This window comes from Mobula hypostoma, chromosome 21 (assembly GCF_963921235.1).
Source record: "Mobula hypostoma chromosome 21, sMobHyp1.1, whole genome shotgun sequence".
Classification (NCBI taxonomy): Eukaryota; Metazoa; Chordata; class Chondrichthyes; order Myliobatiformes; family Myliobatidae; genus Mobula; species Mobula hypostoma.
This window is the reverse complement of record NC_086117.1, coordinates 53,523,288-53,653,212: the sequence shown is the minus strand read 5'-3', so window position 1 is coordinate 53,653,212 and position 129,925 is coordinate 53,523,288. Positions and strand designations below refer to the sequence as shown.

Genomic DNA, 129,925 nt, shown 5'->3' with positions numbered 1-129,925 from the left:
AATTGGCCTGTCTTGAAGGCCTCATACACAGAAAGATTCTTCTCTAGGAGGTTCATCATCTGAGCAAAGTAAGGGGACAGGTACCTGGCATAATTCATCTTATCATAGGCAAAGCACCATGGGATCACAGAAAGCTACCATCGCTGCAATGCTATCACATATTTTCTAGCACGAGGGGTGTATACCTTGCCAAAAATCACTATAAGAAATATTCCCCCCACATGGTACCGGTGGCCCAAATTTGGGGTCCTGGCTCACGGACTAATTGCAGCATCTGCAGTATTGTATGTCTCTTGTACATTTTTTTATAGGCATCCGTTACTCTCGTGAGACCATGGATTTGTGCCTTGGAAGGTTTCCAGGGTGCAGGCCTGGGCAAGGTTGTATGGAAGACCAGCAGTTGCCCATGCTGCAAGTCTCCCTTCTCCACGCCACCGATGTTGTCCAAGGGAAGGACACTAGGCCGATACAGCTTGGCACCGGTGTCATCGCAGAGCAATGGTTAAGTGCCTTGCTCAAGGACACAGCATGCTGCCTCAGCTGAGGCTCGAACTAGCGACCTTCAGATCACTAGACCGATGCCCTAACCACTTGGCCACACGTCAACATGTGTACATTATACCTCACAATTCGAACATCTGCACTGTTGTATTTCCATGTAATTTGCACCTCACCAGTCCATCATCTGCAGTATTGTAGTTCTGCTGTGCTTTGAAACTCACTATTCTTGTGTATGCGGTATTTTATTTCTCTTCTGCTTTGTACCTCACTGCTCCAGCATCAGTGGTATTGTATTCCCTGTGCTTCGTACCTCACCTTTCCAGACTCTGCAGTATTGTATTTCTCCTGTTCCCTGAGCCTCAACATTCCAGTAAATGTGGAATTGTGGTTCTCCTCATCCTTGTACTCACCATTCCTGTATCTATAGAATTATATTTCTTCTGTACTTTATACCTCATCATCCCTGTATCTGCAGAATTATATTTCTCCTGTGCTTTGTAACTCACAATTGTTTTATCTGCGGTATTGAGTTTCCTCACCGTTCCAGCATCTACAGTATTTTGCACCTTCTCTGCCTTGTACCTCACCATTGCTGTCTACGTATTGTGAATCTCCTCTCCCTCGTCCCTCACAGAATATTATTTATTTTCTTTTATTCAGAGATAGAGAGCAGAACAGGTCTGTCCGGCCCACCAGCTGTTCCACCCAGGAACTCTGATTTAACCCTAACCTAATGGTGGGATGGTTTAAAAAAAACAATGAACCTACTAACCAGTACGTCTTTGGACTGTGGGAGAAAACCGGACCGGTTGGAGGAAATGGAGATGGGAAGATGGGAAGGACTTACCAACTTACACAGAACATCAAAATTGAACTCCGAACTCTGACACCCCACGCTGTAATAGTGTCACACAGACCACTACGGTACCGTTGTGTCCAATAAATAAGTCCCACTGCCTGAAACCCGGGATTGAACCAGGGACCTTCAGATCATCAGTCTAACACTCAACCAACTGAACTATTTCAGCTGACATATCTGCAGTATTGTTATTCTCCATTGTTCTTTAACTCACCATTACAGCGTCTGCAGTATTGTATTCCCCTGTGCTTTGTACCTCACCGTTCCATCATCTGCAGTATTGTTTACTCACCTGCCTTGTACCTCACTGTGGAACTATCTGCAGTATTTTGCTCCTCCTCTGCCTTGTACCTCACCATTGCACTATCTGCGGTATTGTATACTCATCTGCCTGGTTCCTCACCGTCGCTGTATCTGCAGTATTTTGGTTCTGCTCTGTCTGGCAACTCATTGTTCCAGCATCTGCAGGGTTTTACTCCTCCTCTACCTTGTACCTCACCGTTGCAGTATCTGCAGCATTATATATTCCTCTGCCTTGTCCCTCACTATCCCTGTGTCTCCTCTACGTAAAACCTTATCCTTCCAGTATCTATGACATTGTACTTCCCTATGCTTTGTACCTCACCATTCCTGTATCTGCAGAACTGTGATTCTCCTCAGCCTTATACCTCATCGTTGCTGTATCTGCAGTATTGTACCTTTTCTGTGCCTTAGACCATAAGAGATGGGAGCAGAATTAGGCCATTCAGCCCATCGAGTCTGCTCTGTCATTTCCACCATGGCTGATCCTGGATCCCCCCAACTCCACACACCTGTCTCCTTCTCATATCCTTTGATACCCTGACCAATCAGGAATCTATCAATTTCTGCTTAAACATACCCACGAGCTTGTCCTCCACCTCAGTCTGTGGCAGAGCATTCCACAGATCCACTGCTCTTTGGCAACCTGTAAATTAATCTTCCAGGAATCTTGCATGAAAATTCCCAAGAACCTCTGTATCTCTGATGTTTGAACCTTCTCCCCATTCAGATAACGGTCTGCACTATTGTTCCTCTTTATATTATTGGCTAGTTTGCCCTCATTTACAATTATGGCATTACCCTTATTACATGCCTTTTTCAGCTCCCTGTCCAATCTCAACCCCACATCTTGGCTGTTTGGAGACCTGCCTTTGATTCCCATAATTTTTTTTTTACCCTTACGGTTTGTTAATCCCACACACAAAATTCAACATTTTCTTACCCTATGTCACCTCTTTCTAAAGATGTAGTTCCATCTCTTACCAACAGAGCTACACCACCGTCTGTGCCTTCCTGCCTGTCCTTTCAATACAAAGTTTACCTTTGATGTTCAGCTCCCAACAATAACCTTCTTTCAGCCACGACTCAGTGATGTCTACAATGTCATACTGACCAATCTGTAATTGCGCCACAAGTTTATCCAACTCATTCTGAATGCTGAGGACATTTAAATACAACACCTTCAGTCCTGTATTCTACACCCTTTTGAATTTTGCCTCTGTGGTACAATTTAACTCTTTGCTCTGTCTGCATCTGTACCCAATCATTGGCTTGTCCTTCCTTACATTCATGTTACACCCATCATCTACTTGTAAACCTGCTGGCTCATCCTCAGCTCTATCACACTGGTTCCCATTCCCCACCATATTAGTTTAAACCACTCCCAACAGCTCTAGTGAACCTGCCGACAAGAATATTGGTCTCCCTCGGATTCAAGTGCGACCCGTCCCTTTTGTACAGGTCACACCTGCCGCAGAAGAGATTAATTATCCAGAAATCTGAGTCCCTGCACTCTGCTCCAATTCTTCACCCACACATTTATCTGCCACCTCATTCTATTCCTGTCCTCACTATTGGGTGGCACAGGCAGCAATCCCAAGATTACTACCCTTGAGTTCCCGCTTCTCAGCTTCCTTCCTAACTCCCTGTATTCTGTTTTCAGGATCTCCTCCCTTTTTCTACCTATGTCATTGGTACCAATATGTACCACGACCTCTGGCTGCCCACCCTCTCATTTCAGGATATTGTGGGTTCATTCAGAAATATCACAAACCCTGGTACCTGGGAGGCGAAATACTATCTGTGTTTCTTTGTCACATCTGTCCCCCTAACTATAGAGTTCCCTGTTACTGCTGCCATCCTTGTCAGTTCCCTGCCCTCCTGAGCCACAGGGCCAGACTCAGTGCCAGAGACATGGCTGCTGTCACTTCCCCCATGTAGATACCCCACCCTCCAACATTATTCAGAAAGGACTATTAATTGTTGAAGGGGCCGGCCACAAGGGTGTTCTCCACTATCTGATGTTCTCCCTTCCTTCTCCTGACAGTTACCCATTTATCGGTCTCCTGGAGCCCTGAGGTGACTAACTCCCTGTAGCTCCTGTCTATCACCACCTCACTTTCCCTAACAAGCCAAAGGTCTCGAGCTGCAGCTCCATTTCCCTAACACAGTCTCTAAGGAGCTGCATCTCGATGCTCCTGGTGCAGATGTGGCTATTGGGGAGCCTGGGAGTCTCGCGGAAATCCCACATCTGACACCCAGAACAGAACATTTGCCCTGTAGACATGCCCCCATTTTGTCCAGATTTAAATAATAAATCAGGAGTGAGATTACCTACATACCTTGCTTCTGCCTGTTCTTGTTGAAGCCCTGTTGAGCCGAAGCCTTACCACTCTGATGATGACTGCTCCATTAGAGGGGACCCCTCTTTTTGCAGACTGGGTTTTTAAAGCTTTTTGCCTGACTTGAATGGGAACACTTCTGCTGCGTCTGCGCAGTACTCCAATCAATGGTTCGCGCTGAGAAAACCTCCTGATTATCGAAGCTCTTCGCCCCGTCCCTCACCATTACAGAATACTATTTGTTTTATTTTATTGAGAGATAGAACACAGAACAGGTTCGTCCGATCCACCCAGCTGTTCCACCCAGGAATCCACCGATTTAACCCTAACATAACTGTGGTACGGTTTAAAAAATACAATTAACCTACTAACCAGTCTGCCTTTGACAGAGGAACTGTGTACAAGGGAAGGATGTACAAACTTAGTTACAGAGGGTGCCACAATTGAACTCCAAACTCTGACTCTACGAGCTGTAATAGTGTCACACTAACTGCTATGCCATAGTGGTGACAATAAATAAGTCCCAGTGCCAAAACCCGGGATTGAACCAGGGACCTTTAGATCTTCAGTCTAACGCTCTCCCAACTGAGCTATTTCGGCTGATGTATCTGCATTTTTGTTGTTCACCTCTGTCTTGTACCTCACCATTCCTGTATCTGCAGTATTGTATTTCCTTAAACCTCACCCTTCCAGTATCTAAGAATCAGAATCTGGTTTGTTATCACCGGTATGCGTCCTGAAATTTGTTAACTTAGCAGCAGCAGTTCAATGCAATACATAATATAGAAGAAGAAGAAGGAAAAAGTAAATAAATAAATACGTCAATTTTGTCATACGGGAGGCGGTCGGAGCGGACCCAAATGCAAGACGCAGACACTGAAGTACTAGGAACAGGACAAGGTTTGTCAAGAAAGCAAGGGGATTCAGGAAGAAAGGATGCTGGACATTGACATAGGCCCTGGATGAGACAAGGATGCAGGGCCTGGGCTAGGACCTGGATAAGAAACGCAGAACCTGGACAAGGAACTGGGAACAAGGAGCCTGGGTTTGGGCTCCGAGCCAGAGACTAGACAAGGACCCAGAACCTAGGTCTTGTCTCGGCCTTGGACCCCAGAACCAGGCCAAGACATGACATGGCTACAGGACTAGACATGGCTTGGGTTCTTCGAGGCTTGGCTACAGGACTAGGCAAGGCTTGGGTATGGACTCCGAGCTAGAGACTGGGCAAGGGGTGTCTGACTCGGGCTCGGACCCCAGAATCAGGCTTGGACATGACGTGGCTACAGAACTGGTCATGACTACAGAACAGGATGAGGGAACTCCAGCACAGGGCTGGGCAAGGTACTCCTGGGCTGGGTGAGACACATGGACAGGATGAGAACACACTGCCTTGACTTGGTCTTGGGAGAGAGGAACCTCGGAGCCTTGGACTTGGAACTCAGGAACATAGAACACAGAGCCGAGACCCCTCCTTGGGAGCAGGATATAGGGCCGGAACTCGTACACAGCACACAGAGCCAGGACCCCCTTCTTGGAAATAGGACCAAGGGCCGGGGCTCTTTCTATATACAGTACGCTGAACACAAAGAGACAGTTCTCCACTCAGGGTAGCGACAAACGGCCACACCTACCTAGCGAAGGCGAAGAAACAGAGACAGTTCCCAACTCAACATAGCGGCAAATGGCCAGACCTACCTAGCGAAGGTGAGGACACAGAGACAGTTCCCAACTCAAGGTAGCAGCAAATGGCAGGACCTACCTAGCAAAGGGGAGGGCACAAAGAGACAATTCCAATCAACGACAGACTGTTCCTTATCTTGACACAGCAAGGCCCCAGTCTTGCTCCAGTAGTTGAACTTGACGGCGTTACAGGCGAGGACGCAGGCAAGGTTGCAGATGAGGGCTTCAGGCAAAGGTTTCAGGCAGGGCTTCAGAAGGAAGAGGAAGGGAAAGGGAACAGTCCAGCAAATGAAGCTGAACCCAGGAGCTATTTATGTAGCCAGCCCAAAATGAGAAACAGGTGCCTCAACTGAGGCACTCAACAGAACCAGGGAGAAAACAGGAAAACCCGGAACAAGGATCAACAGACCGGACCGTGAACTGGAATGCGGACTTCACAGACCAGACCATGACAAATTTACCATATTACACATATTAAATAGATTAAAATTGTGCAAAAACAGAAATAATGAAGAGGAAAAAAGTGAGGTAGTATTCGTGGGTTGAATGTCCATTTAGGAAACGAATGGCAGAGGGGAAGAAGCTGTTCCTGAATCGCTGAGTGTGTGCCTTCAGGTTTCTGTACTTCCTACCTGATGGTAACAGTGAGAAAAGGGCATGCTCTGAGTGCTGGAGGACTTTAATAACGGATGCTGCCTTTCTGAGACACCACTCCCTAAAGATGTCCTGGGTACTTTGGAGGCCAGTACGCAAGATGGAGCCAACTAAATTCACAACCCCATTTCAGTCCTGTGCAGTAGCCCCTCCATACCAGATAGGAACAAACCATATTCTGGAAGAATTAAAATTAGAACATTTATTTACAACAACAAACCATACAGTTTCTAGATCATTCTGTCATTTCTGCGCATGCTCCCAACTCTGTCCAATCACGTTCTTACACGTGATAAGTGATATCACCACAATTGGTACCAATATGTACCGAACTCTTGCTGCTCTCCCTCCCGTTTCAGGATATCATGGACACGCTCAGAAACATCACGAACCCTGGCACCTGGGAGGCAAACGACCATCCGTGTTTCTTTGTCGCGTCCACAGAATCACCTGTCTGTCCCCCTAACTATAGAGTCCCCTATTACTACTGCCATCCTTGTCAGTTCCCTACCCTCCTGAGCCACAGGGCCAGACTCAGTGCCAGAGATGTGGACGATGTTGCTTCCCCCAGGTATGTCGGCCCCAACACTACTCAAAAAGGTGTATTTATTATTGAAGGGGCCGGTCACAGGGGTGCTCTCAACTATCTGATGTTCTCCCTTCCCTCTCCTGACAATCATCCATTTATCTGTCTCCTGTAGCCTTGGGGTGCCTACCTCCCTGTAGCTCCTGTCTATCACTGCCTCACTTTCCCTAACAAGCTGAAGGTCATCGAGCTGCAGCTCCAGTTCCCTAACACAGTCTCTAAGGAACTGCATCTCGATGCACCTTGTGCAGATGTGGCCATTGGGGAGGCTGGGAGTCTCCCAGAAATCCCACATCTGACACCCCGAACAGAACACTGGCTTTGTAAACACACTCCCTATTCTCTCCAGATTTAAATAATAAATCAGCAGTGAGATTACCTACATACCTTGCTTCTGCCTGTTGTTGCTGAAGCCTTGTTGAGCCAAAGCCTTACCACTCTGACTCTGACCACTCTGATGATGACCGCTCCACTAGACGGGACCCCTCTTTTATGCAGACTGAGTTTTTAAAGCTTTTTGCCTGACTTGAACAGGAACGCTTCTACTGCATCTGCACAGTACTACAATCAACGACTCGCGCTGAAAAAACCTCCTGCTTATTGAAACTCTTCGCCCCGTCCCTCACCACTACAGAATATTATTTATTTTATTTTACTGAGAGATAGAGCACAGAACAGGCCTGTCTGGCCCACCCAGCTGTTCCACCCAGGAATCCACTGATTTAACCCTAACATAATTGTGGCACGGTTTAAAAAATACAATTAACCTACTAACCAGTCTGGCTTTGGACAGAGGGACTGTGTACAAGGGAAGGATGTACAAACTTACTTACAGCTGAATTCCAAACTCTGACACTACGAGCTGTAATAGTGTCACACTAACTGCTATGCTATCGTGGTGCCAATAAATAAATCCCAGTGCCGAAACCCGGGATTGAACCAGGGACCTTTAGATCTTCAGTCTAACGCTCTCCCAACTGAGCTATTTCGGCTGATATATCTGCATTTTTGTGGTTCACCTCTGTCTTGTACCTCACTATTCCTGTACCTGTGGTATTGTATTTCCCTCTGCATGGTATCTCACCATTCCAGCATCTGCAGTATTGTAGTTCCTTAAACCTCACCCTTCCAGTATCTGAGAATCAGAATTATTATCACTGGCACGTGTCTTGCAATTTGTTAACTTAGCAGCAGCTGTTCAATGCAATACATAATGTAGAAGAAGAAGAAGAAGAAGAAGAAGAAAAAAATAATAATAATTAAATAAGTCAATTTACCATATTACATACATTGAATAGATTTAAATCGTGCAAAATCAGAAATAATGTACAGGAAAAAAGTGAGGTCGTATTCATGGGTTAAATGGCCATCTAGGAAACAAATGGCAGAGAGGAAGAAACTCTTCCTGTATCACTGATTGTGTGCCTTCTGGTTTCTGTACCTCCTACTTGATGGTAACAGTGAGAAAAGAGCATGCCCTGGGTGCTGGAGGTCATGGCCCTGACCGTTAATTCCTCTTATTATCCTAATTCCCTTTTCCCCATGTTCTCCTGGGCTCCTTGATTACGGCACCTGATTCTCTTCTAAACCTGCTGCATAAAAACCCCGGCTTTGCACCCACTCGTGGCCAGACCGTTGCTTCAGCCAGTGGGGTATTTCATGTTCCCAGCCGCTTGGTATGGTGTTATACTTCAGTACCGAGGTTTACCTGTGAAGCTCTGTCTCTCCCCGCCAGTAACCAACGCGCACCCCCCCCATACCAGACAGTGATGCAGCCTGTCAGAATGCTCTCCATGGCACAGCTGTATTAGTTTTTGAGTGTATTTGTTGACATACCAATCTCTTCAAACTCCTAATGAAGTATGGTCGCTATCTTGCCTTCTTTATAACTGCATCGATACGTTGGGACCAGGTTAGGTGCTCAGAGGTCTTGACACCCAGGAATTTGAAACTGCTCACTCTCTCCACTTCTGCTCCCGCTATGAGGATTGGTATCTGTTCCTTCGTCTTACCCTTCCTGAAGTCCACAATCAGCTCTTTCGTCTTACTGATGTTGAGTGCCAGGTTGTTGCTGCGACACCACTCCACTAGTTGATATATCTCGCTCCTGTATGCCCTCTCATCTCCATCGGAGATTCTACCAACAATGGTTGTATCATCAGCAAATTTATAGATGGTATTTGAGCTATGCCTAGCCACACAGTTTTGGGTATAGAGAGAGTAGAGCAGTGGGTTAAGCACACACCCCTGAGGTGCGCCAGTGTTGATCTTCAGCGAGGAGGATATGTTATCACCAATCCATACATATTGTGGTCTACTGGTTTGGGAGGTGAGCATCCTATTACAAAGGGAGGTAAAGAGGCCCAGGTTCTGTAAGTTTTCAATCAGGATTGTGGGAATGATGCCACCCAAGAATCTACTGATTTAACTCTAACCCAATTCTGGGATGCTTTAAAGTAATTAGGTAAACTACTAACCAGTACGTCTTTGGACTGTGGGAGCAAACTGCAGCGCCCCAGAGAAAAAGCCATCTGCACACAGGAAGGAATTTCAAACCTACTTACAGAGGATGTCAGAATTGAACCACAAAATCAAATGAGCTGCAGTAGTGTTGCACTAACTGCGGTTACCATGGTGCCCAATAAACAAGCCCCAGTGCCGAAACCCGGGATTGAACCAGGGACCTTTAGATCTTCAGTCTAACGCTCTCCCAACTGAGCTATTTCGGCTGACACACTGCAGTATTGTTGTTCTCCACTCTCGTGTACCTCACCATTGCAGCATCTGCAGGATTGTATGTCTCTTTGTACATTGTACCTCACAATTCCAGCATCTGCACTGTTGTATTTCCATGAGCTTTGAACCTCACCGGTCCATCATCTGCAGTATTGTAGTTCTACAGTGATTTAAAACTCACTATTCTTGTGGATGTGGTATTTTATTTCTCCTCTGCCTTGTACCTCATGCTCCAGCATCAGTGGTATTGTATTCCCCATGCTTCGTACCTCACCTTTCCGGACTCTGCAGTATTGTACTTCTCCTGTGCTCTGAGCCTCAACATTCCAGTAAATGTGGAATTGTGATACTCCTCTGCATTAACCTCACCATTCCTGTATCTGCAGAATTGTATACTCCTCTGCCTTGTACCTCACCATTCCTGTATCTGCAGAATTGTATTACTTCTGTGCTTTGTAACTCACTGTTGCTGTATCTGCGGTATTGTAGCTCTCCTCTGATGGTTCCTCACTGTTCCAGCGTCTGTGGTATTGTTCCTTCTCCAGCTTGTACCTCACCGTTGCTGTGTCCACGTTATTGTGAATCACTGCTTCCTCGTCCCTCACCCTTACAGAATATTACTTACTTTATTTTATTGAGAGATACAGTCCACCAAGCTGTGACACCCAGGAACCCTCTGATTTAACTCTAACTTATTTGTGGTACAGTTTAAAATAACCAATTCACCTACTAACTAGTAGGCCTGTGGACTGTGGGAGGAAACAGGAGCACCCAGAGTAAACCCATGTGCATATGGGAAGTACTTACAAACCTATATGTAGCATGCCGGAATTGAACTCTTAACTCTAACACCCCAAGCTGTAATAGAGTGCACCAATATTTAAGTGCCAGTACCAGGGACCTTTAGATCTTCAGCCTAACACTCTCCCAACTGAGCTATTTCAGCTGACATATCTGCAGTATTGTTATTCTCCACTGTTCTTTATCTCATCGTTGCAGCATCTGCAGTATTGTACTTCCCTGTGCTTTGTATCTCACAGTTCCATCACCTGCAGTATTGTATTTCTGTTGAACCTTGTCCCTCCAACCTTCCTCTATCTACGGTATTGTATACTCACCTGCCTTGTACCTCACCATTCAACTATCTGCAGCATTTTACTCCTCCTCTGCCTGGGTCCTCACCGTTGCTGTATCTGCAGCTTTGTGGTTCTGCTCTGCCTTGTATCTCAGTATTCCAGCATATGTAGATCTTCTCTCCCTAAAACCTCATCCTTCCAGTATTTATGACATTGTACTTCCCTGTGCTTTGTACCTCACCATTCCTGTATCTGCAGAACTGTGGTTCTCCTCAGCCTTATACCTCATCATTGCTGCATCTGCAGTATTGTACCTTTTCTGTACCTTAGACCATAAGAGATGGGAGCAGAATTAGGCCATTCAGCCCATTAAGTCTGCTCTGTCATTCCACCATGGCTGATCCTAGATGGCCCACCAACTCCATACACCTGTCTCCTTGCCATATCCTTTGATGCCCTGACCGATCAGGAATCTGTCACCTTCTGGTTTAAACATACCCACAGGCTTGTCCTCCACCACAGTCTGTGGCAGAGCATTCCACAGATTCACTGCTGTGAGGCAACCTGTAAATTTATTCTCTGGGAGTCTTGCACGAGGACTCCTAAGTACCTCCGTACCTTGATGTTTGAACCTTCTCTCCATTCTCTCCATTCTCTCCATTTCTCTCCGGTCTGCACTATTGTTCCTGCTTTATATTATTGGCTAGTTTGCCCTCATTTACAATTGTGACATTACCCTTATTCCATTCCTTTTTCAGCTCCCTGTGCAATCTTAACCCACATCTTGGCTACTATTTGGAGGCCTATATATGATTCCCATTATAGTTTTTTTTTTGCCCTTACTGTTTGTTAACCCCACACACAAAGATTCAACATTCTCTGACCCTATGTCACCTCTTTCTAAAGATGTAATTCCATCTCTTACCAACAGAGCCACACCACTGCCTATGCCTTCCCGCCTGTCCTTTCAATACAAAGTTTATCCTTTGATGTTAAGCTCCGAAATTTGACCTTCTTTCAGCCACAACTCAGTGATGCCCACAACTTCATACCGATCAATTGTTCCACAAGTTCGTCCAGCCTATTCTGAATGTTAAGTGCATTTAAATACAGCACTTTCAGTCCTGTATTCTTCATCCTTTTGAATTTTGCCTCTGTGGTACAATTGAACTCTTTGCTCTGTCTGCATTTGTACCCAATCATTGGCTTGTCCTTCCTTACATTCATGTTACTTCCATCATCTACTTGTAAACCTGCTGGCTCATCCTCAGCTCTATCACACTGGTTCCCATTTTCACCATATTAGTTTAAACCACTCCCAATGCTCTAATAAACCTGCCGACAAGAATATTGGTCCCCCTCGGATTCAAGTGCAACCCGTCCCTTTTGTACAGGTCACACCTGCCCTAGAAGAGCTCCCAGTGATCCTGAAATCTGAATCCCTGCACTCTGCTCCAATTCTTCACCCACACATTTATCTGCCACCTCATTCTATTCCTGTCCTCACTGTCGCGTGGCACAGGCAGCAATCCGGAGATTACTACCCTTGAGGTCTTCCTTCTCAGCCTCCTTCCTAACTCCCTGTATTCTGTTTTCTGGACCTTCTCCCTTTTTCTACCTACGTTATTGGTACCAATTTGTACCACGACCTCTGGCTGCTCACCTTCCCAGTTTAGAAACATCGCAGACCCTGGCACCTGGGAGGCAAACTACCATCTGTGTTTCTTTGTTGCGTCCACAGAATCACCTGTCTGTCCCCCTAACTATAGAGTCCCCTATTACTGCTGCCATCCTTGTCAGTTCCCTGCCCTCCTGAGCCACAGGGCCAGACTCAGTGCCAGAGACAGAGGGGCTGTTGCTTCCCCCAGGGAGGTTTCCATCCTCCCCCCCAGCAGTGCTCAAAATAGAGTATGTATTGTTGAAGGGGCTGGTCACAGGAGTGCTCTCCACTATCTGATGTTCTCCCTTCCCTCTCCTGACAGTCACCCATTTATCTGCCTCCTGTAGCCTTGGGGTGACTACTTCCCTGTAGCTCCTGTCTGTCACTGCCTCACTTTCCCTTACAAGCCAAAGGTCATCGAGCTGCAGCTCCAGTTCCCTAACACAGTCTCAAGGAGCTGCATCTCGATGCACCTGGTGCAGGTGTGGCCACTAGGGAGACTAGTAGTCTCGCAGGAATCCCACATCTGACACCCAGAACAGAACACTGGCCCTGTAGACATGCCCTTGTTCTCTCAACAGTTAAAAAGGAAAAAAAGAAACAAGAAGTTCGGAGTGAACTTACTACTTACCTTGCTCCCACCTGTTCGTGCTGTAGCCCTGTTGAGCCAAAGCCTTACCACTCTGACTCAGACCACTCCGATGATGACCGCTCGATTAGACAGGACCCCTCTTTTATGGAGACTGGGTTTTTAAAGCTTTTTGCCACACTTGCACGGGAACGCTTGTTCTGTATGTGCACAGTGCTCCAATCAACAACTGCCACTAAGAAAACCTTCTGATTTTAATGCTCTTCGCCTCGTCCCTCACCATTACAGAATATTATTTATTTTATATTATTGAGAGATAGAGCACAGAACAGGTCTGTCCAGCCCACCCAGCTGTTCCACCCGGGAATCCACCAATTTAACCCGAACCTAATTGTGGGACGGTTTAAAAAATACAATTGAGAGCCCTGTTGGCTGCTGATAGAGTGGCATTATTTTTGATTGCTCCTACCCTGTTTACTTTATTGTCTCCTACCAGTTTTTTTTGAAACCTTATTATAATACTTTAACACTGCTCTACTATGGCTGGGAAAAAAAATAAAAGCTTCTGCAAAAGGAAGTGAAACAGAAAATGAATCCCCAGTCACTTGGGATTCAATCAGTGACTTCCTTAAACAGCAAAAATCGGAATTTTCTGAGGAGTTTCAATGACTTAATGGCAAATTGGATACAATCCAACAAACTTTAACTGAGCTTGAGAACCGAATTCAGGAAAATACTGCAGAGCTGTCGACACTTGAAGAGGATCTTGAAGGTACAATTAAACTCTGCAAAGAGTTCTCCTTATCCAATGAAAAAATGATGAAAAGGATTATCAGTCTAGAAAATAGAAACAGGAGAAATAATTTGCGAATTCTGGGTCTTGAAGAATCAACTGAAGGCACTGACCCTATGAAGATCTTTGCAAACTTTCTGAAGCAGCTATTCCCTGTTTTATTCACTTCTGAGCAAAAGCTTGATCGAGCATATCGCTCTCTAACTTAGAAGCCATTGTCGTCGGCAGCGAGACCCAGGTCAGTCATTCTAAGTTTTCATGAATTTCGTATTAAGGACCTTTAAATTCGCCATACCCGTCGACAAGGGATGATCGATTTCCATGGATATAAGGTCAGGTTTGTGGAGGACTATTCGCCTGAAGTTATGGCTGATCATATGAAATATAAAGAAGTTATGTCGGAACTCTACGATAAAGGATTTAAACCATCTCTTCGTTTTCCCGCCTGTCTGAGTATTGTTTTGAAGACAAATTGCAAAAAAGAATAAAGTCGGTTGAAGACGCAAAAGAGTTTCTGAAGGCTGAAGTCTAAAACTGTTATATTTCTTATTTGATCAATTTTTTCTTCTGTTAATATGAATTTGAAATAAGCTTTCAAAAAGCTTACATTTTGGCTGTTCATATATTGTCTTTTGTTATATTTTTTGATACTTTTTTATTATATCCCTTTTTGAGGCTTTATTTTAATATATCTTTCTTTGAATTTGTTTAAATTGATCCTTTTATATTTTCAAATATTGAGTTACTTTTCTTTTTATGTTGTGTCTTGGTAGGGACATATTTGACCTTGTAGGACCGGAGTTTCTGTCAGCAGGATTTTTTGGGGAGGAAACTTTTTAGTTGTTAGCTCGCTGACTGTCTATTGGTCAGCCTTCTGGCTTTGGGGGTGGGGTAGGAGGTAGGACCTATTTCTGTCTGGGAGCTGTGTGGGGTTGATTATATGATTGTCTGTTTGACTACCTTACCCTACGGTTTGCTTTCTAGTTTTAATAACTTATGGCCAGATCTTTTAATTACATGATGATTGGTATTTAAAATGGTTCGAAATATTAACCTATTTAGTTTGAATGTGAAAAGGCTGAATCACCCCATTAAATGGAACAAAGTGTTTGCTTTTATTAAAGAATGAAAAGCACCCATTATTTTCTTACAAGAAATGCACACACGCAGCTGTGATAGCTTATGTTTTTTAACTTGGTTTAAGGGTAAACAATTCCATTCTTCGTTTAATGCAAAATCACATGGAGTTTCGATTTTTGTAGATAATACAGTTTCCTTTGTTCAACATAAAGTTGTTTCAGATCCTAATGGTCAATTTGTTATTGTATCAGGGAGTTTAGACAGTAAATTGATTGTTTTTGCTATGCCCCCAACATAGACAATCCAGGATTTTTTGAACGTCTATTTTCGATTTTGCCAGATTTGTGTACTTACTCTCTTGTGATGGGAGGAGATTTTAACTGCTGGTTAGATCCAGTATTAGATCGCTTGTCTGTCAAACCAGCCACACTTAATAAATCAACTTTGTTTATCCAATCCTTTCTAACTAAATGCGGTATAGTTGATGCTTAGCATTTTCTTCATCCGACGGACAGGGAGTATTCTTTTTTCTCTCATGTCCATCATTCTTATACGAGGATTGATTTTTTTTTATTGACAGTCAAATGATTTCATTGGTTTGATCGATCGAATACAAAGAGATTGCTATTTCTGACCACTCTCCTGTACTTCTATCTTTAAATCTCCCTGGTCCTATCCCTATGAGTAGATTTTGGCGATTTAATTTAACTCTGTTATCTGAAGATTACTTTTTAAAATCTATGGAAAATCAAATTACTCTTTTTTTTGAAAAAAAATGCTTTGGAAGAGAGGTCTAGTCTTATTATATGGAATACTTTTAAAGCATATATCCGGGTCAAATTATTTCTTACACTGCAAACATCATTAAAAAAGTTAACAAAGACAGAAACGAACTAGCTAATCAGTTAAAACAACTGGACGATAAATATGCTTCGGTACTCGATCCTGAAACATGTATGAGATGTATTGAAACCAAAACTAAATATGATCTTCTTTGAACGTATCCAATTGAAAGCTAGCTTATAAAAGATAGAAGTCAACTTTATATTCATGGAGATATAACTGGTAAGCTACTGGCTAATCAATTGAAGCCATTTATAGCCAAACAGCAAATTAAAGAAATACGTAAAATTAATGGGGACATGACAACTGACCGCATTGAAATAATGACACTTTTAGGAATTTTATTCCAATTTGTATAGTTCTGACTCTGTTAATGATAATATTGCAATGAATAATTGTTTAGATCAATTAAATATTCCTAATCTTTCGATAGATGATCGTAGGCAACTAGATCAACCTATTTCCCAGGAGGAAATTGCTCAGGCTATGCGAGAATTGCATTCTGGGAAATCCCCAGGACCCGATGGATTCTCTGGAGAGTTTTGTAATGCTTTTTCCTCCTTGCTTATACCACACTTATGTTCTACCCTTACAGATTCCTTTAAGGTAGGAAGAATACAGCAGTCTTTTTATGAAGCTTCCACTTCTTATAGACCTATCTCTTTACTCAACTTTGATACCAAAATTTTATCTAAAGAGTTATCTCGCAGACTTGAAAATATTATATTTTCTATAGTTTTGGATGATCAAACAGGATTTATTAAAAATCTATATTCCCATTTTAATATACGGTGTTTGTTAAATGTTATGTATTCTCCATCTAGGGAAATATCGGAATGTGTGATATCTTTGGATGTGGAGAAGGGCTTGACAGAGTAGAATGGAACTATCTATTTACATCCTTAGAAAAATTTAATTTTGGACCTGATTTTATTCATTGGATTAAACTACTTCATTTATTTCCCTCCACTCGGGTTCTTACTAATCTTCAGAATTCTAATCCCTTTAAACTCCAACGTGGGATGAGACAAGGTTGTCCTTTGAGCCCTCTGCTTCTTGGTTTGGTATTAGAACCCTTAGCAATTGCTTTTCGAGAGTCTAAAGAGATCACTGGTATTTTAAGGAGAGGTACTAGTCATGAAGTGTCGCTCTACGCTGATGACTTATTGCTTTTTATATCTAATGTTACAACCTCTTTACCATCTGTGTTCTGTTTACTGACTAATTTTAGTCAGTTCTCAGGATATAAATTAAATTTACATAAGAGTGAACTGTTTCCTTTAAACAATTTAATACTAACTGATATTAACCTTCCTTTTTAAATTTTAAGAAAACAATTTACGTATTTAGGAGTAACAATTACTTAGAATTATAAAGATCTATTTAAGGAAAATCTTTTAGCTTCAATGAATTATGTTAAAAAACACTTTCTAATTGGTCACCTCTCTCTTTATCACTGATTAGCCAAATTAATTCTATTAAAATGAATATCTTACCTAAATTTATATTCCTTTTTCAAGCTGTGCCTGTTTTTATTCCTAAATCTTTTTTTGATTCTTTGGATTCAATTCTTTCTTCCTATATATGGAAGAATAAAAAACTCGAATAAGTAAAGCTCACCTTCAAAAAACCAAACAGAATGGAGGCTTTGCCTTACCCAATTTTAGGTTATATTATTGGGCAGTTAATATACGAAATATTACATTCTGGATATACTACATTAACCATGAGAATTGTCCTATATGGGCCTCTTTGGAAGTCAATTCTGTTATGAATTTTCCATGATTTCTTTACTTGGATCCTCGCTTCCTTTATCTTTAAATAAACTAACTGACAGTGTGGTGGTCAAACATACTTTGAGGATTTGGTTACAGTTTAGAAAACATTTCGGTTTATTGAGATTCTCCCTCTCGAGTCCCATCTTTTCTAATTGTTTTTTTAAACCATCTTTAATTGACTCATCTTTTAAAGAATGGGATAGAATGGGTATTAAACGATTTCAGGATTTGTTTGATGGAGGGAATCTCGCTTCTTTTGTGCAACTTTCAACGAAATTTAACTTTTCCGATACCCTCTTTTTTCATTACTTACAGATTAGAGATTTTTAAAGATCTCAGATACATACATTTCCTACAAGTCCAGATAAGAATATAATAAATACAATTTTTAATCTGAAACCCTTTGATAATGGTTCAATATCTTACATTTACGGTCTGCTGTTGGGACTGAAAAAGGCTTCTTTAGATAAAATTAAAGGAGACTGAGAAAAGGATTTACAGATTTTCATATCTGAAGAGAGTTGGAAGATTATTTTAAAATTGATTAATTCTTCGTCATTATGTGCTCGTCATTCTTTATTACAATTCAAAGTGGTACATGGAGTTCATATGTCTAAAGACAAGCTCTCTCGTTTCTACGCAGATATTTCACCTTACTGTGATAGATGTACTAATGGAGTGGCCACACTAATTCATATGTTTTGGACATGCCCAAGCCTTGAAAAATTTTGGAAAGATGTATTTCAAACTTTTTCTGTACTTTTCAATGTTATTTTTAAGCCTAATCCCTTGACTGCCTTGTGTGGTATTGTTGAGGATAGTGCTACAAAATTGAAGCCATCTAATTTGCGGGTATTGGCCTTTATGTCTCTTATGGCCAGGAGGGCGACCTTGCTCAAGTGGAAGGAGGCCGCCCCGCCCACTTATGTTCAATGGCTTTCTGATGTTATGTTGTGCCTTGATCTAGAGAAGATTCGTTGTTCGATTTTTGATTCTAAACATGATTTTCTAATGTTATGGGGACCCTTTCTGAGTTATTTTTATAATCTTGGAACTTTTATTGAAGTATGAATCTGAGCCATTATTATAATAATATGATATGGTAAGGTATTTTTTTCTTCATTTTTTACCAACCAGCTCATTTTGGTAGTGGGGGCATATTCTTTTTTAATAAAATAAAATTATATTATTTTATTTCATTTCATAATTCAATTTTTTTTCCTACATGATTGATTTGGAATATGGGATACTGTGATCATATTACTATGATATAAATGTAATGTAATTCGTATTACTTACTTGTATCCTTATGAATTTTGTATTTGTATTCATGCAATTTATATAATATTAATTAAAATATTGAAAAAGAAAAAATACAATTAACCTATTAACTAGTCATAGTCATACTTTATTGATCCTGGGGGAAATTGGTTTTCATTACAGTTGCATCATAAATAATTAAATAGTAATAGAACCATAAATAATTAAATAGTAATATGTAAATTATGCCAGGAAATAAGTCCGGGACCAGCCTATTGGCTCAGGGTGTCTGACCCTCCAAGGGAGGAGTTGTAAAGTTTGATGGCCACAGGCAGGAATGACTTCCTATGACGCTCTGTGCTGCATCTTGGAGGAATGAGTCTAGTAACATGAGCTATTACTAGTGTTCGTCTAGGGGAGGACAACTTCTGGCCCCGCCAAACTGGGAAATCTCGTTTATGTGGATGCTGTGTGATGTGTTTCCCGGTTACAAATCCACACCACATGCAATTAACTGATTGAATTTTATAAAGAATGCTCTCCACGGTACATCTAGGGAAGTTTTTGAGTGTACTTGTTGACGTACCAAGTCTTTGTATTTTCTTTACTAATCCTATATTCGGATTAAGATTTATAAAGTTCAATCAGTTAATTGCATGTGGTGTACTGTCTGATATTTTGTGGTGTGGATTTGTAACCGGGTAGCACATCACGCAGCATCCACACAAACGAGATTTCCCAGTTTGGCGGGGCCAGAAGTTGTCCTCCCCTAGACGAACACGTGCTGGCCGAGCCTGAGGGGTACATTGTGTATTGCATTCAACTGCTGCTGCTAAGTGAGCAAATGTCATGACACATGCCGGTGATAATAAATCTGATTCTGATTCTTAGATACTGGGAGGGTGAGGTTTAAGGAACTACAATACTGCAGAAGCTGGAATGGTGAGGTACAATACAGAGGGAAGTACAATACTGCAGATACTGGAATGGTGAGGTACAAGACAGAGGTGAACCACAAAAATGCAGATACATCAGCCGAAATAGCTCAGTTGGGAGAGCGTTAGACTGAAGATCTAAAGGTCCCTGGTTCAATCCCGGGTTTCGGCACTGGTATATATTTATTGTCACCGCGATAGCATAGCAGTTAGTGTGACACTATTACAGCTGGTAGTGTCAGAGTTTGGAATTCAGTTGTGAGTAAGTAACTCTGTAAGTAACTTTGTACATCCTTCCCATGTACACAGTCCCTCTGTCCAAAGCCAGACTGGTTAGTAGGTTAATTGTATTTTTTAAACCGTACCACAATTAGGTTAGGGTTAAATCGGTGGATTCCTGGGTGGAACAGCTGAGTGGGCCGGACAGACCTGTTCTGTGCTCTATCTTTCAATAAAATAAAATAAATAATATTCTGTAATGGTGAGGGACGGGGCAAAGAGCTTTAATAAGCAGGAGGTTTTTTTCAGCGAGAGTCATGATTGGAGTACTGCGCAGAGGCAGTAAAAGCATTCCTGTTCATGTCGGGCAAAAAACTTTAAAAACCCAGTCTGCATAAAAAAGGGGTACCGTCTAATGGAGCGGTCGTCATCGGAGTGGACTGAGTCAGAGAGGCAAGGCTTTGGCTCAACAGGGTTTTAGGAAGGACAGGCAGAAGCAATGTATGTAGGTATTCTCACTCCTTATTTATTATTTAAATCTGGAGAGAATAGTGGGTACGTCTACAGGGCCAGTGTTCTGTTCTGGGTGTCAGATGAGGGATTTCTCGCTGAAAAAAACCTCCTGCTTATTAAAGCTCTTTGCCCCGTCCCTCACCATTACAGAATATTATTTATTTTATTTTATTGAAAGATAGAGCACAGAACAGGCCTGTCCAGCCCACCCAGCTGTTCCACCCAGGAATCCACCGATTTAACCCTAACCTAATTGTGGTACGGTTTAAAAAATACAATTAACCTACTAACTAGTCTGGCTTTGGACAGAGGGACTGTGTGCATGGGAAGGATGTACAAAGTTACTTACAGAGGATGCCACAACTGAATTCCAAACTCTGACACTACCAGCTGTAATAGTGTCAGACTAACTGCTATGCTATCGCGGTGACAATAAATATATACCAGTGCCGAAACCCGGGATTGAACCAGGGTCCTTTAGATCTTCAGTCTAACGCTCTCCCAACTGAGCTATTTCGGCTGATGTATCTGCATTTTTGTGGTTCACCTCTGTCTTGTACCTCACCATTCCAGTATCTGCAGTATTGTACTTCCCTCTGTATTGTACCTCACCATTCCAGTATCTGCAGTATTGTACTTCCCTCTGTATTGTACCTCACCATTCCAGTATCTGCAGTATTGTACTTCCCTCTGTATTGTACCTCACCATTCCAGCTTCTGCAGTATCGTAGTTCCTTAAACCTCACCCTCCCAGTATCTAAGAATCAGAATCAGATTTATTATCACCGGCATGTGTCATGACATTTGCTAACTTAGCAGCAGCAGTTGAATGCAATACACAATGTACCCCTCAGGCTCGGCCAGCACGTGTTCGTCTAGGGGAGGACAACTTCTGGCCCCTCCAAACTGGGAAATCTCGTTTGTGTGGATGCTGCATGATGTGCTACCCGGTTACAAATCCACACCACAAAATATCAGACAGTACACCACATGCAATTAACTGATTGAACTTTATAAATCTTAATCCGAATATAGGATTAGTAAAGAAAATACAAAGAAAAAGAGTCCATTTTAAGAGAAAAGTCAAAAGTGCACGTAGGAGCTCACAAATACGGCCATTCATCAACTATTGACCTCCGAGCGTCACCGACCTTCGGACCCTCGCTCTCGGTCCCTTCCGTCCGGTCGTCTCCCAGCTCTCTCCATATGCGTCTTCCTTCTTCCTCTCTCGCCGACCCTAGACCGCGAAAATCTCTCTTCCAGACTCATAAGAAATAACAGCATTCCAAACCCCGTTATCTCCAGTCATAACCCAAACATTGCTGCTACAGAGAAACTATTACATTAGCAGTGAAACCTTACAGTGCGCTACAATAATATAGAAGCAGAAAAAATAATAATAAACACACAAATGAATTTACCATATTACATATAATGAATAGATTAAAATCATGCAAAAAACAGAAATAATGTATATTAAAAAGTGAGGTAGTGTTTACGGGTTTAATGGCCATTTAGGAAACAAATGGCAGAGGGGAAGAATTTGGTCCTGAATCGCTGAGTGAGTGCCTTCAGGATTCTGTACCTCCTCCCTGATGGTAACAGTGAGGAAAGGGCATGCCCTAGGTGCTGGAGGTCCTTAATAATAGACACTGTCTTTCTGAGACAATACTCCTTGAAGATGTCCTGGGTACTTTGTAGGGTAGTACCCAGGATGGAGACGAGTAAATTTACAACCCTCTGCAGCTTCTTTCAGTCCTGTGCAGTAGCCCCTCCATACTAGACATTGAAGCATCCTGTCAGAATGCTGTCCACGGTACATCTATGGAAGTTTTTGAGTGTACTTGTTGGCGTACCAAGTCACTTCAAACTCCTAATGAAGTGTAGTCACTATCTTGCCTTCTTTATAACTGCATTGATATGTTGGGACCAAGTTAGGTCCTCAGAGATCTTGACACCCAGGAACTTGAAACTGCTCACTCTCTCCACATCTGATCTCTCTATTAGGATTGGTGTGTTCCTTCATCTTACCCTTCCTGAAGTCCACAATCAGCTCTTTCGTCTTACCGACAATAGACAATAGGTGCAAGAGTAGGCCATTCAGCCCTTCAAGCCAGCACAGCCATTCATTATGATCATGGCTGATCATCCACAGTCAGTACCCCGTTCCTGCCTCCTCCCCATATCCCTTGACTCCACTATCTTTAAGAGCCCTATTTAACTCTTTTTTGAAAGCATCCAGAGAATTGGCCACCACTGCCTTCTGAGTCAGAGCATTCCACAGATCCACAACTCTCTGGGTGAAAAGACTCAGTTCCAAATGGCCCATCCCTTATTCTTAAACTGTGGCCTCTGGTTCTGGTCTCCCCCAACATCAGGAACATGTTTCCTGTCTCTAGCGTGTCCAATCCCTTAATAATCTTATGTTTCAATCAGGTCCCCTCTCATCCTTCTAATTTCCAGTGTATACAAGCCCAGTCGCTCCAATCTTTCAACATATGACAGTTCTGCCATCCCAGGAACACCTCGTGAACCTACGCTGCACTCTCTCAATAGCAAGAAAGTCCTTCCTCAAATCTGGAGACCAGAACTGCACACAATACTCCAGGTGTGGTCTCACCAGGGCCCTGTACAACTTCAGAAGGACCTCTTTGCTCCTATACTCAACTCCCCTTGTTATGAAGGCCAACATGCCATTAGCTTTCTTCACTGCCTGCTGTACCTGCATGCTTACTTTCAGTGACTGATGAACAAGGACACCTAGATCTCGTTGTACTTCCCCCTTTCCTAACTTGACACCATTCAGATAGTAATCTGCCTTCCTGTTCTTGCCGCCAAAGTGGATAACCTCACATTTATCCACATTAAACTGCATCTGCCATGCATCTGCCCACTCACCCAACCTGTCCAAGTATCCTGCATTATCTCAACATCCTCCTCACATTTCACACTGCCTCCCAGCTTTGTGCTATCTGCAAATTTGCTAATGTTACTTTTAATCCCTTCATCTAAATCATTAATGTATATTGTAAATAGCTGCGGGCCCAGCACCGAGCCTTGCGGTACCCCACTGGTCACTGCCTGCCATTCCGAAAGGGACCCGTTAATCCCTACTCTTTGTTTCCCGTCTGCCAACCAATTTTCTATCCATGTCAGTACCCTACCCCCAATACCATGTGCTCTAATTTTGCCCACAGATCTCCTATGTGGGACCTTATCAAAGGCTTTCTGAAAGTCCAGGTACACTACATCCACTGGCTTTCCCATGTCCATTTTCATAGTTACATCCTCAAAAAATTTCAGAAGATTAGTCAAGCATGATTTCCGCTTTGTAAATCCATGTTGACTTGGACCGATCCTGTTACCGCTATCCAAATGTGCCGCTATTTCATCTTTTATAATTGACTCCAGCATCTTCCCCACCACTGATATCAGGCTAACTGGTCTATAATTCCCTGTTTTCTCTCTCACTCCTTTCTTAAAAAGTGGGATAACATTAGCTACCCTCCAATCCACAGGAACTGATCCTGAATCTATAGAACATTGGAAGATGATTACCAATGCGTCCACAATTTCTAGAGCCACCTCCTTAAGTACCCTGGGATGCAGACCATCAGGCCCTGGAGATTTATCAGCCTGCAGTCCCAACAGTCTATCCAACACCATTTTCTGCCTAATGTGAATCTCCTTCAGTTCCTCCGTTACCCTAGGTCCTCTGGCCACTATTACATCTGGGAGATTGTTTGTGTCTTCCCCAGTGAAGACAGATCCAAAGTACCTGTTCAACTCGTCTGCCATTTCCTTGTTCCCCATGATAAATTCATCCGTTTCTGTCTTCAAGGGCCCAACTTTGATCTTAACTAATTTTTTCTTCTTCACATACCTAAAGAAGCTTTTACTATCCTCCTTTATATTCTTGGCCAGCTTACCTTTGTACCTCATCTTTTCTCCCCATATTGCCTTTTTAGTTACCTTCAGTTGCTCTTTAAAAGTCTCCCAATCCTCTGGCTTCCTGCTCATCCTTGCTATGTCATACTTCCTCGCTTTTATTTTTATACTGTCCTTGACTTCCTTTGTCAGCCACAGTCGCCCCTTACTCCCCTTAGAATCTTTCTTCCTCTTTGGAATGAACTGATCCTGCACCTTCTGTATTATTCCCAGAAATACCTGCCATTGTTGTTCCACTGTCATCCCTGCTAGGGTATGTTTGCAGTCAACTTTGGCCGCTCCTCCCTCATGGCTCCATAGTCCCCTTTGTTGAACTGTAATACTGACACTTCCGATTTTCCCTTCTCCCTCTCAAATTGTAGATTAAAACTTATCATATTATGGTCACTACCTCCTAATGGCTCCTTTACCTCGAGTTCCCTGAACAAATCTGGCTCATTACACAATACTAAATCTAGAATTGCCTTCTCTCTGGTAGGCTCCAGTACAAGCTGCTCTAAGAATCCATCTCGGAGGCACTCCACAAACTCCCTCTCTTGGGGTCCAGTACCAACTGATTTTCCCAGTCTACTCACATGTTGAAATCCCCCAAACAACCGTAGCATTACCTTTGCGACATGCCAATTTTAACTCTTGTTTCAACTTGCACACTATGTCCAGGCTACTGTTTGGGGGCCTGTAGATAACTCTCATTAGGGTTTTTTTGTCCTTACAATTTCTCAGTTCTATCCATACTGACTCTACATTTCCTGATTCTATGTCCCCCCCTCGCAACTGACTGAATATCATTCCTCACCAACAGAGCCACCCCACCCCCTCTGCCCACCTGTCTGTCCTTTTGATAGGGCATATATCCTTGAATATTCATTTCCCAGCCCTCGTCCTCTTGAAGCCATGTCTCTGTTATTCCCACAACATCATACTTGCCAATTTCCAACTGAGCCTCAAGCTCATCCACTTTATTTCTTATACTCTGTGCATTCATATATAATACTTTTAATCCATTACTCCCCTCACCTTTCACATTGATTCCTATTGCACTTAGCCATACTCTCTGATCCCTTCCCGATTTTTCTGCCCCGTTAATTCTGTTGTCTTTCCTAACTTTTCTTATTCTCTCTTTCCCTTTAACTCCATCCTGATGTTGAGTGCCAGGTTGTTGCTACCACACCACTCCACTAGTTGGCATACCTCGCTCCTGTACGCCCTCTCGTTTCAATCTGAGATTCTACCAACAATGGTTGTATCATCAGCAAATTTATAGATGGTATTTCAGCTATGCCTAGCCACACAGTCATGGGCGTAGAGAGAGTAGAGCAGTGGGCTAAGCACACACCCCTGAGGTGCACCAGTGTTGATCATCAGTGAGGAGGAAGTATTTTCACCAATCCATACATATTGTGGTCTACTGGTTTGAAAGCCAAGGATCCAATTGCAGAGGGAGGTACAGAGACCCAGGTTCTGTAACTTTTCAATCAGGATTGTGGGAATGATGGTATTAAATGCTGAGCTATAGTCGATGAACAGCATCCTGACATAGGTGTTTGTATTGTCCAGGTGGTCTAAGGCCGTGTGAAGAGTCATTGAGATTGCATCTTCATTAACCCATTGTGGCGACAGGCAAATTGCAATGGGTCCAGGTCCTTGCTGAGGCAGGAGTTCAGTCTAGTCATGACCAACCTCTCAAAGCATTTCATCACTGTAGATGTGAGTGCTACTGCGCGATAGTCATTAAGGCAGCTATGTATGGTCTCACCATTCCAGCATCTGCAGTATTGTAGTTCTTTAAACATCACCCTTCCAGTATCTCTGGCATTCTTTCCCTATGTTTTGTCCCTCACAGTTCCTGCATCTGCAGTATTGTATATCCTTGGCTTTGTAACTCACTGTTTATGTATCTGTGGAATTGTGGTTCTCCTCTGCCTTGTACCTCACCGTTGCTGTATCTGCAGTGTAGTATTATTCCTGTGCTTTGTAACTTACCATTGCTGTATCTGCAGTATTGTATAACTCCTGTGCTTTGACCTCAGCATCGCTGCATCAGCAGTATTTTGATTCTTCAGTCCCTCGTCCCTCACCATTACAGAATATTATTTATTTTATTTTATTGAAAGATACAGCCCACCAAGCTGTGACACCCAGGAACCCTCTGATTTAACCCTAACCTATTTGTGGTATGGTTTAAAATAACCAATTAACCTCCTATCCAGTACGCCTTTGGACTGTAGGAGTAAATAGGGGCACCCGGAGGAAACTCATGTGCACATGGGAAGTACTTACAAACCTACCTACAGAGGTTGCCAGAATTAAACTCTTAATTCCAACACACCAAGCTGTGCCAATAGATAAATCCCAGTGCCGAAACCCGGGATTGAACCAGGGACCTTTAGATCTTCAGTCTAACGCTCTCCCAACTGAGCTATTTCGGCTGACACACTGCAGTATTGTTGTTCTCCACCCTCGTGTATCTCACCATTGCAGCATCTGCAGTATTGTATGTCTCTTGTACATTGTACCTCACAATTCCAGCATCTGCACTGTTGTATTTCCATGTGCTTTGTAACTCACCGGTCCATCATCTGCAGTATTGTAGTTCGACTGTGCTTTAAAACTCTCTATTCTTGTGTATGCGGTATTTTATTTCTCCTCTGCCTTGTACCTCACTGCTCCAGCATCAGTGGTATTGTATTCCCTGTGCTTCGTACCTCACCTTTCCAGACTCTGCAGTATTGTATTTCTCCTGTGCTCTGAGCCTCAACATTCCAGTAAATGTGGAATTGTGGTTCTCCTCTGCATTAACCTCACCATTGCTGTATCTGTGAAATGTGTACTCCTCTGCCTTGTACCTAACCATTCCTGTATTTATAGAATTATATTTCTCCTGCTCCTTATACCTCACCATTCCTGATTCTGCAGAATTGTATTACTTCTGTGTTCTGTAACTCACCATTGCTTTATCTGTGGTATTGAGTTTCCTCACCGTTCCAGCATCTACAGTATTTTGTACCTCCTCTGCCTTGTACCTCACCATTGCTGTCTACGTATTGTGAATCTCCTCTCCCTCATCCCTCACCATCACAGAATCGTGGGAAGAAACCGGACCAGTTGGAGGACATGGAGATGGGAAGATGGGAAGGACTTACCAACTTGGACAGAACATCGAAAGTGAACTCTGAACTCTGACACCCCACGCTGTAATAGTGTCACGTAGACCACTACGGTACCGTTGTGTCCAATATAGAAGTCCCAGTGCCAAAACCCAGGATTGAACCAGGAAACTTTAGGTTTTCAGTCTAACACTCGTCCAACTGAGCTATTTCAGTTGACATATCTGCAGTATTGTTATTCTCCATTGTTCTTTATCTCACCGTTGCATCATCTGCGGTATTGTATTTTCCCCGTGCTTTGTCTCCAACATTCTAGTGTCTGCGGTATCATATACTTAACTGCCTTGTACCTCAACTTTGCTGGATCTGCAGTGTTTTTCTCCTCCTCTGCCTTGTACCTCACTATTGTTCCTGCTTTATATTATTGGCTAATTTGCCCTCATTTACAATTGTGACATTACCCTTATTAGCTCCCTGTGCAATCTCAGCCCCACATCTTGGCTACTATTTGGAGGCCTGCATACGATTCCCATAATGGTTTTTTTACCCTTACAGTTTGTTAACCCCACCCAGAAAGATTCAATATTCTCTGACCCTATGTCACTTCTTTCTAAAGATGTAATTCCATCTCTTACCAACAGAGCCACACCACCCCCTATGCCTTCCTGCCTGTCCTTTCGATATAAAGTTTATCCTTTGATATTAAGCTCCCAACGTTGGCCTTCTTTCAGCCACAACGCAGTGATGCCCACAACTTTATACCAACCAGTTGCACCACGAGTTCATCCAGCTTATTCTGAATGCTAAGTGTATTCAATACAACACCTTCAGTCCTGCAATCTTCACCCTTTTGAATTTTGCCTCTGTGGTACAATTGAACTCTTTGCTCTGTCTACATTTGTACTTGTCCTTCCTTAAATTCATGTTACTTCCATCATCTACTTGTAAACCTGCTGGCTCATCCTTAGCTCTATCACACTGGTTCCCATTCCCCACCATATTAGTTTAAACCTCTCCCAACAGCTCTAGTAAACCTGCCGACAAGAATATTCGTCCCCCTCATATTCAAGTGCAACCCATCCCTTTTGTACAGGTCACACCTGCCCCAGAAGAGCTCCCAATGATCCAGAAATCTGAATCCCTGCACTCTGCTCCAGTTCTTCACCCACATATTTATCTGCCACCTCATTCTATTCCCCTCCTCACTGTCGCATGGCACAGGCAACAATCTCAAGATTACTACCCTTGAGGTCCTGCTTCTCAGCTTCCTTCCTAACTCCCTGTATTTTGTTTTCAGGACCTCCTCCTTTTTTCTACCTATGTCATTGGTACCAATATGTACCACGACCCTCTGGCTGCTCACCCTCCCTTGTCGGATATTGTGGACATACTCAGAAACATCACGAACACTACCATCCGTGTTTCTTTGTCACGTTCACAGAATCACCTGTCTGTCCCCCTAATAGAGTCCCCTATTACTGCTGCCATCCTTGTCAGTTTCCTACCCTCCTGAGCCACAGGGCCAGACTTAGTGCCAGAGACACGGCCACTGTCACTTCCCCCATGTAAATCCCGCCCCCCCCCCAACAGTACTCAAATGGAATATTCAGATGGCCACAGGGGTGTTCTGCACTACCTGACATTCTCCCTTCCCTCTCCTGACAGTCACCCGTTTATCTGTCTCCTGTAGCCTTGGGGTGACTACCTCCCTGTAGCTCCTGTCTATCACTGCCTCACTTTCCCTAACAAGCCAAAGGTCATCGAGCTGCAGCTCCAGTTCCCAACACAGTCTCTAAGGAGCTGCATCTCGATGCTCCTGGTGCAGATGTGGCCATTGGGGAGGCTGATAGTCTCGCAGAAATCTGACACCCAGAACAGAATACGGATCCTGTAGACATGCCCTTTCTCTCAACAGCTATTGCCCTGAGCTGCAATAATGTCACAGCAACTGCTAAGTGATCATGGGGCCCAATAACCAAGTCCCAGTGCTGAAACCCGTGATTGAACCAGGGACCTTTAGATCTTCAGTCTAACGCTCTCCCAACTGAGCTATTTCAGCTGACATGTCTACGGTATTGTGGTTCTCTACTGTCATGAATCTCACCATTGCAGCCTCTGCAGTATTGTACTATCCCTGTGCTTTTAACCTGACCATTCCTCTATCTGTGGTATTGTACACTCCTCTGCCTTGTACCTCCCCATTGCTGTATCTGTGGTATTATAGTTCTCCTCTCCCTCGACCCTCACCATTACAGAATATTATTTACTTTGTTTTACTGAGAGTTACCGCGCAGAACAGGCCCATCTGGTCCACTATGTCATGCTGCCCAGGAATCCACTGATTAACTCTAACCTAATCGTGGGATGCTTTAAAATAAGTTACTAACCAGTATGTCTTTGGACTGTGGGAGCAAACCGCAGCACCCCGGAACAAAGCCCATGTGCACACGGGAAGGCCTTTCAAACCTACTTACAGAGAACGTCAGAACTGAACTCTGAAATCAAATGAGCTGCAACAGTGTTGCACTAACTGCTGTTACCATGGTGCCCAACAGATAAGCCCCAGTGCCGAAACCTGGGATTGAACCAGGGACCTTCAGATCTTCAGTCTAACGCTCTCCCAACTGAGCTTCTTCGGCTGATATATCTGCAGGATTGTTGTTCTCCACTATTCTTTATCTCACCATTGTAGCATCTGCAGTATTGTATTTTCTCTGTGCTTTGTACCTCCAACATTCCTCATCTGAATTGAACCTCACCATTCAACTATCTGCAGTATTTTGTTCCTCCTCTGCCTTGTTGCTTTATCTGCGGTATTGAAGTTCCTCACTGTTCCAGTATTTGCAGTGTTTTGCTCCTCCTCTGCCTTGTACCTCTGCATTGCGGTATCTGCAGCATTGTATGCTCCTCTGCCTTGTACCTCACTATTCCAGCATCTGGAGTATTTTAGTTCTCTCTCCCTAAAACCCTATCCTTCCAGTATCCACGACATTGTACTTCCCTGTGTTTTGTACCTCCCTGTTCCTGTATCTGCAGAACTGTGGTTCTCCTCAGCTCTGTACCTCACCGACGCTGTATCTGCAGTATTGTAACTTTTCTGTGCCTTGGACCATAAGAGAAAGGAGCAGAATTAGGCAATTCAGCCCTTCGAGTCTGCTCTGTCATTCCATGGCTGACCCTGGATGCCCCCATCAACTCTGTACACCTGCCTCCTTGCCATATCCTTTGATGCCCTGACCGATCAGGAATCTATCAACTTCTGCTTTAGATATTCCCATGGGCTTGTCCTCCACCACAGTCTGTGGCAGAGCATTCCACAGATTCACTGCTCTCTGGCAACCTGTAAATTTACCTTCTGAGAATCTTGCACGAGCACTCCCAAGTGTCTTCGACCCTCTGATGTTTGAACCTTCTCTCCATTCAGATAATTATCTGCAATATTGTTCTTACTTTATATTATTGGCTAGTTTGCCCTCATTTACAATTGTGACATTACTCTTATTCCATTTCTTTTTCAGCTCCCTGTGCAATCTCAACCCCACATCTTGACTACTATTTGGAGGTCTACATTTGATTCCCATAATAGTTTTTTTTTTACCCTTCAGTTTGTTAACCCCACAAACAAAGATTCAACATTCTCTGACCCTATGTCACTCCTTTCTAAAGATGTAATTCCATCTCTTACCAACAGAGCCCCGCCACCGTCTGTGCCTTCCTGCCTGTCCTTTCAGTACAAAGTTTATCCTTCGATATTAAGCTCCCAACAATAATCTTCTTTCAGCCACGACTCAATGATGCCCACAACTTCATACTGACCAGTCTCTAATTGCACCACGAGTTCATCCATCTCATTCTGAATGCTAAGCTCATTTAAATACAACACTTTCAGTCCTGCCTTTTGAATTTTGCCTCTGTGGTACAATTTAACTCATTGCTCTGTCTACATTTGTACCCAGTCACTGGCTTCCCTTTCCTTAAATTCATGGTACATCCATCATCTACTTGTAAACCTGCTGGCACATCCTCAGCTCTATCACACTGCTTCCCATTCCCCACCATATTAATTTACACCACTCCCAACAGCTCTAGTAAACCTGCCCGCAAGAATATTGGTCCCCCTAGGATTCACGTGCAACCCGTCCCTTTTTACAGGTCACACCTGCCGCAGATGAGCTCCCAATGATCCAGAAATCTGAATCCCTGCACTCTGCTCCAATTCTTCACCCACACATTTATCTGCCACCTCATTCTATTCCTGTCCTCACTGTCACTTGGCACAGGCAGCAATCCCGAGATTACTATCCTCAAATTCCTGCTTCTCAGCTTCCTTCCTAACTCCCCTCCCATTTCAGGACATTGTGGACGTGCTCAGAAACATCACAAACCCTGGCACCTGGGAGACAAACTACCATCCGTGTTTCTTTGTCGCGTCTACAAAGTCACCTGTCTGTCCCCCTGACTACAGAATCCCCTATTACTGCTGCTGTCTGTGTCAGTTCCCTACCCTCCTGAGCCACAGGGTCAGAGACACGGACGCTGTTGCTTCCCCCAGATATGTCCACACCCAACAGTGCTCAGAATGGGGTATTTATTGTTGAAGGGGCCGGTTACAGGGGTGCTCTCCACTATCCGATGTTCTCCCTTCCCTCTCCTGACAGTCACCCATTTATCAGTCTCCTGTAGCCTTGGGGTGCCTGCCTCCCTGTAGCTCCTGTCTATCTCTGCCTCACTTTCCCTAACTAGCTGAAGGTCATCGAGCTGCAGCTCCAGTTCCCTAACACAGTCTCTAAGGAGCTGCATCTCGATGCACCAGGTGCAGGTGTGGCCACTGGGGAGGCTGGCAGTCTTGCAGAAATCCCACATCTGACACCCAGAACAGGACACTGGCTCTGTAGACATGTCCCCTATTCTCTCAGAGTTAAATAATAAATAAGGAGTGAGATTACCGACTTTCCTTGCTTCCGTCTGCTCTTGCTGAGGCCTTGTTGAGCCAAAGCCTTACCACTCTGACTCAGACCACTCCGATGATGACCACTCCATTAGACGATAACCCTCTTTTATGCAGACAAGTTTTTAAAGTTTTTTGCCCGACTTGAACAGGAATGCTTCTTCTGTGTCTGCACAGTACTACAATCAATGACTCCCACTGGAAAAACCTCCTGCTTATTGAAGCTCTTCGCCTCAGCCCTCACCATTACAGAATATTATTTATTTTATTTTATTGAGAGATAGAACACAGAACAGGCCTGTCTGGCCCACACAGCTGTTCCACCCAGGAATCCACGGATTTAACCCTAACATAACTGTGGTACAGTTTAAAAAATACAATTAACCTACTAACCAGTCTGGCTTTGGACAGAGGGACTTTGGACATGGGAAGGACGTACAAACTTACTTACAGAGGATGCCACAATTGAACTCCAAACTCTGACTCTACGAGCTGTAATAGTGTCACACTAACTGCTATGCTATCACGGTGACAATAAATAAGTCCCAGTGCCGAAACCCGGGATTGAACCAGGGACCTTTAGATCTTCAGTCTAACGCTCTCCCAACTGAGCTATTTCGGCTGATATATCTCTACTTTTGTAGCTCCCCTCTGCCTTGTACCTCACTGTCCAGTATCTGCATGATTGTATTTCCCCTGTGCTTGAAACCTCACCATTGCTGTATCTGCGATATTGTCATCCTCCACTCCCTCATCCCTCACCATTACAGAATATTATTTATTTTATTTCATTCAGAGACACAGTGAAGAACAGGAACTTCTGGCCCACCAAACTGTGCCGACCTGGAACCTCTGATTTAACCACTCCCTAATCATGTGATGATTTAAAATACCAACTCACCTACTAATTGTACGTCTTTGGACCGTGGCAGGAAACCCATGAGCACAATGGAAGGAATTACAAACTCACTCACACAGGACGTTATAATTGAACTCCAAACTCTGAACTCTGGCAACACAAGCTATACTAGAGTCACACTAAAGTGCGGCCCAATAAATAAGTCCTAGTGCCGAAACCCAGGATTGAACCAGGGACCTTTAGATCTTCAATCTAACGCTCTCCCAACTGAGCTATTTTGGCTGACACACTGCAGTATTGTTGTTCTCCACTCTCGTGTACCTCACCATTGCAGCATCTGCAGTATTGTATGTCTCTTGTACACTGTACCTCAGAATTCCAGCATCTGCACTAATGTATTTCCATGTGCTTTGCACCTCACCAGTCCATCATCTGCAGTATTGTAGTTCTACTGTGATTTAAAATTCACTATTCTTGTGTATGCGGTATTTTATTTCTCCTCTGCCTTGTACCTCACTGCTCCAGCATCAGTGGTATTGTATTCCCCGTGCTTCGTACCTCACCTTTCCGGACTCTGCAGTATTGTATTTCTCCTGTGCTCTGAGCCTCAACATTCCAGTAAATGTGGAATTGTGTTTCTCCTCTGAATTAACCTCACCATTCCTGTATCTGCGGAATTGTATTACTTCTGTGCTTTGTAACTCACTGTTGCTGTATCTGCAGTATTGTAGTTCTCCTCTGCCTGGTTCCTCACTGTTCCAGCGTCTGTAGTATTGTTCCTCTCCGGCTTGTACCTCACTGTTACTGTACCTGCGTTATTGTATCTTTCCTGTGCCTTGTATCTCAACATCACTGTATCTGCAGAATTATATTTCTCCTGTGCTTTTTAATTCACCATTGTTTTATATGCACTATTGCAGTTCCTCATCATTCCAGCATCTACAGTGTTTTGCTGCTCCTCTGCCTTGTACCTCACCATTGCAGTATCTGCAGCATTGTATGCTCCTCTGCTGTACCTCACTATTCCAGCCTCTGCAGTATTGTCGTTCCCCTCTGTGTAAAACCTCGTCCTTCCAGTACTTATGACATTGTACTCCCTGAGCTTTGTACCTCACCATACCTTTATCTGCAGAACTGTGGTTCTCCTCAGCCTTGTACCTCATCGTTGCTGTATCTGCAGAACTGTGGTTCTCCTCAGCCTTGTACCTCATCGTTGCTGTATCTGCAGAACTGTGGTTCTCCTCAGCCTTGTACCTTATCGTTGCTGTATCTGCAGAACTGTGATTCTCCTCAGCCTTGTACCTCAGCGTTGCTGTATCTGCAGAACTGTGGTTCTCCTCAACCTTGCACCTCATTGTTGCTGTATCTGCAGTATTGTACCTTTTCTGTGCCTTAGACCGTAAGAGATGGGAGCAGAATTAGGCCATTCAGCCCATCAAGTCTGCTCTGTCATTTCCATCATGGCTGATTCTGGATCCATACACCTGCCTTCTTACCATATCCTTGAATGCCTGACCGATCAGGAATCTATCAATTTCTGCTTTAAACATACCCACGGGCTTGTCGTCCACCACAGTCTGTGGCAGAGCATTCCACAGATTCACTGCTCTCTGGGAACCTGTAAATTAATCTTCTGGGAATCTTGCACGAAGACTCCTAAGTACCTCTGTACCTCTGATGTTTGAACCTTCTCTCCATTTAAATAACGGTCTGCCCTATTGTTCCTGCTTTACATTATTGGCTAATTTGCCCTCATTTACAATTGTGACATTACCCTTATTACATGTCTTTTTCAGCTCCCTGTGCAATCTCAACCCCACATCTTAGCTACTATTTGGAAGTCTACATATGATTCCCATAATGTTTTTTTTCACCCTTACAATTTCTTAACTCCACCAACAAAGATTCAACATTCTCTGACCCTATGTCACCTCTTTCTAAAGACGTAATTCCATCTCTTACCAACAGAGCCACACCACCGTCTATGTCTTCCTGCCTGTCCTTTCAATACAAAGTTTATCTTTGATAATTAGATTATGAAGACTCGTAGTCCTCTTTTATTGTCACTTAGTAATGCATGCATTAAGAAATGATACATTATTTCCTCCGGTGTGATATCACAAAACACAGGACAGACCAAGACTGAAAAAACTGACAAAACCACATAATTATAACATATAGTTACAACAGTGCAACAATACCATAACTTGATGAAGAAGTCCATGAGCACAGTAAGTTTCAAAGTTTCTCAAATGTCCCACATCTCACGCAGACGGGAGAAGGAAGAAAAACCCTCCCTGCCATGCCGACTCTGAGTCATCCGAACACTTCGAGCTCTGATCAGCTCTCCGACACCAAGTACTGAGCGCCATCTCTGTCCGAACGATTCGACCTCCTTCTCGGTCGCCAAAAGCAGGCAAAGCCGGGGATTTTGAGGCCTACTCTTCGAAAGATTCCCAACCACACAGTAAAGACAGCAGTGAATGGGCGTTTCAGAAATTTCTCCAGATGTTCCTCTGTGCTTTCACGTCCATTCTCCATCAAATCAATTTTGTCCACAGCCCCTATTTAACAGATACGATATCATTTTTCACCGGAGGGCTGTGCACAAGCTCCCAACAATAACCTTCTTTCAGCCACAACTAGGTGATGCTCACAACTTACTGACCAGTCTCTAATTGCATCACGAGTTCATCCACCTTATTCCGAATGTTAAGTGTATTTCAATACACCTTCAGTCCTGAATTCTACACCCTTTTGAATTTTGTCTCTCTGTGGTAATATTGAACTCTTTGCTCTGTTTGCATCTGTACCCAATCATTGGCTTGTCCTTCCTTACATTCATGTTACATCCTTCATCTAATTGTAAACTTGCTGGCTCATCCTCAGCTCTATCACACTGGTTCCCATTCCCCACCATATTAGTTTAAACCACTCCCAACAGCTCTAGTAAACCTGCCCGCAAGAATATTGGTCCCCCTCAGATTCAAGTGGAACCCGTCCCTTTTGTACAGGTCATGCCTGCCGCAGAAGAGGTCCCAATTATCCAGAAATCATCTGAATCCCTGCACTCTGCTCCAATTCTTCACCCACACATTTATTTGCCATCTCATTCTATTCCCCTCCTCACTGTCGCGTGGCACAGACAGCAATCCCGAGATTACAACCCTTGAGGTCCTGCTTCTCAGCTGCCTTCCGAACTCCCTGTATTCTGTTTTCAGGATCTCCTCCCTTTTTCTACCCATGTCATTGGTACCAATATGTACCACGACCTCTGGCTGCTCACCCTCCCACTTCAGGACATTGTGGACGTGCTCAGAAACCTCATAAACCCTGGCACCTGGGAGGCGAACTGCTATCGTGTTTCTTTGTTGCGTCCACAGGATCACCTGTATGTTCACCTAACTATAGAGTCCCCTATTACTGCTGCCATCCTTGTCAGTTCCCTACCCTCCTGAGCCACAGGGCCAGACTCAATGCCAGAGACACGTCTGCTGTTGCTTCCCCCAGGTATGTCCGCCCACCCCCCCCCCCCAGCAGTACACAAAATGGAGTATTTATTGTTGAAGGGGCCGGCCACGGGAGTGCTCTCCACTATCTGATGTTCTCCCTTCCCTCTCCTGACAGTCATTCATTTATCTGCCTCCTGTAGCCTTGTGGTGACCACCTTCCTGTAGCTCCTGTCTGTCTCTGCCTCACTTTCCCTAACAAGCCAAAGGTCATCGAGCTGCAGCTCCAGTTCCCTAACAGAGTCTCTAAGGAGCTGCATCTCGATGCACCTGGTGCAGGTGTGGCCACTGGGGAAGCTGGTAGTCTCCCAGAAATCCCACATCTGACACCGAGAACAGAACACAGGCCCTATAGACATGCTCCCTATTCTCTCAAGAGTTAAATATTAAATAAGGAGTGAGATTACCATCTTTGCTTGCTACTGCCTGCTCTTTCTGAAGCCTTAATGAGCCAAAGCCTTACCACTCTGACTCAGACCACTCTGATGATGACCACTCCATTAGATGATACCCCTCTTTTATGCAGACTGGGTTTTTAAAGCTTTTTGCCTGACGTGAACGCGAACGCTTCTACTGTGTCTGCGTAGTACTCCAATCATGGGAGGGGAACGTCGACTCAGACCATGAGAAGCCTGCATCAGACATTTTCATGCCTTACATGCCAGGGCAGAACAGGCCTTCCAATCATGACTCGTGCAGAAAAAACCTTCTGCTTATTAAAGCTCTTCACCTGGTCCCTCACCACTACAGAATATTATTTATTTTATTTTATTGAGAGATAGAGCACAGAACAGGCCTGTCCAGCCCACCCAGCTGTTCCAAGCAGGAATCCACCGATTTAACCCTAACCTAATTGTGGTATGGTTTAAAAAATACAATTAACCTACTAACCAGTCTGCCTTTGGACAGAGGGACTGTAGGCATGGGAAAGACGTACAAACTTAGTTGTAGAGGGTGCCACAATTGAACTCCAAACTCTGGTGCCACAAACTGTAATAGTGTCACACTAACTGCTATGCTATCGCGGTGACAATAAATAAGTCCCAGTGCCGAGACCCAGGATTGAACGAGGGACCTTTAGATCTTCAGTCTAATGCTCTCCCAACTGAGCTATTTCGGCTGACACAGCTGCAGTATTGTAGTACTCCACTCTCGTGTACCTCACCATTCCTGTATCTACACCATTGTGTTTCCGTGTGCTTTAAACCTGACCTTTCCTCTATCTGCAGTGTAATGTTGCCTCTCCCTTGACCCTCACCAGTACAGAATATTATTTATTTTATTTTACTGAGAGCTACAGGGCAGAACAGGCCTCTCCGGCCCACCAACCTGTGCCACCCTGTAGCTCTCAGCTGTAATATTATTGTCTCAACAATCAGGTTAGGGTTAAATCGGTGGAATCATGCTGCCCAGGAATCCACTGATTTAACTCTAACCCAGTCGTGGGATGGTTTAAAATAATCAGTTAAACTACTAACCACCTGGACTGTGGGAGCAAACCCCAGCACCCCGGAACAAAACCCATGTGCACCCGGGAAGGACTTTCAAACCTACTTACAGAGGACGTCAGAATTGAACTCTGAAATCAAATGAGCTGCAACAGTGTTGCACTAACTGCTGTTACCATGGTGCCCAATAAATAAGTCCCAGTGCCGAAACCCGGGATTGAACCAGGGACCTTTAGATCTTCAGTCTAACGCTCTCCCAACTGAGCTATTTCGGCTGACATATCTGCCTTTTTGAGGTTCACCTCTGACTTGTACCTCACCGTTCCAGTATCCGCAGGATTGTATTTCCCCTGAGGTTTAAACCTCACTGTTGCTGAATCTGCGGTATTGTCGTCCTCCACTCCCTCATCCCTCACCATTACGGAATATTATTTATTTTATTTCACTCAGAGATACAGTGAAGAACAGGAACTTCTGGTCCACCAAGCTGTGCCGACCTGGAACCTCTGATTTAACCACACCCTAATCATGTGACGAATTAAAATACCAATTCACCCACTAATCAGTACATCTTTGGACCATGGCAGGAAACCCATCTGCACAGTGGAAGGAATTACAAACTCACTCACACAGGACGTTGCAATTGAACTCCAAACTCCGAACTCTGGCAACACAAGCTGTAATAGAGTCACACTAAAGTGGGGCCCAATAAATAAGTCCCAGTGCCGAAACCCGGGATTGAACCAGGGACCTTTAGATCTTCAGTCTAACGCTCTCCCAACTGAGCTATTTCGGCTGACACAGCTGCTGTATTGTTGTTCTCCACTCTCGTGTACCTCACCATTGCAGCATCTGCAGTATTGTATGTCTCTTGTACATTGTACCTCACAATTCCAGCATCTGCACTGTTGTACTTCCATGTGCTTTGTAACTCACCGGTCCATCATCTGCAGTATTGTAGTTCTACTGTGATTTAAAACTCACTATTCTTGTGTATGCGGTATTTCATTTCTCCTCTGCCTTGTATCTCACTGCTCCAGCATCAGTGGTATTGTATCCCCTGTGCTTCGTACCTCACCTTTCCGGACTCTGCAGTATTGTATTTCTCCTGTGCTCTGAGCTTCAACATTCCAGTAAATGTGGAATTGTGGTTCTCCTTTGCATTAACCTCACCATTCCTGTATCTGCAGAATTGAATACTCCTCTGCCTCGTACCTCACTATTCCTGTATCTGTGGAATTGTATTACTTCTGTACTTTGTAACTCACCATTGCGATATCTGTGGTATTGTGATTCTCTGCTCTCTCGTCCGTCACCATTACAGTATATTATTTATTGGATTTTATTAAGAGAGACCAAACTGTGCCACTCATGAACCCACTGAATTAACCCTAATTTTTAAATGCCCTTTTAAAATAACCAATTAAACTACTAACCAGTCTGTCTAAATCAGAGCACCACAGGAAGCCCATGTGCACAGGAGAAGGACATACAAACTCCTGTACTTTGAGCCTTAATATTCCAGTAAATGTGGAGTTGTGGTTCTCCTCTGCCTTGTACCTCACCATTCCTGTATCTACAGAATTGTATTATTTCTCTGCCTTGTAATTCACTGTTACTGTAACTGCAGTATTGTAGTTCTCCTCTGCCTGGTTCCTCACTGTTCCAGCATCTGTAGTATTGCTCCTCTCCAGCTTGTACCTCACTACTGCTGTATCCACGATATTGTACCTTTCCTGTGCCTTGTACCTCAACATCACTGTATCTGCAGAATTATATTTCTCCTGTGCTTTGCACCTCACCATTGTTTTATCTGCGGTATTGTAACTTTCTTGTGCTTTGTACCTCACCATTTCTTTATCTGCAGTATTGTATCTTTCTTTTGCTTTTTTTCCTCATCATTGCTTTATCTGCGGTATTGCAACTTTCTTGTGCTTTGTACCTCACCGTTGCTTTATCTGAGGTGTTGTAGCTCTCTTGTGCTTTGTAACTCGCAATTACTTCATCTGCGGTATTGAGGTTCCTCACCATTCCAGCATCTGCAGTATTGTATTTCCCTGTGCTTTGTGCCTCACTGTTCCATCATCTGCAGCATTGTATTTCCCTGTGCTTTGTACCTCACCGTTCCATCATCTGCAGCACTGTATTTCCCTGTGCTTTGTACCTCACCATTCCATCATCTGCAGTATTGTATTTCCCTGTGCTTTGTCCCTCCAACATTCCTCTATCTACGGTATTGTATACTCACCTGCCTTGTACCTCACCATTCAACTATCTGTAGTATTTTACTTCTCCTCTGCCTTGTACCTCACCGTTGCTGTATCTGCAGTATTGTGGTTCTGCTCTGCCTGGTTCCTCACCTTTCCAGCATCTGCAGTATTTTGCTCCTCCTCTGCCTTGTACCTCACGGTTGCAGTATTTGTAGCATTGTACACTACCCTGCCTTGTACCTCACTATTCCAACATCTGTAGTATTTTAGCTCTCCTCTGCATAAAACCTCATCCTTCTAGTATCTATGACATTGTACTTGCCAGTACTTTGTACCTCACCATTCCTGGATCTGCAGAACTGTGGTTCTCCTCAGCTTTATACCTCATCATTGCTGTATCTGCAGTATTGTACCTTTTCTGTACCTTAGACCGTAAGAGATGGGAGCAGAATTAGGCCATTCAGCCCCTTGAGTCTGTTCTGTCATTCCATCATGGCTGATCCTGGTTCCACCCCCAACTCTATACACCTGCCCTTCTTGCCATATCCTTTGATGCCCTGATGTATCAGGAATGTATCAACTTCTGCTTTAAACATACCCATGGGCTTGTCTCCACCACAGTCTGTGGCAGAGCATTCCACAGATTCACTGCTCTCTGGCAACCTGTAAATTAATCTTCTGGGAATGTTGCACGAGGCCTCCTAATTTTCTCTGCATCTCAGATGTTTGAACCTTCTCCCCTTTTAGATAATGGTCTGCACTATTGTTCCTGCTTTATATTATTGGCTAGTTTGCCCTCATTTACAATTGTGACATTACCCTTATTACCTGCCTTTTTCAGCTCCCTGTGCAATCTCAACCCCACATCTTGGCTACTATTTGGAGGCCTACATTTGATTCCCATAATGGTTTTTTTCACCCTTGCAGTCTGTTAACCCCACACACAAAGATTCAACATTCTCTGACCCTATGTCACCTCTTTCTAAAGATATAATTCCATCTCTTACCAGCAGAGCCACACCACTGCCTATGCCTTCCTGCCTGTCCTTTCAATACAAAGTATATTCTTTGATGTTAAGCTCCCAACTTTGACCTTCTTTCAGCCATAACGCAGTGATGCCCACAATTTCATACCGATCAATTGTGCCACAAGTTCATCCAGCTTATTTCGAATGCTAAACGCATTAAAGACAGCACCTAGTTATTGTTCAGCTCCCAACAATAACCTTCTTTCAGCCACGACTCAGTGATGTCTACAATGTCATACTGACCAATCTGTAATTGCGCCACAAGTTTATCCAACTCATTCTGAATGCTGAGGACATTTAAATACAACACCTTCAGTCCTGTATTCTACACCCTTTTGAATTTTGCCTCTGTGGTACAATTTAACTCTTTGCTCTGTCTGCATCTGTACCCAATTATCGGCTTGTCCTTCCTTAAATTCATATACATCCATCATCTACTTGTAAACCTGCTGGCTCATCCTCAGCTCTATCACACTGGTTCCCATTCCCCACCATATTAGTTTAAACCTCTCCCAACAGCTCTAGTAAACCTGCCCACAAGAATATTGGTCCCCCTTGGATTCAAGTGCAACCCGTACCTTTTGTACAGTCACACCTGCCGCAGAAGAGCTCTCAATTATCCAGAAATCTGAGTCCCTGCACTCTGCTCCAATTCTTCACCCACACATTTATCTGCCACCTCATTCTATTCCCCTCCTCACTGTCGCGTGGCACAGACAGCAATCCCGAGATTACGACCCTTGAGGTCCTGCTTCTCAGCTGCCTTCTGAACTCCCTGTATTCTGTTTTCAGGATCTCCTCCCTTTTTCTATCAATGTCATTGGTACCAATATGTACCACGACCTCTGGCTGCTCACCCTCCCACTTCAGGACATTGTGGACGTGCTCAGAAACCTCATGAACCCTGGCACCTGGGAGGCGAACTGCCATCCGTGTTTCTTTGTTTTGTCCACAGAATCACCTGTCCGTCCCTGTAACTCTAGAGTCCCCTATTACTGCTGCCATCCTTGTCATTTCCCTACCCTCCTGAGCCACAGGGCCAGATTCAGTGCCAGAGACACGGCCGCTGTCGCTTCCCCCATGTAGGTCCCACTCATCAATAGTACTCAAAATGGTGTATTTATTGTTGAGGGGGACAGCCATAGGATTGCTCTCCACTATCTGATGTTCTTCCTTCCCTCTCCTGACAGTCATTCATTTATCTGTCTCCTGTAGCCTTGGGATGACTACCTCCCTGTAGCTCCTGTCTGTCACTGCCTCACTTTCCCTAACAAGCCAAAGGTCATCGAGCTGCAGCTCCAGTTCCCTAACACAGTCTCTAAGGAGCTGCATCTCGATGCACCTGGTGCAGATGTGGCCATTGGGGAGGCTGGGAGTCTTGCGGAAATCCCCCATCTAACACCTGGAACAGAACACTGGCCCTGTAGACATGCTCCCTATTTTCTCAACAGTTAAATAAGAAAAAAAGGAAGTATTAAGCAGTGAACTTACCTACTTACCTTGCTCCCACCTGTTCTTGCCAAAACCCTGTTGAGCCAAAGCCTTACCACTCTGACTCAGACCACACCGAAGATGACCGTTTCATTAGACGGGACCCCTCTTTTATGCAGACTGGGTTTTCAAAGCTTTTTGATGGACTTGCATGGGAATGCTTCGACTACATCTGCGCAGTACTCCAATCAATAACTCCCACTAAGAAAACCTCCTGATTTTTAAAGCTCTTCGACTGATCCCTCACCATTACAGAATCTTATTTATTTTATTGAAAGATAGAACACAGAACAGGCCCGTCAGACCCACCCAGCTGTTCCACCCTGATTTAACCCTAACCTAATTGTGGTCTGGTTTAAAAAATACAACTAACCTACTTTAGAGTGGCTGTGTATAAGGGAAGGACAAACCTGCGTACAGAGTTCACAATTGAACTCTGAACTTTGATACCATGAGGTGCAATAGTGTCACACCAACTACTATGTGATCATGGGGCCCAATAACCAAGTCCCAGTGCCAAAACCTGGGACCTTTAGATCTTCAGTTTAATGATCTCCAAACTGAGCTATTTCAGCTGACGTATCTACAGTACTGTAGTTCTCTACTATGATGTATCTCACCATTGCAGCATCTGCATTATTGTAGTTTTCCTCTCCCTCGACCCTCACCATTACAGAATATTATTTATTTTATTTCACTGAGAGATCCAGTGAAGAACAGGAATTTCTGGCCCACCAAGCTGTGCCGACCAGGAGCCCTCTGATTTAACCATACCATAATCATGCTACAATTTAAAATACCAATTAACCTACTAACCAATACATCTTTGGACGGTGGCAGAAAATCCATGAGTACAATGAAATGAATTACAAACTCACTCATCAGGACGTTGCAATTGAACTCCAAACTCTGAACTCCGACAACACAAGCTGTAACAGAGTCACACTAAAGTGGGGCCCAATAAATAAGTCCCAGTGCCGAAACCCGGGATTGAACCAGGAACCTTTAGATCTTCAGTCTAACGCTCTCCCAACTGAGCTATTTCGGCTGACACAGCTGCAGTATTGTTCTCCACTCTCGTGTACCTCACCATTGCAGCATCTGCAGGATTGTATGTCTCTTGTACATTGTACCTCACAATTCCAGCATCTGCACTGTTGTATTTCCATGTGCTTTTACCTCACCGGTCCATCATCTGCAGTATTGTAGTTCGACTGTGCTTTAAAACTCACTATTCTTGTGTATGCGGTATTTTATTTCTCCTCTGCCTTGTACCTCACTGATCCAGCATCAGTGGTATTGTATTCCCCGTGCTTCATACCTCACCTTTCCGGACTCTGCAGTATTGTATTTCTCCTGTGCTCTGAGCCTCAACATTCCAGTAAATGTGGAATTGCGGTTCTCCTCTGCATTAACCTCACCATTCCTGTATCTGCAGAATTGAATACTCTTCTGCCTTGTACCTCACCATTCCTGTATCTGCAGAATTGTATGCTCCTCTGCCTTGTACCTCACTATTCCAACATCTGCAATATTGTCATTACCCTCTGCGTAAAACCTCATCCTTCCAGTATCAATGATATTGTACTTCCCTGAGCTTTGTACCTCACAATTCCTGTATCTGTGGTTCTCCTCAGCGTTAAACCTTACTGTTGCTGTACCTGCAGTATTGTTACTGTGCCTTAGACCATAAGAGATGGGAGCAGAATTAGGCCATTCAGCCCATTGAGTCTGCTCTGCCATTCCATCATGGCTGATCCTGGATGCGCCACCAACTGCAAACACCTGTCTTCTTGCCAACAATTGTTCATCCCAGTTTGGCAAAAGAATAAATCAGGGAAGGTAGTGCACCCGTGGCTGACAAGGGAAATTAAGGATAATATCAATTCCAAAGAAGAAGCATACAAATTAGCCAGAAAGAGTGGCTCACCTGAGGACTGGGAGAAATTCAGAATTCAGCAGAGGAGGACAAAGGGCTTAATTAGGAAGGGGAAAAAAGATTATGAGAGAAAACTGGCAGGGAACATAAAAACGGACTGTAAAAGCTTTTATAGATATGTGAAAAGAAAAATGTTGGTTAAGACAAATGTAGGTCCCCTATAGACAGAAACAGGTGAATTGATTATGGGGAGCAAGGACATGGCAGACCAATTGAATAATTACTTTGGTTCTGTCTTCACTAAGGAGGACATAAATAATCTTCCAGAAATAGTAGGGGACAGAGGGTCCAGTGAGATGGAGGAACTGAGCGAAATACATGTTAGTAGGGAAGTGGTGTTAGGTAAATTGAAGGGATTAAAGGCAGATAAATCCCCAGGGCCAGATGGTCTGCATCCCAGAGTGCTTAAGGAAGTAGCCCAAGAAATAGTGGATGATTTTTCAAAACACTTTAGATTCTGCACTAGTTCCTGAGGATTAGAGGGTGGCTAATGTAACCCCACTTTTTAAAAAAGGAGGGAGAGAGAAACCAGGGAATTATAGACCGATTAGCCTAACATCGGTGGTGGGGAAACTGCTAGAGTCAGTTATCAAAGATGTGATAACAGCACATTTGGAAAGCGGTGAAATCATCAGACAAAGTCAGCATGGATTTGTGAAAGGAAAATCATGTCTGACGAATCTCATAGAATTTTTTGAGGATGTAACTAGTAGAGTGGATAGGGGAGAACCAGTGGATGTGGTATATTTGGAATTTCAAAAGGCTTTTGACAAGGTCCCACACAGGACATTAGCGTGCAATCTTAAAGCACACGGTATTGGGGGGGTAAGGTATTGATGTGGATAGAGAATTGGTTGGCAGACAGGAAGCAAAGAATGGGAATAAACGGGACCTTTTCAGAATGGCAGGCAGTGACTAGTGGGGTACCGCAAGGCTCAGTGCTAGGACCCCAGTTGTTTACAATATATATTAATGACTTAGATGAGGGAATTAAATGCAGCATCTCCAAGTTTGCGGATGACACGAAGCTGGGCGGCAGTGTTAGCTGTGAGGAGGATGCTAAGAGGATGCAGGGTGACTTGGATAGGTTAGGTGAGTGGGCAAATTCATGGCAGATGAAATTTAATGTGGATAAATGTGAAGTTATTCACTTTGGTGGCCAAAACAGGAAAACAGATTATTATCTGAATGGTGGCCGATTAGGAAAAGGGGAGGTGCAACGAGACCTGGGTGTCATTATACACCAGTCATTGAAAGTGGGCATGCAGGTACAGCAGGCGGTGAAAAAGGCGAATGGTATGCTGGCATTCATAGCAAGAGGATTCGAGTACAGGAGCAGGAAGGTACTACTGCAGTTGTACAAGGCCTTGGTGAGACCACACCTGGAGTATTGTGTGCAATTTTGGTCCCCTAATCTGAGGAAAGACATCCTTGCCATAGAGGGAGTACAAAGAAGGTTCACCAGATTGGTTCCTGGGATGGCAGGACTTTCATATGATGAAAGACTGGATGAACTAGGCTTATACTTGTTGGAATTTAGAAGATTGAGGGGGGATCTGATTGAAACATATAAAATCATAAAGGGATTGGACAGGCTAGATGCAGGAAGATTGTTCCCGATGTTGGGGAAGTTCAGAACGAGGGGTCACAGTTTGAGGATAAAGGGGAAGCCTTTTAGGACCGAGATTAGGAAAAACTTCTTCACACAGAGAGTGGTGAATCTGTGGAATTCTCTGCCACAGCAAACAGTTGAGCCCAGTTCATTGGCTATATTTAAGAGGGAGTTAGATTTGGCCCTTGTGGCTAAAGGGATCGGGGGTATGGAGGGAAGGCTGGTGCAGGGTTCTGAGTTGGATGATCAGCCATAATCATACTGAATGGCGGTGCAGGCTCGAAGGGCCGAATGGCCTACTCCTGCACCTATTTTCTATGTTTCTATGTTTCTATATCCTTTGATGCCCTGACCGATCAGGAATTTATCAACTTCTGCTTTAAACATACCCACGGGCTTATCCTCCACCACAGTCCGTGGCAGAGCATTCCACAGATTCACTGCTGTGTGGCAACCTGTAAATTGATCTTCTGGGAATCTTGCACTGTTGTTCCTGCTTTATATTATTGGCTAGTTCGCCCTCATTTGTAATTGTGACATTACCCTTATTCCAAGCCTTTTTCAGCTCCCTGTGCAATCTCAACCCACATCTTGGCTACTATTTGGAAGTCTACATAAGATTCCCATAACGGTTTTTTTCACCCTTGCTGCTTGTTAACCCCACACACAAAGATTCAACATTCTCTGACTCTATGTCACCTCGTCCTAAAGGTGGAATTCCACCTCTTACCAACAGAGCCACACCACTGCCTATGCCTTCCTGCCTGTCCTTTTGATACAAAGTTTATCCTTTGATGATAAGCTCCCAACAATGACCTTCTTTCAGCCACAACTAGGTGATGCTCACAACTTACTGACCAGTCTCCAATTGCACCACGAGTTCATCACCTTATTTCGAATGTTAAGCATTTTTAAATACTGCAGCTTAAGTCCTGCATTCTACACCCTTTTGAATTTTGCCTCTGTAGTACTCATGGACTCTTGTCCTTCCTTACATTCATGTTACACCCATCATCTACTTGTAAACCTGCTGGCTCATTCTCAGCTCTATCACACTGGTTCCCATTCCCCACCATATTAGTTTAAACCACTCCCAACAGCTCTAGTAAACCTGCCCACAAGAATATTGGTCCCCCGCAGATTCAAGTGTAACCCGTCCCTTTTGTACAGGTCACACCTGCCGCAGAAGAGCTCCCAATGATCCAGAAATCTGAATCCCTGCCTCCTCTAATTCTTCAAACACTTATTTATCTGCCACCTCATTCTATTCCTGTCCTGAATGTTGTGTGCCACAGGCAGCAATCCCAAGATTTTTACTCTTGAAGTCTTGCTTCTCAGCTTCCTTCCTAGCTCCCTGTATTTTGTTTTCAGGACCTACTCCCTTCTTCTACCGATGTTGTTGACACCAATATGTACCAGGACCTCTGGCTGCTCACCCTCCCTTTTCAGGACATTGTGGACGTACTCAGAAACCTCTTGAACCCATCCGTGTTTCTTTGTCGCGTCCACAGAATCACCTATCTGCACCTATCTTTCCCCCTGACTAGGTCTCATAGAGTCCCCTACTCTACTGAGCCACAGGCCCAGACTCAGTGCCAGAGTCACTTCCCCCAATGTAGATCCCGCTCCCCCAATATTATTCAAAATGGAGTATTTATTGTTGAAGGGGCCGGTCACAGGGGTGCTCTCCACTATCTGATGTTCTCCCTTCCCTCTCCTGACAGTCACCCATTTATCTGTCTCCCTTAGCCTTGGGGTGACTACCTCCCTGTAGCTCCTGTCTATCTCTGCCTCACTTTCCCTAACAAGGTGAAGGTCATCGAGCTGCAGCTCCAGTTCCCAACACAGTCTCTAAGGAGCCGCATCTCGATGCTCCTGGTGCAGATGTGGCCATTTGTGAAGCTGGTAGACTCCTGGAAATCCCACATCTGACACCTAGAACAGAACACTAGCCCTCTAGAAATATCCCCTATTCTCTCAAGAATTAAATAGGCATAAGAAGTGAACTTGCCTACATACCTTGCTTCTGCCTGTCCCTGCCGAAGCCTTAATGAGCCAAAGCCTTACCACTCTGACTCAGACCACTCTGACGATGACCGCTCCATTAGACGGGACCCCTGTCTTATGCAGACTGAGTTTTTAAAACTTTTTACCCAACTTGAACGGGAACGCTTCTACTGCGTCTGCGCAGTACTCCAATGATGACTGGCGCTGAAAAAACCTCCTGCTTATTGAAGCTCTTCGCCTCGGCCCTCACCACTACAGAATATTATTTATTTTTATTTTATTGAGAGATAGAGCACAGAACAGGCCTGTCCGGCCCACCCAGCTGTTCCACCCAGGAATCTACCGATTTAACCCGAACCTAATTGTGTTACGGTTTAAAAAATACAATTAACCTACTAACAAGTCTGCCTTTGCACAGAGGGACTGTGTACGTGGGAAGGACATACAGGCTTAGTTATAGGGGGTGTCACAATTGAACTGCAATCTCTGACTCTACGAGCTGTAATACTGTCACACTAACTGCTAGCTATCGCGGTGACAATAAATGTTTTCCAGTGCCGAAACCCGGGATTGAACCAGGGACCTTTAGATCTTCAATCTAACGCTCTCCCAACTGAGCTATTTCGGCTGACATATCTGCCTTTTTGAGGTTCACCTCTGACTTGTACCTCACCGTTCCAGTATCTGCAGGATTGTATTTCCCCTGAAGTTTAACGGAGATTAACAGAGCGGGCGACGGAGTAGTGGGAGACAGAGTAGGAAGGCTTTGGCGAGCAGACGCTGAGGACGAGCTTGCTCCCAGTGAGGTAAGGCCAGGTAAGCTCCTTTAATTAATCTAATAACTTAGAAGAAGGTAATGGAGGCAGCAGTTAGGGCAGTTGAGTGCTCCGTTTGCAGAATGTGGGAAGTCAGGGCAAGCACAATCGTCCCTGATGACTACACCTGTAAAAGGTGCATCCGGCTGCAGCTCCTGACAAACCCAGTTAGGGAACTGGAACTGGAGCTGGATGAACTTCGGATCATTCGTGAGGCAGAGGCATAAGTAGACAGGAGTTTCAGGAGACAGCCACCCCTAAAAGTTAGGAGGCAGGTAGCTGGGTGACTATCAGGAGAGGGAAGGGGAATAGACAGAATGAGCAGAGCACCCCTGTGGCCGTTCCCATCAACAATAAGTATACCGTTTTGGATACTGTTGGTGGGGACGACCTACCGGGGACAAGTTGCAGTGGTCACATCTCTGGCACTGAGACTGGACCCTCAGCTCAGAAAGGAAGAAGGGAAAAGAGGAGAGCAGTAGTGACAGGGGATTCTATAGTTAGGGGGACAGATAAGAGGTTCTGTGGAAGAGATCGAAAATCCCGGATGGTCTGTTGCCTCCCTGGTGCCAGGGTCCGCAATATCTCAGATCGAGTTCTCAGTATTCTCAAGAGGGAGGGTGAGCAGCCAGATGTTGTGGTCCATGTAGGGACCAATGACACGTATAGGAAGGAGGAGGAGGTCCTGCAAAGAGAGTTTAGGGAGTTAGGGGCAAAGTTGAAGGACAGGACCTCCAGGGTTGCAATCTCAGGATTGCTACCTGTGCCACGTGCTAGTGAGGCTAGAAATAGGAAGATAATGCAGCTAAATACGTGGCTAAGGAGTTGGTGCAGGGGGGAGGGCTTCATGTTTCTGGATAATTGGGCCTTGTTCCAGGGACGGTGGGACCTGTTCCGACAGGACGGGTTGCACCTGAACTGGAGTGGGACTAACATCCTTGCGGGAAGGTTTGCTAGTGCTGCTCCGAGGGGTTTAAACTAGATTTGCAGTGGGAGAGGAACCAGAGTGTTACAACAGATAGTGAGGTGGAGGAGGATAAAGGTTATGCGAGAACTGCTAGTATAGTGCATGGAGTAAAGCCAGATCTCACATTTAAAGAGGCTTTGAGGAAAGAGAAGCAGAATAGAGGGTGTAAAGGTAGTAAGGTAGAAGGGCTAAAGTGCGTGTACTTCAATGCAAGAAGCATCAGGAACAAAGGTGATGAACTGAGAGCTTGGATACATACATGGAATTATGATGTCGTGGCCATTACAGAGACTTGGCTGGCACCAGGGCAGGAATGGATTCTCAATATTCCTGGATTTCAGTGCTTTAAAAGGGATAGAGAGTGGGGGAAAGGGGAGGAGGGGTGGCATTACTGGTCAGGGATACTATTACAGCTACAGAAAGGGTGGGTAATGTAGCAGGATCCTCCTTTGAGTCAGTATGGGTGGAAGTCAGGAACAGGAAGGGAGCAGTTACTCTATTGGGAGTGTTCTATAGGCCCCTTGGTAGCAGCAGAGATACCGAGGAGCAGATTGGGAGGCAGATTTTGGAAAGGTGCAAAAATAACAGGGTTGTTATCATGGGTGACTTTAACTTCCCTAATATTGATTGGTACCTGATTAGTTCCAATAGTTTAGATGGGGCAGAGTTTGTTAAGTGTGTCCAGGATGGATTCCTGTCAGGCCGACTAGGGGGAATGCCATACTAGATCTAGTATTACGTAACGAACCAGGTCAGGTCACAGATCTCTCAGTGGGTGAGCATCTGGGGGACAGTGATCACTGCTCCCTGGCCTTTAGCATTATCATGGAAAAGAATAGAATCAGAGAGGACAGGAAAATTTTTAATTGGGGAAGGGCAAATTATGAGGCTATAAGGCTAGAACTTGCGGGTGTGAATTGGGATGATGTTTTTGCAGGGAACTGTACTATGGACATGTGGTCGATGTTTAGGGATCTCTTGCAGGATGTTAGGGATAAATTTGACCCGGTGAGGAAGATAAAGGATGGTAGGGTGAAGGAACCATGGGTGACAAGTAAGGTGGAAAATCTAATCAGGTGGAAGAAGGCATCATACATGAGGTTTAGGAAGCAAGGATCAGATGGGCCTATTGAGGAAGAGAGGGTAGCAAGAAAGGAGCTTAAGAAGGGGCTGAGAAGAGCAAGAAGGGGGCATGAGAAGGCCATGGCGAATAGGGTAAAGGAAAACCCCAAGGCATTCTTCAATTATGTGAAGACCAAAAGGATGACAGGAGTGAAGGTAGGACCGATAACAGATAAAGGTGGGAAGATGTGCCTGGAGGCTGTGAAAGTGAGCGAGGTCCTCAATGAATACTTCTCTTCAGTATTCACCAATGAGAGGGAACTTGATGACGGTGAGGACAATATGAGTGAGGTTGATGTTCTGGAGCAGGTTGATATTAAGGGAGAGGAGGTGTTGGAGTTGTTAAAATACATTAGGACAGATAAGTCCCCAGGGCCTGACGGAATATTCCCCAAGCTGCTCCATGAGGCGAGGGAAGAGATTGCTGAGCCTCTGGCTAGGGTCTTTATGTCCTCGTTGTCCATGGGGATGGTACCGGAGGATTGGAGGGAGGTGAATGTTGTCCCCTTGTTCAAAAAAGGTAGTAAGGATAGTCCGGGTTATTATAGCCTTATGTCTGTGGTGGGAAAGCTGTTGCAAAAGATTTTTAGAGACAGGATCTATGGGCATTTAGAGAATCATGGTCTGATCAGGGACAGTCAGCATGGCTTTGTGAAGGGCAATTGTGTCTAACAAGCCTGATAGAGTTCTTTGAGGAGGTGACCAGGCATATAGATGAGGGTAGTGCAGTGGATGTGATCTACATGGATTTTAGAAAGGCATTTGACAAGGTTCCACACGGTAAGCTTATTCAAAAAGTTAGAAGGCATGGGATCCAGGGAAGTTTGGCCAAGTGGATTCAGAATTGGCTTGCCTGCAGAAAGCAGAGGGTCGTGGTGGAGGGAGTACATTCGTATTGGAGGGTTGTGACTAGAGGTGTCCCACAAGGACCGATTCTTGGACTTCTACTTTTCGTGATTTTTATTAACAACCTGGATGTGGGGGTAGAAGTGTGGGTTGGCAAGTTTGAAGACGACACAAAGGTTGGTGGTGTTGTGCATAGTGTAGAGGATTGTCGAAGATTGCAGAGAGACATTGATAGGATGCAGAAGTGGTCTGAGAAGTGGCAGATGGAGTTCAGCCCGGAGAAGCGTGAGGTGGTACACTTTGGAAGGACAAACTCCAAAGCAGAGTACAAAGTAAATGGCAGGATACTTGGTAGTGTGGAGGAGCAGAGGGATCTGGGGGTACATGTCCACAGATCCCTGAAAGTTGCCTCACAGGTAGATAGGGTAGTTAAGAAAGCTTATGGGGTGTTAGCTTTCATAAGTCGAGGGATAGAATTTAAGAGTCGCGATGTAATGATGCAGCTCTATAAAACTCTGGTTAGGCCAAACTTGGAGAACTGTGTCCAGTTCTGGTCATCTCACTATAGGAAGGATGTGGAAGCACTGGAAAGGGTACAGAGGAGATCTACCAGAATGCTGCCTGGTTTAGAGAGTATGGATTATGATCAGAAATTAAGGGAGCTAGGGCTTTACTCTTTGGAGAGAAGGAGGATGAGAGGAGACATGATAGAGGTATACAAGATATTAAGAGGAATAGATAGAGTGGACAGGCAGCACCTCATCCCCGGGGCACCACTGCTCAATACAAGAGGACATGGCTTTAAGGTAAGGGGTGGGAAGTTCACGGGGATATTAGAGGAAGGTTTTTTACTGAGATAGTGGTTCGTGCGTGGAATGCACTGCCTGAGTTAGTGGTGGAGGCAGATACACTAGTGAAATTTAAGAGACTACTAGACAGGTATATGGAGGAATTTAAGGTGGGGGGGTTATATGGGAGGCAGGGTTTAAGGGTCGGCACAACATTGTGGGCCGAAGGGCCTGTACTGTGCTGTACTATTCTATGTTCTATGTTTAAACCTCACTGTTGCTGTATCTACAGTATTGTCGTCCTCCACTCCCTCATCCCTCACCATTACAGAATATTATTTATTTTATTTCATTCAGAGATACAGTGAAGAACAGGAACTTCTGGCTCTCCAAGCTGTGCCGACCTGGAATCTCTGATTTCACCACACCCTAATCGTGTGACGATTTAAAATACCAATTCATCTACTAATCAGTACGTCTTTGGACAGTGGCAGGAAACCCATCTGCACAGTGGAAGGAATTACAAACTCACTCACACAGGACGTTGCAATTGAACTCCAAACTCCAAACTCTGACAACAACTGTAATAGAATCACACTAAAGTGGGGCCCAAAAAATAAGTCCCAGTGCCGAAACCCAGGATTGAACCAGGGACCTTTAGATCTTCAATCTAACGCTCTCCCAACTGAGCTATTTCCGCTGACACAGCTGCAGTATTGTTGTTCTCCACTCTGGTGTACCTCACCATTGCAGCATCTGCAAGATTGTATGTCTCTTGTACATTATACCTCACAATTCCAGCATCTGCACTGTTGTATTTCCATGTTCTTTGTACCTCACCGATCCATCATCTGCAGTATTGTACTTTGACTGTGCATTAGAACTCACTATTCTTGTGTATGCGGTATCTTATTTCTCCTCTGCCTTGTACCTCACTGCTCCAGCATCAGTGGTATTGTATTCCCTGTGCTTCGTACCTCACCTTTCCAGACTCTGCAGTATTGTATTTCTCCTGTGCTTTGAGCCTCAGCATTCCAGTAAATGTGGAATTGTGGTTCTCCTCTGCATTAACCTCACCATTCATGTATCTGCAGAATTGTATTCCTTCTGAGCTTTGTAACTCACTGTTGCTGTATCCGCGTTATTGTATCTTTCCTGTGCCTTGTACCTCAACATCACTGTATCTGCAGAATTATATTTCTCCTGTGCTTTGTAACTCACCATTGTTTTATCTGCGGTATTGAGGTTCCTCAGCATTCCAACATCTGCAGTGTTTTGCCCCTGCTCAGCCTTATACCTCACCATTGCAGTATCTGCAGTATTGTACCTTTCCTGTGCCTTCAACCATAGAGATGGGAGCAGAAGTAGGCCATTCAGCCCATCTAGTCTGCTCTGTCGTTCCATCATGTCTGATCCTAGATGGGCCACCAACTCCATACACCTGTCTCCTTACCATATCCTTTGATGCCCTGACCGATCAGGAATCTGTCACCTTCTGGTTTAAACATACCCACAGGCTTGTCCTCCACCACAGTATGTGGCAGAGCATTCCACAGATTCACTGCTCTCTGGCAACCTGTAAATTAATCTTCTGGGAAATTTGCACGAGGACCCCTAAGCACCTCTGTACCTCTGATGTTTGAACCTTCTCCCCATTTAGATAATGGTCTACACTATTGTTCCTCTTTATATTATTGGCTAGTTTGCCCTCATTTACAATTGTGACATTACCCTTATTAGCTCCCTGTCCAATCTCAACCCCACATCTTGGCTACTATTTGGAAGTCTACATAAGATTCCCATAATGGTTTTTTTCACCCTTGCAGTTTGTTAACCTCACCCGCAAAGATTCAACATTCTCTGACCCTATGTCACCTCTTCCTAAAGATGGAATTACTTCTTTACCAACAGAGCCACACCACCGCCTATACCTTCCTGCCTGTCTTTTCAATACAAAGTTTATCCTTTGATGTTAAGCTCCCAACAATAACCTTCTTTTGGCCACAACTAGGTAATGTTCACAACTTCATACCGACCAATCTCTAATTGCACCACAAGTTCATCCATCTTTTTCCGAATGCTGCGCCATTTAAATACAACACCCTCAGTCCTGCATTCTACATCCTTTTGAATTTTGTCTCTGTGGTACAATTTAACTCTTTGCTCTGTCTGCATTTGTACTCAGTCACTGGCTTGTCCTTCCTCACATTCATGTTACACCCATCATCTACTTGTAAACCTGCTGGCTCATCCTCAGCTCTATCACACTGGTTCCCATTCCCCACCATATTAGTTTAAACCACTCCCAACAGCTCTAGTAAACCTGACCGCTATTGCTCCCCTTCGGATTCAAGTGCAACCTGTCCCTTTTGTGCAGGTCAAATCTGCCGCAGAAGTCCCAATTATCCAGAAATCAGAATCTCTGCACTCGGCTCCAATTCTTCACCCACGCATTTATCTGCCACCTCATTCTATTCCTGTCCTCACTGTCACGTGGCACAGGCAGCAATCCCGAGATTACTATCCTCGAATTCCTGCTTCTCAGCTTCCTTCCTAGCTCCCTGTATTTTGTTTTCAGGACCTACTCCCTTTTTCTACTGATGTTGTTGACACCAATATGTACCAGGACCTCTGGCTGCTCACCCTCCCTTTTCAGGACATTGTGGACATGCTCAGAAACCTCTTGAACCCATCCGTGTTTCTTTGTCGCATCCACACAATCACCTATCTGCACCTATCTTTCCCCCTGACTAGGGCTCATAGAGTCCCCTACTCTACTGAGCCACAGGCCCAGACTCAGTGCCAGAGTCACTTCCCCCAATGTAGATCCCGCTCCCCCAATATTATTCAAAATGGGGTATTTATTGTTGAAGGGGCCGGTCACAGGGGTGCTCGCCACCATCTGATGTTCTCCCTTCCCTCTCCTGACAGTCACCCGTTTATCTGTCTCCTGTAGCCTTGGGGTGACTACCTCCCTGTAGCTCCTGTCTGTCACTGCCTCACTTTCCCTAACAAGCCGAAGGTCATCGAGCTGCAGCTCCAGTTCCCTAACAGAGTCTCTAAGGAGCTGCATCTCGATGCACCTGGTGCAGATGTGGCCACTGGGGAAACTGGGAGTCTCCCAGGAATCCCACATCTGACACCCAGAACAGGACCCTGGCTCTGTAGACATGTCCCCTATTCTCTCAGAGTTAAATAATAAATAAGGAGTGAGATTACCGACTTTCCTTGCTTCCGTTTGCTCTTGCTGAAGCCTTAATGAACCAAAGCCTTACCACTCTGACTCAGACCACTCCGACAATGACCGCTCCATTAGATGATAACCCTCTTTTATGCAGACTGGGTTTTTAAAGTTTTTTGCCCGACTGGAACAGGAATGCTTCAACTGTGTCGGTGCAATACTCCAATCACGACACGTGCTGAAAAAACCTCCTGCTTATTAAAGCTGTTTGCCTCATCCCTCACCATTACAGAATATTATTTATTTTACTTTATTGAGAGATAGAGCACAGAACAGGCCTGTCCAGCCCACCCAGCTGTTCCACCCAGGAATCCATCGATTTAACCCTAACCTAATTGTGGTACGGTTTAAAAAATACAATTAACCTACTAACCAGTCTGGCTTAGGACAGAGGGACTGTGTGCATGGGATGGACGTACAATAGTGTCACACTAACTGCTATGCTATCGCGGTGACAATAAATAAGTCCCAGTGCCGAAACCCGGAATTGAACCAGGGACCTTTAGATCTTCAGTCTAACGCTCTCCCAACTGAGCTATTTCGGCTGACACAGCTGCAGTGTTGTAGTTCTCCACTCTCGTGTACCTCACCATTGCAGCATCTGCAGTATTGTATGTCTCTTGTACATTGTACCTCACAATTCCAGCATCTGCATAGTTGTATTTCCATGAGCTTTGTAACTCACCGGTCCATCATCTGCAGTATTGTAGTTCGACTGTGCTTTAAAACTCTCTATTCTTGTGTATGCGGTATTTTATTTCTCCTCTGCCTTGTATCTCACTGCTCCAGCATCAGTGGTATTGTATTCCCCGTGCTTCGTACCTCACCTTTCCGGACTCTGCAGTATTGTATTTCTCCTATGCTTTGAACCTCAACATTCCAGTAAATGTGGAATTGTGCTTCTCCTCTGCATTAACCTCACCATTCCTGTATCTGCAGAATTGTATTAATTCTGTGCTTTTTAACTCACCGTTGCTGTATCTGTGGTATTGTGAATCTCCTCTCCCTCATCCCTCACCATTACAGAATATTATTTATCTTATTTTATTCAGAGATAGAGCGCAGAACAGGCCCGTCTGACCCACTCACCTGTGCCACTCAGGAACTCTGATTTAACCCTAACCTAATGGTGGGATGGTTTAAAAAAAAACAATGAACCTACTAACCAGTACGTCTTTGGGCTGTGGGAGGAAACCGCAGCAGTTGAAGGACATGGAGATGGGAAGATGGGAAGGACTTACCAACTTACGCAGCACATCGAAATTGAACTCTCAACTCTAACACCTCACACTCTAATAGTGTCACACAGACCACTACGGTACCATTGTGTCCAATAAATAAACTCAGTGCCAAAACCCAACATTGAACCAGGGACCTTCAGATCTTCAGTCTAACACACTGCCAACTGAGCTATTTCAGCTGATATATCTGCAGTATTGTTATTCTCCACTGTTCTTTATCTCAGCATTACAGCATCCGCAGTATTGAATTTCCCTGTCTTTTGTACCTCACCGTTCCATCATCTGCAGTACTTTTTGTGCTTTTTACCTCCAACGTTCCTCTATCTGCAGTATTGTATGTGCATCTGCCTTGTACATCACCATTGAACTATCTGCAGTGTTTTGCTCCTCCTCTGCCTTGTGCCTCACCATTGCTGTATCTGCAGCATTGTATGCTCCTCTGCCTTGTGCCTCACTATTCCAGCATCTGTAGTATTTTAGTTCTCTTCTGCGTAAAACCTTATCCTTCCAGTATCTAGGACATTGTAGTCCCTGTGCTTTGTGCCTCACCATCCCTGTATCTGCAGAACTGTAGTTCTCCTCAGTGTTATACCTCATTGTTGCTGTATCTGCATTCCACAGATTCACTGCTCTGTGGCAATGTGACGATATCCTGAGTTATTCATTATGGACTATGCCTTTAAAAAGAGAGAGAGTGTGTGCAGCTGTACAACACAAACAGCCTGCTACAGAGAGAGAGAGAGAGAGAGGGGTGAAGACTGCTTGCAGGTTGTTTGGCATTTCTGCAAGGACACTGCCAGCTTCAGAGTTCCTACAGGGAGAGAGAGGAGGAGCTACATGATGGACACCTGCTGTTCAGCACAACAGTATTTAAACCAGCATAGTTGCTTATTTCACAGGACGCACTGAAGAAAGGGACACGCAGGTGCACTAAGGTGTGGTGAAGTTACCACTACACTTTCAGGTGCACACGAGTGTGGCACTGAGGATCGACTAAGCGGAACCGATCCGTGATTATTAGTGCATGAAAAAGTGACCCTGTGGAGTCTACCAGTGTGTCTAACCCTTGCCTGGGTCGGTAGATTATCACTTGAAGACGGTGCTCTTAAGTTGGTCAAGTTTAGCTAACTTGGAAGTTTCGGAGGACAAAAGGGAGAATTGACAGCATCGCCTTATGGGGACAACAAACCTCTCTCTCTCCTCTATTCTACTCAACTCAATATCATGAACTGAACTGACTTCGCTTACATACCATCGTAAGACTGTATCTATTACCACCTAAGCTTGAAGAAGTTTGGGTTTTATATTTCCACACCTATTTTAGAATGAGGTGGCAGATAAATGCCCTCTTTTATTGTCATTTAGAAATGCATACATGCATTAAGAAATGATACAATGTTTCTCCGGAGTGATATCACAGAAAACAAGACAAACCAAAGACTAACACTGACAGAACCACATAATTATAACATATAGTTACAGCAATGCAAAGCAATACCATAATTTGATGAAGAACAAACCATGGGCACGATAAATAAAGTCTCAAAAGTCCCCGAGTCGATCGACTCCTGAGTCCCTGATAGCAGGCGGCAAAAGGGAGAAACTCCCTGCCATAAACCTCCAGGCACCGTCAACTTGCCGATGCCCTGGAAGCAGCCGACCACAGCCGACACTGAGTCCGTCCGTCCGAAAACTTCGAGCCTCCGACCAGCCCCTCGGATACAGCCTCCCGAGCGCCATCCTCTGCCGAGCGTCTTCAACCTCCCCCCGGCCGCTGAAACAAGCAAAGCCAAGGATTTCGGGGCCTTCTGCTCCAGAGATTCCGGTTACCACACAGTAGCAGAGGCAGCGAAGTGGGCATTTCAAAAGTTTCTCCAGATGTTCCTTCGTACTCTCACGTCTGTCTCCATCAAATCAGAATTGTGCACAGTCCCCTACTTGACAGATAACAGATATTCATCACTGGAGGGGCCGCGCGCTGCCGTCGCACCGCCATCTTCTCCTATACATGCATAAACTCTGCTAACCTGTTTGATTTATCTGGTTTTATGTTACTTTATTACATAGTTATTAATAAAATAGAATTACTTGACAGCAAAACCAGACTCCAAGTGTGTTCCATTCCTGCTGGTTCTTTAACCCGTTACAGGGTACGTAACAGCAACCTGTAAGTTTACGTTCTGGGAATTTTCCACAAGGACTCCTAAGTCCCTCCGCATTATTAGATAATGGTCTGTACTATTGTTTCTGCTTTATATTATTGGCTAGTTTGCCCTCATTTACAATTGTGATATTACCCTTATTTCAGGCCTTTTTCAGCTCCCTGTGCAATCTCAACCCCACATCTTTGCTATTTGGGGGCCTATATATGACTCCCATAATGGTTTTTTTTAACCCTTGCGGTTTGTTATCCACACCCCCAAAGATTCAACATTCTCTGACCCCATGTCACCTCTTTTTAAAGACGTAATTCCATCTCTTACCAGCAGAGCCGCACCACCGTCTATGTCTTCCTTCCTGCCTTTGGTGTTAAGCTCCTAACAAAAACCTTCTTTCAGTCACAACTCAATGATGCCCACAACATTGTACTGACCAATCTCTAACTGCACCATGAGATCATTCACCTTATTCCGAGTGCTAAGTGCGTTCAAATACAACACCTTCAGTCCTGCATCCTACACCCTTTTGAATTTTGTCTCTGTGGTACAATTGAACTCTTTGCTCTGTCTGCATCTGTACCCAATCATTGGCTTGTCCTTCCTTACATTCATGTTACACCCATCATCTACTTGTAAACCTGCTGGCTCATCCTCAGCTCTATCACATTGGTTCCCATTCCCCACCATGTTACTTTAAATCACTCCCAACAGCTCTAGTAAACCTACCCACAAGAATATTGGTCCCCCTCAGATTCAAGTGCAACCTGTCCCTTTTGTATAGGTCACACCTGCCGCAGAAGAGATTAACTATCCAGAAATCTGAATCCCTGCACTCTGCTCCAATTCTTCACCAACACATTTATCTGCCACCTCATTCTATTCCCCTCCTCACTGCCACGTGGCACAGGCAGCAATCCCAAGATTACCCTTGAGTTCCTCACAATGTGCTGGAGGAACTCAGCAGGTCAGTCAGCATCAGTTGAAAAGATTAGTCGACGTTTACTATGGAGTCCAATCCTTATACACCTCCATTCCCCATCAAGAAGGACTCAAAGCCCTCCACTACTTCCTGGATAATAGACCTCACCAGTTCCCCACCACCACTACCCTCCTCTGGTTGGCGGAACTGGTTCTCACACCTAATAACTTCTCTTTTGGCTCTTCCCACTTTCTTCAGACCAAGGGTGTAGCTATAGGAACTCGCATGGGACCCAGCCACGCCTGCCTCTTCGTTGGTTATGTGGAACAGTCTGTGTTCCAAACCTACTCTGGTACTGCTCCCCAACTTTTCCTTTGATACATTGATGACTACATTGGTGCTGCTTCCTGCACCCATGCTGAGCTCGTCAATTTCATTGACTTTACTTCAAACTTCCACCCAGCCCTCAAATTCACTTGGTCTATCTCTGACACTTCTCTCCCCTTTCTCGATGTCTCGGTCTCCATCTCTGGAGACAGACTGTCCACTGACATCTTCTACAAGCCCACTGACTCTCATAACTACCTCGACTATACCTCTTCCCAACCTGCCACATGCAAAAATGCCATTCCCTATTCCCAGTTCCTTCGTCTCCACCGCATCTGCTCCCAGGATGAGACTTTCTGTTCCAGGACATCTCAAATGTCCTCTTTCTTTAAGGATCATGATTTCCCTTCAACGGTGATCAATGATGCCCTCACCCGCATCTCCTCCATTTCCCGCACTTCGGCCCTCATCCCATCTTCCCACCACCACAACAGGGACAGAGTTCCCCTTGTCCTCACCTACCACCCTACCAGCCTCAGGATCCAGCACATTATCCTCCGCAACTTCCGCCACCTTCAACAGGACCCACCACTAAGCACATCTTTTCGTCTCCACTGCTCTCCGCTTTCCAAAGGGATCGGTCCCTCCGCGACTCCCTTGTCCACACGTCCCTTCCCACGGATCTCCCACCCGGCACTTATCCCTGTAAGCGTAAGTGCTATACCTGTCCCTACACCTCCTCTCTTGCCACCATTCAGGGCCCCAAACAGTCCTACCAGGTGAGGCAACACTTCACTTGCAAATCTGTTGGGGTCATCTATTGCATCTGGTGCTCCCAGTGCGGCCTCCTCTACATCGGTGAAACCCGACGCAGATTGGGGGACCGCTTCATTGAGCACCTCCACTCCGTCCGCCACAACAGACAGGATCTCCCGGTAGCCACCCACTTCAACTCTGCTTCCCACTCCCATTCAGATATGTCCATACATGGCCTCCTCTACCGCCATGATGAGGCTAAACTCATGTTGGAGGAGCAACACCTCATATACCGTCTAGGTAGTCTCCAGCCCCTTGGTATGAACATAGAATTCTCCAACTTCCGGTAATTCCCTCCCCCTCCCTTCCTCTAAGCCTATTTCACATCATCTCCCTCATAGTTCTGCCTCCTTCTACTACTTCGCATTGTTCTCCTGCCAATCACCTCCCTGCTTCCCCTCCCCCACCCCTTTGTCTTTCAAATTACTGTTTTTTTCAACTACCAGCATTTTTCAAACCCTCCCCAAAGTTCTTCCTTCAGTCCTGACGAAGGGTTTTGGCCCGAAACGTCGACTATTCTTTTCAACTGATGCTGACTGACCTGCTGAGTTCTTCCAGCACACTGTGAGTGTTCCTTTGACAACAACATCTGCAGATTATTTTGTGTTTACCCTTGAGTTTCTGCTTCTCAGCTTCCTTCCTAACTCCCTCTATTCTGTTTTCAGGACCTCCTCCCTTTTTCTACCTATGTCATTGATACCAATATGTACCACGACCTCTGGCTGCCCACCCTCCCTTGTAGGATATTGTGGAAGTGCTTAGGAACATCACAAACCCTGGCACCTGGGAGGCAAACTGCTATCCGTGTTTCTTTATCAAGGCAACAGAATCGCCTGTCTGTCCCCTGACTATAGAGTCCCCTATTGCTGCTGCCATTCTCTTCAGTTCCCTTTCCTTCTGAGCCACAGGCCCAGGCTCAGTGCCAGAGGCATGGCCACTGTTGCTTCCCCCAGGTAGGTCCCCAACCTTCAGCAGTACTCAAAATGGTGTATTTATTGTTGAAGGGGCCGGCCACAGGGGTGCTCTCCACTATCTGATGTTCTCCCTTCCCTCTCCTGACAGTCACCTGTTTATCTGTCTCCTGTAGCCTTGGGGTGACCACCTCCCTGTAGCTCCTGTCTATCACCACCTCACTTTCCCTAACAAGCCGAAGGTCATCGAGCTGCAGCTCCAGTTCCCAACACAGTCTCTAAGGAGCCGCATCTCGATGCACCTGGTGCAGGTGTGGCCACTGGGGAGGCTGGTAGTCTCACAGAAATCTGACACCCAGAACAGAATACTGGCTCTGTAGACACACCCGCTATTCTCTCCAGATTTAAGTAATAAATAAGAAGTGAACTTGCCTACATACCTTGCTTCTGCCTGTCCCTACCGAAGCCTTAATGAGCCAAAGCCTTACCACTCTGACTCAGACCACTCTGACAATGACCGCTCCACGAGACGGGACCCCTCTTTTATGCAGATTGGATTTTTAAAGCTTTTTGCCCAACTTGAACGGGAACGCTTCTACTGCGTCTGCGCAGTACTCCAGTGACGACTTGCACTGAAAAATCCTTCTGCTTATTGAAACTCTTCGCCTCGTCCCTCACCACTACAGAATATTATTTATTTTATTTTATTGAGAGATAGAGCACAGAACAGGCCTGTCCAGCCCACCCAGCTGTTCCACCCAGAAATCCACCAATTTAACCCGAACCTAATTGTGGTACGGTTTAAAAAATACAATCAACCTACTAACCAGTCTGGCTTAGGACAGAGGGACTGTGTACGTGGGATGGACGTACAAAGTTACTTACGGAGGATGCCACAATTGAACTCCAAACTCTGGTGCCACAAACTGTAATATTGTCACACTAACTGCTATGCTATCGCGGTGACAATAAATAAGTCCCAGTGCCGAAACCCGGGATTGAACCAGGGACCTTTAGATCTTCAGTCTAACGCTCTCCCAACTGAGCTATTTCGGCTGACACAGCTGCAGTATTGTTGTTCTCCACTCTCCTGTACCTCACCATTGCAGCATCTGCAGTACTGTACAGTATTTCCACATGCTTTAAACCTGACCTTTCCTCTATCTGTGGCATTGTACACTCCTCTGTTTTGTACTGTGTTCCACTGCTGTATCTGCGGTATTGTAGTTCTCCTCTCCCTCGACCCTCACCAGTACAGAATATTATTTATTTTATTTTACTGAGAGCTACAGGGCAGAACAGGCCCCTCCAACCCACCAACCTGTGCCGCCCTGTAGCTCTCAGCTGTAATATTATTGTCTCAACAATCAGGTTAGGGTTAAATCGGTGGATTCATGCCACCCAGGAATCCACTGATTTAACTCTAACCCAATCGTGGGATGGTTTAAAATAATCAGTTGAACTACTAACCAGTACATCTTTGGACTGTGGGAGCAAACCACAGCATCCTGGAGAAAAACCCATGTGCACACGGGAAGGACTTTCAAACCTACTTACAGAGGACGTCAGAATTGAACTCTTAAATCAAGTGACCTGCAGTAGTGTTGCACTAACTGCTGTTACCGTGGTGCACAAGAAATATGTCCCAGTGCCGAAACCCGGGATTGAACCAGGGACCTTTAGATCTTCAGTCTAACGCTCTCCCAGCTGAGCTACTTCGGCTGACACACTGCAGTATTGTTCTCCACTCTCGTGTACCTCACCATTGCAGCATCTGCAGTATTGTATGTCTCTTGTACATTGTATCTCACAATTCCAGCATCTGCACTGTTGTATTTCCATGAGCTTTGTAACTCACTGGTCCATCATCTGCAGCATTGTAGCTCTACTGTGATTTAAAAGTCACTATTCTTGTGTATGCAGTATTTTATTTCCTCTCTGCCTTGTACCTCACTGCTCCAGCATCAGTGGTATTGTATTCCCCGTGCTTCGTACCTCATCTTTCCGGACTCTTGCAGTATTGTATTTCTCCTGTGCTCTGAGCCTCAACATTCCAGTAAATGTGGAATTGTTATTTTCCTCTGCACTAACCTCACCATTCCTGTATCTGCAGAATTGCATTCCTTCTGAGCTTTGTAACTCACTGTTGCTGTATCCGCATTATTGGACCTTTCCTGTGCCTTGTACCTCAACATCACTGTATCCGCAGAATTATATTTCTCCTGTGCTTTGTAACTCACCATTGTTTTATCTGCGGTATTGAGGATCCTCAGCATTCCAGCATCTGCAGTGTTTTGCCCCTGCTCAGCTTTATACCTCACCATTGCAGTATCTGCAGTATTGTACCTTTCCTGTGTCTTCGACCATAGAGACGGGAGCAGACGTAGGCCATTCAGCCCATGAAATCTGCTCTGTCATTCCATCATGTCTGATCCTAGATGGCCCACCAACTCCATACACCTGTCTCCTTGCCATATCCTTTGATGCCCTGACCGATCAGGAATCTGTCACCTTCTGGTTTAAACATACCCACAGGCTTGTCCTCCACCACAGTCTGTGGCAGAGCATTCCACAGATTCACTGCTGTGAGGGAACCTGTAAATTTATTCTCTGGGAGTCTTGCACGAGGACTCCTAAGTACCTCCGTACCTTGATGTTTGAACCTTCTCTCCATTTCTCTCCGGTCTGCACTATTGTTCCTCTTTATATTATTGGCTAGTTTGCCCTCATTTATAATTGTGACATTACCCTTATTCCATTCCTTTTTCAGCTCCCTGTGCAATCTTAACCCACATCTTGCCTACTATTTTGGAAGTCTAGATAAGATTCCCATAATGGTTTTTTTCACCCTTGCAGCTTGTTAACCTCACCCGCAAAGATTCAACATTCTCTGACCCTATGTCACCTCTTCCTAAAGATGGAATTCCATCTCTAACCAACAGAGCCACACCACTGCCTATGTCTTCCTGCCTGTCTTTTCAATACAAAGTTTATCCTTTGATGTTAAGCTCCCAACAATAACCTTCTTTCGGCCACAACTAGGTGATGCTCACAACTTCATACTGACCAATCACTAATTGCACCACAAGTTCATCTACCTTTTTCTGAATGCTAAGCCATTGAAATACAACACCCTCAGTCCTGCAATCTTCGCCCTTTTGAATTTTGCCTCTGTGGTACAATTGAACTCTTTGCTCTGTCTGCATTTGTACTCAGTCACTGACTTGTCCTTCCTTACATTCATGTTACACCCATCATCTACTTGTAAACCTGCTGGCTCATCCTCAGCTCTATCGTACTGGTTCCCATTCCCCACCATATTAGTTTAAACCACTCCCAACAGCTCTAGTGAAACTGACCACAAGAATACTGGTCCCCCTCGGTCCACCTTTTGTGCTGGTCACACCTGCCGCAGAAGAGGTCCCAATGATCCAGAAATCTGACTGCTATGCTATCACGGTGCCAATAAATAAGTCCCAGTGCCGAAACCCGGGATTGAACCAGGGACCTTTAGATCTTCAGTCTAACGCTCTCCCAACTGAGCTATTTTGGCTGATATATCTGCATATTTTTGGTTCACCTCTGTCTTGTACCTCACCATTCCTGTACCTGCGGTATTGTATTTCCCTCTGCATGGTATCTCACCATTCCAGCATCTGCAGTATTGTAGTTCCTTAAACCTCATCCTTCCAGTATCTCAGAATCAGAATTATTATCACCGGCACCTGTCCTGAAATTTGTTAACTTAGCAGCAGCATTTCAATGCAATACATAATATAGAAGAAAGAAAATAAAATAATAATAACAAATAAGTAAATCAATTTACAGTATTACATATATTGCATAGATTAAAATCATGCAAAAAACAGAAATAATGCACATTAAAAAAAGTGAGTTAGTGTTCACGGGTTCAGTGTCCATTTAGGAAACGAATGGCAGAGGGGAAGAAGCTGTTCCTGAATCACTGAGTGTGTGCCTTCAGGCTTCTGTACCTCCTACCTGATGGTAACAGTAAGAAAAGGGCCTGCCCTGGGTGCTGGAGGGCCTTAATAATGGACGCTGCCTTTCTGAGACACCACTCCCTAAAGATGCCCTTGGTACTTTGTAGGTTTGTATCCAAGATGGAGATGACTAGATTTACAACCCTCTGCAGCTTCTTTCGGTCCTGTGCAGTAGCCCCTCCATACCAGACAGTGATGCAGCCTGTCAGAATGCTCTCCACGCTACATCTATAGAAGTTTTTGAGTATATTTGTTGACATACCAAATCTCTTCAAATTCCTAATGAAGTATAGTCACTGTCTTGCCTTCTTTATAACTGCATTGATAATGTTGGGACCAGGTTAGGTCCTCAGATATCTTGACACCCAGGAACTTGAAACTGCTCACTCTCTCCACTTCTGATCCCTCTGAGGACTGGTATGTGTTCCTTCATCTTACTTTTCCTGAAGTCCACTGTTACGTATCCCGTAAATAGGTTGCCAAACCACCAGAAATGGACCACTTAGTTGGAGTCTGGTTTAACAGAAGCTAATAAAGTTTTATTAAAGAAATAAGTAACACAGTACTCTAATCGTAAGGATACAAATGCAACAGGTTAGCAATGATAAAACACACGTACACAGAACTAGGGTAATAGGAATAAACCAAGCTCTATCGCAGTCTAGGGGTAAAATGACCAGTCTCAAGTGACGCAGAGTTCAGTTCAGCTTAGTACAGTTCGCAGTTATCGCTGTTGTGCCGTTGGAGAGAGAGAGAGAATGCAAATTTTGATTCAAACAGACCTTTGATGTTCTTCGCAGTTAGCTTTCAGGCGAACTCTTTTATGTCTTCTGTGGTCACCGACTGTGACCCCCTCCGTTCTGGATACGACCGTTCTTCCGCGGTGAACCCGGCACCCAGGCAAGGGCGGACACACACAGCAGGTTTCCGCTGATCATACCTTTTCACCCTGTGCGTCTATGGTCGGTTCCCGCAACCAGACCTCCAAACTCCCAACAACTTGTGGGGGCACACCGCTCTTCCAGGGTCTCATTATCTCGTGATCTCGTGGTGTGTGTCATGCCTTGGCAAACCTGTTCTTTTTATCCCCCTGCTGGGGTATCGCCTGTCCATCAAACTTCAAACAGTTCAGGTTCAAAGCAACCGGTCTGTCAATATTCTGAAGTTTGTTTCTTTCTCGTTAATCTCTCTCTTCTCTCTTGTTAGCATTTTGAATGTTTCTCCATTGTCTCTCTTATCTCTCTCATCAGCATCAATCTTCTGATAACTTGGTTTGTCGTCACACTACAATCAGCTCTTTTGTCTTACTGACATTGAGTGCAAGGTTGTTACTATGACACCACTCCACTAGTTGGCATATCTCGCTCCTGTACACCCTCTCGTCTCCATCTGAGATTCTACCAACAATGGTTATATCGTCGGCAAATTTATAGATGGCATTTCAGCTATGCCTAGCCACACAGTCATGGGTGTAGAGAGAGTAGAGCAGTGGGCTAAGCACACACCCCTGAGGTGCACCAGTGTTGATCGTCAGTGAGGAGGAAATATTATCACCAATCTGCACAGATTGTGGTCTTCTGGTTTGGAAGTCGAAGATCCAATTGCAGAGCGAGGTACAGAGGTCCATGTCCTGTAACTTCTCAATCAGGATTGTGGGAATGATGGTATTAATTGCTGAGCATTGTCACATGTACATCAAAATAGCGAAACATACAGTGAAATGCATCGTTTGCATCCAGTCTAATCAGCGAGGATTGTGCTGGATAGCCCACAAGTGTTGCTACATTAAATGCTGAGCTATAGTCAATAAACAGCATCCTGACATCAGTGTTTGTATTGTCCAGGTGGTCTGAGGTCGTGTGAAGAGCCATTGAGATTGCATCTGCATTAACCCATTGTGGCGATAGGCAAATTGCAGTGGGTCCAGGTCCTTGCTGAGGCAGGAGTTCAGTCTAGTCATGACCAACCTCTCAAAGCATTTCATAACTCTGGATGTGAGTGCTACTGGGCGAAAGTCATTAAGGCAGCTCACATTCTGCAGTATTGTATTTCCCTCTGCATGGTCTCACCATTCCAGCATCTGCAGTATTGTAGTTCTTTAAACATCACTCTTCCAGTATCTCTGGCATTCTTTCCCTATGTTTTGTCCCTCACAGTTCCTGCATCTGCAGTATTGTATATCCTTGGCTTTGTAACTCACCGTTCCTGTATCTGTGCAATTGCGTTTCTCCTTTACCTCACTGTTCCTGTATCTGCAATATTGTATTACTCCTGTGCTTTATGATTCACCGTTGCTGCATGTGCAGTATTGTATTATTCCTGTTCTTTGTAACTCACCGTTGTATTACTCCTGGGCCTTGTACCTCACCATTGCTGTATCTGCAGTATTTTGATTTTCTCTCACTTATCCCTCACCATTACAGAATATTATTTATTTTATTGTATTGAGAGATAGAGCCCACCCAAGAACCCTCTGATTTAACCCTAAGTTATTTGTGGTACAGTTTAAAATAACCAAATAACCTCTTATCATTTGGACTGTGGGAGTAAACTGGGGCACCCGGAGGAAACTCATGTGCACATGGGAAGTACTAACAAACCTGCCTACAGAGGATGCTGGAATTGAACTCTTTAGTTCCAACACACCGAGCTGTAATAGAGATGAACCAACCACTACGCTACCGCGGTGACAATAAAGGAGATCTTCAGTCTAACGCTCTCCCAACTGAGCTATTTCGGCTGACACAGCTGCAGTATTGTTGTTCTCCACTCTCGTGTACCTCACCATTGCAGCATCTGCAGTATTGTATTTCCGCGTGCTTTAAACCTGACCTTTCCTCTATCTGTGGTATTGTACACTCCTCTGTTTTGTACTGTGTTCCATTGCTGTATCTGCGGTATTATAGTTCTCCTCTCCCTCGACCCTCACCAGTACAGAATATTATTTATTTTATTTTACTGAGAGCTACAGGGCAGAACAGGCCCCTCCGACCCACCAACCTGTGCCACCCTGTAGCTCTCAGCTGTAATATTATTGTCTCAACAATCAGGTTAGGGTTAAATCGGTGGATTCATGCTGCCCAGGAATCCACTGATTTAACTCTAACCCAGTCGTGGGATGGTTTAAAATAATCAGTTAAACTACTAACCACCTGGACTGTGGGAGCAAACTGCAGCACCCCGGAAGAAACCCATGTGCACCCGGGAAGGACTTTCAAACCTACTTACAGAGGACATCAGAATTGAACTCCAAAATCAAATGAGCTGCAACAGTGTTGCACTAACTGCTGTTACCATGGTGCCCATTAAATGCTGTATTGTTGTTCTCCGCTGTTCTTTATCTCACTGTTCCATCATCTGCAGTATTGTATTTCCCTGTGCTTTCTACCTCCAACATTCCGCTATCTGCGGTATTGTATACTCATCTGTCTTGTACCTCACCATTGAACTTTCTGCAGTGTTTTGCTCCCTCTCTGCCTTGTACCTCACCGTTGCGGCATCTGCAGCATTGTATGCCGCTCTGCCTTGTACCTCACTATTCCAGCATCTGCAGAACTGTAGTTCTTTGTACCTCACCGTTCTGGTACCTGCAGAACTGTGATTTTCCTCAGCCTTATACCTCATGGTTGCTGTATCTGCAGTATTGTACCTTTTCTGTGCCTTAGAGATGGGAGCAGAATGAGGCCATTCATCCCTTCGTGTCTGCTCTGTCATAGCATGGCTGATCCTGGATCACCTTCAACTCCATACACCTGCCATATCCTTTGATGATCTGAAAGATCAGGAATCTATCAACTTCTGCTTAAACATACCCACAGACTTGTCCTCCGCCACAGTCTGTGGCAGAGCATTCCACAGATTCACTGCTGTGTGGCAACCTGTAAATTTACTTTCTGGGAATCTTGCACAGGGACTCCTATGTACCTCTGATGTTTGAACCTTCTCTCCATTTAGATAATAGTCTGCAATGTTGTTCCTGCTTTATATTATTGGCTAATTTTCCCTCATTTCATAGTCATAGTCATACTTTATTGATCCCGGGGGAAATTGGTTTTCATTACAGTTGCACCATAAATAATAAATAGTAATAGAACCATAAATAGTTAAATAGTCATATCTAAATTACTATGCCAGTAAATTATGAAATAAGTCCAGGACCAGCCTATCGGCTCAGGGTGTCTGACCCTCCAAGGGAGGAGTCGTAAAGTTTGATGGCCACAGGCAGGAATGACTTCCTATGATGCTCTGTGCTGCATCTCGGTGGAATGAGTCTCTGGCTGAATGTACTCCTGTGCCCACCCAGTACAATGTATAGTGAATGGGAGACATTGTCCAAGATGGCATGCAACTTGGACAGCATCCTCTTTTCAGACACCACCGTCAGAGAGTCCAGTTCCATCCCTACAACATCACTGGCCTTACGAATGAGTTTGTTGATTCTGTTGGTGTCTGCTACCCTCAGCCTGCTGCCCCAGCACACAACAGCAAACATGATCACACTGGCCACCACAGACTCGTAGAACATCTTCAGCATCGTCCGGCAGATGTTAAAGGACCTCAGTCTCCTCAGGAAATAGAGATGGCTCTGACCCTTCTTGTAGAAAGCCTCAGTGTTCTTTGACCAGTCCAGTTTATTGTCAATTCGTATCCCCAGGTATTTGTAATCCTCCACCATGTCCACACTGACCCCCTGGCCGGAAACAGGGGTCACCGGTACCTTAGCTCTCCTCAGGTCTACCACTAGCTCCCTAGTCTTTTTCACATTAAGCTGCAGATAATTCTGCTCACACCATGTGACAAAGTTTCCTACCGTAGCCCTGTACTCAACCTCATCTCCCTTGCTGATGCATCCAACTATGGCAGAGTCATCCGAAAACTTCTGAAGATGAAAAGACTCTGTGCAGTAGTTGAAGTCCAAGGTGTAAATGGTGAAGAGAAAGGGAGACAAGACAGTCCCCTGTGGAGCCCCAGTGCTGCTGATCACTCTGTCGGACACACAGTGTTGCAAGCACATGTACTGTGGTCTATTTACAATTGAGACATTACACTTATTACATGCCTTTTTCAGCTCCCTGTGCAATCTCAACCCCACACCTTGGCTACTACTTGGAGGCCTACATACGATTCCCATAATGTTTTTTCACCCTTGCAGTTTGTTAACCCCACGCACGAAGATTCAACATTCTCTGACCCTATGTCATCTCTTTCTAAAGATGTAATTCCATCTCCTACCAACAGAGCCACACCACTGCCTATGCCTTCCTGCCTGTCCTTTCGATACAAAGTTTATCCTTTGATGTTAAGTTCCCAACAATAACTTTCTTTCAGCCACAACATCATACCGACCAATCTCTAATTGCACCACGAGGTCATCCACCTTATTCCGAATGTTAAGTGCATTTAAATACAACACTTTCAGTCCTGCATTCTACACCCTTTTGAATTTTGTCTCTGTGGTACAATTGAACTCTTTGCATGGTCTGCATTTGTACCCAATCATTGGCTTGTCCTTCCTTACATTCATGTTACACCCATCATCTACCTGTAAACCTGCTGTCTCATCCTCAGGTCTATCATACCAGTTCCCATTCCCCACCATATTAGTTTAAACCACTCCCAACAGCTCTAGTAAACCTGCCCGCAAGAATATTGGACCCCTCGGATTCAAGTGCGACCCATCCCTTCTGTGCAGGTCACACCTGCCGCAGAAGAGGTCCCAATTATCCAGAAATCTGAATCCCTGCCTCCTATTCCAATTCTTCAAACACTCATTTCTCTGCCACCTCATTCTATTCCTGTCCTCACTGTCGGGTGGCACAGGCAGCAATCCCGAGATTACTATCCTTAAGGTTCTGCTTCTCAGCTTCCTTCCTAACTCCCTGTATTCTGTTTTCAGGACCTCCTCCCTTTTTCTACCCATGTCATTGGTATCAATATGTACCACGACCTCTGGCTGCTCACCTTCCCACTTCAGGATATTGTGGACTTGCTCAGAAACATCTCAAACCCTGGCACCTGGGAGGCAAACTACCATTCGTATTTCTTTGTTGCATCCACAAAGTCAACTATAGAGTCCCCTATCACTGCTGCCATCCTTGTCAGTTTCCTACTCTCCTGAGCCACAGGGCCAGACTCAGTGCCAGAGGCATGGATGCTGTTGCTTCCCCCAGGTAGGTTCCCCCCCCACAACAGTGCTCAGAATGGGGTATTTATTGTTGAAGGGGCCGGTCACAGGGGTGCTCTCCACTATATTATGTTCTCCCTTCCCTCTCATGACAGTCATCCATTTATCGGTCTTCTGTAGCCTTGGGGTGACTACCTCCCTGTAGCTCCTGTCTGTCACTGCCTCACTTTCCCTAACAAGCTGAAGGTCATCGAGCTGCAGCTCCAGTTCCCTAACACAGTCTCTAAGGAGCTGCATCTCGATTCACCAGGTGCAGATGTGGCCACTGGGGAGGCTGGTAGTCTCCTGGAAATCCCACATCTGACACCCAGAACAGAACACTGGCCCTGTAGACACACCCGCTATTCTCTCCAGATTTAAGTAATAAATCAGGAGTGAGATTACCTACATACCTTGCTTCTGCCTGTTCTTGTTGAAGCCCTGTTGAGCCAAAGCCTTACCACTCTGATGATGACCGCTCCATTAGAGGGGACCCCTCTTTTACGCAGACTGAGTTTTTAAAGTTTTTTGCCTGACTTGAATGGGAACGCTTCTACTGTGTCTGCGCAGTACTCCAATCAACGACTCGCGCTGAGAAAGCCTCCTGCTGATTAAAGCTCTTTGCTCCGTCCCTCACCATTACAGAATATTATTTATTTTATTTTATTGAGAGATAGAGCACAGAACAGGTCTGTCCGGCCCACCCAGCTGTTCCACCCAGGAATCCACTGATTTAACCCTAACCTAATTGTGGTATGGTTTAAAAAGTACAATTAACCTACTAACCAGTCTGGCTTTGGACAGAGGGACTGTGTACAAGGGAAGGACATTACTTACAGAGGATGCCACAACTGAATTCCAAACTCTGACTCTACAAGCTGTAACAGTGTCACACTAACTGCTATGCCATCGCGGTGACAATAAATAAGTCCCAGTGTCGAAACCCGGGATTGAACCAGGGACCTTTAGATCTTCAGTCTAACACTCTCCCAACTGAGCTATTCCAGCTGACATATCTACAGTATCATTATTCTCCATTGTTCTTTATCTCACTGTTGCAGCATCTGCAGTATTGTATTTCCCTGTGCTTTGTATCTCACCGTTCCATCATCTGCAGTATTGTATTTCCCCTGTGCTTTGTACCTCACCGTTCCATCATCTACAGTATTGTTTACTCACCTGTCTTGTACCTTACCATTGAACTAACTGCAATACTTTGCTCCTCCTCTGCTTAGTACCTCACCGTTGCGGTATCTGCAGCATTGTATGCTCCTTTGCCTTGTACCTCACTATTCCAGCATCTGTAGTATTTTAGTTCTCCCCTGCGTAAAACCTCATCCTTCCATTATCTAGGACATTGTACTTCCCTGTGCTTTGTGCCTCACCGTTCCTGTATCTGCAGAACTGTGGTTCTCCTCAGCCTTATACGTCATCGTTGCTGTATCTGCAGTATTGTACCTTTCCTATACCTGATACCATAAGAGATGGGAGCAGAATTAGGCCATTCAGCCCCTCAAGTCTGTTCTGTGATTCTATGTCTGATCTTGGATCCCCCACAACTCCATGCACCTGCCTTCTTGCCATATCTTTTGATGCCCTGACCGATCAGGGACCTATCAACTTCTGGTTTAAACATACCCACGGGCTTATCCTCAACCACAGTCTGTGGCAGAGCATTCCACACATTCACTGCTCTCTGGCAACCTGTAAATTTACCTTCTGGGAATCTTGCACGAAGAATCCCAAGTACCTCTGTACCTCTGATGTTAGAACCTCCTTTCCATTTAGATAATAGTCCACACTTTTGCTCCTTTTACCAAAATACATTTTCGTACATTTTCTAACGTTATATTCCATCTGTCATGTTTTTGCTCGTTCTTCCAATTTGTCTAAGTCCTGCTGCAGTCGCCTTGATTCCTCAGCTCTACCTACCCTTCCACCTAACTTTGTATCATAGAAACACAGAAAATGTACAGCACAATACAGGCCCTTCAGCCCACAAAGCTGTGCCGGACATGTTCCTACTTTAGAACTACCTAGGCTTTACCCATAGCCCTCTATTTTTGTAAGCTCCATGTAGCCATCCAGGAGTCTCTTAAAAGACCCTATTGTTTCCGCCTCCACTACCACCGCCGGCAGCCCATTCCACACACTCACCACTCTCTGCGTAAAAAACTTACCCCTGACATCTCCCCTGTATCTACTTCCAAGCACCTTAAGACTATGCCCTCTTGTGCTAGCCATTTCAGCCCTGGGGAAAAGCCTCTGACTATCCACATGATCAATGCCTCTCATTATCTTATACACCTCTATCAGGTCACCTCTCATCCTCCGTCGTTCCAAGGAGAAAAGGCCAAGTTCATTCACGAAGGGTCTCGGCCTGAAACGTCGACTGTACCTCTTCCTAGAGATGCTGCCTGGCCTGCTGCGTTCACCAGCAACTTTGATGTGTGTTGCTTGAATTTCCAGCATCTGCAGTATTCCTGTTGTTTGCCAAGTTCATTCAACCTATTCTCATAAGGCATGCTCCCCAATCCAAGCAACATCCTTGTAAATTTCCTCTGCACCCTTTCTATGGTTTCCACATCCTTCACATAGTGAGGCGACCAGAACTGAGCACAGTACTCCAAGTGGGGTCTGACCAGGTCCTATATAGCTGTAACATTACCTCTTGACTCTTAAACTCAACTCCACGGTTGATGAAGGCCAATACATCGTATGCCTTCTTAACCACAGAGTCAACCTGTGCAGCAGCTTTGAATGTCCTATGGACTCGGACCCCAAGATCCCTCTGATCCTCCACACTACCGAGAGACTTACCATTAATACTATATTCTGCCATCATATTTGACCTATCAAAATGAACCACCTCACACTTATCCGGGTTGAACTCCATCTGCCACTTCTCAGACCAGTTTTGCATCTTATCAATGTCCCATTGTAACCTCTGACAGCTCTCCACACTATCCACAACACCCCGAACCTTTGTGTCATCAGCAAATTTACTAACCCATCCCTCCACTTCCTCATCCAGGTCATTTATAAAAATCACAAAGAGCAGGGGGTCCCAGAACAGATCCCTGAGGCACACCACTGGTCACCGACCTCCGTGCAGAATATGACCTGTCTATTCTTTGCCATTCTTTGCCTTCTGTGCCTTCTGTACCTTCTGTGGGCAAGCCAGTTCTCGATCCTCAAAGCAATGTCCCCTTGGATCCCATGCCTCCTTACTTTCTCAATAAGCCTTGCAAGGAGTACCTTATCAAATGCCTTGCTGAAATCCATATACACTACATCTATGGCTGTACTTTCATTAATGTGCTTAGTCACATCCTCAAAAAATTCAATCAGGCTCATAAGGCACGACCTGCTTTTGACAAAGCCATGCTGACTATTCCTAATCATATTATGCCTCTCCAAATGTTCATAAATCCTGCCTTTCAGGATCTTCTCCATCAACTTACCAACCCCTGAAGTAAGACTCACTGGCCTATAATTTCCTGGGCTGTCTCTACTCCCTTTCTTGAATAATGGAACAACATCTGCAACCCTCCAGTCCTCCAGAACCTCTCCAGTCCTCATTGATGATGCAAAAATCATTACTAGAGGCTCAGCAATCTTCTCCCTCGCTTCGCACAGTAGCCTGGGGTACATCCCGTCCGGTCCCAGTGACTTATCCAACTTGATGCTTTCCAAAAGCTCCAGCACATCTTCTTTCTTAACATCTATATGCTCAAGCTTTTCAGTCCGCTGTAAGTCATCCCTACAATCGCCAAGTTCCTTTTCCGTAGTGAAACCTGAAGCAAATTATTCATTTAGTACTCCACTATTTCCTCCAGTTCCATACACACTTTTCCATTGTCACACTTGATTGGTCCTATTCTTTCACGTCTTATCCTCTTGCTCTTCACATACTTGTAGAATGGCTTGGGGTTTTCCTTAATCCTGTCCGCCAAGGCCTTCTCATGGCCCCTTCTGGCTCTCCTAATTTCATTCTTAAACTCCTTCTTGCTAGTCTTATAATCTTCTAGATTCCTCTCATTACCTAGTTTTTTGAACCTTTCGTAAGCTCTTTTTTTCTTCTAGACTAGATTTACAACAGCCTTTGTACACCACGGTTCCTGTACCCTACGATCCTTTCCCTGTCTCATTGGAACATACCTATGCAGAACTCCACACAAATATCCTCTGAACATTTGCCACATTTCTTCCATACATTTCCCTGAGAACATCTGTTTCCAGTTTATGCTTCCACATTCCTGCCTGATAGCCTCATATTACCCCTTACTCCAATTAAATGTTTCCCTAACTTGTCTGTTCCTATCCCTCTCCAATGCTATGGTAAAGGAGATAGAATTGTGATCACTATCTCCAAAATGCTCTCCCACTGAGAGACCTGATACCTGACCAGGTTCATTTCCCAATACCAGATCAAGTACAGCCTCTCCTCTTGTAGGCTTATCTACATATTGTGTCAAGAAACCTTCCTGAACGCACCTAACAAACTTTACCCCATCTAAACCCCTCACTCTAGGGAGATCCCAATCAATATTTGGGAAATTAAATTCTCCCACCACAACAACCCTGTTATTATTACTCTTTTCCAGAATCTGTCTCCCTATCTGCTCCTCGATGCCCCTGTTACTATTGGGTGGTTTATAAAAAGCACCCAGTAGAGTTATTGACCCCTTCTTATTCCTAACTTCCACCCACAGAGACCCCGTAGACAACCCCTCCATGACTTCCTCCTTTTCTGCACCTGTGACACTATCTCTGATCAACAGTGCCACGTCCCCACCTCTTTTGCCTCCCTTCCTGTCCTTTCTGAAACATCTAAAGCCTGGCACTTGAAGTAGCCATTCCTGTGTCTGAGCTATCCAAGCCTCTGTAATGGACACCACATCATAGCTCCAAGTGCTGATCCACACTCTAATCTCATCCTCTTTATTCATGATACTCCTCGCATTAAACTAGACACATCTCAAACCATCGGACTGAGCGCGTCCCTTCTCTATCACCTGCCTATCCTCCCTCTCGCACAATCATACACAAACTTGGCCATAAAGTCATTGATTCGCTTATCTAAATCATTGACAAACAATGTGAAAAGGAGCACTCCCAGTACTGACCTCTGAGGGACACCACTAGTCACTGGCAGCCTACCAGAAAAGGCCCCCTTTATTCCCACTCACTGCCTCCTACCTGTCAGCCATTCCTTTATCCATGCCAGTATCTTTCCTGTAACACCATAAGACTTTATCTTGTTAAGCAGCCTCATGTGTGGCACCTTATCAAATGCCTTCCGAAAATCCAGTTAAATGACATCCACTGTCTCTCCTTTGTCCTCCCTGCTTGTTACTTCCTCCAAGAACTCTAACAGATTTGTCAGGCAAGATTTCCCTTTACAGAAACCATTCTAACTTTGACTTATTTTATCATTAGTCTCCAAGTTCCCTGAAACTTCATCCTTAATAATGGACTCCAACACTTTCGAGATTAGACTACTCACCGATAGTTTTCTTTTTTTTTTGCCTTCCTCTCTTCTTAAAGAGTGTAGTGTCTTTTGTGATCTTCTAATCCTCTGGGACCATTGCAGAATCAAGTGATTCTTGAAAGATCATGACCAATGCAACCGTCATCTCTGCAGTAACCTCTCTCAGGACTCTGAGAAATAGTCCATCTGGTTCAGGTGACTTATCCACCCTAAGACCTTGGAGTCTGCCTTGCACGTTTTCCTTTGTAATAGCAATTGCACTCACTCCTGCTCCCTGACACTCACGGATCTCTGGCACACTGCTAATGTCTTCCACAGAGAAGACTGATGCAAAGTACCCATTGTTCATTTGCTATTTCTTTGTCCCCCATTACTACCTCACTAGCATCACTTTCCAGTTGTCCAATATCAACTCTCACCTCCTCTTTACTCTTTATATAACTGTAAATATTTTAGTATCCTGCTTTAAATTATTGGCTAGTTTTCCCTCATATTTACAATCGTGACATTACCCTTATTATATGCCTTATTCAGCTCCCTGTGCAATCTCAACCCCACATCTTGCCTACTATTTGGAGACCAATACATGATTCCCAAAATGCTTCCTTTACCCTTGCAGTTTCTTAACTCCACCCACAAAGATTCAACATTCTCTGACCCCATGTCACATGGTTCTAAAGATGTAATTCCACCTCTTACCAACACAGCCACACCACCGTCTATGTCTCCCTGCCTGTTGTTTCAATACGAAGTATATCCTTTGATGTTCAGCTCCCAACAATGACCTTTTTTCAGTCACGACTCAGTGACGCCCACAGCTTCATACTGACCAATCTCTAATTGTGCCACAAGTTTGTCCACCTTATTCTGAATGCCACACACATTTAAATACAGCACCTTTAATCCTATATTCTTCAGCCTTTTGAACTTCGTCTCTGTGGTACAATTGAACTCTTTGCTCTGTCTGCATTTGTACTCAGTCACTGGCTTGTCCTTCCTTACATTCATGTTACATCCATCATCTACTTGTAAACCTGCTGGCTCATCCTCAGCTCTATCACACTGGTTCCCATTCCCCACCATATTAGTTTAAACCTCTCCCAACAGCTCTAGTAAACCTGCCGACAAGAATATTGGTCCCCCTCGGATTCAAGTGTGACCCGTTCCTTTTGTACAGGTCACACCTGCCCCAGAAGAGATTAATTATCCAGAAATCTGAATCCCTGCACTCTGCTCCAATTCTTCACCCACACATTTATCTGCCACCTCATTCTATTCCTGTCCTCACTGTCGCGTGGCACAGACAGCAATCCCAAGATTACTACCCTTGATGTCCTGCTTCTCAGCTTCCTTCCTAACTCCCTGTATTCTGTTTTCAGGACCTCCTCCCTTTTTCTACCCATGTCATTGGTATCAACACGTACCACGACCTCTGGCTGCTCACCCTCCCATTTCAGGATATTGTGGGATCGTTTAGAAACATCGCGGACCCTGGCACCTGGGAGGCAAACTGACATTCATGTTTCTTTTTTACATCCACGGACTCACCTGTCTGTCCCCCTAACTATAGAGTCCCCTATTACTGCTGCCATCCTTGTCAGTTCCCTGCCCTCCTGAGCCACAGGGCCAGACTCAGTGCCAGGGGCACGGCAGCTGTTGCTTCGCCCAAGAAGGTCATCCCTCCCCAACAGTACTTATTGTTGAAGGGGCCGGCCACAGGGGTGCTCTCTACAATCTGATGTTCTCCCTTCCCTCTCCTGACAGTTACACATTTATCTGTCTCCTGTAGCCTTGGGCTGACTACCTCCCTGTAGCTCCTGTCTATCACTGCCTCACTTTCCCTTACAAGGTGAAGGTCATCGAGCTGCAGCTCCAGTTCCCTAACACAGTCTCTAAGGAGCCGCATCTCGATGCTCCTGGTGCAGATGTGACTATTGGGGAGGCTGGGAGTCTCGTGGAAATCCCACATCTGACACCCAGAACAGAACATTTGCCCTGTAGACATGCCACCATTTTGTCCCGTTTTAAATAATAGATCAGGAGTGAGATTACCTACATACCTTGCTTCTGCCTGTTCTTGCTGAAGCCCTGTTGAGCCAAAGCCTTACCACTCTGACTCAGACCACTCTGATGATGACCGCTCCACTAGACGGGACCCCTCTTTTATGCAGACTGGGTTTTTAAAGCTTTTTGCCGGATCTGAACAGGAGTGCTTTTACTGCCTCTGCGCAGTACTACAATCAATGACTCCCAGTGGAAAAATCTCCTGCTTATTAAAGCTCTTCGCCTCGTCCCTCACCATTACAGAATATTATTTATTTTATTTTATTGAAAGATAGAGCACAGAACAGGCCTGTCCAGCCCACCCAGCTGTTCCAACCAGGAATCCACCAATTTAACCCGAACCTAATTGTGGTACAGTTTAAAAAGTACAATTAACCTACTAACCAGTCTGGCTTTGGACAGAGGGACTGTGTACATGGGAAGGACGTGCAAACTTAGTTACAGAGGGTGCCACAGTTGAACTCCAAACTCTGGTGCCACAAGCTGTGATAGTGTCAGACTAACTGCTATGCTATCACGGTGACAATAAATAAGTCCCAGTGCCGAAACCCGGGATTGAACCAGGGACCTTTAGATCTTCAGTCTAACGCTCTCCCAACTGAGCTATTTCGGCTGACATATCTGCATTTTGTGGTTCACCTCTGCCTTGTACCTTACTATTCCTGTATCTGCGGTATTTTATTTCCCTCTGCATGGAATCACCATTCCAGCATCTGCAGTATTGTAGTTCTTTAAACATCACCCTCCCAGTATCTCTGGCATTCTTTCCCTATGTTTCGTCCCTCACCGTTCCTGCATCTACAGTATTGTATATCCTTGGCTTTGTAACTCACCATTCCCGCATCTGTGGAATTGTGGTTCTCCTCTGCCTTGTACCTCACCGTTGCTGTATCTGCAGTATTTTGATTCTTCTCTCCCTCGTCCCTTGCCATTACAGAATACTACTTGTTTTATTTTATTGAAAGATACAGCCCACCAAGCTGTGACACCCAGGAACCCTCTGATTTAACCCCAACCTATTTGTGGTATGGTTTAAAATAACCAATTGACTTACTAACCAGTATGCCTTTGGACTGTGGGAAGAAACTGGGGCACCCGTAGGAAACCCATGTGCACATGGGAAGCACGAGATCAGCAAACTGTCCTCCAGCAGTGGTGAATCTCTGGTCTCCACGTGACCAGAGTCTGAATCTGGTCAGGATGCTGCATCTCATTGTGATGTGTCCCACTGGTGTCAAGGTGACCTTGTGATGTCAGGGTTTGACCTCTCCCTGAGGGTCACCTATCCATACTTAGCAAAAGCCTTGCTCATTGGCTGGGTTATAATGATGTGCTGAAGGTGATAGGAGTAACTGGTTTCCATGGTGACCCTGGGTCTTTGACCTTGGGAATGGTAGAGGTGGGATTGTTCATTCTCCCTGAACCCTTGTTCAGGTTAAGGGATATTTGTTGCCAAAATGGTGCTTGGGAACAAGGAATGTCTGAGACATTGCACAAAATATTCTAAATTATTCCCAGATTAAATTAACCTCAAAGAATTGAGAAATAAAGTTGAATATTGTATTGAAAGTATAAATTATTAATGAAAATGACGTTTTTGGGAGCTTCTTGTGAACACTGTCCCACTTGTCAGTAGCCCCCAGGAAAACACAGTGAAGTTACTGATGAACTCCTGTGAACACGGACCCTCTCCCTGCTGACACCCTGAATACATTCTTACACTTGGGACCCCTTGTGAGCACAGTCACACTTCCGTGAGCTTCCTGTGACCTCCATCCCACTCCTGGGATCCTGCCCTGAACACTCCGACTGTCCCACGAGGTGAACACGTCTGTCTTTAGTAAACGTTTACAGTGAAGGTCCAGTCAGCTGGTTTCCATGATTCCCCTGTTGATCTCTTGTATCTTGCTTCCTAAAGGACTCCATCTATTCTCCCAAAACATCCCTGACTAAAGGTCACCTTTGACCTTCTGCCTTCAGCATGGATACCTCCTCCCTTGGTGACAGGGATCAGGCTGTTCCATTTTCCACAGGGATGGGAGAAGAGCAGCAGAACAAACTGATGGACTGACGGTGAATCCATCAGCAATCAAAGAGTTACTGTATACAGTGCAGAAACAGGCCATTCGGCCCCTCAGCTATGTGGAGTATTTTGCCTGAGGCTCCGGAGGGTTCCTGTACTGTGGAAAACGTCCTGCCTCGTCCCTGTGCCGAAGACGCCACTCCCCAGCGGCCTCAATGACTACAGACCAGTGGCATTGACCTCCCACATCATGAAGACCCTGGAGAGACTTGTTCTGGAGCTGCTCTGGCCAATGGTCAGGCCACACTTAGATCCCCTCCAGTTCGCCTACCAGCCCCGACTAAGAGTTGAGGATGCCATCATCTGCCTGCTGAACCGTGTCTACACCCACCTGGACAAGCCAGCGAGCACTGTGAGGGTCATGTTTTTTGACTTCTCCAGTGCGTTTAACACCATCTGCCCTGCTCTGCTGGGGGAGAAGCTAACAGCGATGCAGGTGGATGCTTTCCTGGTGTCATGGATTCTTGATTACCTGACTGGCAGACCACAGTACGTGTGCTTGCAACACTGTGTGTCCGACAGAGTGATCAGCAGCACTGGGGCTCCACAGGGGACTGTCTTGTCTCCCTTTCTCTTCACCATTTACACCTCGGACTTCAACTACTGCACAGAGTCTTGTTATCTTCAGAAGTTTTCTGATGATTCTGCCATAGTTGGATGCATCAGCAAGGGAGATGAGGCTGAGTACAGGGCTACGGTAGGAAACTTTGTCATATGGTGTGAGCAGAATTATCTGCAGCTTCATGTGAAAAAGACTAAGGAGCTGGTGGTAGACCTGAGGAGAGCTAAGGTACCGGTGACCCCTGTTTCCAACCAGGGGGTCTGTGTGGACATGGTGGAGGATTACAAATACCTGGGGATACGAATTGACAATAAACTGGACTGGTCAAAGAACAGTGAGACTGTCTACAAGAAGGGTCAGAGCCGTCTCTATTTCCTGAGGAGACTGAGGTCCTTTAACATCTGCCGGATGATGCTGAGGATGTTCTACGAGTCTGTGGTGGCCAGTGCGATCATGTTTGCTGTTGTGTGCTGGGGCAGCAGGCTGAGGGTAGCAGACACCAACAGAATCAACAAACTCATTTGTAAGGTCAGTGATGTTGTGGGGATGGAACTGGACTCTCTCACGGTGGTGTCTGAAAAGCGGATGCTGTCTAAGTTGCATGCCATCTTGGACAATGTCTCCTATCCACTACATAATGTACTGGGTGGACTCAGGAGTACATTCAGCCAGAGACTCATTCCACCGAGATGCAGCACAGAGCGTCATAGGAAGTCATTCCTGCCTGTGGCCATCAAACTTTACAACTCCTCCCTTGGAGGGTCAGACACCCTGAGCCAATAGGCTGGTCCTGGACTTATTTCCTGGCATAATTTACATATTACTATTTAACTATTTATGGTTTTATTACTATTTAATTATTTATGGTGCAACTGTAACGAAAAGCAATTTCTCCTGGGATCAATAAAGTATGACTATGACTATGGTCTATGCTACCCAAGATGCCCCTCCTACAGTGTCCCCTTCACCAACATTTGGCCCATAACCTTGTAAATCTTTCCAATCCATGTACCGGTCCGACTGTCTTTTAAAAGTTGATATTGTACCTGCCTCAACCATTTCCTCTGGCAGCTCATTCCATGTACGTACCACCCTGTATAAAATATTGACCCTCCAGTTTATATTAAATCATTCCCCTCACCTTAAGCTTATGCCCTCCAGTTCTTTATCCCCCTCAGCCCTGGGGTAAATACCATGTCTATGCCCTGTATGATTTTATGTATTTCTCTAGGACCACATCTCATTCTGGAATCAAGCCCCAGTCTGGCCCACCTTTCCCAGTAACTCGATCCATTGTGTCCGAGGAACATTCTGGAAGAGCTGGAACTCTGACTTTGCAAAGCTGTCGCCTGACACACTGACTATATCCAGCATGTTGTGCCACAGCGATCGGTGCCAGTTATCATCGATATCATCTCACCCAGGAAATTTGCAGATGTCACCAAGATTGGGGGTGTAGTGGACAGTGAGGGGATCTATCAAAGCTTGCAGTGGGATCTGGAACAGCAAGAAGAATTGACTGAAGAATGGCAGATGGGATATAATGCAGATAGGTGTGAGGTGTTGCACTTTGACCAAGAGACATAGTAACAGAGTGAGGCCATTTGGCCCATCGTGTCTGCTCTGCCATTCCATCAAGGCTGATTTATTATCCCTCTCAACCCTGTTCTCCTGCCTTCTCCCCTTAACCTTTGACACCATGACTAATCTAGAACCTTTCAACCTCCGCTTTAAATATACCCAATGTCTTGGCCTCCACAGCCAAGATTTACCACTCTCTAGCTAAAGAAATTCCTCCTTAACTCTGTTTTAAAGTAACATCCTTCTTTTCTGAGGCTGTGCCCTCTGGTCCTAGTCTCCCCCATTATCTGCTCACTTCTCACTGCTGCCATCAGGAAGGAGGTACAGGAGCCTCGAGACCCACACCACCAGGTTCAGAAACAGTTATTACCCTCAGCCATCAGGTAGAAGGTACAGGAGCCTCAGGACTCACACCACCAGGTTCAGAAACAGTTATTACCCCTCAACCATCAGGTAGGAGGTACAGGAGCCTCAGGATTCACACCACCAGGTTCAGGAACAGATCTTGAACCAAAGGTGATAACTTCACTCAACTTCATTTGCTCCATCACTGAAATGTTTCCATGACCTATGGACTCACTTTCAAGGACTTGCAATCTTCTGTTCTTGATATTTATTGCTTATTTAGTGACCATTATTATTTCATTTTTCTTTCTTTTTGTATTTGCAGTTTGTTGTCTTTTGCACACTGGTTGTCCATCCTGCTGGTGTGGTCTTTCAATTGATTCTGTTATGGTTTTTGGATTTATTGACAAAATGAATCTTAGGGTTGTATATGGAGACATTGATAATAAATTTACTTTGAGCTTTGAGTGTCTGTACATTGACAGGAAATGATAAAGTAGTGGTGGTTGGGTTTGTGATGGAGTGGGTGATTGGGTGGAGGTGATGATCAGCCTTACTGCCTGGGGAGGTGTAGAGTATCACCTGGATGGGTGTTTACAGGATTTCCCAGCGGATACGGTGTGATGGGGGTAGGGGAAGAGGAGAATTGTTGATCTGGGATGGAAGCAGATTGAACAGAGAAATATCTGCAGGGGCCTGGGGAGAGCACAAGGACTGGGTCTGATTAAACAGCTCTTTCAGAGGTTTGTTGGGCATAACAATCTCTTGGGCTGGGAAATTCTATGAACTTCAGCCAGAAACGGAGTTTAATTTTACCAAGCAGAAGGAATCAGGAACGATGGAAGTCTGTTCTCCAGGTGGTGTACGACGAGTGAGTTTGGGGACTGGTCTCTGTGAAGAGGTTTGGACGGAGCTGCACCCACAGCAGTACCTGTCCTGTACCAAAACCCACACCTTACTGCACAGAGGGGTGGCATGCTAGTGTTGTGGTTAGTAAATGCTTTACAGTACCAGCGACCCAGGTTCAATTCCTGCCACTGTCTGCAAGGTATTTGTATGTTCTCCCTGTGACCGCGTGGGTTTCTTCCGGGTGCTCTGGTTTCCTCCCACAGTCAAAGGTGTACGAGTTAGTAGATTAATTGGTCACATGGGTGCAATTGGCCCTCAGGGGCTCATTGGCCTGCTACCATACTGCATCTCTAACAATAAAAAAAACAACGGTGAGGGGGAAGATGAGAGGTGAGGGTGAGGAAGCCTCAGGTAGGAGAGTCTCAGTCACCCTGTGGTCTGTGCTGCCCCCTGCTGACCACCTGCCGCCACTGCAGCTGGAGGGGTTTCTCTGCCTCACGCCTGCCTTTCTGTAGCGCCCGTTATCGTCTCAGGGTTTGCTCACGTCCAGTGCGGTCACAATTGAGGGAAACACGACAGTGAATCCACGGACACCTCTGTGAGCTCGGGGTGGCGTCTGATTGAAGGAAAAGGCTCAAAACCTTTGACTGAAGGAACCCACCCACCCTGCTCATGGACTGTTTGTCCCACTCCCATCAGGGAGGAGGCTACGTTCCATCCACACCAGGACCACCAGACTCAGAAACAGTGACTTTCCCCAAGCAGTAAGGCTGATCAACACCTCCACCCACTAACCCACCCCTCCACACCCCCAATCACCACTACTTTATCATTTCCTGTAGAGTCACCTTATGTACGGACACTCCTGTGCCCAGTGTCACTTTATGGACATGCAATCAGTCTGTGTATAAACTATCTTTTGTATTTATAGTTAGTGTGTTTTTTATTATTATTGTGTTTTTTATCTTATTGTGTTTTTTATGCTGCATCGGATTTGGAGTAACAATTATTCTCATTTACACTTGTGTACTGGAAATGACATTAAACAATCTTGAATCGGGACAACACACAAAATAAATAATCGCCAATTCAGGCTGAGACCCTTTATCAGTACTCATGAAGGGTCTCGGGCTGAAATGTTGACTGTTTATTCATTTCCATAAATGCTGCCTGACCTGTTGAGTTCTTCCAGTATTTTGTGTTGGTCAAATCAAGTTTAATTATTTTTTAACCATACGTAGACACAACTGAATGAAACTGTGTTCCGCTGGGACCAATATGCAAAACATTCAAAATAGTGGGTAGCATTCAAAATAGCGAGCAAAGAAGCATATTCACTCAGAAAAAATATATATTTAGTCCAAATCCCTGGGCAACATTGTCTGCCAGTTGATGGTACAGTCTCCCGGCAGTGCGATCCAGCCTGTCATTTCACTGCTTGAACACAGGAGGGCAGCACTGATAGGAGAGGCCAGGTCCCAGCCGAGCGCGGCCACCATGCTGAAACGCTTCTGCATCTCTGACCTGGTCTGCAGTAGCAGGCAAGCCTGCCGCTTGAGGCCCAGTCCTTGCTACAACGAGGCTACACAGCTCCCATGTCACCTATCCCATCACTGGATAAGGGTAGCAGGCCTGGGCACCTTATGTTATCAATGTCCAAGAGTCCTGCGATCACAGGTGAAATGTCCGAGACTATTTCCCACCCCTATACTGCACCAACTTCGATGCTTCCGAGTAGCAGACAGCAACATGGTTGGCAGCCAGGTGAGTTCTCCAATATCCCGACCGCCTCCTCTGATATCCCAAACGTCTCCCTCTCCAACATTCCGGCCAACACCAGTCTAGCCACTTTGATCAACGAGCAGCTCACTGATGGGGTAGCTCTGCAGTACCCAATGTTCTTGGAGTTGAATTGACTTTGGATCATAAAAAACAAATTTTACAAAGAGTAAAGCCCCTTTGCCTTTGGTTGGCCCCCGAGAGGGTGCTGTGCTTGCACACACCGCCATCTTACCAGAAGATGTTACGGGAAATACTTTGGATGGGTCTGGATTTCCAGTATCTGCTGAATCTCTGGAGTTTATTCTTCCTCCTGTACCTTTTGCTCTCTCGCTATCTCTCTCTTTCTCTGTCTTTCGCCATCACTCTCTCTCCCCTTTGTTTCTTTCTCCCTTTCTCTTTCACTTACTCTAACTCTCACTCTATCCCTCTCTGCCTCTCCACTGTGATCTTCCCATTCATATTATCTTAGTAAATCTTTTATTTTCTGCAGTTCTTCCTGCAATGTCCCACAGGCATTGACTACAATCACTAACTAAAGGTTTAATACACGTTTCACAAAACATCTTGACATTTAATTTTTGTCCTGTGGCATGAGATCACGTGCTTGACTTGCTGCTGTTGTGCTTGAACTCGTTTAACTTTGTGTGAGTTTACAATCTAAAGGTGAGAGGTTAGCAGAAGCTCGTGGGGTAGAGAAATGTAAATGTCAGGAGACCAGGAAGTGGTTCTGTTGCCAGCGTGGGCAGCAGTTTGATGGGAGATATGGACAGAGCAGTGATAGGAGAGTGTTCTAAACACTGGACACAGACTTCAAATGCTGATCATCTGAGTATGAACTTCAAATGGAGTAAACTGTGAACCTGCAGAGAACTTCCTACCATTGCCCAGCAGATAAAGGAACCTTAGGTCCCGCACCACCAGGTTCAGGACCAGTTATTACCCTACAACCATCGGGTTCCTGAATCAGCGTGAACAATTTCACTCTGAACTGAATTCACAACCTACAGACACACTTTCAAGGACTTTTTACAACTCGTTCTCTGTATTATATTTTATTTGTCTTCTTTTGCACATTGGTTGTTTGTAAGTCTTTACTTATGTATAGTTTTTCATAAATTCTATTGTATTTCTTTATTTTCCTGTAAATGCCTGCAGGAAAATGAATCTCAGGGTGCAATATGATGACAGATGCGTACTTTGTCTGACTTTGAAGTTGCCCCAGTGCCAATAGCCAGTAAGGTGCCTTCTTTGAGTTTGTCCCCAGTGCCTGTTAGGTGCCCTTGCTGTATTTACATATTAAAATTATTTACATATAGAGAACAAAAAGGAAAAAAATAGGGAGGTAGTGTTCATGGGTTCAATGTCTATTCAGAAATCTGGTGGTGGTGGGGAAGAAGCTGTTCCTGAATCGTTGAGTGTGTGTCTTCAGGCTCCTGTACCTCCTCCCTGATGGTAGCAATGAGAAGAGGGCATCTTCTGGATGATGGGGGGCCTTAATGATGGATGCCACCTTCAATAAATAGCAACTACACTCACATCTGCCCCTGATATTCTCAAACTTATTGCATACTGCTAGATTCTACCACAATAAAGACTGATACAAAATACTTATTTAGTTCATCTGCCATTTCCTTGTTCCCCCATTACAACCTCTCCTGTATCATTTTACTTTTGGTCCAATATCCACTCTCGCCTCTCTACATATCTGAAAAATCTTTTGGTATCCTCTTTGATATTATTGGCCAGCTTACCTTCATATTTCATCTTTTCTTTTTATGACTTTTTCAGTTGCCTTCTGTTGGTTTTTAAAAGCTTCTCAATCTCTAACTTACCACTATTTTTTTGCTCTATTTAATGCCGTCTCTTTTGCTTTTATGTTGGCTTTGACTCCCCGTCAGCCACAGTTGCATCATCCCGGCTTTAGAATACTTCTTTGGGACATACTGTATCTATCCTGCATTTTCCAAATTTCTCCCAGAAACCACCACTGTTGCTGCTCTGCCGTCATGCCTGCAAGCGTTTTCTTCCAATCAACATTGGCCAGTTCCTCTCTCATACTTTTGTAATTCTCTTTACTCCACTGTAATACCGCTATTCCTGACTTTAGATTCTCCTCAAATTACAGGGTGAATTCTATCATATGATCACTGGCTCCTAAGGGTTCCTTTACCTTAAGCTCCCTAATCAAATCTGATTGTTCACACAATATCCAATTCAGACTAGCTCACTCCCACTGGGCTCAGCCACAAGCAGTTCTAAAAAGCCATCCTGTAGGCATTCTACAAATTCTCTCTTTTGGGATCCAGTACGAACCTGATTTTCCTATCTATCTGCATATTGAAATCCCCCATGATTATTGTAACATTGCCCTTATGACATGCCTTTGCTAACTCCCATTGTAATTAGTACCCCACTTCCTGGCTACCATTCAGTGGTCTGTATATAACTCCCATCAGGGTCTTTTTAACCCTTGCAATTTCTTAATTCTAGCCACAAGGGTTCTACATCTTTCTAAGGACTTTATTTCATTTTTTAATCAGCAGAGGCACCCCACCCCCTCTGCCTAACTGCCTGTCCTTATGATACAATGTGTATCCTTAGATGTTAAGCTCCCAACTATGATCATCTTTCAGCCTCGACACAGTGATGCCCATATCATTACTGCCCGTCTCTAACTGCGCGACAAGATCATCCTTATTCCATATACTGCGTGCAGTCAAATGAAACTCCTTCAGTCCTGTATTCATCACCTTTTTTGATTTTGCCCTCCTGTAACACTGCAACTCATCCCACTGACTGCAATTTTGCCCTATCATCTGCCTGTCCTTCCTGACAATTTCACTCCACACTGCCTCTGTTCATAAACCAATTGCCACATCCTCAGCACTATCACTCTGGTTCCCTTCCCCCTGCCAAATTATTTAAACCCTCCCGAACAACACTAGAAAACCTGCGCGCAAGGATATTGGTCACCTCGGGTTTGGTTGTAACTCACCCCTTGTTGTAGAGGTTGTACTTTTCCCAGAAGAGACCCAAATGATCCAGAAATCTGAAACCATGCCCCCTGCCCCCGTTCATCAGCCAGGCATTCATCTGTCCAACCATCCTATCCTTGCCTTCACCAGTGCGTGGCACAGGCAGCAATCCAGAGATTACTACCCTGGCGGTCCCTGTTTTTCAACTCTCCACCTAACTCCCTAAATCCTCTCTTCAGGACCTCTGATTTAAGATGGCGCTACCAAAGATGTGCGACAGCTTACTAGTAAATCATAAGGCAAGAGATTCGACTAATAACATTACTTATAACATCTTTTCTGAAGCAAATTGTGATGAAGTGAGGAGGCAGGTAGAGGCAAGGCTGGTTCAGGGGATAAGCGTGCTGAGACGTTGCCAGACACGTGTTCAAGCCAAGGAATCATACAGAACTTGTATCGCTGCCAGAGATGGAGTGAGTGATTTGGAGAGGAGTCGATGAGGAAGAGTTTTGATGCCCGCCCACTTAACTTGGATGCATAGTTGGATCACTCCAAGTGCTGAGCCGATTTGGTGAGATCAAGAACAGCTTCAGGCTGGGCGGCCCAAGCTTGGCGGGGCATCTGGATCCAGGTCTGGAACATGGTACTACACGGTGTTTGGACAATTTAAACGCCAGCTCAGATAGACTGCAAGCCTGAGTGTTGGGTATGGAGGTAAGGGCCGGGCTGATTTCACTCGCTCTCCCGCGAATGTTCACTTCTTTCTTCCTGGCTCCAAGGCTGTGAATTGATTCAGATGCTGTGCGTTTTGCCCTGCTGGTGAAAGGAACCGGGACCGAGGCTTGGGCCTACTCCAGATGATCTGGGAGCAGATGTGGGACTCAGTCCGGGTTAGGATGCTGCTGGTTCGCACGATATGTGTGTGTGCTTCTCTCTCTCTCTCTATGCAGTGATTTTTTAGACTTTTTTTAAATTGGCTGATTCACGTTTCTTGCTTTGTGGCGGCCTGTAGGCAGGCAAATTCCAAAGGGTATAATTTATACATTCTTTGATAATAAATGTGCTTTGACTCTTTTTGAATCCTTTTTGTGTACGTTTCAGAAGAAAATCCGAATCTCTTTTTCTGGCCCCTCTACCCCATGTCCTCTGGTCACCAACTTGGACAAAAAGTTCTGAATTCTCTGTAAAAGCAAAGCATCTGATGATAGTGAACACATCTGCTCCATCTTCACTTTCAGTTCTCCCCCACTCCAGAAACCTCTCCGGTTGCAGACACATTCAACACAGCCCACAGCAAGTTTCTCAGCCATAACTTTGATATTCATTTATTCTGAAATTTAAACATAATTTACATTCGCAAATCGTAACGCAACGCAATGCCTTAACATCGACAAAGTCGCTCTCAATTCTCAGATTTGATCTTTTCTTCCTTCAGAAAAGTCCGCACTTGCGAATTTTTTTTGGAAAGTTACAACTTGAAAACGGGCGTGAAGTGGTGAATGTGTAATGTGACTCAGTACCTGTCTCCAAGTTTCTATATTCTTACAATAATTTAATTGGATTTGCATAGTGAGTTTATATTAATGCTCACACTTAGTGATTAGCAAAGCAATAAATGTTATATTTTCAAGAGAGTTAAAAAGTCGCGAGTTTCTTTTGGAATCTTTTAAAACAATTGTGCAAAGTCTTTAAAACTTAACGTATGTACACATTTAAACATTTAATCTGACTACAACAGGTATTGCAAGATGAGTGATATTTTCTCCTAATCTAAAGCTGAGGGTCTAACAAGCTGTTAATGCACAAGGAATCTATCATAATGGCTTTTCCTTCAATCTGTGTCATCACGAACTGAGCAGAATTTATGAAATACAATTATTCCTGACACTTGTTCGAGTTTTCCACATACAAAGTGCAACGATGCCTTGCTGCCACAGGAGGGGATGCCCATTCAAATCAAAAGACTCAACAATCAGTAACAGTCTCAGCTCCCACCGTCAACTCTTCCTGCAGAATCCATTTGGCACATCACCGAGAGTCCCCGGGCAAAAAGATATTTCAGTTCAGCACGTTGTGTTGTGAGCCCAGGTTACAGGTGAGGCTGCCGCTGTTGTCTTCAGCATGGGCTCTGTTGTTTCAGGATACTGGCAAGGTACTCTCTCTGTTATGTATGGGTTTTCAACTGGCGAGTGTGTGTGTGTGTGTGTGTGTGTGTGTGTGTGTGTGTGTGTGTGTGTGTGTGTGTGTGTGTGTGTGTGTGTGTGTGAGTATCTCCGTGGGGGAGGAAGGAATGACAAGCAGGGAAGGGAGGGAGGGAGAAAGGGGAGGGTAAGGGAGGGAGGGGAGAGAGGGGAGGGTAAGGGAGGGAGGGGAGAAGGGGAGGGAGGGAGAGAGGGGAGGGTAAGGGAGGGAGGGGAGAAGGGGAGGGAGGGAGAGAGGGGAGGGGGAGGAGGGAGAGAGGGGAGGGGGAGGAGGGAGAGAGGGGAGGGGAGGAGGGAGAGAGGGGAGGGGAGGAGGGAGAGAGGGGAGGGGAGGAGGGAGAGAGGGGAGGGGGAGGAGGGAGAGAGGGGAGGGTAAGGGAGGGAGAGAGGGGAGGGTAAGGGAGGGAGAGAGGGGAAGGTAAGGGAGGGAGGGGAGAAGGGGAGGGAGAGAGGGAGAACACAGCCCTGGTTACTGGAGTGTGGGAGTGTTTTTCACATGCATATGTGCACTTGGAGTGTTTTCTCTTGCTCTCCCCATGGGGTGGGGAAGGGAACTGACGTGCCACTGTGTGTGTGTGTGGGTGGAGTGCCAACTAACTCAACGTTGTTCAGGCTTTCCTCAAGTGGCAACTGCAAGCTGAGCACCGCAAAATCAACAGAACATTTATCTTGTAAACAGTCTCCAAATTGTTAACTTAAAAAAATATTTAAACGATATATATAAAAAATGCTCGAGTATTGTACAGACTAGTCAATTAATGGCAGTAACGGCTTTGGTTTTAACCACCTCACAAGCAACTCTCCATGCGTTTAGTTGTGTCATCAGTTCAGCAGGACCGCAGCAGCATGAGGAGGCTGGGCCAGCGTGGCACGGGCAGAACGGGGCTGGAGCCGGCCCCAGGGCAGGGTCGCTATGTGCCCACCGTCACTCCGACGATAAGTGCAATAACTGCCAGCAGGACGACGACACAAATTATGATGAGGAACATTTTCTGCAAGAGAAAAGAGGCACAGAATTATTACTGGCACCTCACAAGACTGACAACTCTTCAGTGGCACATCATATGTTTAGAAAAGAGAAAGCCAGTTTTGAAACAGAACTGATCGCATGAAGTTCAAAGATTCAAGCCCCCTTTATTTCCAGTCCTGAAGAAGAGTCTTATCCTGAAACATCGACTATTTATTCATTTCCATAGCTAGTGAGTTCCTCCAACATTTTGAGCATGTTCCAGCATCTGCAGAATCTTTTGTGTTTTGAAGATTCAAGATTATTTAATGTCATTCCCAGTACACGAGTATAAATGAGAACGAAATAATTGTTACTCCGGATCCGATGCAGGACAAAAAAACAGTGAGATAAAAACACAATAATAATAAAACCACAATAAATATAAATACATAAGATAGCTTATACAGTTCTGTGCAAAAGGCTTAGGCACATATATATAGCTAGGGTGCCTAAGACTTTTGGATCATACTGTATTTGTCCAGGACATCTTCAAGGGGTGATCCCTTTAAAGGGCAGCATCATTAAGGACCCCCATCACCCAGGACATGCCCTCTCCTCATTGCTACCATCAGGGAGGAGGTACAGGAGCCTGAAGACACACACTCAACGATTCAGGAACAGCTTCTTCCCCTCTGACATCAGATTTCTGAATGAATATTGAACCCACGAACACCACCTCACTACTTATTTCTCCCACTCTCGCACACACACACACACACACACACAGATACAAATATGTTTTTTTGATATTATGTATTGTAATATACTGTTGCCATAAAGACAGCAAATTCCATGACATACTCTATTAATATTAAACCTGATTCTGTTTATCAATATGGAGAGGAGAGTGGGTTTGTAAATCTGGTGGGACCAAAGGATACTGGGAATGGTGAGGGTGGAATGCCGCGGGAGGGGTGAGGGCAGGTGGCAGAGAAGGAGTGTCGGGGCAAGGAGTGCAGTGGTCCTGGTACAGCCATACCCAGCCCTGAGACACCAGGCAAGGTCACTTGATTCCAAACAATTGGTTTATTGATCATTACGGAATGTCTCTCTGGTGCTTCCTGCTCCCTCCCCTCTCCCTTCCCCTTTTCCCAACCATGATTCCCCTCTCCCTACCCCCTTCCCACTTTCAGACCACAATAGAGACCCAGATCAGAACCAGGTTTATCATCACTCATGTATGTCATGAAATGTGCTTTTTTATGCAGAAGCTGTACAGTGTAATACATAAAATTACTACAGTACTGTGCAAAGCTCCTGCTATACATATAGCTTTTGTACAGTACTGTATGCATGGAATAATTTTATGTCCATAATGTGACACCAGGCAGGAAATGATATTGGGGGTGTCGAGGAGCTGGGTTAGTGGGTGGAGCTCTTTACTGTTTAGATTAGATTAGATTCAACTTTATTGTCATTGTGCCGAGTACAGATACAAAGCCAATGAAATGCAGTTAGCATCTGACCAGAAATGCAAAGAATAGTGTTATTTACAAAATAACTGTGAATAAAAAGTAAGTGCTACAGCACACAAATATAAAAGTACTGAGACAGTCCAATATGGGTGCAATACTGCTTAGCGCTGTGATGTGAGGTTCAGCAGCGTCACAGCCTCAGGGAAGAAGCTCTTCCTGTGCCTGCTGGTGTGGGAGCGGAGGCTCCTGTAGCACCTACCGGATGGGAGGAGAGTAAGAAGTCCATGGTTAGGGTGAGATGCATCCCTGATAATGCTTTTCGCCCTGCCCAGGCAGCATTTATGGTAGATGTTCTCAATGGAGGGCAATTGGGTGCCGATAATCCGCTGGGCAGTTTTCACCACACGCTGGAGTGTTTTGCGGTCCGATACGGACAATTGCCATACCACACTGAGATGCTCTCAATGATACAGCAGTAAAAGTCTGTCAGTATCCTGGGACAGAGGTGAGCTTTCTTGATGCTCATAAAGGCGCTGTTGTGCCTTTTTGCTCAGGATGGAGGAGTTTTACCTGCGCTATGCATTTTGAATTATATTTAATATTTTGGTCTATGTGTTATACGTGTTATACATGTTGTGCGGGTGTACCATGGTCCAGAGGGCCATTGTTTCATTTGATTGTATATATGTATAGGCAGATGACAATAAATTTGAACTTGGGATCGTTGATGCTCGCAAGGACAGTAGACAGAGCTTGTTTGAGTGCCTTACCTACAGGAGAGCAGTACTGACAGAGCTCTACACTGTCAACCTGTCAACTAAGATTAGATCTCAAGCTACACGCTAACTTTAACCCTAATTTGGCAAATTGGGAGGTCTTCTTTCAGTTAGGACGGTTAACCAAGCACCTCAAGTGAGGACAGGAGGTCCTATGGCTCCATTTCAAAGACTGGGAGAGGAAGAGTTGCAGTGACCTGGTCAACACTATCCCCTCACACTGCCGCTTGTGGTTTCACACTGACACACAGATCTGCAAGCACCACATCAGGCCTCAACGTTACATCATCGACAAGTCTCTCTCAATTCTCAGCTTTCATCTTTTCTTTACAGGAGGATATTATCTTTAAGAAAAGTTTGCAAAACTTGTGAAAACGCATTTTTTTGATAAGTTATGACTTGAAAAACAGGCTCAAAATGCTGAACATGTACTATGAACCAGTGACCCAAAATCCTAAAAATGTCTGAGTTGTAACAGTACTAGCCAAGGGCTGCTTTTGATACAGTTCACTTTAATTTATATACATTTATATAAAGTTTAAGATCAGCTTTATTTGTCGCATGTACATCGAAACATACAGTGAAATGTGTCGCTCGCATCACCAACCAAAACAGTCTGAGGATGTACTGGGGGGGACAGCCCACTAGTGTTGCCATGTTCTAACGCCAAAATAGCACATCCACAACTTACCAATCCCAACCCATGTCTTTAGAATGTGGGAGGAAACCGGAGAACCCAGAGGAAAGCACACAGTCACAGGGAGAATGTTCAGACTCAGTGGGAACTGAATCCGATCTTCCAATTTCTGGCACTGTAAAGCATCTCTATTAGACCCAGGAGCAGAATTAGCCCATTTAGTCCTTTGTGTCTGCTCAACTATTCCACTATGGCTGATTTACTATCCCACTCAACCCCATTCTGTCTTCTTCCCATAACCTTTGCTGCCCTGACTAATCAAGAACCTATCAACCTCTGCTTTAAATATTCTCAATGACTTAGCCTCCACAGACATCCATGGCAATGAATTCCATCAGATTTACACTACCATACTGTTCCGGTTGGCACAGGACACAAGAATTGACAAACATAAAGACAAGTCTTAAGGATAACAGACCGGTGCTGAGCTGGGTTGGGCTAGAGTGTGGCAGAGATAGTTTGGAAGCTACAGCAGAACTAGTAGCGAGAGAGCTGACTGAGGCAAAGGCCAGGGGATGAACACGTGTATAGCGACACTCTACACAACCCAATGAATACCCTGCCCTCCGAGGTCTTGTCACCAGGAGAGCAATCTGCTTACTGTTTACCTGTGCTGCATTTTTAATTATATTTTATTAACTTGTTTACAGTAATATTTTTGGTTTATGTGCTGTGTGTGATATATGTTTTATGGCTACACCGTGGTCTGGAGGAACATTGTTTCGTTTGGGTGTATACATGTACAGTCAGACAACAATAAATTTGGAACCTGAGAAAATCTGCAGATGCGGGAAATCCAAGTAACACACACACACAAAATGCTGGAGGAACTCTGCAGACCAGGCAGCATCTATGGAAAAGAGTAAACAGTCAACGTTTCGGGCCGGGACCCTTCATCAGGACTGGAGAAAAAAAGATGAGGAGTCAAAAGAGAGGGTGGAGGAGGGGAGGAAGGAGCACAAGGTACTTGAACCTGAACCCTTCAAACTGATTCAGGAGTCCCACCACTTTGCAAAGTGTAAGGCTTGAGGAAGATGGAATAAGCAGAGATCGGGAGAGAATTCTATAAACCAGTTAGCTAGACACTGGCTGGAGTTCTGGGGACCTTTCAGGGCACCAACATTTCAGGGGTGAGAAAGCTTAAGGCATGGTCCAGGAAACTCCGAAGAAGAGCGGCTCCCAGAAAAGTCCCAAGTGCATCTTCTGTTAGCACACTCAACAGGGATGTTTGGTTGACTAACGAGTCGGTGATGAGGAAAGCAAATCCAGTGTTAGCATTCATTTCAAGAGGACTACAATACAAAACCAAGGACATAATGCTAAGGTTTTAGAAGGCATTGCTCAGACTGCACGGAGTATTATGAGCCCCTTATCTATGAGAAAGGACGTGCTGGTATTGGAGAGGGTACAGAGAAGGTTCACAAGAATGATCCTGGGAATGAAACAGTTAACGAACATGGCATTGGACAAGAGCAGGAGGATGGGCTGAATTACCAGCAGGGCTCTGGGAAATGGGTCTGCTTTAAAGGTGGGCTGAGAGGCTGCCACTCAGTCTACACAGGAAGCAGGAAACAGACCTACCCGCCGGGCTTTGCCCTGGTATCGCATCGCTTTCTTTGTCTCTTCCTTTGCCCGCTCGACATATTCCACGGCGTTCACCACATGGCTCTCGATGTTGTTGACCATTTCACCCTTTAAGAGAGGCAGTTAAAGAAGCGCTGTAAGATGGCGTGTGCATCCACTGCCTTCCCCCCTCCACCATTGCTGAAGACCCCCACTCTGGTGTCACAGGTGTCCTGAGCCGAATACTCAGTTCACCAGAGCTGCCCACACAAACCAGCCCCTACTCGCCCCTCCCCCCGCCTGCGCCTAGCCTCTTCAGTTCTCCTCGTCCAACAGAAAGGCTACACACCGCTTCAGTAGCTGTGAGGGTGAAGCTGTGCTTTAACCTTCCAGCCGTGGTTGTGTTCAGCAGCACAGACCATACTGCAGGTTCCATACTGAGAACCCCCACCACCGCATCCACATTTGTCGCTCACCTTCAGCTAGTCAGAGTCATGTAGCACTGAAAGGCCATTCTGTACAGACAGTCCCTGCTGACCAAACATCTACACTAATCCTATACCAATTCTGGTTTATTCTCCACACACTTCCATCAAATCCCCCCAGATTCCAAACTTCACCTACACACTGGAAACAATATATAGCGGCTAATTAACACCTCCCAACCCACAGTGCAAGGCAACCCGCTCAGGCCCCCCCCCCCACCCCTATACTGCACTGTGCAGTCTTAGAAAAATGCCCACGATCCCGCTGAACCTCTCCCCAATCCGCCAACCTCTTCCTGGAACATCCGGATTTCTGTTCCAAAATCCAGCTCTCAGGAACACGACAGAGACTTGGACCTGACAAAGAAGTTCCCCATCATTGAGCCCAACCATCTTCAGTCCTTACAGAAGGAACGATCTCTACATGTACTGAATTCAACCCCATCACCGAGCCTAACCATCTTCAGTCCTTACAGAAGGAACGATCTCTACATGTACTGAATTCAACCCCATCACCGAGCCTAACCATCTTCAGTCCTTACAGAAGGAACGATCTCTGCATGTACTGAACAGTCCCACATCATCAACCCAACCATTTTCAGCCCTTGCAAGAGGAATGATCTCTACGTGTACTGAACATTCTCTTGTCATTGAACCCAACAGTCTTCACTCCTTACAGAAGACCTCTACATGTACTGAAACAGCTTCAGTCTCTGGGTCTTTCTCACTGAGGAACCCCCATAGGGGTAGGTTTATCCTCACTCAGTGAACATAGTACAGCACAGTACAAGCCCTTCAGCCCACAATGTTTTGCTGACCTTTTAACCTTCTCTAAGATCAATCTAATCCTATCCTCCCACACAGCCCTCCATATTTTCTTTCATCCATGCACCTGTCTAAGAGTCTCTTAAATGTCCCTAATGCACCTGCCTCTACCACCACTCCTGGCAGCACGTTCCACACGCCCACCACTCTGTGTAAAAAAAAAACTAACTCCACCAACACTCCTATACTTTCCTCCAATCACCTTAAAATGATGTCCTCTCGTATTAGCCATTTCCTGGGAAAAAGTCTCTGACTATCCACTTGATTAACACCTCTCTTTATCTAGTACACCCTTATCAAATGTTCTCTCATTGTCCTTCACTCTGAAGAGAAAAGCCCTAGCTCACTCAGCCTATCCTCATAAGACACGCTCTCTAATCCAGGCATCATCCTGGTAAATCTCCTCTGCCCCTCTCTAAAGCTTCCACACCCTTCCTATAATGAGGCAACCAGAACTAAACACAATACACCAAGTGTGGGTCTAACCAAGGTTTTATACAGCTGCAACATTACCTCCCACCTCTTGAACTCAATCCTCCAACTTACGAAGGCCAAAAGACCATACGTTCTCTCACTCAGCTTATTAACTTGAGCAGTAACTTTAAGGGATCTATGGGCACGATATGAAGGTGTCCCTTTGTTTCAAGCAGACCACACAAAGAAAGGGTCCTTCCTCTCATCACCAGAAGAACATAAAAACCCTAACTTCTGTTGACAGGTCGCACTGATCATCGTTCCCAGGCTCCAACTCTGGGAAAATGGCGTGTAAAAAGGTCAACAGACGTGTCCAGCATGTTCAGGCTGGGCCTTGACTGGTGAGCCTGGGTGGGTGATGAAGATGATTCATGAGTGACAGACAGAATAGCAGCAAGGCTGATGAACAGGCACGGGCGATGAGCTATCAGCACAACTTGCCAGGACGTACAACGTACACTGGAGCACCACACGAGCCAGGAGCCTCGGTGTCATGAACGGGTTAATGGATAAAAAGTGTTTGATGGCTCTGGGCCTGTCCTCACTGAAGTTTAGGACAGTGAGGGGGATCACATTGAAAACTATCAAATATTGTAAAGTCTAGATAGAGTGAATGTGAAGATGATGTTTCCTATAGTGGGGGAGTCTAGGACCAGAGGACACAGACTCAGAATAGAGGAACATCCATTTAAAATGGACGAAGGGATTTCTATAGTCAGAGGGTGGAGAATCTGTGGAATTCATTGTCACAGATGGCTATGGAGGCATAGTGATTGGATATATTTAAAGCAGAGGTTGATAGGTTCTTGATTAGTCAGGGCACCAAACGTTACGGAGAGAAGGCAGGAGAATGGGGTTGAGAGGGATAATAAGTCAGCCATGATTGAATGGCTGGGCAAACTCGATGGGCTGAATTGCTGAAAAGTCTCATGGTGTGCCCCAGGAATGGTTATGGAATGGAAGTGCAGATATTTCAGGTAGCCTTGAGCCTGTGCATGCGGGCTGAGCCGGTGAGAGCTCGCGACATCACTGACAACGTACAGGACAAATACCACAGCGATTCAACATGCCCATCGATGGAATCGTGTGTATGGGGTGGTTACCTGAGTCACAGGCCATCAGCAGCACTTAACACAAGAAAAGAGAGAAATCTCATTTACACATGACACTTTAACACATCAGTCCGTAGCAACAGCTCCCCAATACAGATGCACTACGTACCTGACTGGTCTGGGTATGCCTTACACAGGCAGAGCAGGGCATGCACATTGAACTTTCTCACAGGATATTACACAGCCATTCTGCCCACTGAATCCATCCTGGCCCACAGAACAATCCCATTATCACCACTCCCCAACTCTTGTTTCTGGTACGTTAATTGGTCATTGTAAATTGTCCCACGATGAGGCTGGGGTTAAATCGGTGGGTTGCTCTGTGGCGAGGCTCGAAGGGCCTGATCCACTCTGTACTGTTAATTAAAAATAAATACACAAAGTTTGCGTTCCCTGGCATCTGATTAATGCAGACCCACCATCCAAGGCTTGGGTGCGTCCAGTCAGGGAGGTGCTGAGCTTGTTTCTATGGTTACGGTTTTCAGTGAACTATCGTCAGAATTGCTGCTCCAATCCAGTCCATCACGGGTAGAGCCCTCCCGACCACTGGGCAAATCTACATGAAACACTGCTGCAGGAAAGCAGCGTCCATCATCACATCATTTTGGCTTCTCGCTGCTGAAGGTACAGGAGCCACAGGACTCACACCACCAGGTTCAGGAACAGTTACTACCTCTCAACCATCAGGCTCTTCAACCAGAGGGGATAACTTCACTCACCTCGTCACTGAACCGTTCCCACAACCAATGGACTCACTTTCAAGGTCTCTTCATCTCATGTTCTCAATAATTATTGCTTATTTATCATTACTATTTCTTTTTTCCTTTTGTATTTTCAGATTGTCTTTTGCAAACTGGTTGTCCACCTTGTTGATGCAGTCTTTTATTTATTCTGTTATGGTTGCTGGTTTACTGTGAATACCCACAATAAAATGAATCTCAGGGTTGTACATGGTGACGGACATGTACTTTGAACTTTAAACTTGTCTACTGGAAATGAACTTAAATGTCTTCAATCTTGATTTATGAACCAACAGCAAAGGCACAGATGCCAACTCCTGAAAGGCAGAGACAGCTGGTGTGGGGTGAAGTCTAAGGTGTCTCAGAGACAGCTGGTGAGGGGTGAAGTCTAAGGTGTCTCAGAGACAGCTGGTGAGGGGTGAAGTCTAAGGTGTCTCACAGACAGCTGGTGAGGGGTGAAGTCTAAGGTGTCTCACAGACAGCTGGTGAGGGGTGAAGTCTACGGTGTCTCAGAGACAGCTGGTGAGGGGTGAAGTCTACGGTGTCTCAGAGACAGCTGGTGAGGGGTGAAGTCTAAGGTGTCTCACAGACAGCTGGTGAGGGGTGAAGTCTAAGGTGTCTCAGAGACAGCTGGTGAGGGGAGAAGTCTAAGTTGTCTCAGAGACAGCTGGTGAGGAGTGAAGTCTAAGGTGTCTCACAGACAGCTGGAGAGGGGTGAAGTCTAAGGTGTCTCAGAGACAGCTGGTGAGGGGAGAAGTCTAAGTTGTCTCAGAGACAGCTGGTGAGGAGTGAAGTCTAAGGTGTCTCACAGACAGCTGGTGAGGGGTGAAGTCTAAGGTGTCTCAGAGACAGCTGGTGAGGGGTGAAGTCTAAGGTGTCTCAGAGACAGCTGGTGAGGAGTGAAGTCTAAGGTGTCTCACAGACAGCTGGTGAGGGGTGAAGTCTAAGGTGTCTCAGAGACAGCTGGTGAGGGGTGAAGTCTAAGGGGTGTCAGAGACAGCTGGTGAGGGGTGAAGTCTAAGGGGTGTCAGAGACAGCTGGTGAGGGGAGAAGTCTAAGTTGTCTCAGAGACAGCTGGTGAGGAGTGAAGTCTAAGGTGTCTCACAGACAGCTGGTGAGGGGTGAAGTCTAAGGTGTCTCAGAGACAGCTGGAGAGGGGTGAAGTCTAAGGGGTGTCAGAGACAGCTGGTGAGGGGAGAAGTCTAAGTTGTCTCACAGACAGCTGGTGAGGGGTGAAGTCTAAGGTGTCTCAGAGACAGCTGGTGAGGGGTGAAGTCTAAGGTGTCTCACAGACAGCTGGTGAGGGGTGAAGTCTAAGGTGTCTCAGAGACAGCTGGTGAGGGGTGAAGTCTAAGGGGTGTCAGAGACAGCTGGAGAGGGGTGAAGTCTAAGGGGTGTCAGAGACAGCTGGTGAGGGGAGAAGTCTAAGTTGTCTCAGAGACAGCTGGTGAGGAGTGAAGTCTAAGGTGTCTCAGAGACAGCTGGTGAGGGGTGAAGTCTAAGGGGTGTCAGAGACAGCTGGAGAGGGGTGAAGTCTAAGGTGTCTCACAGACAGCTGGTGAGGGGTGAAGTCTAAGGTGTCTCACAGACAGCTGGTGAGGGGTGAAGTCTATGGTGTCTCAGAGACAGCTGGTGAGGGGTGAAGTCTAAGGTGTCTCACAGACAGCTGGTGAGGGGTGAAGTCTAAGGTGTCTCACAGACAGCTGGTGAGGGGTGAAGTCTATGGTGTTTCACAGACAGCTGGTGAGGGGTGAAGTCGAAGGTGTCTCAGACAGCTGGTGAGGAGTGAAGACTAAGGTGTCTCACAGTCAGCTGGTGAGGGGTGAAGTCTAAGGTGTCTCACAGACAGCTGGCATGGGGTGAATTCTAAGGTGTCTCAAAGACAGCTGGTGAGGGGTGAAGTCTATGGTGTCTCAGAGATAGCTGGTGAAGGGTGAAGTCTAAGGTGCCTCAGACAGCTGGTGAGGGGTGAAGTCTAAGGTGTCTCAGAGACAGCTGGTGAGGGGTGAAGTCTAAGGTGTCTCACAGACAGCTGGTGAGGGGTGAAGTCTAAGGTGTCTCAGAGACAGCTGGTGAGGAGTGAAATCTAAGGTGTCTCAGAGACAGCTGGTGAGGGGTGAAGTCTAAGGTGTCTCAGACCCAGCTGGTGAGGGGTGAAGTCTAAGGTGTCTCAGAGACAGCTGGTGAGGGGTGAAGTCTAAGGTGTCTCAGAGACAGCTGGTGAGGGGTGAAGTCTCAGGTGTCTCAGAGACAGCTGGTGAGGGGTGAAGTCTAAGGTGTCTCAGAGACAGCTGGTGAGGGGTGAAGTCTAAGGTGTCTCACAGACAGCTGGTGAGGGGTGAAGTCTATGGTGTCTCACAGTTAGCTGGTGAGGGGTGAAGTCTAAGGTGTCTCACAGACAGCTGGCATGGGGTGAATTCTAAGGTGTTTCAAAGACAGCTGGTGAGGGGTGAAGTCTAAGGTGTCTCACAGACAGCTGGTGAGGGGTGAAGTCTAAGGTGTCTCAGAGACAGCTGGTGAGGAGTGAAATCTAAGGTGTCTCACAGACAGCTGGTGAGGGGTGAAGTCGAAGGTGTCTCAGTCAGCTGGTGAGGGGTGAAGTCTAAGGTGTCTCACAGACAGCTGGCATGGGGTGAATTCTAAGGTGTCTCAAAGACAGCTGGTGAGGGGTGAAGTCTATGGTGTTTCAGAGACAGCTGGTGAGGGGTGAAGTCTAAGGTGCCTCAGACAGCTGGTGAGGGGTGAAGTCTAAGGTGTCTCACAGACAGCTGGTGAGGGGTGAAGTCTAAGGTGTCTCACAGACAGCTGGTGAGGGGTGAAGTCTAAGGTGTCTCAGAGACAGCTGGTGAGGAGTGAAATCTAAGGTGTCTCAGAGACAGCTGGTGAGGGGTGAAGTCTAAGGTGTCTCAGACAGCTGGTGAGGGGTGAAGTCTAAGGTGTCTCAGAGACAGCTGGTGAGGGGTGAAGTCATAGGTGTCTCAGAGACAGCTGGTGAGGGGTGAAGTCTAAGGTGTGTCAGAGACAGCTGGTGAGGGGTGAAGTCTAAGGTGTCTCAGAGATAGCTGGTGAGGGGTGAAGTCTAAGGTGTCTCAGAGACAGCTGGTGAGGAGTGAAATCTAAGGTGTCTCAGAGACAGCTGGTGAGGGGTGAAGTCTAAGGTGTCTCAGACAGCTGGTGAGGGGTGAAGTCTAAGGTGTCTCAGAGACAGCTGGTGAGGGGTGAAGTCATAGGTGTCTCAGAGACAGCTGGTGAGGGGTGAAGTCTAAGGTGTGTCAGAGACAGCTGGTGAGGGGTGAAGTCTAAGGTGTCTCAGAGATAGCTGGTGAGGGGTGAAGTCTAAGGTGTCTCACAGACAGCTGGTGAGGGGTAAAGTCTAAGGTGTCTCAGAGACAGCTGGTGAGGGGTGAACTTGAGTTTCTCAGAAGCTTGCACAGATTTGGCATGTCACCAAAAACTCTGAAAAACTTCTGAAGATGGACACAATGGAGAATATCCTAACTGTTTGGATTATGGCTTGGTATGGAAACACCAGCATCCAGGAATGGAAGAGTCTGCAAGAATAGTGGATTCAGCCCAGTCCATCACAGGCAAAGCCCTCCCCACCACTGAGCACATTTACATGGGGTGCTGCCACAGGAAAGCAGCATCCTTCATCAGGGCCCCCATCCAGGTCACGCTGTCTTCTCGCTACTACCATCGGGCACGCCACCAGGATCAGGAACAGTTATTACCCCTTAACCCTCAGACTCCTGAGCCAGCGTGGATAACTTCACTCACCACAACTCTGAACGGAGCCTAGGGTCCCATACCACCAGGTTCAGGAACAGTTATTACCCCTTAACCCCCAGGCTCTTGAGCCGGCGTGGATAACTTCACTCACCACAACTCTGAACTGATCCCACAACCTACAGACTCACTTTCAAGTTCTCTTAACAACTGATGTTCTCAATAGTTTTTACTTGGTCAGTTTGCCTTCTTTTGCACATCAGTTGTTTGCCTGTCTTTATAGATTTCAATAAAATTCAACTGTACATCTTTATTTTCCTGTGAATACCTGTAAGAAAATGAACCTCAAGGTAGTATATGGTAACATATACACACTTTGATAATAAATTCTGACTTTCAGACACTCCCCCCCTCTTAAATTGACTGATTCATTTGAGCACTGCTCCTCGATATGTGCTGACAACAGGCTTAAGCACGCTAACAACTGCATAATTAACACTGGGATTGACCACTTCATTCTGAAAAATACTCCACCTGTTGCTCGACTAACATCGCCATGTCCACGAACATATCGTGCAGCTCCCGTATACTTGCTTCCAGCTTCATGATGTCCTTGTGCCGTGACTCAATCTCGTTCAGTGCCTGCCGGGTGATCTGAGTGTCTGATATAATCTGTGAAGATACAAATGAAGAAGATGACTTTGCTCTGTTCGCCGCAGAAGACAGAACTCTTGGTGGCCACCCATTTAAATTCGACTTCCCATTCTGACATGTCAGTCCATGGCCTCCTCTACTACCATGATGAGACCAAACTCAGGTTGGAGAAGCAACACGTCATATTTTGTCTGGGTACCTCCAACCTGATGGCATGAACATTGATTTCTCTAACTTCTGGTAATTTCTCCCCTCCTCCCTCCTCCTCTTTTTTTCATTCCCCATCCTCTCATCCCTTCTCTTTTCACCTACCTATCACCCCCCTCTGGTTCCCTCTCTTTCTTCCCTTTCACCCACAGTCCACTGTCCTCTTCTATCAGATTCCCTCTTCAGCCCTTTACCTCTTCTACCTGTTACCCCCACACCCCAGCTTCTCAATTCAAACTCCCTCCCTCACCGACCTCTCTCTCACATCCACCTATCTTCCCCCTGACCTGTTCTCACCTACCACCTTCGAACCTGTATCACTTCCCTCTGGTTCCCTTCCTCTTTCTCCCATGGCCCACTCTCCTCTCTTATTAGACTCATTCTTCCCCAACCCTTTACCTTTTCCACCAACACCTCCCAGCTCTTTACTTCATTCCCCTCCCCGACCCACCTTCCCCTTGATCCAGTCTCGTCTTCCACCTGCCAGCTGGTACTCCTCCCCCACCACCTTATTCTGGCCTTTCCAGCCCTGATGAAAGGCCTCATTTCATAGGCGTTGCCTGACCTGCCGAGTTCCTCCAGCATTTTGTGTGTGCTGCTCTGGATTTCCAGTACCTGCAGAGCAGAATCTCTTGTGTTAATGAACTCTGCACCATTCAGGAATTCTAACTCCTTCCTTCCCCCAGCTATTCCAGGGCGGAGTTGGCTTTTCCATTGTTCCAGGGAGGACAGTGCAGGACCCAATTCGAGTTCACCCACAGGCGGATCAGAGCTCTGCCCTGTCGTGGGAGGTGGAAGCTCACAGTGTAAATGACACTGGTTCAGCCCCAGATGTTGTGTAGACTGGCACCATACTGCAGTGGCTGGCTAGGCTGAATGTGTTTTAGACCATAAAACATAGGAGCAGAATTATTGGCCCATCGAGTCTGCTCCACCATTCCATCATGGCTGATATATTCTCCCCATAACTTTTGATGCCCCGACTAATCAAGAACCTATCAACCTCCGCTTTAAGTATACCCAATGACTTGACCTCCACAGCCTTCTGTGGCAATGAATTCCACAGATTCACCACCTCTGGCTGAAGAAATCCCTCTTCATCTTTGTTCTGAATGACGTCCCTCTATTCTGAGGTGGGTCCTCTGGTCCTAGACTCACCCACTATAGGAAATATCTTAAGTCTTCTCTATCCCGGCCTTTCAATGATATCCCTCCCTCATTCTTCTAATCTCAAGTACAGGCCCAGAGCCATCAAGCGCTCCTCATACATTAACCCTTTCATTCCCTGGATCATTCTTGTAAATCTCCTCTAGACTCACTCTAATGCCAGCACATCCATTCTTAGATATGGGGCTCAAATCTGCTCACAATACTCCAGATGTAGTCTGACTATTGCCTTATAGAGCCTCAGCTTTTTCTTTGGAATAACGAGGCTTAACAGAGATGAATAAAATTATGAAAGCATTGACAAAATAACTGTCTGCAGCTTCCAGTATAATTTAATTACAGTCAGCAGTGGAAAGGGTGAGCAGTTTTAAGCTCCTGGGCATCAACGTCACTGAGGATTTATCCTGAGCCCAACACATTGATGTAATCACAAAGGCCACAAGCCAGCAGCTCTTCTTCATTAGATATTTGAGGAACATAGCATTTCACCAAAGACTCCAGCAAATTTCCACAAAGGTATGGTGGAGAGCACTCTGACCAGTTGCATCACCATCTGGTATGGAGGCTGCACAAGATCACAAGAGGTTGCAGAGGGCTGTAGACAGCCAGCTCCGTCACATACAAACCTTCCCCACCATCACGGACATCCTCAAGAAGGCATCCATCACCAAGGACCCTCACCATCCAGGACATGCCTTCTTCCTGTTACTAACACTGGTGAGGGGTACAGGAAGTTTGAAGACCCACACTCAACAATACAGGATCAGTTTATGGGTGATCCGATAGTACAGCATTAGCATAATGTTGTTACAGCACCAACAATGGGTCAATTCCCACTGCTGTCTGTAAGGAGTTTGTACATTTTCCTTGCAACTGTGTGGGTTTCCTCTGCATGCTCTGGTTTCCTCCCACAGTCCAAAGACGTATGGGTTAGTAGCTTATTTGGTCACATGGGTATAATTGGGCAGCACTGGAATGGCCTGTTACCACACTGTATCTCTGAATAAAATACACTTTTTTCCCTCCACCATCAGATTTCTGAACTATCCATCAACACCATCTCATTGTTTCTTTTGTCTCACTCTATTATTTTGTAATTTATTTAGTTATTTGGAGATAACGATTAACCCAAATAAATGTGAGGTGTTACACCTTAGTAGGGCAAATGTAAGCAGACAGTACACTGTTTAAAATCGTTAACAGTGTTGCTGAGCAGAGATCTTGTAATTCAAGTTCATTGCTCCTTAAAGTGGCTGCACAGCTCATAAGGTGGTTACGAAGGCTTATGGAATGCTTGCTTTTATTAGTTGAGGCACTGAGTTCAAAAGTCAACCTTATAAAATTCTGGTTAGGCCACATCAGGAGTATTGCATACAGATCTAGTCACCCCATTATAGGAAGAATGTTGAGGTTTTGGTGAGGGCGCAGAAGAGATTTACCAGCATGCTGCCTGGTATCACAATATGCTATCACAAGAGGCTGGACAAATTTGGGTTGTTTTCTCTGGAGTGGTGGAGGCTGAGGGGAGATGTGATAGAGGTTTACAAGATTATGAGAGGCAGAGATAGAGTGGACAGAGAGAATCTGTTTCCAGGGTTGAAATGTCCAATACCAGAGGGTGTGCATTGACGGTGAGAGGGGGTAGATTCAAGGGGATGTGAGGGGTAAGTTTTTTTTTAAACTCAGAGTGTGGGATACCTGGAATGCACTGCCTGGTGTGGTGGTAGAGGCAAATACCTTACAGACTCTTAGATTGGTATATGAATGTAAGGAAGATGGAGCACAGGCTTCTCACCCTCAAGCCTGTGGCCGGGGTGGGGGGGGGGTCGCTGAACCCCACTTCAGACAGGATGTGGAAGCCCAGATTCATTACCTTCTCCAAAAGATCATTTGGTCCTGCAGGTTGTTGGGTTAATTGGCCATTAACTTCTCCAGTGTTGGTAGTATCAGAGGCAGATAGACCATAAGACATAGGACCAGAATTAGTCCATTTGTCCCAATGAGTCTGCTTCACCATTCTATCATAGCTGACTTATTTTCCCTCCCAATTCCATCCTCCTGCCTTCTCCCTGTAACCTTTGACACCCTGACTAATCAAGAACCTATCAACCTCCACCTTAAATATAGACAATGACTTGAACTCCACATTTCCGAGAGGACCACAACCTTGTCGGTAGGTTTGGAGGCTTGTGTGCCTCAATGACCCGGAGAGCTATGCTGGCTGGAGTCAGGGCTTAATGCTTTGGCTCCTGGTAGGGTCACCCATGCCAAACAGGTCCGACTAAGAGGGTCCACTGGTCCTCCAGGTTCGCAGGTTCAGCTCAGGGCTAACAACCATGACTGGTCAAACAGAATAGTTACAGAAACAGCGATGAAGAATCCTTCTATATCTGAGTGCAACAGTACTCCTGAGTCTCCACCTGGGACTTGCATGACTGACAGTAGTGAAAACTGAGAGGAAGCTACTGACATGATGAAGGAAACCCTGAACGGAGCCAGAGATGCAGAACTCTATATGCCAGTGGTGTAACGGGCAGCAAGTAAGTTGGCATCCACAGATGTCCGTGTCAATAAATTATCAGATTCACTGCCTTCTGGCTAAAGAAATATCTCATCTCTGTCCTAAAGGGACATACTTCTGTTCTGATGCTGTGGCATCTGGTCCTAATCTGGGTGGAATATAGTGGGATTGGTTCAGGGCCAGTAGTCGATGGTTAGCACTGCTTTGATGGGTTGAATGGCCTGTATTCATGTTGTATCCATGACTACCTTGGGAGCTTTTGTCAGAAGGATGTTGCGAATTCTCAGGGTGGGGTCTGAACACAAAAACCTTCGGTTTAGAGGTGAGGGTACCCAGCAGGGGCAGGAGGAGAGAACAGGAGACAGGAGCTCCACAGTAAGGTTCTGGATCACAACACTGGGTCACGTTGTTAAATTGTGCTCTCTACAAAACATAGGGGCAATGGAGGTGTCTGCGTACATCGGATGTGAAAATAGACGGGTTACCGCTCTCCAGCATCTCTTCCAGCTCATCGTTTGTGGTTGTCCTCCCAGCTGTTGAAGAAAAGCAGAAAACAGTTCATTGACTGTTGACCCTTGTTGAACAATTCTCCCTCCCTGAAACACCAGGTGATTGAGAGTAAATCAATATACTTCAGCAGGGAACAACAAATCAGTCACCCCATACCCCCAACCTGTCCTCATCCAGTATCTTCCTATGGCTGCCCAACAAGCTTTGGAAATAATGACGGTCCCACCCATAGATTCGTTCCTTCAGTTTGTTATAGGTGGAGGTAGTAATGGACATAAGCTCCCACTACTATTAAATGCTCTCAATACTGTGCATCTCAAACAATCTCCTGGCCTGCATGTGTGGCTTAGCTACTAAGCCCAACGGAACATTTCTACTGACAAGAGGAGGGGCAAAGGCAGGTTACCGGTGCCTTAAAACCAGTCACTTCAGGCAGATGGGGCTTGTCAACCGTGGTTGGCAGCTCATTTAGAAGGAAAACTCTGATCTCAAACCTCCACTACCTTGTGACTACACCCACTCATGGGGAAGGTGCTGTGAGTAAACCCTGAGGGAAGCATTCAGAACTAGACCTTAAGGCATTCCACGTTGGGTTCAGTGCTGACTGGCAACTCCATGTCTCTGCCATTCCTTTGGAATTATCAGCTGCATGGAGAGGGGAAGCTAGCTACACGGGCAACAGCTTGCTCTCCATATTATACTGCCCTGGCTTGCGTAGCAAACGTAGACGACGACGATGCAACAACCATGGTTGACCCTGACCAATGGAGGGCCCCATGGATAGATTCACTACTGGCTTGTAGCACAATTTCCCAACAATCACATCCGTCAGCACCCAGCACTAAACCCAGGGGGCAAGGAGCAAAATGTAACTGCTCAGGGAACTCAGCGTCTGAGGAACTGGACATGTTTGGGTCAACACCCTGCATCAGGATTTCACGCAGGAGACAATGGCCTTCATAAATCAATGTACTGAGTACAGGAGTTGGGATGTCTTGTTGAAGTTGGATAAGACGTTGGTGAAGCCTAACTTGGAGTATTGAGTGCAGTTTTGGTCATCTACTGACAGGAAAGATTTAAGTAAGATTGAAAGAGTACAGAGACATTTTATTTATTTATCAACTGGTGCAGTGCGAAGTAGATCTTTACAGGCCTTCAAGCCATGCCGCTCCTGCAACCCACAATTTAATCCTAACCTAACCGAGGGACAACGACCAATTAACCTATCCGGTACGTTTTTGGACTGTGGGAGGAAAAGGGAGCACCCAGGGAAAGCTCGTGTTCCACGGGGAGGATGTACAGAGACTCCTTACAGAACGGTGACAGAATTGAACACCGAACTTTGGAATACGCTGAGCTAGAATAATGAAATGCTAACCGCTACGATACCGTGACATCCAATGATGTTGCCAGGACCCGAGGGCCTGAGTTTAGGGAAAGATTGAATAGGTTAGGACTTTATTCACTGAAACACAGGAAAATGAAGGGAGATTTAATAGTGGTATACAAAATTATGAAAGGTATAGACGGGGTAAATGCAAGCAGGCTTTTTCCACTGAGGTTGCGTGAGACTAGAATTGGAGGTCATGAGTTAAGGTAAGAGTGAAATGTTTAAGAAGAACTTCTTCACTGAAAGGGCAGGGCGAGTATGGAACGAGCTGCTAATGCCTGGCAGCTGCAGGTTAGATTACAACACTGAAGAGAAGTTTGGATAGGTAGATGAATGGGAGGGGTATGGTTCTGGTGCAGGTCAATGAGACTAAGCACATAATGGATCAGCATGGACTAGAGGAGTGGAAGGGCCTGCTTCTGAGCTGCAGTTTTCTGTGACTCTGTGTCTGAAGAAGCATGCTCAGACTAGCTTAAAGTGACTTCCTCCATTTCCTTTTGAGAAACGAGTTACAAAGAAGCTGACAGTATCTTTAAAAATCAAGGTCACAGCCCAAATCACTAGAATGTCAACAAGCAGAACATGTAGAAATATTAGAAGGATACAGTGATCTGATCTTTATTCTAGCTTTGTCCCGATGTGTCCCATGCAAATCTGCCCCTACGAGCAACATTGAGCAGGAACTCAGCAGGTCTGGCAGCAACCATGGGGAGAAATGGACAGTCAACATTTCAGGCTGAGAGCCTTCATCAGGACTCTCCCTTCATGGAATAAATGAAAGAAGAGGGGAGGGGAGGGGAGGGGAGGGGAGGGGAGAGAGAGAAAGATTGTTTTGCCTTTGTTCTCGTTACTGCCGCTGTCCTGCTGAGTACAGTGGACATACTATGTTAGTGCTAGAATGTGTGGCAACACTTGCGGGCTGCCCCCAGCACATTAGAACATAAAGCATAGGACCAGGCCCTTCAGCCCACAACGTTATGCTGAAGCAATTAAATTAATAATCAAATGGCTAACTAATCTCTTCTGCCTACAAAAGGTCCATTTCTCTCCATTCTTAAAAGTCCCTAATCTATCTGCCTCTACCACCAGCCAGGCATCCACCACTTACTGTGTAAAAAAACTTCCCCCTCACATCTCCTTTGAAATGATCCCCTCTCACCTTCAATGCATGCCTTCAAGTATTAGACATTTCAACCCTGGGAAATAGATTCTATCTATGTCTGCCTCTCATAATCCTGTAAACCTCTGTCAGATCTCCCCTCAGCCTCCTGCGCTCCAGAAAAAACAACCTAAGTTTATCCAACCTCTCGCTATAGCACATGCCCACTAATCCAGGCAGAACACTGATAAACCTCTCCTGCACCCTCTCCAAAGCCTCGACATCCTTCCTATAGCGAGGTGACCAGAAATGTATGCAACTCTAGACCATAAGATATAGGAGCAGAATTGGGCCATTTCGCCCATTGAGTCTGCTCCACATTTCATCATGGCTGATCCATTCTCCCTCTCAGCCTCAATCTCCTGCCTTCTCCCCATATCCCTTCAAATCCTGACCAATCAAGAATCTATCAACCTCTGCCTTAAAGACTTAGCCTCTGCAGCCACCTGCGACAACAAATGACACAGATTCACCACTCTCTGGCTAAAGAAATTCCTCCTCATCTCCATTCTAAAAGACCCTCTATTCTGAGTCTGTGGTCTTAGACTCCCCCACCACAGGAAACATCTTCTCCACATCCACTCAAGGCCTTTTAACATTTGATAGGTTTCAATTAGGTCACCCCTCATTCTTCTGAATTCCAGTGAGTACGAGCCAAGAGCCATTAAACGCTCCACGTTTCAAGCTGTTTAATCCTGGAATCATTTTCATGAACCTCCTTTGAACCCTCTCCAGTGTCAGCACATCCTTTCGAAGATAAGGGGCCCAAAACCGCTCACAATACTCCAAGTGAGGCCTCACCAGTGCTTTATAAAGTCTCAGTGTTACATCCTTGCAGGCCCTCATCATTGAGTGGATGCCTCTGGCAGCTCAAAGGACGATTATATCGGAGAAGTTCCAGCTGTTTGAGCAACAAAATGTGCTGGAGGAACACAGCGGCTCGAGCAGTGTTGTTGTGAGGAAAGGAATTGTTGATGTTTTGGGTCAAAAGCCCGCATCCAGAAGCTGCTCTGAAGTAGTTAATATGTCATTCTGAAATCCTTTGGCAGACGGCAGTGAAGAATATAAAAATTGAGCTTTCACATTGAAGGCTAACAGTTATTGAAGTAATTCTGACTCATTGTTATGTGTTCGTGATCTCGGCCTTGTGGAATGCGCGGTCAGAATTTCCAAACACCCCGGCCCCGAATTCTAAATGCTTTATCTTGTCTGTTCCTGTCCCCTGGGATGTTATAGTAAAGCTAATAGAAACAGTTAGGAGTTTTAGATTAAATGTACTGTGGACTCCAGTTAACTGGGCCATTGGTCAATCGGGGCAACACACATCAAAGTTGCTGGTGAACGCAGCAGGCCAGGCAGCATCTCTAGGAAGAGGTACAGTCGATCAGGCCAGTCACTTATTTGGGACAATTCTTAAAGAACAAAAACTAGAATGGGCAAAGAAATGGCAGATGGAATACAGTGTTGGAAGTGCAGGTCACGCACTTTGGTAGAAGAAATAATACCATATACTATTTTCTAAATGGAGAGAAAATTCAAAAAATGGTGGCACAAAGTGACTTGGGAATCTTTGTGCAGGATTCCTTAAAGGTTAATTTTCAGGTTGAGTCAGTGGCAAGGAAGCCAAATGCAATCAATGTTAGCATTCATTTCAAGAGGACTAGAATACAAAAGAAAGGACGCAATATTGAGACTTTATAAAGCACTGGTGAGGCCTCACTTGGAGTATATTGAGCAAATGTGGGCCTCTTATCTTAGAAAGGGTGTGTTGAAGCTAGACAGGGTTCAAAGGAGATTCACAAAATGATTCTAGGATTGAACAGCTTGTCATATGAGAAGCACCTGGTAGTTTTCAAAGGTCCATTTATTATCAAAGTATACAACTTGAAATTCTCCTTTTCCTGGTAGCCATGAAACCCAGAAAGAAAAGCAGCACAATCATCAACCGACAAAATCCCCCTGCCCGCACAAAAAAACAAACAACGCCAAAACAGGCACATCAACACCCAAATCCCCTACCCACACAAAAAAAACAAGAAAGATAGAGTGAAAAACACAGAATATAAAAAAAACTATTCAACTGGGAAAAAGTCTACAGGCCATTCCAAACACAGGAAACCTGGGCAACACTCTCTGGGCACAGTGGCAGACCTCTCCCTCTCCGTAGCAGAGCGATCAAAAGACAGGCAGCCAGCGTTCACTCTCCACACTCGCCTAGTTGCTTCAATCTCCATCACTGCTTTAATCAGCGGACAACAGAAGTTTAAATCAGCGAAACGCAGTTGAACAATGGCTTGCACCCATCCCGTAAGCTTCTTGCCACAAAGTTCACGCGCACTGCCTCCATCTTCTGGAATCCTTACAGGGACTAGATGTTTCAATTGTCCTCGTCACTTTAATCAGTGAACAATGGAAGCATTAATCAGTGAAATGGAGTCAAACATCAGCTTGCAGCCTGCCTGCTATGAGGTTTGCTCACGCTGTCTCTACCTCCCGGAAGTCTCTCGGAGACTGCAGAGCACTGGAACACCTAAATGATCTCCAAACAGCAAATCACAGGCTCCAACAGCTCCAGAATCACATCCAAGTCAAAAAACAAACGTAAAAGACATAAAAGAATTGAAATATATGGCTTCATGATCTATCCAGAAGATGTCAACTGAAGGAACATTGTACCCTGGTGCCATCTTGACTGGGAGTTCTAGTTTTGGGCTTCTATTCACTGGAATTCAGAAGAATGAGGGGCAACCTCATTGAAATTATCAAGTGGTGAAAGGCCTCAATTAGAGTGGATGTGGAGAGGTGGTTTCCTATGGTGGGAGAGTCTAAGACCAGAGGGCACAGCTTCAGAATAAAGGGGTGTTCTTTTAAAACGGAGATGAGGAGGAATTTCTTTAGCCAGAGTGGTGAATCTGTAGAGTTCATTGCCACAGGTGGCTGTGGAGGCCAAGTGTTTAGGTATACTTGGGGCAGAGGTTGATAGATTCTTGATTAGTCAGTGCATGAACGGATACGGGGAGAAGGTAGGAGATTGGGACTGAGACGAAAAATGGATCAGGCACAATGAAATGGCAGAGCAGACTTAATGGGCCAAATGGCCTAATGCTGTTCTGACATCTTATAGTCTAATTGAAAGAATAGCCGGGATCCATTTTGTTTAATTGGGACAGAAGACTGCTGCCAAACAGTTTCTAACTGGCATCAGTCACATGTACTTGGGGTTGTTAGACACTACACCTTCCTTAGAGTGAGCAGTTTTTAAATAGCGTCAGTCGCGTGTGTTTGTGTTCAACAAGCAGTGAGTTTTGTCACTGATTGTTGGTGAGAAATAAGCATCAAGACAGTTTGGAACTGATTTGCTCACTGAAGTTTCAAGCATTCAGGCTTGGAGATGCCAGAAACAGCCAAGAGTGAAAATGAAACGATTTCACTACTTAGGAACTTTGAAGAATTTGAATCATCTTGAATGTTACAACCACAATGAAGATTTGGAGGATACAATTGTTGAAAGCACTGCATGAAGGCAGTCTATTTTCTGCATGAGGTGTCTTTAGTGATTTTGTCTATTTACAGTCTATCAAATGAAGATGCCAGCATTAACTGAATGAATTCCTCTGTCGATAACTATTAGGAACTAATTCAGTTTTATAGGACTGTAGTAATATTGATAGCGTTCTCATTTGTTCTCCATTTTACTTGAATACAAAATTTGTTACTTAGTTAAACTGTAGTTTGTCTTTTTAAAAATACTTTTTTTATCCATTTCCATGAAACTTTGACTAACTAGGGCAGGTGCTTGTACTCCTTACCACTCCCCTCACCTCACCTCCTCATTCTGGCTTCTTCCCCCCTCCTTTCCTGTCCTGATGAAGGGTCTCAGCCCGAAATATCAACTCTTTATTCCTCTCCATATATGCTGCCAGACCTGATAAGTTCCTCTTCATTTTGTGTGTATAACACACATGGGCCAAGAGCTGACCAATAAACACAGAGACGAGACTGTAGTATGTTAATCCAAAACCCCCTTTGAAATGACACTACCCTCTGCCAGCCCACGGCTCTCATGGGAACATTCCAGCTTTGCCAGTCCATTCAGCCCATCGTCCTTTGGCACTACAGTAGTGCAGCCATTAGCGAGATGCAGTTACAGCTCAGGATGGATTCTGGAGTTCAATTTCCATGTCCTCCCTGTGGAATGCATGGGTCTTCTCTGGGTGCTCCGGTTTCAGACATACCAGTTGGTAGATTATTTGACCATCGTAAATTATTCAGTGATTTAGCTAGGGTTAAATCAGTGGGGTGCTGGACAGCACGGTTCGAAGGGACTGAAGTGCTTGTTCTGCACTGTATCCCCAAATAAAATTAAATTCATTTCAGTGCAATTTCCTACGTTAGAATCCTTTTACATGGTAATGCTATCTCTGAATTTGTGTTGTTAATGGAGTGTGTGGGGTGTCCAGGAAAGGGTAACACCTCTGGTGAAGGGATTTGTTGTGTCCATTCTGGGGCAGATCACTCACCTTTGGAACCCACCGGACACTCAGCTCTCACCTGTGGCTCCAAGTAGCCATTTGCATTTGACAGTAGCCACAACCTGGTACACCACTTCAACTGGGGGCTAAAGCAGGTAAGGGTAATGAACCGGGTCAGGTTACAGATCTCTCAGTGGGTGAGCATCTGGGGGACAGTGACCACCGCTCCCTGGCCTTTATAATTATCATGGAAAAGGATAGAATCAAAGAGGACAGGAAAATTTTTAATTGGGAAAAGGCAAATTATGAGGCTGTAAGGCTAGAACTTGCGGGTGTGAATTGGGATGATGTTTTTGCAGGGAAATATACTACGGACATGTGGTCGATGTTTAGAGATCTCTTGAGGGATGTAAGGGATAAATTTGTCCCGGTGAGGAAGATAAAGAATGGTAGGGTGAAGGAACCATGGGTGACAAGTGAGGTGGAAAATCTAGTCAGGTGGAAGAAGGCAGCATACATGAGGTTTAGGAAGCAAGGATCAGATGGGTCTATTGAGGAATATAGGGAAGCAAGAAAGGAGCTTAAGAAGGCAAACAACAGGAATTCTGCAGATGCTGGAAATTCAAGCAACACACATAAAAGTTGCTGGTGAACGCAGCAGGCCAGGCAGCATCTCTAGGAAGAGGTGCAGTCGACGTTTCAGGCCGAGACCCTTCGTCAGGACTAACTGAAGGAAGAGTGAATAAAGGATTTGAAAGTTGGAGGGGGAGGGGGAGATCCAAAATGATAGGAGAAGACAGGAGGGGGAGGGATGGAGCCAAGAGCTGGACAGGTGATAGGCAAAAGGGATACGAGAGGATTACGGGACAGGAGGTCCGGGAAGAAAGACAAGGGGTGGGGGGGGAGGCTGTAGAATGATGTGAGTATAAATGTGCAAAGTCCAGCTCTCTCCAGCCTCCTCAGAAAGTAGAGGCATTGGTGAGTTTTCCTGATTGCGTAGAATGTCTTCTGGGACCACGAGAGGACATGCAATTAAGGTGAGGTGGTAGGGGGGTGGAATTCAAAGGAGATGAGTGGGGCAAATTTATTTTTTTTTACACATAGAGAGTGGTGGGTGCCTGGAAGGTGTTGCCTGGGCTGGTGGTGGAGGCAGATGTGATGGAGGCACTTAGATCGACACATCTAACGAAAAGGAGGGATACGGGCATTGCGCATGCAGAAGGATAAGTTTAGTTGGGTATTTAATTACTAATTTTGACTAGCTACTATGAGGTGAAGCAGCGTTTTTGTTCTGAATGCAAGACCCTGTAGGACATTGGTCATGTAGAATACTGCGAGTTGGATTCACTGGTTCACGGCAAACCCACGGCGGGGGGAACTATGAGGCTTTGGCTATTGTGCGGACCAGGACCTCATCCTCATGGCTGCCTGTGGCGGCCGCCAGGGAAGTGAATGGTGGAGCAGGCTATGTTTCACTGGATTCCAGGCTGGGCTGGAGACTGGCTCCTCTCATCGGTGCTGATCTCCAGTGTTCACTCGGTGGGAGACAAGCTGGACAGCCTTCATCTGAGGCAGTACTTGAGCGAGATGAGGAACTGCTGCAGGCCTGTTCTGTAGAAACGTAGCTCTAGGACAACATCCCATGCACCTTCCGACTCTCAGGGACGGGCTAGATTATTATATTTTATATATTTTTGTGACTGTACATTTTTCTGTTTTCATAATTATATGTGCTGTGTGCTGCTGGTAACGTTTTGCACCATGGCCCCAGAGGAATGCTATTTTGTTTGGCCACATTCATGTATATGGTTGAATTCTTACAGAGAATGACCAGTTGCCTGAAATACACCGCCTGGGCTGGTGGTGGAGGCAAATATGATAGAGATTTTCAAGAGGCTTACAGAGGACATGAATATGCGGAGAATGGAAAGGTATGGACAATGCCAGGTGTGAGGGATTAGTTTAGATGGACATTTGATTGCTAATTTAATCAGTCTGGCACTGTACTGTGGGCTGAAGCAGTTCCTGTGCTTCACTTTTCTATGAATTCTGACATTAGCTTTTCTCTTTTTTAAACATTAAATTCCGCTGACATTTTTAAGAGGGGACTCAGAAGTCATGCTTGCTGTGAAGACAGTTTATTTATTTAGAAATACAATGCAAAACAGGCCGTCCAAACCAATGAGCTGCACCACTTAGAAACTCAACTATTAACACTAGACTAATACAATCATAGAGTCATAGAAACAGTACAATGCAGAAACAGGCCCTTCAGCCCACCTAGACCATGCCAAACCATTTAAACTGCCTACTCCTATTAACCTGCACTGGGATCATAGTTCTCCACACCGTGACCATTCATGTGCCTATCCAAACCTCTCTTAAGCATTGAAATCGAGCTCACATCCACCACTTGTGCTGGCAGCTCATTCCACACTCTCACCACTCTCTGAGTGAAAGAGTTTCCCCTCATGGTCCCCTTAAACTTTTCACCCCTAACCCATGACCTCTGGTTGTTGTCCCATCCAACCTCAGTGGAAAGAGCCTGCTATACCCTTCATAATTTTGTATACCTCTATCAAATCTCTCCTCAATCTTCTACGTTCCAAGGAATACAGTCCTAACCTAGTCAATCTTTCCTCCTAACTCAGGCCTTCCAGACTCAGCAACGTCCTTGTAAATTTCCTCTTTACTCTTTCAGCCTTATTTACAACTTTCCTGTAAGTCAGTAACCAAACCTGCACACAATACTCCAAATTAGGCCTCACCAATGCTTCAACATGACATCCCATCTCCTGTACTCAGTGCTTAGGTTTATGAAGGCCAGTGTGCACAGGACAATTTACAATGACCAATTAACCTACTAACCAGTATGTTTTTGGACTGCGGGAAGAAACCCATTCAATCACGGGGAGAACATACGAACTCCCTACAGAATTGAACACTGAGCTCCAAAACGTCTCGAGCTGTAATAGCGTTGGGCTACCATGGTGAATCAGTGAAACAGCTCATTTAGATTCACTCACTGATTTCCAGCTGACGCTGAATCCTTCCTTTGCTGCGGTCTCTGAAATATATCTGGATCTCATTGTACTCTGTCATGACGTTGGCAAACTTTCGGGACAGCGTTGAGTGCTGAAAATAAAGACAGGTGTTTAAACAGGACAGTCACATCAACCACTGACATAGAACATAGAACAGTATAGCACAGGAACAGGCCATTCGGCCCACAATGTTGTGCTGAACCAGCTAACAAGCAAATCAAAAACACCCAGACAGTAATCCCTCCTACCTATACCATGTCCATATCCCTCCATCTTCCTTACGCCCATGTGCTGATCCAAATGTCTCTTAAAAGCCTCTAATAATGTATTTGTCTCTACCACCACACCAGGCAGTGCATTCCAGACATCCACCAGAGTTAAAAAAAAAACGTATCCTTCACATCCCCTTTGAACCGACCCCCTCTCCCCTTCAATGCATGCCCTCTGGTATTAGACATTTCAACCCTGGGAAACAGGTACTCCCTGTCCACTCTATCTATGGCTTTCATAACCTTATAAACCTCTATCAGATCTCCCCTCAGTCTCCGACGCTCCAGAGAAAACAACCCAAGTTTATCCAGCCTCTTGTGATAGCAGCATCCTGGTAAACCTCCTGCACCCTCTCCAAAGCCTCAAACGTCCTTCCCACAGTGGGGAAACCAGAACTGTATGCAAAGATAGTTCACAACAGAAGCATTTCCCCCAGCAGTTTCTATTACAGATCATTCCCCCAAGCTCTATATACCAATGTTAAACATAAGAGATTCTGCAGATGCTGGAAATCCAGAGAAACACACACAAAACGCTGGAGGAGCTCAGCAGGCCAGGCAGCATCTATGGAAAAGAGTACAGTCAACATTTTGGGCCGATACCCTTCAGCAGGACTGGAGGAAAAAGATGAGGAGTAGATTTACAGAGTGGCCGTGGGGGAAGGGTGAAGTAAAGAGTTGGGAAATTGGTGAAAGAGATACAGGGCTGGAGAAGGGGGAATCTGATAGGAGAGGACAGATAGGAGAGGAAAGAGAAAAGGGGAGGAGCATCAAAGGGAGGTGATGGTCAGGCAAAGAAATAAGGTGAGGGAGGGAAAAAGGGAAATGGGGGACAGCGAAGAGGGGCGGGTGACGGCGATGGGGGGCAGGTGACAGTGAAGGGGGATGGGGAATAGTGAAGACAGGGAGCATTACCGCAAGTTCAAGAAATTGATCTTCATGCCATCAGGTTGGAGGCTACCCAGATGGAATATAAGGCATTGTTCCTCCAACCTGATTGCAGCCTCATCATGACAGCAGGGGCCAAGGATTGATATATCAGAATGGGAATGGGAACTGCAATTAAAATGGATGGTCACTGGGAAATCCCACATTCTTTTGGCAGGTGGAGGGTAGGTGCTCAGCAAGGCAGTCTTCCAATCTACATTGGGTCTTACTGATATACAGAGGCCACACCGGAAGCACTGGACAAAGCATGACTGGAACAGACTCACAGGTGAAGTGTTGCCTCACCTGGAAGGACTGTTTGCAGCCCTGAAAAGTAGTGAGGGAGGAGGTGTGGAGGCAGGTGTAGCACTTGTTCCACTTGCAAGAGTAAGAGCCAGGAGGGAGATCAGTGGGGAGGGACAAATGGACAAGGGAGCACCTCTTTTCCATTGATGTTGCCTGACCTGCTGAGCCCCTCCAGCATTTTGTGTGTGTGGCTCAGATTTCCAGCATCTGCAGAATTTCTCTTGTAGATGATAGGTGAAGACAGGTGGGTGGGAGAGAGGGGATGAAGTAAGAAGCTGGAAGGAGATAGATGGGAAAGGCAAAGGGCTGGAGAAGAAGGAATCTGATAGAAGAGGAGAGTGGACCATGGGAGAAAGGGAAGGAGGAGGGGGAACCCGGGGGAGGCGATAAGACAGATGAGAAGAGGCAAGAGGCCAGAATGGGAAATTGAAGCACAGTAACGCTTCCCCCTGCAACCACCCCCCTCAACCATGGACACAGAACGACAGCTCCTTTAGAGCATACAGGTGTAAGACTTCTGCACATGGTCACATCAGCACGTCACCGGATGCAAGCAGGACTGTGGCCAATATCTAAGCCTAGGACCAGAGAGCACAGCCTCTGAATGCAGGGACATCCTTTTAGAACAGAGATGAGGAAGAATTTCTTTAGACAGAGGATGATGAATCTGTGGAAGTCAAGTGATTGAGTATATTTAAAGCAGAGGTTTATAAGTTCTTGACCAGTCAGGGTGTCAGCCATGATGTAATGACAGTGCAGACTCGATGGACTGAATGGCCTAATTCTGCTCCTATGTCTTATGGTCTGTATACACCCCTCCTCTGTCTTTGAGAGTGGAGTGTAAAGACTATAAGACACAGGTGCATCCTCTGCTCTGCCATTCCATCATGGCTGATTTATTATCCCTCTCAACCTCACCCTTCTGGTTCTCCCTGTAACCTGTGACGCCCTGACTAATCAAGAACCTATCAACCTCCACTTTAAATATATCCTATGTCTTGGCCTCCACAGCCATCTGTAGCAATGAATTCACCACTCTCTGATTAAAGAAATTCACCCTCACCTCTGTTGTAAAGTTGTGTGCCTGTATTCTGAGGCTGTGCCCTCTGGTCAAAACTGTCACTGTTCACATTTGAACACAGAACATTACAGCACAGTGCTGGCCTTCCGCGCACGATGCTGTGCTGACCTTTCAACCTGCTCTGAAATCAATCTAATCCTTCCCTCCCACGTGGTTCTACAGTTTTCTTTCATCCATGTGCCCATCTAAGAGGGTCTTAAATGTCCCTGATGTATCTACCTCCAACTACCAACTCTGGTAATATGTTCCTGTACCTGGGTTTTCCGTATCCTTAAATCGACTGAGCCTTGGCTCTCTTCATCTTCATCTTTAATGCTCTGCTCTATATCTAGGATAGAAAATGACATACAAGAATCACAGGCATTAACGATAGAGGGAGGTCTAATCAATACCCCATCTGTACAGGCAGACATATCACAACTTGATAAAGATTAAAGAATAGCTTTATTTGAATGAAAAAGCCTATAAAAAGAAGTGGATGCAGACCAGTCCATAATGGGCAAAGCCCTCTGCACCATTGAGCACATCTACATGGAGCACTGTTGCAGGAAAGCAGCATCCAACATCAGGGACCCCCACCACCCAGGTCATGCTCTCTTCTCACTGCTGCCGTCAGGAAGAATGTACAGGATCTCAGGACCCCAGGACCCATACCACCAGGTTCAGGAATAATTATTACCCCTCAACCATCAGTCTCCTGAACCAGAAGGGATATCTTCACATGCCCCATCAATGAACTGTTCCTATAGCAATGGACTCACTTTCAAGGACTCTTCTTCTTCTTCTTGATATTTATTGCTTTTCTATTATAACTATTTTTTGTTTCTTTGTATTTATCTATAAGAAAATGAATCTCAGGGCTGTAAAGGTGACATAAATAAATATACTTTTAAATTCAAACATGTATGTCAAAAAACTGAAACATACAATGAAACACGTTTACTTCAGTGACCACAGTCCAAGAAAGTGCTGGGGGCAGCCCACAAGTGTCACCATGTTTCCACCGTCAACATAGCACTCCCACAACACAGCAACCCTAACCTTTACGTCTTTGGAATGTGGGAGGAAACCCACCTGGTCATGACGAGGGCGTACTAATTCCTTACAGACAATAGCAGGAAGTGAATCCCAATAGTTTGCATGCCTGAATGACCTGGTGAGCTATGTTGGCTGGAGTCAGGGCTCTTGGTAGGATCACCCATGCCAAACAGGTCAATGAGTGGTCCACCAGTCCTCCTGGTTCAAGGGTTCAGCTCAGGGCTAATAACCCTGGCTGGTAAAACAAAATTGTAAAAGAAACAGCATAGAAACATAGAAAACAGATGAAGGAGTAGGCCATTCGGCCCTTCGAGCCTGCACCGCCATTCAATATGATCATGGGTGATTATCCAACTCAGAACCCTGTACCAGCCTTCCCTCCATACCCCCCGATCCCTTTGGCCACAAGGGCCATATCTAACTCCCTCTTAAATATAGCCAATGAGCTGGCCTCAACTGTTTCCTGTGGCAGAGAATTCCACAGATTCACCACTCTCTGTGTGAAGAAGTTTTTCCTCATCTCGGTCCTAAAAGGCTTTCCCTTTATCCTCAAACTGTGACCCCTCGTTCTGGACTTCCCCAACATTGGGAACAATCTTCCTGCATCTAGCCTGTCCAATCCTTTTAGGATTTTATACGTTTCAAAAAGATCCCCCCTCAATCTTCTAAATTCCAACGAATATAAGCCTAGTCGATCCAGTCTTTCATCATATGAAAGTCCTGCCATCCCAGGAATCAATCTGGTGAACCTTCTTTGTACTCCCTCAATGGCAAGGATGTCTTTCCTCAGACTAGGGGACCAAAACTGCACACAATACTCCAGGTGTGGTCTCACCAAGGCCTTGTACAACTGCAGTAGTACCTCCCTGCTCCTGTACTCGAATCCTCTTGCTATGAATGCCAGCATACCATTCGCCTTTTTCACCACCTGCTGTACCTGCATGCCCACTTTCAATGACTGGTGTATAATGACACCCAGGTCTCGTCGCACCTCCCTTTTTCCTAATCGGCCACCATTCAAATAATAATCTGTTTTCCTGCTTTTGCTACCAAAGTGGATAACCTCACATTTATCCACATTAAATTGCATCTGCCGTGAATTTGCCCACTCACCCAACCTATCCAAGTCACCCTGCATCCTTTTAGCATCCTCCTCACAGCTAACACTGCCGCCCAGCTTCGTGTCATCCGCAAACTTGGAGATGCTGCTTTTAATTCCCTCATCTAAGTCATTAATATATATTGTAAACAACTGGGGTCCCAGCACTGAGCCTTGCGGTACCCCACTAGTCACTGCCTGCCATTCTGAAAAGGTCCCGTTTATTCCCACTCTTTGCTTCCTGTCTGCCAACCAATTCTTTATCCACATCAATACCTTACCCCCCCCAATACCGTGTGCTTTAAGTTTGCACGCTAATGTTCTGTGTGGGACCTTGTCAAAAGCCTTTTGAAAATCCAAATATACCACATCCACTGGTTCTCCCCTATCCACTCTACTAGTTACATCCTCAAAAAATTCTGAGATTCATCAGACATGATTTTCCTTTCACAAATCCATGCTGACTTTGTCCGATGATTTCACCGCTTTTCAAATGTGCTGTTATCACATCTTTGATAACTGACTCTAGCATTTTCCCCATCAGGCTAACCGGTCTTTAATTCCCCGGTTTCTCTCTCCCTCCTTTTTTAAAAAGTGAGGTTACATTAGCCACTCTCCAATCCTCAGGAACTAGTCCAGAATCTAAAGACTTTTGAAAAATTATCACTAATGCATCCACTATTTCTTGGGCTACTTCCTTAAGCACTCTGGGATGCAGACCATCTGGCCCTGGGGATTTATCTGCCTTCAATCCCTTCAATTTACCTAACACCACTTTCCTACTAACATGTATTTCGCTCAGTTCCTCCATCTCACTGGACCCTCTGTCCCCTACTATTTCCGGAAGATTATTTATGTCCTCCTTAGTGAAGACAGAACCAAAGTAGTTATTCAATTGGTCTGCCATGTCCTTGCTCCCCATAATCAATTCACCTGTTTCTGTCTGTAGGGGACCTACATTTGTCTTAACCAATCTTTTTCTTTTCACCTATCTATAAAAGCTTTTACAGTCAGTTTTAATGTTCCCTGCCAGTTTCCTCTCAGAATCTTTTTTCCCTTTCCTAATTAAGCCCTTTGTCCTCCTCTGCTGGACTCTGAATTTCTCCCAGTCCTCAGGTGAGCCACGTTTTCTGGCTAATTTGTATGCTTCTTCTTTGGAATTGATACTATCCCTAATTTCCCTTGTCAGCCACGGGTGCACTACCTTCCCTGATTTATTCTTTTGCCAAACTGGGATGAACAATTGTTGGTAGTTCATCCATGCGATCTTTAAATGCTTGCCATTGCATATCCACCGTCAATCCTTTAAGTGTGATTTGCCAGTCTATCTTAGCTAATTCACATCTCATACCTTCAAAGTTATCCTTCTTTAAGTTCAGAACCTTTGTTTCTGAATTAACTATGTCACTCTCCATCTTAATTAAGAATTCCACCATATTATGGTCACTCTTACCCACCGGGCCTCTCACGACAAGATTGCTAATTAACCCTTCCTCATTGCTCAATACCCAGTCTAGAATAGCCTGCTCTCTAGTTGGTTCCTCGACATGTTGGTTCAAAAAACCATCCCGCATACATTCCAAGAAATCCTCTTCCTCAGCACCCTTACCAATTTGGTTCACCCAATCTATATGTAGATTGAAGTCCCCATTATAACTGCTGTTCCTTTATTGCACGCATTTCTAATTTCCTGTTTAATACCATCCCCAACCTCACAACTACTGTTAGGTGGCCTGTACACAACTCCCACCAGCGTTTTCTGCCCCTTAGTGTTATGCAGTTCTACCCATATCGATTCCACATCCTCCCAGCTAATGTCCTTCCTTTCTATTGCGTTAATCTCCTCTCTAACCAGCAATGCTACCCCACCTCCTTTTCTTTCATGTCTATCCCTCCTGAATATTGAATATCCCTGAATGTTGAGCTCCCATCCTTGAATCCTCCTACATCTGACTGCGATGGTATTCCTCAGTCTCCACCTGGGATTTGCATGACTGAGAATAGAGAAAGAAACTAGTGACACAATGAAGGAAGCCCTGAACACTACCAGAGATGGAGAACTTTCATTACTGCCCGAAATGCCAACTGCATAACAGGTAGAAAGTAAGCTGGCATTGTAAAGCGTAATGTTAACACTACCATAGCAGCTTGATAGGACAAAGGAGGCAGAACATGGCAGATTTAAGGCAAGTGTACAGTAGATTGGAAACTTGGACAAGAATCAAACCTCAAACAATGATGGAATAACTTAGGTCAACAGGCTCAGGGAGCTCAGTAGCCACGCTGTGATAGCTCCATCCTGCTGAATACAAGAACCCAAGGAATGGAATCCAATCTGAGGAGCTCATCAACACTTTACACACATCTATACTCACATCATTCTACAGATGTGTAGTGGAGAGCATCCAAACAAGCTGCACCACTGCATCGCACTGTGGCGGACAGGAAGGCTCTTCAACGGGAAGTCAAAGCTGCCTAACACATCACTGGCACCAGCCTATCCGACATTAAGGATATATATAGAGAAAGATGCCAGGAGAAGGGTCAGTGACATCATTAGGGATCCCATCCACCCTGCTCATGAACTGTTTGTCCCACTACCAACAGGGAGGAGGCTACATTCCATCCACACCAGGACCACCAGACTCAAAACCAGTTACTTTCCCCAAGCAGCAGTAAGGCTGATCAGCACCTCCGTCCACTAACTTAACCCACCTCTCCACCACCACCCCCAACCGCCACTACTTTATCATCTGTCTCTAAGGTGACTCTACCTTATGTACAGACATCCGTGTTGAGTGTCACTTTATGGACATACAATCAATCTACAGTGCCTATAAAAAGTATTCCCCCCCCCCCCCGGAAGTTATCATATTTTATTGTTTTACAACATTGAATCACAGTGGATTTAATTTGACTTTTCTGACACTGATCAACCGAAAAAAACTCTTTCGTGTCAAAGTGAAAACTCATCTCTTCAAATTGATCTACGTTACAAATATAAAACACAAAATAATTGATTGCATAAGTATTCACCACCCAAATCATCACTAGTACAGCCAATAGGTTTTAGGAGTTAAACAGAAACATAGAAAACCTACAGCACAATACAGGCCCTTTGGCCAACAAAGCTATGCCGAGCATGTACCCAGGACAGCTTCAATGAGTGAGGCCTCAAAAAGTGATGCCATCATTTAAGACCCCCATCAACCCATTGTTCTCATTGCTACCATCAGGAAGAAGGCATAGACGCCTGAAGACAAATACTCAACGATTCAGGAACAGCTTCTTCCACTCTTATCTGATTTCTGAATGGACATTGAACCCACGAACACTACCTCACTCCTTATTTTTGTTTTTAAACTACTGATTTAACTATTTTATATGTATCTATATTTACTGTAATTCAGTTGTTTTTTTTCCAATTATTATGTATTGCATTGTACTGCTGTCACAAAGAAACCATCAGGTCCACCATCAGGGGCACAAATCCATTCCCCCCTCTACATTTCCTGCTGTCCCTGGAGCTCATTCTCTCACACATTCTTCCCAATTCCCCACTGGCATTACCCTCCTTTGGGGTAAATTCCTCACCGCATCTGGGATGGGCCTAGTGGCTAGCACAACATTATTACAGCTTGGGGCACTCTGGAGTTCGGAGTTCAATTCCTGCATTGCCCGTAAGGAGTCTCTGCACGTCCCACAGTCCAAAGACATACTGGGTAGGTTATTATAAATTATTCTGTGATTAGGTTAGGGTTAAATCGGTGGGTTGCTGGGTCATTGGGGGATGCTGGGGTGGTTATATGGAAGGGATACAAGGGCCCACACCACACTGCATCACTAAATAATTAAATGTGGGACGCCAGCAAAGCATTTGGGGTGGGGGAGCACAAACTCGTGTGTGTTGTATCTGAATCATTACTTTTCTAGTATTTCCCTTGAAGTTTAACCTTCCAATGCTTGCTTACATGTTTTTATATCATCACCTATATATGTGTAATTGCTTTTGGAGGCCCTCTGCTAGTCGAAGTTGACCATGGATGCATCTTCCTAGTTGTACATGTAGTTGACATACAAGCCAGGAAGTACAATATGGAAAGCAAGTTGTTGCCCATGTAGCAGGCTCCCCCCTCCACTAATCTGATAATCCAAAGGAGTGGCAGAGACCAGAAACTTTGTAGGAGTTACCAGTCAGCATTTGAACTCAAAGTAGGACTGCCTTAGGGACTCCAGCTCTGGATTTTTCCCTCGGGGTTGAATTCCAAAGCCTTCCCCATGAGTAGGTAGGGCTGCAAGGCAGCAGAGGTTTGAGATCAGTTTTCCTTCTCCTAGATGAGCTGCCAACAGCTGATGAGCTCCATCTCCTGGAGCAACTGGCTTTAAAGTGTCAGTAACCCGCCTTTGCACCTTCTCCTGTCGGTAGAAACTGTTCCGCCAAGCCTAGTAGCTAAACCACACATGTAATTGCTCAGTAAGATGTATAGCAATTGTAGA

At 45.2% G+C, this 129,925-nt stretch overlaps 1 protein-coding gene and 17 non-coding genes across 20 annotated transcripts in view; 1 reads left to right on the top strand and 17 right to left on the bottom strand.

Annotated features, from left to right (window-relative positions):
• Positions 1-1,455: 1,455 nt before the first annotated feature.
• trnai-gau (transfer RNA isoleucine (anticodon GAU)) lies at positions 1,456-1,529 on the bottom strand. The gene has a single exon. It is a non-coding gene; the product is annotated as a tRNA-Ile (tRNA).
• Positions 1,530-4,529: 3,000 nt separating this feature from the next.
• On the bottom strand, positions 4,530-4,602 carry trnaf-gaa (transfer RNA phenylalanine (anticodon GAA)). The gene has a single exon. It is a non-coding gene; the product is annotated as a tRNA-Phe (tRNA).
• A 3,239-nt stretch (positions 4,603-7,841) lies between these two features.
• Positions 7,842-7,914, bottom strand: trnaf-gaa (transfer RNA phenylalanine (anticodon GAA)). Its single transcript has one exon. It is a non-coding gene; the product is annotated as a tRNA-Phe (tRNA).
• Positions 7,915-9,578: 1,664 nt separating this feature from the next.
• Positions 9,579-9,651, bottom strand: trnaf-gaa (transfer RNA phenylalanine (anticodon GAA)). Its single transcript has one exon. It is a non-coding gene; the product is annotated as a tRNA-Phe (tRNA).
• A 10,120-nt stretch (positions 9,652-19,771) lies between these two features.
• Positions 19,772-19,844, top strand: trnaf-gaa (transfer RNA phenylalanine (anticodon GAA)). Its single transcript has one exon. It is a non-coding gene; the product is annotated as a tRNA-Phe (tRNA).
• A 1,007-nt stretch (positions 19,845-20,851) lies between these two features.
• Positions 20,852-20,924, bottom strand: trnaf-gaa (transfer RNA phenylalanine (anticodon GAA)). Its single transcript has one exon. It is a non-coding gene; the product is annotated as a tRNA-Phe (tRNA).
• Positions 20,925-26,708: 5,784 nt separating this feature from the next.
• trnaf-gaa (transfer RNA phenylalanine (anticodon GAA)) lies at positions 26,709-26,781 on the bottom strand. Its single transcript has one exon. It is a non-coding gene; the product is annotated as a tRNA-Phe (tRNA).
• A 6,175-nt stretch (positions 26,782-32,956) lies between these two features.
• trnaf-gaa (transfer RNA phenylalanine (anticodon GAA)) lies at positions 32,957-33,029 on the bottom strand. The gene has a single exon. It is a non-coding gene; the product is annotated as a tRNA-Phe (tRNA).
• Positions 33,030-38,425: 5,396 nt separating this feature from the next.
• trnaf-gaa (transfer RNA phenylalanine (anticodon GAA)) lies at positions 38,426-38,498 on the bottom strand. Its single transcript has one exon. It is a non-coding gene; the product is annotated as a tRNA-Phe (tRNA).
• A 448-nt stretch (positions 38,499-38,946) lies between these two features.
• Positions 38,947-39,019, bottom strand: trnaf-gaa (transfer RNA phenylalanine (anticodon GAA)). Its single transcript has one exon. It is a non-coding gene; the product is annotated as a tRNA-Phe (tRNA).
• Positions 39,020-43,927: 4,908 nt separating this feature from the next.
• Positions 43,928-44,000, bottom strand: trnaf-gaa (transfer RNA phenylalanine (anticodon GAA)). Its single transcript has one exon. It is a non-coding gene; the product is annotated as a tRNA-Phe (tRNA).
• A 5,065-nt stretch (positions 44,001-49,065) lies between these two features.
• Positions 49,066-49,138, bottom strand: trnaf-gaa (transfer RNA phenylalanine (anticodon GAA)). The gene has a single exon. It is a non-coding gene; the product is annotated as a tRNA-Phe (tRNA).
• Positions 49,139-56,761: 7,623 nt separating this feature from the next.
• On the bottom strand, positions 56,762-56,834 carry trnaf-gaa (transfer RNA phenylalanine (anticodon GAA)). Its single transcript has one exon. It is a non-coding gene; the product is annotated as a tRNA-Phe (tRNA).
• A 6,811-nt stretch (positions 56,835-63,645) lies between these two features.
• Positions 63,646-63,718, bottom strand: trnaf-gaa (transfer RNA phenylalanine (anticodon GAA)). The gene has a single exon. It is a non-coding gene; the product is annotated as a tRNA-Phe (tRNA).
• Positions 63,719-64,311: 593 nt separating this feature from the next.
• trnaf-gaa (transfer RNA phenylalanine (anticodon GAA)) lies at positions 64,312-64,384 on the bottom strand. Its single transcript has one exon. It is a non-coding gene; the product is annotated as a tRNA-Phe (tRNA).
• A 1,758-nt stretch (positions 64,385-66,142) lies between these two features.
• trnaf-gaa (transfer RNA phenylalanine (anticodon GAA)) lies at positions 66,143-66,215 on the bottom strand. Its single transcript has one exon. It is a non-coding gene; the product is annotated as a tRNA-Phe (tRNA).
• A 14,709-nt stretch (positions 66,216-80,924) lies between these two features.
• trnaf-gaa (transfer RNA phenylalanine (anticodon GAA)) lies at positions 80,925-80,997 on the bottom strand. The gene has a single exon. It is a non-coding gene; the product is annotated as a tRNA-Phe (tRNA).
• Positions 80,998-93,009: 12,012 nt separating this feature from the next.
• The window catches only part of stx2b (syntaxin 2b), an 87,043-nt gene continuing 50,127 nt past the window's right edge, over positions 93,010-129,925 (bottom strand). For 2 of the 3 annotated variants that reach the window (XM_063074053.1, XM_063074054.1), the window contains 6 exons: positions 123,546-123,619; positions 120,691-120,799; positions 110,593-110,666; positions 106,119-106,256; positions 98,241-98,351; positions 93,010-93,754 (listed from right to left, as the gene is read on the bottom strand). In XM_063074053.1, coding sequence (XP_062930123.1) covers positions 93,674-93,754; positions 98,241-98,351; positions 106,119-106,256; positions 110,593-110,666; positions 120,691-120,799; positions 123,546-123,619 — 587 coding nt within the window. In that variant the 3' untranslated portion in view covers positions 93,010-93,673. The remainder of the gene's footprint in view (positions 93,755-98,240; positions 98,352-106,118; positions 106,257-110,592; positions 110,667-120,690; positions 120,800-123,545; positions 123,620-129,925) is intronic. The other variant, XM_063074052.1, reaches the window with a different exon arrangement.